Source organism: Pogona vitticeps, chromosome 1 (assembly GCF_051106095.1).
Source record: "Pogona vitticeps strain Pit_001003342236 chromosome 1, PviZW2.1, whole genome shotgun sequence".
Lineage (NCBI taxonomy): Eukaryota > Metazoa > Chordata > Lepidosauria > Squamata > Agamidae > Pogona > Pogona vitticeps.
Genome location: NC_135783.1, coordinates 186,415,683 through 186,559,861, shown reverse-complemented (window position 1 = coordinate 186,559,861; position 144,179 = coordinate 186,415,683). Strand labels below are relative to the sequence as shown.

The 144,179-nt window shown below is 43.3% G+C and overlaps 3 protein-coding genes across 16 annotated transcripts in view; 1 reads left to right on the top strand and 2 right to left on the bottom strand.

Moving 5' to 3' along the window:
* The window catches only part of HECW2 (HECT, C2 and WW domain containing E3 ubiquitin protein ligase 2), a 226,834-nt gene extending 219,070 nt beyond the window's left edge, over positions 1 to 7,764 (bottom strand). Inside the window, exon 1 of the mRNA XM_072979546.2 lies at positions 7,628 to 7,764. The gene's annotated coding sequence lies outside the window, so the exon portion shown is untranslated. The remainder of the gene's footprint in view (positions 1 to 7,627) is intronic.
* A 49,007-nt stretch (positions 7,765 to 56,771) lies between these two features.
* Positions 56,772 to 105,238, top strand: CCDC150 (coiled-coil domain containing 150). Of its 14 annotated transcripts, none has more exons than XR_013538438.1 (29): positions 56,774 to 56,973; positions 59,434 to 59,588; positions 62,446 to 62,666; positions 63,420 to 63,598; positions 64,831 to 64,899; positions 65,404 to 65,520; positions 67,535 to 67,664; positions 68,288 to 68,331; positions 69,140 to 69,232; positions 69,637 to 69,744; positions 70,506 to 70,630; positions 70,869 to 71,046; positions 73,727 to 73,795; positions 74,068 to 74,157; positions 76,149 to 76,220; positions 78,299 to 78,406; positions 82,221 to 82,283; positions 85,702 to 85,830; positions 86,689 to 86,858; positions 87,486 to 87,576; positions 88,104 to 88,273; positions 88,669 to 88,795; positions 89,428 to 89,622; positions 90,584 to 90,652; positions 90,737 to 90,898; positions 92,468 to 92,554; positions 93,820 to 93,936; positions 95,414 to 95,667; positions 101,899 to 102,087. XR_013538438.1 is itself a non-coding variant. In XM_078380121.1 (28 exons), the coding sequence occupies exons 1-28, from the start codon at positions 56,797 to 56,799 to the stop codon at positions 102,007 to 102,009; spliced, it is 3,423 nt and encodes a 1,140-aa protein (XP_078236247.1). In that variant the 5' UTR covers positions 56,772 to 56,796; the 3' UTR covers positions 102,010 to 105,238. The 14 variants fall into 14 exon arrangements, 7 of the variants coding, with proteins under 7 accessions (XP_078236247.1, XP_078236260.1, XP_078236243.1 ...); XR_013538440.1 differs by lacking the exon at positions 101,899 to 102,087 and adding an exon at positions 96,296 to 100,138 and having other exon boundaries at positions 93,820 to 93,923; positions 95,412 to 95,667; XR_013538437.1 differs by lacking the exon at positions 101,899 to 102,087 and adding an exon at positions 97,445 to 100,138 and having other exon boundaries at positions 95,414 to 95,651.
* GTF3C3 (general transcription factor IIIC subunit 3) lies at positions 96,628 to 131,099 on the bottom strand. The gene is made up of 19 exons (XM_072979506.2): positions 128,231 to 131,099; positions 124,790 to 124,895; positions 123,035 to 123,219; positions 122,471 to 122,594; positions 121,569 to 121,760; positions 119,826 to 119,991; positions 117,410 to 117,557; positions 116,422 to 116,494; positions 115,021 to 115,095; positions 113,058 to 113,161; positions 110,530 to 110,701; positions 107,491 to 107,693; positions 106,244 to 106,345; positions 105,255 to 105,390; positions 103,530 to 103,767; positions 102,620 to 102,810; positions 101,500 to 101,624; positions 98,714 to 98,866; positions 96,628 to 98,157 (listed from the first exon to the last, which is right to left on the bottom strand). The coding sequence occupies exons 1-19, from the start codon at positions 128,330 to 128,332 to the stop codon at positions 98,035 to 98,037; spliced, it is 2,718 nt and encodes a 905-aa protein (XP_072835607.2). The 5' UTR covers positions 128,333 to 131,099; the 3' UTR covers positions 96,628 to 98,034.
* Between the last annotated feature and the right edge of the window lie 13,080 nt (positions 131,100 to 144,179).

The following is a 144,179-nucleotide window of genomic DNA, read 5'->3' as shown; positions in this document are numbered from 1 at the left end:
ATCAGTCAAAAGAAGAGGTAAGTCAGAAAAGTAAAAATTGCAAGTCTCCTTAAGAGACATCTGCATCATCACCCCTTACACCAAAGTTTGTATACACGTATTTCATATGGTGTTTTTGAAAACAAGGGAGATGTTACACCACAAGCTTTTAATAAGCCAATTGATCACACTGGAAAAGTTTACATTTCTATGCATTGCTGCAGTTTCCTGGAGCAATGACACCAGCATAGGAAATGACTGCAATATGGATTTATCCTAAGTGTCTGAGGAATTTGGTAATCAAGCAGTATGGGAAAGAGCCACACAGAGCAGCAAGTTCAACACCACTGCAGATGATGTGACAAGGAGAATTTTAGTCTAGCACACTTTGCCCTAACAGGTTTTTCATTACAGAGTACTGAATTTTCTGAGCAGCTGAAGCATTATATTTTGTACCTGCTGGGAAATGCAATGAATCTCTCAGATAAGTCACAGAGTGTGCAGTATTGCACAACTGCATAGTCCATGACCTATGGAGGTACGCAGTAGAGCCACTGAATGTTTTTCAGCCAGAGGGCCATACCCACTTCCAAGGAATCTTCTGAGATTTAAACGCCAGACGTAGACAGGGTCAAAACTAAAGTGGATGGGATCACTCATTATACCCCATCTCCCATATATATATATATATATATACATACACACACACACACACACACACACACACACACACACACACACACACACACACACACACACACACACACACACACACACACACACACACACACACACACACACACACACAGATCTTGCAGACCAAACTGGGGCAGGATATTCACAACAGAGGACATGTTATTCTTAGTTTCCACTAAAGTTTTTGCCAAATCCAAACTGCAAAACCTACAATTTTCACGCCATGCCATTTTGTGGATCAGAAAGAAATATAACCTGGATATTGTGCATGGGGTGTAAAGGGAGGACAGGATACATGCACATCTAAATGCTAGAGTGCTCAGACACTTTAACCCCTCCTCAGAATTCACCCATATGAAAGAAAACGAATTGTGAAAAATCAGTACTCAAATCAGTGCTTCCTTCCTTCAGCATACAGTATGAATGTATAGAGCACAGAATGGAACAAATACTTTCAGATTATAAACTTAACAACCCCTCACTAATATTAACCATGCTGGTCAGGGCTTCAGAGAGTTGAAATCTAGAATATATCTCTGAATGGCCAAAGGTTTTCCCTCTGGTCTGTCTAAGACTCCTGGAGGGGGGGCAGGGGGAGACACCACATCTCTTCTTGACTGAGCAAGCAAAGTCCAGAAACAAGGTACTAACATAATATACTCTAGTCTGAAGCACTGATACTTCTTTATTGGTCACTGTAGTCAGCAAAATACTGCATTTGTTGGGTGGACCCCAGAGCAGAACTTCCTGAAAACCACACACATACCATCTATTAGGCAAATAGCAGTCCTGTAGGCAGAAATTTTGAGTTAGGGTGGCTTGACATAATCAGAGTGACAAACACGTTTAAATGAAAAGCAGATGAGGCGTGATACTTCTAAACACATTATTATACAAGATGCGCCTCCTGCAGCTGGATATAAAATAGGCATGTAGTGAAATAGATGGCGAGTCTGTCTCTACTCTAAGCTCTGGGAGAGGAGGCCAAAGGGATGTTCAGGGACGCCAGTCCTCTGTCAATCGACCCCCTTCCTCCTCTGGCCATGGGTCTGCAAGCTCTCAAATCCAACCTGAAAGCTATGTTTTAGAGAAGAAGAAATATGAAGGCAAAATCCTATCGAAAGAACCTCAGAAGAACCTCCAAAGATGCAGTGTTTTCCCATGCCTCTGAGCTCTGATATTTCTGTCTTTGACCAGTTAAGACTAGAGATGGGCAGAAACTGCCAAAATGGCTCTCAGCTGAGAGGCGAGCACACGAGCAAATGCAGAGATAGCAGGCCCAACTTCCAGGAGGGAAGCCGGGCTGCTGTCTCTCTAGATGGCAGCACCAGCGGCAGTAACAGAACAAGATAGGGAAGCAACAGAGGCGGTGAGAAGGGGGCACGGGGCAAGCTGTGGGGGCAGGAAAACAAATCAGGAGGTTTGTTAAATTGAGAAAAAGTTTGTTGTTTCAGGAAAGTTCAGGTTCCCCAGTTCAGAACGGACTCAAATCAACCAACCAGCATTTTTTTTTACAAACTTCCCATTTCATTTTTGTAATCATGCCCATCTGTCACAATGGAGGCTGCTTCTCTATTTCTAAATGAGCAAGGAATCAAAGAGTATAGGAGAAAATAGCTTCATTCTCCACTACTTACAGAATGCATATACAGTACCAAGAAGACTCCCACATACCAACCATCAGTTGTCTCTAGAAAGGCCTAGAGAGAAATTGCAAATTTCTCTCTCCCTGCCTAGCAGACACCTACAGAGAGCAGCCAAGATCCCAGGCAAAAATATTTGGATACATGTTCCACAGAAACAAACAAGACTTATTCCGAAATAAATGTGTCCACGGATTAGAGAGCTGCAACATAAGTGTACAAAATCATTCTAGAGCAGTTATGGACAATCTAGCACTCCCAGTGTTTACAAATGTTGCTTACAAGATCTTCACTTTCTATTTAAGCTACTATGGAAGAATTTATACAATTTTGAGGGCACAAGCATCTACATTTGAGGTGCCTCCTGGACAAATTGAGCAACCTTGGACAAATTTCTTGATCTACTCCATCAAACTCCACAGCATACTGCCCTTGTCCCCTTGAATAAGGCAGCACCTGGGCAATCTGAAAAGATCCTCCACTACATCACATCAGAAGACACCATATTGGTTTAGGAAGCCCAGGGCAAGCTATAACACCCCCAGCTCCAGGAAATGGCTAGGAGGCTCAAGAAGAACAGCTGGGAGACTAGCATTTTTGCCCCACAACATCTGTAGTCTCACTGTCCTGCTTAACTGTAGAGCTGGTCCTGCTGCCCTTCCTCATGGCTTAGCTAGTCACTACATTTCTCAGGCAAATGATTTCCCTGAGCTCTGGATTTCCTCCCTAGTTGGAACTGGGGGGGGGGCACAAGGGGAGGACACAAATAAGATGACAGAAACCTCCTAACCACAGAGGAAGTTGCACTGCTGGACCACCTCCATGAATCTTGTCCAAAAAGCTTTCTGAATGAATGCCAGTTGACTGTCTTTGTTTTAATCACTGTCAGAATTTAAACCTTACAAAACAGGTAGCATGAAGTTTGTTCTGTTTCTTCAGAGTAGCTGTTGAGGCATCTTACTGCCTGGCAGGCAGCCACTGTCAGTAATCATTGAGTTCCTTCAAAGGCTTCACAGTCATGGCTTGTTTCCCCTGGTTTGTCTGGAAACATAAATTATGTGACTTTTTTAAAAAAAAGAAGAGGAAGGAGAAGTAATCCTTCATAAAAACAAAACCAGAAGATGTTGTGACGCACCTTGAATCAGTACTTTCCAACGTTGGGTCCCCAGGTATTCTTGGACTACAACTCCCAGAAGCCTCCACTACTAGCTGTGCTGGCCAAGATTTCTGGGAGATGTAGTTTAAGAACATTTGTAGACCCAAGAATTTGTGTAATTAAGGCTGGGAACCACAGCCTTAGTTACACAAAAGCGAAGGCCACTTGTGGTAGCCAACCTAGTTCAAAGCCTATATCATTGGTTTACTCACACGTATTTACACCTGGCTCATAAAAGTTTCAGTTTCTGACAGAAAGCAATGCTAAATAAAGTTAGAGATTATTATTTTCAGTCAGTTACAGAGTTTTCATGCACACATGTCAAGGTTAAGAGAATAGTTTAGTTTATATGTCTACAGATTGCTATTCATATCCTGGGGAAGGGAAAATTTTCATCACATAAATGTTCGGGCTTGTTTACCAGTAATTTTACTACACATCAATTGCCCTAATTCTTTTCTATTCTGGTTGAATATAGCTCGAAGCCAGGGGGACCACTTCTCAATCCCACATAATTGCTAACACTATATAATCAGTGCTATGTAAACTCACTCTGATTAATGTGTTTGTTTAAAATCATGTTACTGCTACGGACTTCCAAGATAAGGGGATCACAGCCTGTTATAATACACCATATGCGCACAACATCCACAAGCATTGATAGACTGTCTAGCCTGCATCTCTACTCACTCATAATCCACCAATTTCCACTCCATGCCCAATTATTTAATATTAGTTGCCTGCATACCCCCCCCACACACACACACTTTATTTCTTTATTTCATTTCTAGGCTGCCTTTCTCTTGATAGAGGACCCACTTTTCTCCAGCGAGACCAAGGCATTGCTTTTATCCTTTTCCACACAACAACAATCTTAAGGCAGACTGACTGGCCTTGTGCTCAGTCAGTGAATTCCATAGTTCCAGGGGGACTAGAATCTTGGAATCTCCCAAGTTAATCCCACCAAACTATCTATTCAAGAATCAAGGATTTCTTTCATTTGCCCTGGGAGGGAGTGGGGAGATGCGCCTGCCATTTCCTACATGCACCAATACAAGGGAGAAATGTGGATATTAGTAGTGACTTTGGGTCTGCAGATATTACATGGACTACAACTCCCAGAAATCCTGGTCAACATAGCTAATGGTGAAGGCTTCTGGGAGTTTTAGTGCAAGAACATCTAAGGACCCAAGGTTGGGAACCACTGATGTAAATGTAAGTAGAATGCCATGATCTGTAGTGCTAGCATGTTTACAGGTGACTTGGCTACTCTGACAGGCAGTTGTCCAATATCTGAAGCGAAGCCCAAGGCTCGAACTGGACCTCTTTTACATACAGAGCACATACTCTGTTACTGAACCATGGCCTCTTTTCCATTTCTTTGTTAGAAGCATTTTTGTGTGTGTTGGGAACGGAAGTCATACTCATCCCTGTCCAGCTGACCAAGAGGATTTCAGCTGCTTCTTTAAATACTGTCCATTAAATTTGGCTAGAGCAGGTGTAGGATAATGCTGTGGCCCTTCAAATACTGTCACTGTAAGAAATCCCATCATTCCTGACCACTGGTCATGCTGACTGATAGTATTGGAATCCAACAATAACGACTGGTATTGGAATCCAAAAATAACGAATGGCACAAAGTTTCCCCACTCTTTATTTAGGTATTGTTAGTATGCGATTTTGACAGTCTACATTGCATTTGAGCTTCATTGATAGCAATAGGACTTCTTGCAACAGCAAGTTTCTGGGAATAACTGTGGGCAAGTTTATACATGAGTATTTACCTGGGATTTGGACCCATTGAAGTAAGTCAACAGGACATGCCTCCAAAATGTATGTAGAGGCTTGCACTGCCAGGCTCCAGAGGAATTTGCAAGTAATTATTATCCCTCTCTCTGGAAGGACCAGGCCAGGTTAAAGAGTCCATATATCACCATATAGTTAAATACTGTATGCATTTGGTGGAGGGGAATGAATGGCATCTACCTTTGTTGCTGATAATAAGGGCCTTCCTTCAACATATCAGTCATATTACTGTAACATCAGGGTAGGATAAGCTTTTTCTCAATGAGTAACGCAAGTAGGGGAAATCTAAGAGATTAGGACAAAACCAAATAGGCACTGAAAAGTACATTTGAAAAATTTACTTCAAATAAAAGGCATATAAATAAAAGGCAAATACTTCAAATAAAAGGCAAATAAAAGGAATAAAAGGCAAGTAGTTATCCCAGGAATGAATTACAGGAATAAAAAAGTGAAAATATTTAACACAAGTTCTTTCATCTGGAGAAACTAAATAATACATTCTGATTATTTACTATAATATAAATTATAGGAATAATCCCTAAATTGCATAGTATGTGCTCTCTTCCCTGCTTGGAAAAAAAGTAATTTGTTAAATGCATTGTATGGAACAACAGATCATCTGAGAGATGAACAACAAAAACCTTTATCGGTTTAATCACATTAATATTTTGCTTCTCAAATCTGAGAAATACATCCTTCACCTGAAAAAAAATCAATAAAAGCACTTGTTAAATGTTTTTGTAAGCATTTGGTGCTTCTTGATACCAAAGAAAACATACTGACTGTGTAAATGTGTTTCTCCTACTGTCTTTTCCTGTAAAGAGTAGCCAACTGTTTAAATTAGTACCTTGTTCTTTATTATAGTTAAAGTGTTACCAATAAACAGAAAAAAACAGAACAGAAGAAAACCATAAACATATGGTATGATGTACAGCTTGCAATGGAACCCAAATTGTTGGGTCCCAATTTTGTTTATTTCAATACAGGAAAAAAATATGTAGTAGGTGTTTCAGGCACTGACTAGGTTCCTACATACCTCATCTATAAGAATTGAAAAGTCTGCGTTTCAATGGAGAAGCAAACCATATCCTTCATGGTGGTCACAGACACACACTATTGATAGCAGATAGTTATGTAACTACCACCCTCCAATCCAAAGCAAAATGTTAGTGACACCATTAACCTTCGCAAGAACTTCTTTCCCCCTGTTCCTAATCATTTTTCAGTACACTTTTCACATAACAGGCCAAGGAAAATCAGTCACACTATGCAAGTAAAATCTTCAGGGAAAATGAGATATAAGCAACCCTGAAAATGACCAGCTACCACCATGTAATGAGCCCGTTCATATTGAGCAACAAGGCAACCCTACCTAGAGTAGACAGTCCTCCTATCCAGATAACTAGTCATGTACAGCTTAACACCTTACAGCAAAAAACCCAGGTTTAGGTCAAAAGAAAACATAAAGGATGACGACTAAATAAAAGGTATGAAAGAATTGCTCGTAACTACTATTACGCCCAATACCACTTGATCAAATACAAAGCCACTGATATCCTCTACCTTCACAACCGCTTCTCTGTTTCCCTGCGGATCTCTTTGGAAGTGGCCTCCCCACCCCCAGGGAAACCTAGAAAATCCAAACGTCCCCACTGATTCTAGAAAGAGATTATCTGAACCTCGTCTCAAAAGGGGGATTTTTGTCAGCTTGTTGCAGGATCCACACTATGACGACAAGTCCAACATCATCAGCCCCTAGCGAGGAAAATCCTTGTGTAACCGCCCAGCATGTGTGCGCTGTTGTGTTTGTGCTATGCAGAGGCACCGAAAACGAGTTCCTGGAGGGAGCCCTAAAGGAATGGAGGCATTCGCCACATCTGCCATCACACTTCGGGGGGGGGCTAAAGGTAAACAGGCAAGCCTGCAGCTCCAGGTGCCTCCATGCCAGAAATGGATTCACTCACACAGTATCCATAGCTCCCCTCCCTCCCTCATTACACAGAAAGGATGCTGCGAAGACCTGGGCTACCCTAAAGAAACGATCTAAGGCGGCTCCTAGATCACCCCCAATGGAGTGATATATAAATCTTATCCTCACCGGGCGGGGGTGGGGGGTGGGTGAGAAAAGAAGGGCTGTTCTTGTAGGGATGGATCCAGCCACCCGCAGCCCACGCAAACAAAGCAGCTTCTCCAGCTCCCTCTCCATCCCTCGGTCCACCTACCTGCTCACAGAGAGCGGCGGCGGCGGCGCGCATAGAGCAGACCAGACCAAAAAAACAAAACAAAACATCCAACCCGTCCCCACCACCTCCCGCCCCATGGATGCCGCAGGTTTCTCGGAACTTACCCCCGCCACCAGCATTAGCAGCAGCCGCTCCGTCTGCAGCAGCCGGGGCCCTGGAAGGGAAAGCAACCCGGAGGGCGAGGCGGAGGCCCGCGGGGGGCTGGTCCAGCGGCTGCCCTCGGAGAGGAGAGGAGGTGCCCGCCCGCTTGTCCTCTCCTCCATGCACCACCACCACCACCACCACCGGCGGCGTCGGCTGTAGCAGCGCCGCCCCTCCAGCAGCGCCGTATGAAAGGATGCTGAGGCAGGGAAGGAGGGGGGGGAAGCCCCCAAGGCTGGCGGAAGCGAGCTCCTCCTGGCGGTGGGGCGGCGAGAGAGGGAGGGGGACGACGGCCCCTTCGTCCTGAGGGGGAGCCTTGGCGGCGGCGGCGGCGCTCCGTCCCAGGCTCCCTCGCCTTCCTTTTCCTCAGCCGGCGCTCCCGACAGCCCCAGGCTCAGTGCCCCGTCGCCCGGCGGCTGCTCCTGCTCCTCCTTCTCCTCCTCCTCGGGCTCCGGCTGGGCGCTGCTGCCATCGCGCTCTCCACAAGCCAAGCCGGCTTAGGAGAGACGGGGGGAGAGAGAGAGAGAGAGGGTAGGAGAGAGGAAGAAGGCGTGGGGGGGGGTTTCGAGCCTGCTCACGAAGAGGCGGAGGGGCGGCTTCGCCTCCCCCCTTCCTCGCCTCCTCGTCGCCCGCGGCTTCCCGTTCCCTCGCAGCCTTGAGTCAGCAGGAGCGAAAGGCAGAAGGCGCGCGCGGGGCCATCTTCCCCAGGAAAGGCGGCGCGAGGATGCGGAGGGAAGAGGAGGAGGAGGAGGAGGCGCGTGGCACTTGCTCCCGGGGCTGGGGAGGAGAAAGGGGGCGGCGGGCGCGTTCGCGTGTGTGTCGGGGTGGGGTGGGATGGGGGTGCCGCTGCCGTGCTGAGGAGAAACCTCGTTAGGGCAGCCGCAGCCGCCAGGGCCAAAGGCTGGCGGGGACCCCGAGGGGGGAAAAAGGGGGCGCCACCACCCCCTGCTTTCACCCCAGGAGGCGAAGCAGAGGAGACCGCCCCCGGTTTCCCCGCCTCACATCCTTTCCTCGCCTGCCCTTCCCGCCTGCTGTTAACCACCGCCTGAAGCCTGAAAAACTCACCCTCACCTCCAGCAATTTGCAGGGACAAGAAAATGAGAATTGTGGGTAACTCCAGCTGCGCTACCTTCGCTGGGTCTCTATGTGTGTACAGTATGTGCGTTTGTGTCAGTGTCAAACCTTGCAGGCATGGATCCTGCTCCTCCTCCAGCGGGCTGGAAACCACCACCCACCCCTTTGTAACAGGCACACAGCATGACAAGTCAGCGCGGAATGGTCACCCTGCACACGAGATGCCTCGTTTTAAGGCTCCCCGCCTCGTCCCCCAAAGGAAACGACAAGGCAAAGGAGAACTTGATTCTCTAGTCTTTCCCTCAGGCTGCAACGAGAGCAAGAGGCCCTCGCGCTGTCCCTCTCTTCCCCTTTCTGGAGTGAGTGGGGGGTTCAGCATGGTCCTTATCCATTTTCCCTGGAGGGATTGGTTCGTGGCCCAAATCGCTGCTTACAGCTCTGCATCATTTTCCCTGCATCGTTTAATTCCCAGAGAGAAAAAAAGGCTGTCAATGATGTAGCCCTACAGATTTACAGATCAGGCGCCTGGAAAGTAACTTTTCAGAATCCCAAATGCTGACCTGCTGCAACCATCCTTAATTGGTTGTGAAGCATCCTCCTATCAGTGCTCAGTTATGGATTGCTTCAGCAGGCAAATGTATTTATTCTTTTTTAACAGGATTGCTGTGAGAGGAGTTGTTCTTTTATGGCAGGCCTGCACTGCCTTCTTTCATCACCATTATTACTCAGGTTTGAAGGAGGAGTTATTGTATGCACACACAGAGAGAGAGAGAGAGAGAGAGAGAGAGAGAGAGAGAGAGAGATTTCATGCATGTTGCTGGAAAAGGCCTCTGAGTCTGTCTGTCAGCATGGATAAGTGAACAAGAGAAACTCAGCTTTAAACAGGCTTGTTATCAACCTTTCAAAATCAATTGTGGGCCATTTAGGAAGATAGATTTACAGTCCCATTTCAGCTTGCTTGTGTTTTTGTGACAGCTGTGAACAGATGCCTATTCCTGGTTAGCTGAAGCATATTTTTAGTCCACCCACTATTTTCCTCCACCATGTGTTCTACACATTTGGGAAAGACTTTTCCGGTTTTAACCACTCCTTCCTGTCAGCAGGACGGGAAAACCTTGCCAATTCCACTGATGCAGATTTCTTTAGCATTTGACAGGGCCCAGCAAACACTGTCAGTGTCAAAACAGCCGCCTTCCTTCACCCTTTCAATCCCTGAGAAGATGAGCTAGTAAGGCAAGTCTCTGGAATTCAACAGAGATTCAACTATGTTGTCTTCCAGTCATCGCTGGCTTGTGATTTCCTGCCTTTTTTTCAGTCTGCCTTCCTGCAGAAAAATCTATTGAGTAACTTCCCAAATTTTTTTTTTTTTTTGGCTGATAATGTCATGTACCACCTTAAGGACAAAAGAATGACTGAAATCCAGTATAGAGTCACAGTTAGAGTAAGCCCTCTTGAATCAATGGTACAGAGAAGTTGACTCCCCCAATGATACAATAAAGGTAAAAGTAAAGGTGCCCCTTGACATTTTTTGTCCAGTCGTGTCCGACTCTAGGGGGACGGTGCTCATCCCGTTTTTCAAGCTGTAGAGCCAGCGCCTGTCCAAAGACAGTTTCTGTTGTCACATGGCCAGCGTGACTAGGGAACGCCATTTTACCTTCCCACCGAGATGGTACCTATTTATCTACTCGCATTTACATGCTTTCAAACTGCTAGGTTGGCCAGGAGCTGGGACAAAGCGATGGGAGCACAAGCTTCTGCGGTTTAGCCCACAGCGCAACCACATCCCATCAATGATACAATAGGCCCGCTCTAATTGCAACTTACTACTGGATTTCAGTCATTATGTTAGATATAGTTTGAAAGCTGAAGTCCAGAAATCCTGTTCTAGGGACATGATCTGGGCATAACTTTGTGGTCATAATTGCCAAAGGATCTGTCTATTTCCCAAAACAAATGGGGCTTGCAAAATACAGGCAGTACGAAAACTCCCATTAGACATTCTGAACACTTAATGTGTTGTATATAGAACACAGTTTGGCTCTAATACTGTAATTGGGTCTCCACTTCTGTGCTCTTTTTTTAAAAAGTGACAATACTGTATGTTTCTCTGCACTTGTCAGTTTCAGTGGAGAGCAGATTCTGGAACTCAGCAAGAAAATGTGATGCAGTAGGCTGAAGCCAGGATAGGGAATTGTCAGATCCTCCAGATGTTGTTGAACTGCAGCTTGCAGTATGCCTTGCCCGTGGGAATGCTGACTAAGGGTTATGGGAGTTGCTGTCCAAGGACATCTGGAAGGCCATACTTTCACTGTCGCTAAGCCAGAAGCATAGCTGTGGGACTGCTTCTGAGTCTGGTTTCACTGCACAACAGGAGGGGCCAGTATTCAGAATAGCCAGGTGAACGATGGCCTTCTCCTGCCATGGGTTGGAAGATGCTGGCCACAGAGAATGGCAAAATGTTGGTTTAGAACACCAGACAGGAACACCACTCAAGCATAATCAAAACAGCCATTTAGAATAAAATGGAAGATAATTATTTAGCTCATTATTTAATATTTCAATTCTGCTAAACATTGAGTATTGTTGTTTAGTCATTAATTCGGGTCCGACTCTTCGTGACCCCATGGACCAGAGCACACCAGGCCCTCCTGTCTTCCACTGCCTCCCGGAGTTTGGTCAAATTCATGTTGGTAGCTTTGATGACAGTCCAACCATCTCGTTCTCTTGTCCCCTTCTCCTCTTGCCTTCACACTTTCCCAGCATCAGGGTCTTTTCCAAGGAGTCTTCTCTTCTCATGAGATGGCCAAAGTATTGGAGCCTCAGCTTCAGGATCTGTCCTTCCAGTGAGCACTCAGGGCCATGATCTTTGTTTTTTTCATGTTGAGCTTCAGACTGTTTTTTGCACTCTCCTCTTTCACCTTCATTAAGAGGTTCTTTAAATCCTTCTCACTTTCAGCCATCAGAGTGGTATCATCTGCATATCTGAGGTTGTTGATATTTCTTCCAGCAATCTTAATTCCGGTTTGGGATTCCTCCAGTCCAGCCTTTCACATGATGTGTTCTGCATATAAGTTAAATAAGCAGGGAGGCAATATACAGCCTTGTTGTAGTCTTTTCCCAATTTTGAACCAATCAGTTGTTCCATATCCAGTTCTAACTGTTGCTTCCTGTCCCACATATAGATTTTTCAGGAGATAGATAAGGTGGTCAGGCACTCCCATTTCTTTAAGGACTTGCCAGAGTTTGTTGTGGTCCACACAGTCAAAGGCTTTTGCATAGTCAGTGAAGCAGAAGTAGATGTTTTTCTGGAACTCTCTGGTTTTCTCCATAATCCAGCACATGTTAGCAATTTGGTCTCTAGCTCCTCTGCCCCTTTGAAATCCAGCTTGTGCTTCTGGGAGTTCTCGGTCCACATACTGCTGAACCCTACCTTATAGGGTTTTGAGCATAACCTTGCTAGCATGAGAAATGAGTGCAATTGTACGGTAGTTGGAGCATTCTTTGGCACTGCCCTTCTTTGGGATTGGGATGTAGACTGATCTTTTCCAATCCTCTGGCCACTGCTGAGTTTCCCAAACTTGCTGGCATATTGAGTGTAGCACCTTAACAGCGTTGTCTTTTAAGATTTTAAATAGTTCGACTGGAATGCCATCACCTCCACTGGCCTTGTTGTTAGCCATGCTTTCTAAGGCCCACTTGACTTCACTCTCCAGGATGTCTGGCCCAAGGTCAGCAACCATACTATCTGGGTTGTCTGGGATATCCAGATCTTTCTGGTATAATTCCTCTGCATATTCTTGCCACCTCTTCTTGATGTCTTCTGCTTCTGTGAGGTCCTTACCATTTTTGTCCTTTATCATGTCCGTCTTTGCACAAAATGTTCCTTTAATATCTCCAGTTTTCTTGAACAGATTTCTGGTTTTTCCCTTACTATTATTTCCCTCTATTTCTTTGCACTGTTCATTTAAGAAGGCCCTCTTGTCTCTCCTTGCTATTCTTTGGAAGTCAGCATTCAATTTTCTGTAACTTTCCCTATCTCCCTTGCATTTTGTTTCCCTTCTCTTCTCTGCTATTTGTAACACCTTGTTGGACAGCCACTTCGCTTTCTTGCATTTCCTTTTCTTTGGGATGGTTTTTGTTGCTGCCTCCTGTACAATGTTACAGGCCTCCATCCAAAGTTCTTCAGGCACTCTGTCCACCAAATCGAGTTCCTTAAATCTGTTCTTCACTTCCACTGTGTACTGTATTCATAAGGGATTTGGTTTAGATTATACCTGACTAGCCCAGTGGTTTTTCCTACTCTCTTCAGTTTAAGCTTGAGTTTTGCTATGAGAAGCTGATGATCAGAGCCACAATCAGCTCCAGGTCTTGATTTTGCAGACTGTATAGAGCTTCTCCATCTTTGGCTGCAGAGAACATAATCTGATTTCGGTATTGCCCATCTGGTGATTTCCATGTGTAGAGTTGCCTCCTGTGTTGTTGGAAAAGAGTGTTTGTGATGACCAGCTTGCTCTCTTAACAAACTCTATTAAGCTTTGCCCTGCATTTTGAGCTCCAAGGCCAAACTTACCTTTTGTTCCTTTTATCTCTTGACTCCCTACTTTAGCATTCCAGTCCCCTATAATGACAGAAAAGATGTAAGTAGTGTGTCTTAAGTGCCCCTAACTATGTTCTCTTGCTTAAGAAATATTTTGTTACATCATGGTTGTAATAGTTGACAATGTTTTTGTCCATATTCAGTGTTTCATACAATAACTGAGCAAACACTAGCACTTTCAACATAGGTCCAGAGGGGTCCCTCTCTCTGTGTGAATCAACTGTTTATGCTTTGTAGTCACATTTGGGAAGGGCACCAGAGTTATACATGGATTTTGAACTGCACAGGAGTACCTACTGAGAGAGGGAATGCCACAGGGATTAGAAACATTGGACTGAGACTTGGAAAACCAGCACTCAAATTCCCACGAGGCTATCAAACTCACAGAGTACTGTACTGTATATATAGCTAGTCATTCATTCTGTTTCAGCCAGACTTCCCCCAAAAGGTTTAATGGGAGGAAAGCTAGGAAAAGGAAATCCATGAACCTTGCCTCAAGCTCATTGCAGGAAAGAAAGGATATAGTTGTAACTAATCAACTAACCCAGAAGTAAAAGTTGCCAGTGTAAAAATAGTGTATGCACCTTTAGATTGGGATGGGCAAAATGGCAGCCCTCCAGATGTTGCTGAGTTGCAGCTCCCATCAGCCTTTGCCAGAAAAGACGATGGAGACAGGAAAGAACAGCCGTGGATGAAGAGGCATCCCTGTGTCCAAAACAATCCTGGCAAGCCTCCTCTCTTGTCTATCCAACTCAGCCTGGACCAGGAAAATCTCAAACTTTATAGGATGTTCCCAGGTGCTAAGGGACAGTGGATAAAGTGCTGCCAGCCAGATTTTTTTTTTGAACGACAGGTTTCAGCATTCTTTGCTAATGAATATGTTGCTAGAGCTGGTGGGAGTTGTAAGTCTGACAACATCTGGAAGGGTGCACTTCAACCAACCCTGCACTAAGGATGAGAAGGTGCCAAATCCAGTTCTCCTCTCTGTTTCTAGAGGGTTCCAGGCTGGATGCCAATGCGGATCATCAAGAGGTCACCAGGACCTAAAGTCTGGGGCTATCTAAAATAAACAAAATAAGAGGACATTAAAAAAAATACTTAGAAAACAATTGCAAAATTGTAAACAGGTGTAAATTAGGAAAGCCAAAGTGTACTTTTAAGCAGATGCACACATACTAGGAGGGTCCAGATTTCATGAAAATAAGCATTTAGGAGTCAGGATCTAGATACTACTGGAACAAAGGCATCCTACTCTGTGCAAAAATAAAGATCTCTGCATGTACTGCAGGACCATAAGCAAAAGATCCAAGCAAGTAGCAGAACAAGGTGTGCACAGTGTGGCCTTGCCATGAGCCTCAGTGAGGCAGTTGCCTAAAGCAGCAGGATAGTGCCAGGGCCTCAACTTGGCTGCCACTACCACCTTGCTGACAGGGCTTCTCATGCTTTGGGGACTTGGCAATGTACAGCGATCCGGTGTACACTGTACAGTGTACAGCTGCTGGTATTGTGGGAACGTGGTTGTTTTCAGTGGGTTGCTCAGATCCTGAAGGGCTCCGAAACAGTCCATCTCCCTCCCTCCCTCCCTCTTTTGCCAACCCCAGGAGATCAGAAACACACTTCTGCTCAGGCAAGTGGCAGTGCTGCTTCAGGTGGATAGGGAGCAATAACAAGAATCCTCATCCTTTTCAGGGGTGGGTGGTCAATGTGGGCACTAGCACCCTATGATACATTGCCCACCACCACTTTCTCTAAAGAGGGTTGCTGTTCCTTCTTGGCTCTTCTTGAGAGAGGTCAGCTGCCCTATCTTCCTCTAGGCAGGGCAAATGTGTGTCAGCAGTAAAGCTTGAACCAGCCTGCTCTGAAGCATGAGACAACAGACCACAGCCTAAAGCAAGGTGCATGGCTCAGTCCCAGCGAGAGGGAGACATGAGACAAAAGGCACAGAACCATGTCGAATAAGAACCGATCCACTAATAATTTAGGTAGATCTTACCAAGCAATCGTTGACCAAATAGGTCAGATTCCTCTAGCATTCAACATATGTGTGCTGGCTACTGCCATCCTGTCGAAAACTACTTTCTTCTTAACTAGTGAAAACTCAAGTTACCAATTCTGGAGGTGCCAAGCTAGAGACAGTGAAGCAAGCGCTGCTCAGTCTATAAATAACCAGAGCTTTATTCAAACAGGGAACGGTTGGGAGCATCAAATTCTAGCCAATGGATAAGCTACTAAAAGCAAACAAGAAAACACCATCTGGCCTTCTTGACACAAAGGAAGCTGTGATCCAACATCATCGGGAGGACTGCATCTTGTCCACACCCTGGTGGCAAAGAACCTGGGACATTTTTACATGGTGAAGATTCTGAAGGTTCCAAAGATATCTAAGTTGGGACCAAGCCATTCTTGCTACTCGCCCTTTAGCTCACCAGCAAGAACTTCTGGCATGCATAAAAACACAGAACAAGAGTTAACAGTTGCTTCATTTGAGAAACCTTGGACTGTACAATTTTATTTTATTTTTTAGAACACTGACCACATTCCAAGAGATAAAACACATCAGAACTGGAGTAAATTTGGCCTGGCCATCAAAGCACAGGGCTTCCGCATGGGGAGAAGAACAAGCCATAGTACAGCAACAATGACTTTAGAAAGTGATAAATAAAAATGGGGACTGTAGTAGATTTGATGAATGAAATTCACTGCAAAATATTAATCTCTCTGTGTTGCTACGGGCTTCTTTCCCCTCCACCATTGACAGTGGGATTCATCAGCACATAAAAATGGCTGCTGCCCAAAAGTTAGGCTTTTAGGATTAAATCCCTTTAAGCTGTTTCTAGTTTTGTGTGTGTGTGTGTTTTCAATGAACCAAATACGATTACTCAAGTACAGTCAAATAAGATGCAGCCATCTGTTCTGAAAGAGAATTGATATCATCTGATATATACAATTCCACAGAAATGGAGCATTCAAACGGTGATTCAGACCCACTACAGACATTATTTCTGAGCCTGCCAAATGGATCCTATGGTTAATACACACCACAGATGTTCAATTGATCCAATGTATGAGACAGATAGTTTGGCAACAGACTGTTTCAACAGTGCTGATGTCTCATTGTCTGTATATTAACAGAGACAATAGCTTGCCTCCATTTGCTTGTTTTTGCCAGGATATGTCAGCCGACATCTTCCAGGCTACAAAGCAAAGTGTGCTGCTTATATACCACTCAATAGTGCTTAAAGCACTCTCTGGGCAGTTTACAACATAATTATGCAGGCTACACATACAAGAGACATGCTTGCTTAATTCAAAAACTGGACTGATCATTCCCTCAAGTCACTGTTTTTATATTATCCTATTTCTGAATTCCCTCTTCCTCTTTAATGCTATAACATAGAACCAGGGCATGCGGGATCAAAGCAGGACTTTTTGATTATGAAGGATAATTATACCACTTGCCATCACTCTTTGACTTTCCACTTCCCTCTGAATTTAGCTGCAATCTTTACCCAGCTGATTGAACAGATTTTCCATACAACTATATTTTTTCACAAACTAGCCTTTTTTATAATGTGAAGTATTTGGGAATTGCAAACACAGAGACAGAAGAGAAAAGGACCCATGTAGTTACCTGCTTTTCTGGGTTGCTCCACTAAAATGTGTCTATGGGGTTTATTATGGTGAGGGCCAGCACTTCTACATTTACTAATACACCTGCTTTGATAGCCACAACACCATACTAGAGGGAGATATGGACCTCCACTTCAAGGAAACATCACTAGAAATAACAACAACAACAACAACAACAACAACAACAACAACAACAACAACAACAACAACAACAACAACAACAATACATATGCTTTTTTTAAAACATTGCAACAAATATTTGCTCTAAACAGTGCTGTGTGTCATTGTGCTGGTATGCTTACTCATGAATAATCATCCATCTGGTAGCTTTGACCTTTGTCTGCTGTTTCAGACAGGACACTGGTTGAAGACCAGCGCCCACTGCTATCTGCGTCTAGGGAGAACAGTCCATAACTTCAAACCAAACTCATAATCCTTTTTCCACATCTGGCCTTGTCCTCAGGCAACAAGGGTGAGAGAAGACATAGTATGTACAGTATATATATATATACTGTATACAATTACAGTAACTATTACGTCCATCAATATAGCCAAGAGTCGTTAATGATAGTTCTCATACAGAACATCTGGATCTGGCTTGCAGGAGACTGAGTTAGGTAGAACTATACTAGATCTTGATTTCATTTGCTATTTTCCTATGACCTGTCTTTACCTTTCTGTCTTGGATGAGGCTTGGATACTGTGTTATTTCTGTTCTTTGTACTTGATATGCAAGATTGTCTTGTCTTGTGGACAGCTGAACTCATTATGACCCTAGGTCTAGACACTGAGTCAATATTTGTTGGAATGTCAAAGATTGTCTTTTCCAAGTCTTGTAGGCATTTTCCTGGGTTCTAAAATGTGGTCTGTAGAAGGACCTTGCAACCTAGTGTAGCAATTGTTTAAAAAAAGGGTGGTGGTGGAGGTGGCGGAATTACAAGTACAAGCTTAATTCTGAACATATGGGAAGGGAGAACAGTTGACAATCATTCCCATTCTTCTGTTAAATAAATAAGCTTCTAGACTTTTTTTTGAAAAATAATGTTTGGTAAGATTCATAGTTTAGGCCTTATCATTATCAGCCCAATTCCTTCATGATTTAGTAGAATGATTGGGTGCCTTTCTTCCTCTTCCCTTTGTGCCACAGGATAGCACATGGTAACAAATGGGTGCAATTTATTTCTGTCCAAACTTATTTTTAAAATTCCACATCTCTTGTTTTTAAGAGAGCAGCAAGCCTTTAGCAAATTGGTCATGTGTATATGATATACTGTATATACGATATATTCAAGTGGAGAAACCTCCTTTAAAATGGTCTTCTCCGTTGGATTTTTATTCATTTTAATGGTAGGTTAGCACTAAATCTGACAGTGTTTGATTATAGACTTTGCACTTCAGACACTTCAGAAATCAGCTGCCTATTATTATTATTTTTTATTATCTATAGGCCACCTTTCTTCTGATAAGGGGACTGAAGGTGGCTCACAGTAATTTAAAAAATCCGTAAAAATCATGAGGAATCAATTTGAAAATGAACTTCTCTGCTATTTTCTCCTCCTTTTGTCCATTTGTTTGTTCCATGCTGGTTTATCATTGAGATTGAATCATAGCCTTTGGTGGTAGACATGTACTGCTAATTTACTTCAGATTTCAGCTGTCTATAAAAACAACTTTAGGAAAAAAAAATCTTTAGGAAACTCTTTAAAACTGATCATTTATACTGAATTTGTGAATGTGTTCAAATCGAAGTGAATGTGTTCAAATCGAAGAAGCTTTTCCTGTCTGAACTTACCAGAGTTACCAGATCAGGGGCATCCCATTTCCTAAGATTTCAGGGCCAAAACCTGAAATCTAAACATTCTTGAAACATCATAGTGATGTCACAGGTTTGGGGCAGGTAAGGATTAGAAGAAAGGCTAGTACTGCTTCTAAACCAGCTGACTATGGACAGTGATGTGTGATGGGAATCCAGTTAAATGGATCTAGTGTGCAAGTAAAACCTGACCGATTTCCCCCAGCTGTTATGGTGCTACTGGAGCTTATGGAACGCTCACTTGCAGAGAAGTGCTCTTGCTTTCTTTTAAAGGCCCTGTACTGCTGTGGTGATAAAGCTCACCAACTGGAATGTTGGTGGTCCTCTCCCTGCTTTATTCCGAATAGCATGTGAGTCCTTCCTCTTACTTCAGGCTTTTTGATGTATCAATACAGCACTGTATTGCAGAAGTGCAGCCCATATACAAACACCCCCACTGGACCAGTGAACCATACTGCCGGGGCGGGGGGAATTGGTGGATATGGGGGCCCAGGCTTTAAACTACCTCACCCCGAAAATTAAATTTTCTCTTTCTCCAGCCCCACCCATCCTGATATTTGTCTTTCCACCTGGACTTTTGGGGAAGATTAGCAAATTCCCCGAGTATCTAGCCAGCACACTGAGACATGGCAACCCTGCTTATTGCTCATTTTAGTTTAGGGAAGCCAAAATAACCCAATGCCATTGTTGCTAGTTTCCTTTTAGGAACAAATGTTAGCAAAGGCAGTATTAAGGACCATTTCTAAATTCTCCATTTTGCGTCACATGCAGGCCACAATAAAGGTCATCACAGAGAGTATTTTTAGTCTTTCAAGAGTGGAAAAGGCACAAGAGGCTCAAAACACAGCAGTACCAAAGTGCTTCTGTCTCATGAGGAGACCTGAATCAAACAACTGAAGGGTGACGGATCATGTTCAAAAGCCTTACCCTTTGGCCAGAATTCTTGCAAAGACGTACAAAATAATGCTTTATCTCAGCCATACCATGCCAAATATTAGTGATAATGTATTTATTTTTATTTCTTTATTTAAAATGTTTTTACCCTGCTTTCCTCCTAAAAAAGGATCCAAGGTGGTTTACCATATTAGAAGACAACATTAAAACTCGAAACAGTGAATGATTCAATTATTAAATGAATTAATAACGTTATATTAAGAATGTTAGGTTAAACATTACTAGAACAGATTTAGAGAAGTAGAGATTCCCTTCCCCCACTTACCAGCTGTTGCACGCTCCTCTCCTCCTTCTCTCCGGCTGTTCAGCCAGTCCCTGGCAGGAGCATGGGCTTCTTTGCCCTGCCTCCTTGGCTGATCGCCCACTCAGACAAAGAGGTGGGACAGGCAAGCTGAACCGAGGTTCATGCCCATCTCTATTTAAAAGCAACAAAATGGTAAACCATCTAATTTAAAAACCTATCCTAGATAGTAAGTCACTAAGGAAAATCTGTCTGAAGAGAAAGGTCTTTTGTCTGCTTGCAGAAGGACAGGAAAGGTGGGGCCAGCCTGGCCTCCCATGGCACGGAGTTCCAGATTCTGGAAGCCGTGACAGAGAAGGCCCTCTCCTGTGTCCCCACCAAGCAATTGGGGTGCGACTGACGGGTGGTGGTGGTGCGATTGAGAGAAAGACCTCCCCTGATGATCTTAACGCCCAAGTAGACTCATAGAGGGAGATGCGGTCTTTGAGACAGCTTGGAGCCAAGCCATTTTGGGCTTTATAGGTTAAAGCCATCACTTTGAATTGTGCCCAGAAATGGATTGGCAGCCAGTGGAGCTGCTGTAACAGGGAGGTTGTGTGATCCCAGTAACCAGCCCCAATTAACAATCTGGCTGCAGCATTTTGGACCAACTGTAATTTTCAAGTACTTACTAAAGACAGCCCCTGTGGAGCTGGGATGTGAACAAGGCATGTATCACTGTGCCTAAGTCAAACCTCTCCAGGAACGGGCATACAAGTTTTAACTAAGCAAAGGCACTCTTGGATACCTCCAAAACCTGGGCATCTAGACTCAGTGACAAATCCAGGATCACCCCCCAAACTACGCACCTATGTTTTCAAAGGCAATGCAACCACATCCAATACAGGCTGGGTCCCTATTCCTTGATCGGCCTTTCAGCTGACCAGGAGCACCTCTGTCTTGTCTGGATTAAGTTTCAATTTATTTCCCCATATCTATCTGGAAGCTGGCTCATGGCAACTGGACTTCTTTCTTATTAGGTTGAAACGTTTTGCTACTCATCCAAGTAGCTTCTTTAGTCCCAGGAGAGTTGGTAGGAGATTCCTGTTATCTCCTCCAGATTGGTTTCACTTCCCCCTGGTTTGAATAGGCTCTGTTAAATGGACAAAGGACTGGGGATGAGGAAAATCCCCTTCTGCGGTCCTTCTCTGCCCATTGTCATGGGTCGTTAATAAAGATGGAGATGAATTGCCATTTTAGTGATTTGTCCTGCTTCGTGATCTGTCAAAGTTGACAAAGCACAAAGCTCCCCCCCATGAACCAACAAATTTATTCATTGGTTTGTTGGGGGGGGGGTAGACAGCCAGAGGCTGTCTTAAAAAAAACAAGCTTCCCCTCTGCAGCCTGCCCCCCTTCCCCTGTCGCCTTTTTACCTTGGTGGCAGCAGATATGGCCTGCAGTAAGGGACACTGGCTGCCCTTTGCAAAAATGGCGGCTACGGCTTCAATTAGGGTAGGGTAGGGTAGAGCCTTCCCTCTCTTCCTATGGGAGATGAATAAAAATAGGGCAGTATTCATCCCTTCTTATTCATTGGGGTCTCTGGAACTGACAAATATGAAGGGATGAATATTTAATTAATTAGTGATTTTTAATGAATATCGCAATTCTTCTTTTTATTCGTCCCCATGTCTAGTCATTAACAGTTGTTAACTTTCTGGTGCATGTAGTCCTGATCTTTCTAGGGATGGATGAAAGGGCAGCATGAGAAATGGGAGACAGATTGTATCTCAGTCCTCAACTCCTGTTGAGTGAGGGATTTTCTCTATGCACATGTATGGCCTCCCTGACCCCTCTCTCAAACCACCTATCTTCTCGGTCCAAAATGAATACATTTTGGTCATCAAATGAGTGTCCTTTGTCCTTCATATGATGGAAAACCACACAGGTTGTGGTCCTTTACCCCTCCTGTGGTGGGCCATTCTCTTGCTTAGCGGCTGAGACCCTCACCCTTAGCAGACTTACGAACACTGATGAAAGGAACTGCTTGTGTGGTTTACTGTTAGTAGTATGGTTAAACTATAGCTAACTAGAGTGAGTTTTTTTTAAAAAAAAAACACAACTAGGAAATCAACATTTACTTGCTTATTCATTACATTTTATCCCTCTGTTCCTACTGTGAACTCAAAGTAGCAAACACTTTATTCTCCTTCCCGCCCCCTTGGTCTTCATAACAACTTTCTGGAGTAGGTCAGGCTGAGAGAGATACAGTTGGCCGTCCTTTGGAGGAAGGTTTATGCATTCCAAGGGACGTGGTGGCACTGTGGGTTAAACTGCAGAAGCCTCTGTGCTGCAGGATCAGAAGACCAGCAGTCATAAGATTGAATCCACCCGACAGAGTGAGCTCCCGTCGGTTGTCCCAGCTCCTCGCCAACCTAGCAGTTCGAAAGCATGCAAATGCGAGTAGATAAATAGGGACCACCTCGGTGGGAAGGTAACAGCATTCCATGTCTAGTTGAGCAGGCCACGTGACACGGAAACTGTCTTCGGACAAATACTAGCTCTATGGCTTGGAAACGGGGATGAGCACCACACCCTAAAGTCAGACACAACTGGACTAAATGTCAAGGGGAATCTTTACCTTTACCTTATGCAGTGCAAAAGTCACTGAAGGCAAAAGACAAGATGGCACCTCTCATATTCAGAGAGTTTGGGAAAATTGGCCCTCGCAAAAACATCCATGTGGTTGCCTAATGGTAGGGCCAGCCCTAATCAAGGTATGTGAATGGGAGCAATCATCTCTCTGCCATCCTATGTTAACTGAGAGAGATCCTTTTGTGTAATTGGGAAGGGGATTGGTTAAAACGAAACATGGCAACTTACTCCCCCTGTTAGAGAAGATCCTCCCTGAACATAAGAATACTTACACTCCCAAACAAAGTAGCAGGCTTGTCACTTGGGTTATCCAAGGTTGGGAGCCACTGATCTAGCCCGATATTATTAATTCCAGGCCAAGAGCCCAGGGTCTCAGGTGGAGGTCTTTCACCTTCCCTCCTGCTAAGGATCTCTGTGTTATTTTCTGTCAGTTTCTAATTTTTCCACTGTTAAAATTTCATCATGAAATTTTGGGAGAAAACATTTTAAAAAAAAGATAACTTCCATACAGTACAGTATTACCGTGTTTCCCCGAAAATAAGACACGGTCTTATATTAATTTTTGCTCCAGAAAACGCATTAGGGCTTATTTTCAGTGGATGTTTTATTTTACAGTCATGTCATCTTCTGGTTGCTGCACAATGGTGGAGGGAGGGATTTCACTTAACTGGGGCTTATTTTGGGGGTAGGGCTTATATTATGAGCATCCTGAAAAATCATTCTAGGTTAGCTCAGGTTAGCTCTTATTTTCGGGGGAAACAGGGCAGGCTTTATTTACTTCCCAGCTAAGTCACAGGTTGCTGTTAAAAGGAGGCAGGCCTGAGGGGGCGAAAGGCTGGCAAATGCATAACTATGTTTTAACTTGACTACTCTATGTTCAATACACAGAGCACAACACAGATGAGTAGGATATTAATGAGGGCACATTTCACTGTAAACCACAAATCTGGCCACTTGGACCCTGTGATGCATGACCCGGTGAGCAGGAATGTCCCTCAATAGAGAGGTTGGTTATCTGCATAGTAACACATTTGCAAAAACAATTTCAAAGCTTTAATAAAATGTATTAAACTTAATTGTAATTTTTATTCCTAGAATGTGCATAGGTGAGAAATCTACACGATCTCCTCCATCACCTAAATGCAGAAGATGGGAAGCGTGTTTGTCTTCTGTTAGATTCAGCATGATGCATCTGAGGATCATCTTAGTCTGCCAATATGAACATTCCTCATTTGGCAGGCAACAGGGCCAGGATACACGCTGCTATTTACGTTCCACTTGGAATATGAATTATTGTAAAGTTCATCATTAGTTTTCATAACTAGGCATGGCTGGCTGGCAAGTTCAGCTCAGTTACTAATCATATCTTCCTTGGTTTCTAATATGAGGAGAAGATGCAAGCCTTGGACAGATTAGACCATTGGCACCAAATTCTGGCCAAGCAACTAACTGGCAAGGCATGGGTGAGAAAAGGGGAGCTTGGTTCAATTTTGGCAGAGCTTATTTTTTTAAAATATAATTATAGTTCCTAAAATCCCAGGCTGCCTGGAGGATTCTGGGATCTCTAGCCCAAAATATACCATGTGCAAGTTCTACGTTTTGGTAAAAAAGGCAGTGCAGTGGTGGGAATAATGATAATAATCTTAGAACTACAGAGCTGGAAGGGACCCTATGGATCATCGAGTCCAGGCCTTATCAAGGAGGCACAGCGGGGAATCAAACTCCCAACGTTTGGCTCTATAGCCAGATGTGTAAACTACTGAACTATCAAGCAGGTTATTCAATTGTTAAGGGGGAAGGAGAGTTTATATCTGAGATACCGGTGCAGCCACATTCATAGCACCTGTCCCTACTGTTGGAGGCTCGTTTAGCTATGCTTAAGGCCCATCAATTTCAGTCCGGCTCAGGTTAAGTCATAACATACTTCTCCCATTGATTACAGTGAGTCCCAAGAGGGACTAACATTAATCACACTGTACTGAATTCTACCACTTACCTGTACCTCTTATGGTTTTTCAGAAACAAATACTTGAGTGCTGTCTCTACACGATTGTTATAAATGGCTTCATTTGCCTTTGAACAATAGTTTTTCTTGAATAAAATCAGATCTTGGATGTTAGCTACTCACTTTTGTTCATCAATGCCATGTTTTTCAGGGTGGACAGGTGGAGAAGTGCTGAAGAATTTAGAGAAATAGGTTTGTAAGGGATTGCTGCTACATCTCTGTTCTTCATTCTGTCTGCCAAGAAGGGCTTACCAAGTTCGGTGTCAGATTCTCTGCTTCATAATAAAACATCATATAAAGTAAACAGGTGTAGTGGCTTCAGGATTAAATAGCACAAAACTTATTCAAGTCATTTGTCAAGATGGGTTATAACAGCAGCTTATCCAAACAGAGAGTAAATCACTCAGTCTGAGTAACATAAAAATGGAAGAGAAGTTTATTTATCACATTTCTACCCCAAATTATCCCAATTTGATTTCCCAACTGTCTTTTTGACTATTAGGTTAAAAAACTGACCCACCATTAGCTGATACACATACTGTATAACTATAGTTCTAGGGATGTAAATCCTCACCAGTGTTGTTCTGGGGCCTGAGAATAAAAACCTGCAATATTGTCCTTGCGTGCAAGACAGCGAGATAGTTTTTATCACTGCTGAGAAAGAATGCTTGCACTTGTGAGAATGATTTGTGGACAGCTTCACAAAACTGTAATGGCCATTGTGAGGGTTCGTGTAGGCGGGCTGTCCCTTCTCCAATAAACGGACGAGACTCTTGTGGCAAATCAAACGGCAACGTGTTTATTTCAACCTTAACATCTTCATTGACAATTCCCATAAACGGGTTAAGAGACGTCTGGAGACCCGGGTTCGGTTTGGGAGGGGTCCATAAACTATGTACAAAAGGGTTAGAGTTCTCTGGGTTCCAGGGACCTGTTGAAGGCGGCACAGGTCCTGGTCCAGGGTTCACTTCTTCTTCCAAGGAGATCAAGGGAAGGGTCTCCTCGTCTCCGCTCCAACCGTCCCATGAGGACCCATCTTCTATGGTGTAGCCCCAGGGCCCGGGTAGCCCCCCAGCTTCCTCAGTTCGGAGATGTGCCATTGGCGTTTCCTTTCCAGCTCTCGGGCCACCGCCTCCCTCTCTTCCCTGAGTTTCCTACGCCACTCTCTCGCCTCCGTCTCACCCCAGTAAGACGGACGGGGCTTCAACCCGAGCTGTCGGCGCTTCTCTGCCTCTTCATGTGGCACCCGGACTTGTTCCCATTTGTGGGTCCACGGATCCTCCATCCACACCCACTCCCAACCGCCCGGAATATCCCTTGGTCTCCCCCTTATATCCCCCATCCCCGCCTCTATCTCCTCCTCCCTCTTTCCCGCCTGAGGCCGTCCCGTTTCGCGGGCAATTCTTAACCCCTTCATGTCCTCCTCTAAGTCACGGGTGTCTACCCCTTTGTTTAGGGTGAGGGATCCGCCGCATTCTGCTCCCCAGTCAGGGGTTCCCACTCCTTTCTCTTCCCGTCGCGGTGGGGATGGTGGGGGGGAAGTCTGTGTCTGGCTGCTATTCTTCAAGAGCAGCGGCACTCCAACCATGGCTTCCACCTTGGGAGCCTCACATACCCCCCCATCCGAGAGTGCCGCACGCTCTTCCTCGCTCCGCGCCCACGGACCCTGCCGGGAAAAATAATCTACGTTAGAGTGTTCCTTACCCTTACGGTATTGGACCCTGAAAGAATAGGGTTGTAACGCTAGATACCAGCGGGTAAGCCTGGGGTTCGTTTCCTTCATACGGTTTAACCACTGTAAGGGGGCATGGTCTGTTACCAAGGTGAAGGGGGCTCCCTGGAGATAGTACTTCAGAGTGTGGGTGGCCCACCTTATGGCTAGCGCCTCTTTTTCTATAACCGCGTATCTTTCTTCTCGGGGTTTCAACTTCCGGCTCAAATATAGAATAGGATATTCCTTACCTTCCCTAACCTGGGACAATACCGCCCCTAAACCTCTATCCGAAGCATCAGTGAAGAGGATGAAGGGATAGCTGAAATCCGGGGAGAATCGTATGGGCAGTTCACATATGATCCCCTTCAAGGTCTCGAAAGCCCTTTCTTGGGCCGGTCCCCACTTCACTTTAACTGAAGCCCCTTTTCTGGTGAGGTCCGTGAGTGGGGCAGCTATGGATGCGAACTGGGGTATGAACTGCCTGTAATAGCCAATCAGGCCCAGGAATTGCTGTACCTCCTTCTTAGTCCGTGGCTTATACCATTGCGAAATCTTGGTCACCTTCTCCTCCTGCGGCTGTACCTCTCCTTGTCCTACCCTGAAGCCCAGGTATTCCACCTTGTCTACGCCAATTTTGCATTTCTTGGGGTTGACGGTTAGGCCGGCCTTCCTCAACTCTTTGAAGACCCTCCGTAAGTGGGTTAGGTGTTCTTCCCAACTGGTGCTAAAAACAATGATATCATCTATATACGCCGCAGCCCAGTCCCTTTGCGAGTCTAACAACCGATCCATAAGCCTCTGGAAGGTCGCGGCCGCCCCATGTAGCCCGAAGGGCATTTTAACGAATTGGAAGAGCCCCTTAGGGGTGCAAAAGGCCGTCTTCTCTCTATCTTGGGCTCTCACCGGAATTTGCCAATATCCTTTAGTTAAATCGATCGAACTCAGGTACCGGGCATTCCCTAATTTATCTAGCAAGTCTCCCACCTTGGGCATGGGATACGCATCAAACTTTGAGACCGCATTAACTTTTCTAAAATCGACACAGAACCGGAGGGACCCGTCGGGTTTGGGTACAATGACGGGAAAGCTGCGCCAGGGGCCCTTAGCAGGTTCTATAACCCCAATGCTTAACATGTCTTCTACTTCCTTTTCTATTAAGGCCTTCACGTGGTGGGGCCACGTTCTACCATTCTCCCTTACCACCACCCCGGGGTCAGTTTCAATATGGTGTTCTACCAAATTCGTTTGACCCGGAATCTTTGAGAACACCTGGGGAAATTCATCTTTCAAGGATAGGGCTTGCTCCTTCTGGGCGGGGTTCAGGAGTTTGCCCACAATGATTTCTTCATCCTCCTGCATTTGGCTTACTTCTGGCCCCAATTCCTCATCCGTCTCTCCATCGAAGAAGCATTCACGGTCTACCCACGCTTTTAGTAGATTTACGTGAAAAACCTGCCTTTTCTTTTTCCTATCTGGGGTTTCCACTTCGTAATCTACTTCACTGAGCCGTTTCACCACCTCATACGGCCCGTGCCATTTCGCCAGAAATTTAGAAGTCTCAGTCGGCAGCAACACTAATACCCTTTGTCCAGCTTCGAATTCTCTAAGTTTCACTTTCCTATCATAACGCTCTTTCTGTTTTCCCTGTGCTTGGGCCAGATTCTCTTGAGCCACCTCCCAGGCCAATTTCAAATTATTCCTCATCTCTACTATTTGCTGCAGGGCATTCCGTGAAGCATCTTCGCCCTCCTCCCACTTTTCTCGGATGAGGTCCAGCACCCCCCTAGGTTTCCTCCCGTACAACAATTCAAATGGCGAGAAGCCCGTCGAAGACTGAGGGGCTTCCCGTACTGCAAACATTAGAGGGTTAACAAACATATGCCATTTCTTGGGGTGTTCCATCGCCACCTTTCTCAACATCCCCTTCAGAGTCCGGTTGAACCTTTCCACCAATCCGTTGGCCTGGGGATGATAAATGGAAGTCCGGAGGGGCTTGACCCCTAATAGTTCCCACATTTGCTTAAACGTTAAGCTCATAAAATTGGTTCCCTGGTCCGTTAGCACCTCCTTTGGGAATCCCACCCTCGAAAACACCCCCAAAAGCTCTTTGGCCAGCACTTTCGCCGTTGTTGACCTCAAAGGGAGGGCCTCTGGGTATCTCGTCGCATAGTCAATTATCACCAACACGTACTGATGTCCCCCTTCCGACTTGGTAAGGGGTCCCACAATGTCCATGGCAATACGGTCAAAGGGCCTATCCACCAACGGCATGGGTACCAGGCCCGCCCCCGGGCCAGTCTTAGGTTGCGTTAGCTGGCATTTGGGACATGATTTACAATAATCTTCCACGTGCTTCACCATGTCTGGCCAAAAGAACCTTTGGCGGATGCGGGCCAACGTTTTCTGTGCGGCCAAATGACCGGCCACTGGCAAATCGTGGGCCCAGTGCATTACCCAGCTCCTCAAGTGGTCGGGGACTACCAGGGTTGACTCCTCCCCCTGTTCCCCTCTTCGTATCTGATACAGCAGTCCTCGTCGCACCTCAAACCCTTCCCCATTCACTGGGGTTTCCCCTTCAGGGTAGGCTTTTTGGAAACAAGGCCTTAGGGAAGGATCATCTTGTTGCAGGCCCCTTACTTGATCTCTGGACAACTGCATTATCTCTCCTTCCCCTTCTCCCTCTTCTCGTTCGCCAACCAGTCCGTCCTCTGCTCGCCGCGCCAGGTCCTCCAGGCCTGGCCAGTCCCTGCCCAACAACATCTCACGGGTTAAGCCTGGAACGACTCCTACTTCCAAGATGGCCTCCTGGGTCCCGATAGTCACGTTTGCCCTGGCCGTATCATATTCTTTGGCGTCCCCGTGGATGCACCTTACTACCACCGTTTCCCCCAGTCTCGGTCCCTCTAGTTCTCGTACCAGGGATCGGGTGCACCCGGTGTCTATTAGGGCCCTTTTCCTCTGTCCGTTAACCTCGGCAGTCACCACCCACCCGGGATGGAACTTCTCACCCACCTTAGCAGCGTTCGCATAGATGTTGGCCCACGCATATTCTTCGGCGGGGCAGAATTTCCGGATGTGGCCGAACTGGCCACAGCCGAAGCAGGCGGTCATTTTCTCTTTCCCCTGGTTCCAGGTGGGGGCTAGCTTGCTTTTCGCCGGGTCGGTCGTGATCGTCGGGCGAGGGATCCGTGACCCGGTTGGGTTCACATACTCGACACGGTCGGGGCCTTGTTTTTTCGGAGTCGCCATCGGGGTTCCTCGTGGAGCTCCTGCGTTTACCGTCTCCGCCATCTTGTCCTTGCTCCGGGGTTTCTCTCCCCCTGCTGCAGGGCGATTTGACCATGGATCTTCTGCTCCTAGATAGTCCTCTAGTAACGTCACAGCGCCCTCTACCGATGTGGGTTTGTGTTTCACTACCCAGTTCCTAGGTCCGGAGCTCAATGTTGATACCAATTGTTCCAGTATTATTAATTCTAACACCTGTTCTGCCGTTTTTCCCTTCGGTTGTACCCATCTCGTAGCGTTTACCCGCATCTTTTGCGCCACCGTCCGCGGGTGTATGCCCGGCTTCAGTCGCAATTCCCTAAATCGTCTACGGTAGGCCTCCTCATTCAGATTCAGTGTGTTGAGGATCGCTGTTTTGACCTTTTCATAGTCCCCTGCGTCTTCTGGGTCTAACGTGTCCACTATCTCCTGAGGCAAGCCAGTCAGGTAAGGTGTGACAATTAGAGCCCACTGGTCCTTTGGCCATTGCGCTGACACCGCCACTCGTTCAAATATATTCAGGAACGCCGCCGGGTCGTCTTGGGGACCCATCTTTTGGAGTTTGATCGGTGGGCGGTGTGCGATTGCCCCTCTTCCTTCCGCAGCTGGCGTCTTGGCCGACGACCCTATTTGCGTTCTGCTTAGTTGATCTATGATGAGCTTCTGTTGATCTGCCAGTTGTTTCATCAATGCTTCTTGCCCTTCCGTTATTTGTCGTATCCATCCTTCCGTTTCTTGCATGGCAGACAGCCCCCCGCGTTGGGCGCCAATATGTGAGGGTTCGTGTAGGCGGGCTGTCCCTTCTCCAATAAACGGACGAGACTCTTGTGGCAAATCAAACGGCAACGTGTTTATTTCAACCTTAACATCTTCATTGACAATTCCCATAAACGGGTTAAGAGACGTCTGGAGACCCGGGTTCGGTTTGGGAGGGGTCCATAAACTATGTACAAAAGGGTTAGAGTTCTCTGGGTTCCAGGGACCTGTTGAAGGCGGCACAGGTCCTGGTCCAGGGTTCACTTCTTCTTCCAAGGAGATCAAGGGAAGGGTCTCCTCGTCTCCGCTCCAACCGTCCCATGAGGACCCATCTTCTATGGTGTAGCCCCAGGGCCCGGGTAGCCCCCCAGCTTCCTCAGTTCGGAGATGTGCCATTGGCGTTTCCTTTCCAGCTCTCGGGCCACCGCCTCCCTCTCTTCCCTGAGTTTCCTACGCCACTCTCTCGCCTCCGTCTCACCCCAGTAAGACGGACGGGGCTTCAACCCGAGCTGTCGGCGCTTCTCTGCCTCTTCATGTGGCACCCGGACTTGTTCCCATTTGTGGGTCCACGGATCCTCCATCCACACCCACTCCCAACCGCCCGGAATATCCCTTGGTCTCCCCCTTATATCCCCCATCCCCGCCTCTATCTCCTCCTCCCTCTTTCCCGCCTGAGGCCGTCCCGTTTCGCGGGCAATTCTTAACCCCTTCATGTCCTCCTCTAAGTCACGGGTGTCTACCCCTTTGTTTAGGGTGAGGGATCCGCCGCATTCTGCTCCCCAGTCAGGGGTTCCCACTCCTTTCTCTTCCCGTCGCGGTGGGGATGGTGGGGGGGAAGTCTGTGTCTGGCTGCTATTCTTCAAGAGCAGCGGCACTCCAACCATGGCTTCCACCTTGGGAGCCTCACAGCCATCAAATAACCATGGACGGTCGAAGCAGTAAAGTGCAATTTGTAAGTACAATTTGTTCACACCTGAGACTGGATTTGCATGAGTAATTTTATTCTGATAAAAAACTTGGGGGAAAACTGGTTTTGTGTCAGGGTTAGCACGCTTTAAAAAATATCAGTCTACACGATGTATACCTAAGTACACATTTTTTGGCCAGGAAGTGTGGTTTTTTTTGTAGGAATGGTTAAAAAACCACACCTGCTAGGGGCTTGTTTATTTTAACTCAGTTATGAACATGGTTTATTTTGAATATTTTTTGCATGTGTGTTCATCTGGAGGTTTGTCGAGTGATGGATGCATATATAAATACAGTGGTGCCTTGACTGATGAACATCCTGACCTACAAACAATTTGACTTACGAACAGCTCTGGACGCAAAATTTTGCTTTGACTTGTGACTGGAGCTTTGATCTATGAATAGAAACAGGCAGGGAAAAGGGGCAGGAAATTCAAAAAACCTAACCGTTGGTGGCGAAGAGGATGTTTCTTTGTAGCTCTTTCACCCCAATGGTTAGGGAAAGAGAGGCTCAGCCTCCCAGGCTTCTGGCGCCACTGCCATCACTGCCTTCAGAGGCCTCCCAGGGCTTCTCCGCTGCCATGGGAGACCTCCCAGGGGTCCTCCGCCACTGCCGATCGCCGCCTTCAGGCTTTCCCGGCGGGGTAGACCAGGCCTCCCAGGGGAAGCTCTGAAGGCGGTGATCGGTGGCTGCAGGGGACCCCCAGGAGGTCTCCCATGGTGGCGGAGAAGCCCTGGCCCGGAAGCGGTGGCTGGAATCCAGGAGGCTTCTTGGCAGCCGCAGTGGAGGTAAGGTGCTGCTTTTTGCTTTTAAAAAACTATTTTAAAAAATATTTTGCAGGGTGGGATTGGGCTGGTGGGGTTATGTTTCTGTTTATTTTCAGATTTGTTTTGTTTTTTGCAGCCCCAGGGGCTTGCAGTGTTTTATTTGGGGGGGGTATTTTTTTCCTTCGGCTGGAACGGATTAATTGGTTTTCAGTGCATTCCTATGGGAAATGGTGCTTTGACTTACGAACATTTTGACTTACGAACACCGTTCCAATACGGATTAAGTTCGTAAGTCAAGGCACCACTGTATATAAATATATATCTGAAAAAATATATACTTTATTTATATATTAGTAGTATCAGTGATCTAGCACTATTCTACTTTGAAGAAATAAACCCAAATATAAAACATGGCAAGAGACCCAGAAAAATATATACCTGAATATACAGTGGTGCCCCGCATAGCGAGGTTAATCCGTTCCGGATTAACCTTCGCTATGCGAAAACATCGCTGTACAGGGCAGGAAAAGCCTATTGGAACGCATTAAACTTAGTTTAATGCGTTCCAATAGGCGCCAAAACATACCCCTCCAGCGATGTTTTCGCTGGTCTGGTGGCCATTTTGGAGCCGCCGATCAGCTGTTTGGCGGCTCCAAAATGGCCGCCGGATGACCCGAAATGCCCCCCGCAGCGTTTTCGCGACCTCAGTAAGCAAGGGGAGGGCGCGAAAACACTGACAGGGGGCCATTTCGGGTCATCCGGCGGCCATTTTGGAGCCACCGATCAGCTGTTCGGCGGCTCCAAAATGGCCGCCGGACGCCCCAATCGTCGCAAAGCGAGTGCGGCGATTGGGGCAGCTCCGTATAGCGATCCCCAAAAAGGGATCGCTATACGGAGTCTTTGTTATACGGTGCACTCGTTAAGCGAGGCACCACTGTACCTGAATATACAGTCATGCCTCGCTTGACGATGTTAATCTGTTCCAGCGAAATCGCTGTTAAACGAAATCGTTGTCAAGCGAATTTTAAAAACCCATTGAAACGCACTGAAAACCCTTCATTGCATTCCAATAGGCTAAATACCTCATCGCAAAGCGAAGATCCTCCATAGGGCGGCCATTTTCTGGTGCCTGTATAGTGAGGAATCCGTCCTAAAGCACAGCGGGGAGCCATTTTACACAGCATGTGGCCATTTTAGAGCCGCCAATCAGCTGATTGAAAATTGTCGTCTAGTGAAAAATCAGTTCCCAAAGCAGGGAACTGATCATTGTGAAGCAAATTTTTCCTATTAGAACATCGTTGTGCAATCGCAAAAGCGATCGCAAAAACCTCATCGTCGAGCGGTTTCGTCGTTTAACGAGGTAATCGTTAAGCGAGGCATCACTGCACTTGAACTTCAACAGTAAAATACACAGCCATGGGCAGCTCTAACCAGTACATTATAGACCAATCAACTTATTATTTACTGTAATTTATGCCTTCATGTTCCACCTGGTACACACACCACAAAACGTCTCATCCAGATACTAGGAGAAAGACCTAAATGAGAAAACAACACACACCTATGCCTCCCAAAATGGGATGATTCACATGTAGGCCCAATCCTCAGACACCCCTCCTGGCTTTTTGTTCCATGGCTGCCTTTGGCCGCCCTTTTCCCTTCGGGTGATGAAGCCCCTCCCACTTGCTCTTGCTCCCCCCCTCCATCCATCCCCACCAGCAGCAGAACAACAGATGCCTAGGATTCCACACCATGTAAGACCAGGGTCCCTTCCCATTTCAGGCAGTGGGGGCCCTCTAGCAGCCGCAGGGGCCACCGCAGGGGAGGCTGGGTGCCCCATCCCGAAAGCGAAAGCTGAACATTTTAAAGGTTTTTATCTTTGCCTGCTGGACGGAGGATATTAGGCTAAAAAGGAGGACATGTCCTTTTGGGGGACGTCTGGCAACCCTACTCTGTGGAAAATTGCCAAGGTTAAGTGAAGCTAAGATAAAGGAAGGTATCTTTGTTGGTCCTCCGATTCTTGAACTTCTTCGAGATAACGCATTTGCCCATGCACTGCATGGCAGAGAAAAGACAGCATGGAAAGCTTTCCAGTTAATGGCAATAATTTTTCTTGGAAACAAGCCAGACAACTACAGGTTGTTGGTAGAAAACCTCCTCAAGGCATATAAAAGCCTTCGCTGCAACAGGTCACAAAAGATTCATATTTTGCACTCTCATCTAGACTTTTTTCCACCGAACTGAAGAGCAGTGAGTGAGGAGTATGGCAAGCAATTTCACCGGAACGTTGTAACAATGGAGAAACGCGATCAGGGCGAATGGAGCCCCTCAGTGCTTGCAGACAATTGCTGGACAGTGACAAGAGATGCTCCATGGAATGAATACAAGAGACAAGCCAAGAAGCGCCAAATAGACACTGAATAGGATTAAATTGTGGAGTCTTTTGTTTCATAATACATTTTATTTATATAACCCTTTTGCTGATTTTTAAAGCATTACATAAACAGGATAGGCAAAATATTATCATGTAAAGCAACCATAAACAAATGAAAAGACCTAGGTCTACAATGTATGGCAAAAACTATGTATATCTGCACAATATACATAGATGTAAAAAGTAAAATATCTTTGAAATAGTAGTCTATTAGCTGTTTTAATGGTCATATTTGAATTCAGCACATCAAAATACAGGGGTGCCTCGCTTAGCGATTGCTCCGTTGAGTGACGAAATCACTTTGTGATGGACTTTTGGCCATTGCTGGAGTGATCGCTTAGCGATGTCCTCTATGGCTAAAATTCATGGCAAAGCGAACTTTTTTAAACAGCTGATTGGTGGTTCCAAAATGGCCGTCGCAAAAACAAAATGGCCACCACTGTTTTGCCTCGCTGTAGAGGCACCCAAAATGGCCACCGCTATGGAGGAATTTCACTTTAAGGTAAGTTTTGAGCCCATAGGAACGTATTAAATGTGTTTTAATACGTTCCTATGGGCTTTTTTAAATCGCTTAGCGATTAAATCACTTAACGATGTTTTTTCCTGCACAGATTAACATTGCTAAGTGAGGCACCACTGTACTTAATAAATAGCACATTTATCTCAGAAGCAGACAACTTCTAAAAAATTCTAGACCATTGTAATTAAGGAACATCTTAATAATGTCATGGTGAGTAATACATTTGAAGTTTTTTTCACAAGGCAAAATTCCCATGATTTAGCAACCGACTCCTGTAAACGGATGTCACACTTAAGCCATGGAAGGAAATTTTAGCCTTGAAACACAAGTTGGCTCTTACAAAGAGGAAAACTTGCTATTTGAGTATTTCTGCCATACATCAAAGGGGTCATGGACTGCATGGGGAAACTTTTGAAAAAACACAACCTTCAAATGATATTCAGGCCTACCACAAAAAAAGAACAAATGTTACGGTCAGCAAAGGACAAAAAGGACCCCCTCACCACTGCAGGAGTATACCAGATACCTTGCAGTTGTGGACAGGTATATATTGGGATCACAAAACTTGATCCACATCAGAATCAAAGAACATGAAAGACACTGCAGACTAAAACAACCCGAAAAATCAGCAGTAGCTGAACATGCCCTGAAACAAGCTGGACATGAAATCCTATTTCAAAACACAGAAGTACTGGACAACACCAGAAATCATTATGTTAGACTACACAGGGAAGCCATTGAAATCCACAAACATCAGCAAAGCTTCAATAAAAAATAAGAAAGTCTAAAACTCAACAAAGCCTGGCTTCCAGTACTGAAAAATACAGCCTGCAAAAAGGTCAATGAACTCTACCCAGCCACAAGGACCAGTGATCACTGCACACACAAGACTAGCCAACAACACCCATCAATCACAGTAAAAAATCATCTCCCCCCTTATCACAACAATACACCCTTAGCAAAAAACACCGTGATCACCATAATCACCCAATCTCCTGAAAAGGACAAAAAACTGATCCCACAGCTACAAATACTCAACTGTCCCACACACTACACCAGAACACAGACAGAGTTCTAACTCCTGTCCTCTGAAGATGCCAGCCAGAGAAAGTGGCGAAAAGTTAGGAAGAAAAACCTCCAGAACATGGCCAAACAGCCCAAAAAACCTATAACAAGCATCGTAAAGGAAATGTTTGGTGATTTCTAATTCTATTTGCAATCCAATCCTCTTCCCACACAACAAATATTGAGGGATAATTTCCATAATGGATTTATCATTACAGAATCACAGAAATAATAGAAATCATAGAAAAGTTACGTTGGAAGGGGCCTACAAGGCCATCAAGCCCAACCCCCCTACTCAATGCAGTAATACAATCAAAGCATATCTGATAGGTGATTGTCTAAGTTTTCCTTGAATGCCTCCAGTGATGGAGCACTCAACTGTCATACTGCTCTAACAGTTAGGAAGTTTTTCCTGATATTCAACCAAAATCTGGCTTCCTTTAACCTCAGCCCATTGTTGCATGTCCTGCACTCTGGGATAATCTTGCCCCTCCTCTGTATGGCAGCCTTTCAAATATTTGAAAAGTGTTCTTTTTTTCAAGGCTAAACATGCCCAGTTCTTTCATCCTTTCCTCATAACGCTTGGTTTCCAACCCCTGATCATCCTTATCACCCTCCTCTGAACTTGTTTCAATTTGTTAGCATCCTTCTTGAAGTGTGGTGTCCGGAACTGGACACGATACTCAAGGTGAGGCCTAACCAGTGCTGAATAGAGGGGGAGTAGTACCTTGCAGGATTTGGAAACTATATTTGTATCAATGCAGCCTAAAATAGCATTTGCCTTTTTTGTAACCACATCACAGTGTTGGCTCATATTGAACTTGTGATCTATGACAATTCCAAGACTTGTAGTTTTGGTGAGCCAGGTATCCCCCATCTTGTAACTGTGCAATTGGTTTCTTTTTCTGAGGTGCAGGACTTTGCACTTAGCCCTGTTGAATTTCATTCTGTTGGAATGAATGTTGGACTCTTGTACATGGACAAGGATATGTCACCCAGTCAATCCATAAGTGAGTGTAGATTCTTTCTCTTTTTTTTGCTCTGTTGTAGCAATGTTGTGCTTGCAATAGTTATCAGTGCTCTCAGATTTATTTTAACTGAGTATCTTGCATGCATTAAGAAAGAAGCCATTGGAGGTGAAAGGAAAGAGGGAGGAAACATAGCAGTGAAGGGAGGAAAAAACTGGTGATGAAAAAGCACACAGGGAGAAAGTGAAGGGACGGAGAAAGCTAACAAAGTATAAGAAAGAAGACTGAAAAGGAAATAAGAAAATAGAAGAGAGGAATCAGGAGCTTGAGAAAAGTGTTGGACGGCAGATCAAAACAGTTACCGTATTTTTCTATGTATAAACAACACATTTTCCTTAAATAATTAGACCAAAAAAAATTGAGGGTTGTTTTATACACAGAAGGCAGCCACTTTCCCTGACTTTTGTGAAGTCACAGGGCTTAGTAAAAAGGAAAGGAAGGGTCCCTTCAGGTAAAGCAGCCATGAAAGGGCTGCATGATCACACCCCTTTGATCCTTAAGCCCTTTCACGGCTACATTACCTACTTCCTAAGCCCCGCAGGGATCAAATTTTCTAATTTGGGTGTTAGAAAAGGTGGGGTCATCTTATACATTGGGTCGTCTTATAAACGTAGAAATAACAGTACATTGCTTGCTGTCAGATGCACATCCAAAGGAAGATGAGTTCCAGCTGAAGCAAGTTCAGAGCCCAAGTGAGTCCCACCTGAAGGAGCGATATGTGCTCATAGGTAAAGGGCTCAAGGACAAGTAAGTAATCACAGGAGGTGGAGGATTCATAGCTGAGGGAGTTGTTGAAAGATCTGGTAAGGAGGCCTGGGGAGCTGGTGCCTGAGAAGCACCCCTCGGACTTGGGGCCACCGATGACAGAGAGATGGGCCAAACAAGCCATAGTTATCTGTGGTGAGCAAGGATGGACTGCCAAGGTGTGGGCATCAATCAGACCAGTTAAGAATAGCTGACACATGGGGCTCTGGAATTCCCTATTGATTCCTGCTGTCTTCTGAAATTTGCCTTTTCCATTCCTCCATCCTTCCTCCCAGTTCCCTCACTGTACCTTCCTTTGACTTCGATTCTTTCCCTTCAGCATCTTGCTTCCCTTCTGCCTCCCCTTCTGTCACATTTTCACTGGTTTTCTCTTGCTCTGCATAGCCCTCTTCAGCTCTCTTGCCTGTTTTTCTATCTCTTCCCACTTTGGGATTGTTTCCTGCTTTTTCTTTTAACTCCTCTTTTCCCACCCACCTTTTTCCAAAAGGGGCACAGGTTTCCCCTTCGGTTACTCTTTCCTACCTCCACACCCCCCCCCCCGTGAGATGTTTTCCTAGCATCTCTTTGTTCTTGGCCACTCTGTCATGCCTCACCCATTGGGGTCCTCTCCTGAAGAGGTGGTGGTGGTTCAGGAGCTTCAGCCTGTGCCGAAGAAAAAACCCTCCAATCCCAGCTGCCCTGCTAGCACTCAGGATGTGGGGACAGCAAATAGCGTTCTGCCTTCTAAGGTTGAAAGGAGCCTGGCCCCTCTCAGCCCAAGGCAGCCTCACAAGCTAAGAGCGTAAGAGAAGTGACAGCAGGGCCATGCACAGGCATGCCTTTTAATGGCAGGTCAATGGCATGTGGGGCAGGGGAGGCCAAAGGTTAGCACTACAAATCTGTTTCCGAAGGCCTGGGTTATTTGCAGATGGCAACAAGCAAGCCTGTCAGTCTCCTTCCTTGGATTATCTGCTTGTGTCCCCTCCCCACTCACTCTCTCTGTCTTGCCTTCCTCAGCTGTGACTTCAGATTACAACTGACCTTTCTGCTGGACTTCTCCATGGGCTCTCCTGAACCTTGGCACTTGCAGGTTTCACACACTCGTCCACAACAGACTGCCTGATGGCTGCACGTACTTAGAGTATCAGGAATGGGTGGAGAGGGCCTCCCTCCTCTGCTAGCTGATGTTACAGGTGGTGAAAATGGGAGCTGGAGGTATGGTTGCACTACGAAAATAAATCAGGAGATGAACTCAAAGTCACGTGGTAGTCACATGGTTTTTGAGTTGGTGTGTGCATCCTCTTACAGAAGACTTTTAATCTGTTTTTAAAATTGTATATTGGTCCAGGCTTTTAGAATGGTTGCATTTAAGGCTTTGTCCTGTGCCTACCCACTCTTGTGCTGGCTGCCTCAGAGCCACTTCCTCCTGCTGGTGTTGTGGAGTTATTTTTTAAAAACATTTTAATTTTGTTTTAATTTATTGCAGTTTGGCATAATGCTAGTATGACATAGTGGGGACGTGGTGGCATTGGGCGTTAAACCTCAGAAGCCTCTGTGCTGTAAGGTCTGTAGATCTTCAGCTGTAAGATCGAATCCACATGACGGAGTGAGTGCCCGTCGCTTGTCTCAACTCCCGCCAACCTAGTGGTTCGAAAGCATGCAAATGTGAGTAGATAAACAGGGACCACCCTGGTGGGAAGGTAACAGCGTTCTGTGTCTAAGTCGCACTGGCCATGTGACCACAGAAGATTGTCTTTGGACAAACGCTGGCTCTATGGGTTGGAAACGGGGATGAGCACTGCCCCCTAGAGTCGAACACAACTGGACAAAAATTATCAAGGGAAACCTTTAACTTTACCCTTAGTATGACATAACAGACAGAAAGAAAAACAGATTGGAATACAAGCTTCCACTGCAGCCCAACACATGCACAAGGAGACAGACACGCACACATGCAAACATACATACATAGACGGGTGGAGAAGGAGAGAGGGATCCAGGAGCCAGGTTGGTGAGAGGAAAAACACATAAATGAGTGGAGATTTACAAAGGCTAGCAAAGAGAGACAGGTTGGGTGGGAGAAAATGTTCCCTCTTTCAAAAACCTAGAAACTCCCAGTGTTTCTAAATTTCTCTGATCAGTTTCTTTCTCAGTGGTGTGTCTTCCCTTTGTCCAGCCCAGATCTCTTGATCTCTCTCCTTCACCCCACCCCATGTCTCTGTCTGTGTCTATGTCTGTGTCTGTCTGTCTGTCTCTGTGCACGTGTTGGGCTGCAGTGGAAGCTTGCAATCCAACCTGCTTTAATTTTTTCTATCTGTCATGTCATAGTAGTGCTATGCCAGATTGCAAGAAATAAAATAACAAATAAAAATAACTAAAAATAAACTCCACAACAGCAGTGGATAGTTATTATGAGAGGCAACCCCCACTGATAGAGTAAATTGCCAAAATATACTTTGTCACATATGCCAAAATTATTGAAAGTCACTTTGATATCCAAGTTAAAATAAATGACCTTCAGGCGACCGAGCAAAATACCTTGCTTCTGATTTTAAAAAAAGTGATCCCTCCGAGAAAATAAAACAGTGTTTCCATGTGCCTTATGTAGTTACCTTTTTAAAAATATATATTAAAAACATGCTAAACCTGATTCAAATATACCAGTAGTTTTTTTTCCTAGTTTAACCACTCTGAATCTCAGAGAAATGACTTACAAAGAAAACCAGACAGTGCATGTACAGCAGAGAAAGAATTTTAACCCAAATTCTGGATAGCAGTAGGGTTTGGGACCTGTTTCAGAATTCTTCCCAAGGATATGTTGCTTAACTGAAAGACCACAAATAAATTTGCCCAGGCAGGAACAATCTAGGAGCAGAAAATACAGAGGGAAATGTCAGGCATGGGAGGAGTTACAGTAAGTAACCCCATTATCAGTACAGAGCAGCAACCCTGGTCCAAACTGCAAAGAATTATAAAGCTGGCGAACCAAGATTTTCAATAGTGAAAAAAAATATTCTGTACTATTTTCATAAATAAAAGAGATTCAACAAATGTGAAATTCAATGGAACACACACACGGATCCTTACAAAACGGTGGCTGTTTAAGCCAGGGGACTCTGCAAGAGTAAAGTCAGAGGCTAAGGGTCCCTCCTGACAAGGCTTTTATTGTGCAACCACACTGTGTTCATAGAAGTCCTCAGTTTGCAGCCCTCCTGTTGCTTCGTTCTCCTTTTCCTCACCTGACGAAACTCGATAAGGAAAACAAGATGGAATAGTTGCACAAGGTTCTTTAACTGCGAGAGGTAGGACTTGCTCTGTGTGGAGGCACTTAGGGAGGCAAAAATGGAACAACACTCAGTGATGCTATTGATCTGTAATGGTGGTATGAGCCACCTTTCTAGAAGCAACCTAATATGGCTGCATTTCCCCTTGCCACTTATTTGAACTATGCAGGATTGAAGTACTACAAAGAAAACATGAAATCTGGAGCTCACTAGATGTAAACATGGGGTCAAGTCAAATTATTATTATTTTGTTTTGCTGACAACTTATAGCAGAGGTTCCCAACCTTGGGTCCCCAGGTGTTCTTGGACTGCAATTGCCAGAAGCCTTCACCAGAAGCTGTGCTGGTGAGGATTTCTGGGAGTTGTGGTCGAAGAACATCCAGGGAGCCAAAGTTGGGAACTACTTTATGCCTACCCCCTTGTTCAGCAAATATTTCATTCTCATTTTTGACATTCCTTTTACACTCTTTTCTGTGCTATATCCTGTGCCTTGGACAGGATGCAAAGGCTAGAATCAAGCCTCTTGGCTTAGTTCCTTATAACTGTAGAGGGGATCCTTACTTTGCTTTTTGTGCACCCCTTACAGAAGTGTAGGAGGTGCTTCCTCTTCAGATACGTGTACACAGTTGAAATTGGCTACAGACCACTAGAATCTGGGCAGCCCAGACAGTTTCTCTGTTGTTGTTTTTCCCTTTGCCATTGGGCTAGTCCTGTAGTGGGCCTAGTGAACTTCCAGGTCTGTAGACCACTTTCTCCATGCAAAAACCTCCCCATCTTTCACAATTTTTGTTTGTTTGTTTGTTCAGTCGTTTAGTCGTGTCCGACTCTTCGTGACCCCATGGACCAGAGCACGCCAGGCCCTCCTATCTTCCACCGCCTCCTGGAGTTGTGTCAAATTCATCTTGGTCGCTTCGATGACACTGTCCAACCATCTCATCCTCGGTCGTCCCCTTCTCCTCTTGCCATCACACTTTCCCAACATCAGGGTCTTTTCCAGGGAGTCTTGTCTTCTCATGAGATGGCCAAAGTACTGGAGCCTCAGCTTCAGGATATGTCCTTCCAGAGAGCACTCAGGGTTGATTTCCTTTAGAATTGATAGGTTTGTTCTCTTTGCAGTCCAGGGAACTCTCAAGAGTCTCCTCCAGCACCACAATTCAAAGGCATCAATTCTTCGGCGGTCTGCTTTCTTTATGGTCCAGCTCTCACTTCCATACATCACAACAGGAAAAACCATAGCTTTGACTATTCGGACTTTTGTTGGCAAGGTGATGTCTCTGCTTTTTAAGATGCTGTCAAGGTTTGTCATCGCTTTCCTCCCAAGAAGCAGGCGTCTTTTAATTTTGGGGCTGCTGTCTCCATCTGCAGTGATCATGGAGCCCAAGAAAGTAAAATCTGTCACTGCCTCCATATCTTCCCCTTCTATTTTACCCAGCCCTTGAAGGCACTCCTACAAGAACCAGCATTCTGAGATCAGCAGCATCCCGTTTACAGAGATTTCAGCGCCAAGACACATGACCAGGGGTGGGGGCTGCAGCATCACAGTCAAGGCCTTGTCTTGTGAGGTTCTCCAAGGTCAGTTCCAACCTGTTGTGCTCGATGACGTTGACAAGGTGCTTGCAAGGTGCAAAGCCACCACTTCTCTGGTTGATCCTTGCCCATCATGGCTGGTTAAATCTGCCAGGAATTTAGCTATAGAATGGGCCACCCAAATAATTAATGCGTCCCTCCAAAAAGGATATACGCCTTCCTGTCTGAAAGGGAACATGGTTTACATGTTTTGGCGTATGACACCACAGTTCTTACCATTACTCATGCTGGATCATGTTTGTGGGAGATGAAGTCTAAAATATCCAGAACACTAAGCGTTCCCCACTGCAGTCTACCAGGCAGAGAGTTTTAAGTGATCCACACTGTGATGGGGGGGCTGACTCTGTTCCCCCATCTTCTCATCTCGTCTAGATCTAGAAAGAAAACTTAAAGAAACTCCTGCTTTGTTTTATTAGGTTTCCCCCAAAGGTAGAATCGTGGAGATAGTGGGGAAATGTCTAGTTCTACAGCAAGGGTGGCCATGTGCAGTCCTCCAGGCGTTGCTGAAATGCCACTCAAGTATACCCAATTCTTGGCTAGCAGAGGAGAGAATGATCTTAGTGCTCCTTTCCACTGTGACTCTGCTGGGGGTGGACAGTAGCTTTCATTTTGGAAACCAAGGCTTGGAGCAGAAATGAACAGAACTACTCAAGGTAGACACCAGAACAAGACTGCAGAATTTTTTTGATGGATCACATGCTGAGATCAAGCTGTTTCCTAGAGAACAACATAGTCACGTCTGGCTGCAAAAGGGTACCTTTATAGCAAGAAGAAAATTAATCAGGGCTCTAATGCAATGATTCATTCAGTCACCCCAGGAAGATAGCCAATAAAATAACTCTTTGAACAGCATATTGATTTCAGTTAATAGAACTTTTTTGTCTAATTCCTGGAATCCTGGGCAGTAGAGGAACAATAAATATTTGGAAAACAAGCCTTCAGCCAGCTAGCAGGGTATGTACAGTACAACCAATTTAGGCACAGCCGTCTTTAGAGTATTTTCACTCATGAGGCTTACACCTCCATTTCTGCTTCAGCCAGTCTCAAATGCAGGTGGGAAACCTGTGGCCAAGCTATGAGTTATGGTTCAAATAAAGAGTAACTTTTAAACCTCTGCTCCAGATGTTCTGGGACCATGACTCTCCTTATCTTAGAATCTTAGAACTGCAGAGCTGGAAGGGACAGTTAATTATCCCTCCCCATTGGTTATACTGGCTTAAGATGATCAGAGTTGTATCCCAACAACATCTGGAGGGCTATAACTTTCTCTCTCTTCATATTTAAGGCAACTATTAAAGCTATCCTATTGGGAATATATATTTGATGTATTTTGTGCAGTCTAGTCCACTCTTGCAACAGCTCCACGTCACACAACCTTTAAATGTGCTTTTCTAAGACATGCAGTACAGTATATATTTAAAATGCGTATATAAAGTGAAATATATAAGGTGGCTCTTCTGTTGCTTTAGCTATAAAAGCATCTTGGTGACATGAATCTATCTGAATGTCATCTTAGGTTTTTCTAGAGAAGACTAGTAAAATGAAGCAGTATTATTATGTATTAAATGTATGAAGCAGTATGTCAAGCATGTATTCCCAAAACATTCCTTTGCAGTGCTTCATACGTCCGCTGAGTAACATTTGAAGGCTGTATCTGGAAGGCCACCGGTTCCTCACCCCCATGTACTAAATAGCTTGATTTAATGGTTCACAGACTGATCTCAGCTACTTCAAACAGCTTCCTAGGCAAAATCAGCTGTTACTTCCTGTGCCACTTCAGAAACTAGTTCCTGAGTGAACCCAACCCATAAAAATTTTAAATCTCCTTACAGAAGCCTCCAATGCCAGTTTATTTCCATCAGCATATGCTGGTATCTTTCATGATAGAGCTTCCATGTTCTGTGTCCCTCTAGAAAGGAGAACAAGAATGAATGAATCTGTTGTAGAAGGGGCAGATGCGTTAGTCTGTGCAAACATTATATGTGAAAACAAAACAAATAAAGAGTAAAAAAAAAAAGATAAAAACACGATGGCACGTCTGATGAAGTGGGCTTGTCCATGAAAGTTCACAAGTTACTTCAGTCTGGCTTTTAATTTTCTTGGAAGTCACATTATTTATTTATTTATTTATTTATTTAATTTATATGCCGCCCACTCTACCCAAAGGTCTCTGGGCGGCTAGTTCTTAGGTGAAAACAAAGTAAAAATAAAAAAAATTAAAAACAAAAATGGAGTGACACTTCAAATAATAACTTTTATATTTTGTAATAAAATTTATTATTTGAAGTGCCACTACATTTTTGTCTTTTTAAATTTTTGTCTTTTTTAATTTTTAACTTTGTTTCCACCTAAGAACTTATCTGACTTTGAAGAAAAAGAAAAGCCAGATTGAAGTAATTTGCACACCAGCTTCCCATAACCACCGTAATTCATCAAGCTTAGCTTGGGAAAATATGCAGGGAAAATATGGTGATCGGGCTTCTGTGGGTAAAATTGCTGTAGTCATCCAGGTGACAACCAATTTGCAGGAGCTGGCAGGGGCAAAGAGCTGTAAATGCACAGAGCTGCAACAGCAGCAGCTACCTTTGACAAGGTGCTAATTGGCAGTTTCCACCTCTCTTTTTTAAAAAAAGTTTCCTAAGCACCCTGGTGATACTGTGTTCCAGCTCTGATTTGAAAGTTGTTGTTGTTGTTTTAAGAAACTGTTTTCAGACAATGGGTGCTTGGTTGAGGAGAACTGACATCCCCACAAGTGCTTCTTTGCCTTTGGATCAGGTGATCACACTAGACAGAAAGTGGACAACTTGAATGGAGCAAATTTAAACCACCCACCAGACCCCCCCAAAAAATGGTCACAAAAGAGACAATGCAGTGGGCTCCCCTGCATTGAGCTTTACATTGTGTAGTCGCCATGTTTTAATTTGAATCCATCTATGCCAATCCAGTGCAGATTGCTAAGCACATAGCCAATATATCCAACCCTTAAAAGAAAACACACACATTTATGCTTTCTCTTAAGAGATTACAATAAAGGCTGGTTATACAAAATGCATCAGAATTGCCTAACTCCTTTCTTATCACCAAATTCTTTGATCCAATACGCTCTTGTCAGGCTGAACTGCATTACAAAAATAACAACTCCTGCAATTTTAATGAGCTATACGACTGCTGGCATCATCTCTTCCAACTGAATGGTGGCTTCTCAAACAAATGCGAAAAAAGAAGTGGAAATCAATCCCCTTCTTTCTTGTGAAAAGTGAACAAGAAAGGGTGTTTGATCTGACAGTATTTATTGCAAAATTAATAGGATGCCTTTTAAAACATAAGAGTCTTTTGCCAGATATTGTCACTGAATCCGCTACTCAAATCGTGAAAGGATCTGAAGAAGTTTTCCTTTGACCTATATAGAAGTTGCTTTTTATAGTCTTCTGATTTAAATGCTGCTGTTGATTTAGGGCTCCGTGCAGGCATCCAGATTGCGATCTCTCTCCTGACTGTGTTTTCAGGGAGCAGCTGTGTTAGTCTGTTGCAGGGCGGGGGGGGGGGGGAAAGCAACGAGGAATCTTGTGGCACTTTAAAGACGAGAGGTTTTATTTGGCATAAGCTTTCATGGACTGTAGGCCACTTTTTCAGGTGCAAAGAGCAGCTGCTTCTATCAAGCTTCCAGTGCCTTTTTTTCCCCTTTGGCTACAGTCATAAAAACTAACATCAGATAATTATGTGATAAGTCTTCATGGTGGCACACAACTCCTTGATGTTATATGCATGTGCAAAATGCTGAAATGCAAAATACCAGTGGAGGTGACAAGTGACCTGAGTCACAGCTGGGAAGGCACCAAGCAACCAGTCAGGTGGGCATCTTGTTGTTTTTGAAGCGATCACTCATTGATACATTACTACATTTCAGCTTTACTTTCCTCTTCCTTCTTGGAAGTGATTGTTCTTTTGTTAGAGAAAGGTAGCCCATAGACACTTGTTCACGACAACTACCAGTATATGCTCATTACTGATTTCTGTAACAAAGTTTACATCTCTTTCCTCCTTCATCCACCTCCAGTGAATTTCATAAAGCAATAGACATAAACTTCCAATTTTTACCTAACTATAAGATTCCATATGAGGTACTCTTATTTAATAAGAATAAACTCCAGGGCTAAAATTCTGTTGCTTAGCACAGTAAATTGCACAAGAGCAGGCCCACTGAATCAATGGAAACTTGGTGAGTCACTTCCCCTATAAGTCCCATTGATTCAAATAGGCTGACTCTAACTGCATCATTCTAGCATAGTAAGACACAGTTAGAGTAGGCATATTTTGAATCCCTCAATCCACAATATAAATGATATTTGTCAGAACTCTTGTCTTGTGAAGGCAAACAGAACTTATTTATTGAAGTGAAGCCGACTGAATAATAACAGAAGTTTATCAGATACATATTATACATAAGCAAATCATGAACAGTTCTTTTAGTACATACTTTTCTCTTGCTATATCATTACCACCTTCTCTACCTAATTTCCTAACCAGCTGTATCTCTCTCAGTATCTGTTCCCTCTCTCTCTCTCTCTCTCTCTCTGACTAACCAGCCCCATCTGACTCCTCCTTCTCCCGCCAAGCCTCATGTAGCTGCTGACTCCGCCTCTCTGTCCTCTCATAGGTTCATGCAAATCAGCTCATGAATATGAATGGCATGAGTGACATGGGTGATTGTCACAATAGTCTAGTGCTATTTACTATGCAAAGCAACAGGATTCTGGCCAGTGACATCTGACTACAGTCTGCTCATATAAAAGGTGACTATTCTTCTAAAAATGGGAGTAGAGAAGATAATACCATATTTTTCTGTGGATAAGACAATACTTTTTCCTAAAATAGTTAGAGAAAAAAATTGAGGGTCATCTTATACACAGAAGTAAGGGGGAAAGGGATCAAAGTGCTTTAGGATTGCAACCTCTTGATCCTGCAGCCCTTTCATGGCTGGTTTACCGACTTCCTAAGCCCTGCGGGGCTTAGGAAGTGGGTAAAGCAGCGATGAAAGGGCTGCACAATTAAATCATCGCTGCTTTACTTTGGGTAAAACAGTGATTAAAGGGCTACAGGATCAAAGGGCTGCACGATCAAAGGACTGCAATCATGCAGCCCTTTTATCACTTCCGCAGCCCTTTGATCCTGCTTTCACGGGGATTAGGAAGTGGAGGGGGAAAGCAGTGATCAAATTTTCTTTTTTGGGGTTGGAAAAGTGGGGGTCGTCTTATACATGGAAAAATATGGTATTTCAAGAAAGAGGAACCAGCTAATGAGTGTTGAGAGTTCTGGCAACTTGCTTAAGTCGCAGTAAAATGCACAGCAGAAGGCTAGGTCTTTGAGGTTAGAATTAGCTGTAGAAGCCCCCTTCTACCCAATTGTTCTTGGTATCCACACTCTCCAAAGCCTAGCACTTTAGGAAATAAGACTCAGTATGTGATTTTTCATTATGAAAGGCTTTGTGTACTTTACTCACTTAAATTCTAGTTCTAAAACAGGCACTCAGTAGGCTTAAAGTTGATAGAAGGGAAAGTAGCAAAAATAAGGATTGTTTCCTCAGCCCTCGTGGCTGGGAGGATCTTCAGGATGCAGAGATCCAGGCTGGAGACCCAGCGTCTTCCAAGATGAAAAAAGGGTCTGAGACAAAATGGAGTCTCTCAAAAACATGTGGAGGGAAAGGGAAGAACAAGGGCAGAGTTTCTCTAGCCCGGGAAAACAAGCCCCTCTGATTTATTAGCATGCAAACAAACGAGCAAACAAGTTAGTCTGTGATGGAGGCCCCTCCTCCCATGTGTTGAAATTTACATCAAGATTGCTAACAAGCCAACAATGGGTAACGGCAGTATATACGCTACCACATTTTCAGTATTGCAAAGACATGGGCAAACTCCCCACAGATTGCAGGTGACAAGTATCTAATAAATGCTCCTGACTCTCAGAAAACTTTCCTAAGTAATCACCCTTTGGTAATCCATTACTTTCCTAGAGCTGCATCTAAAATGTTGTCACGTAGATATAAAGGTATAGCATATGAATGAGACTTGTGCATCATATACATAAACTTATTGGAGAACCAGGATGGGTTGTAGTTCTCTGTTGAGAACACACACACACCAGCAAATACTGCCCTACTGCTATGTAATTAGAAGCTATAGATATACGGTATTTTCCTACACACATCTATTCAGAAACAGTTCTGCTGTGATACATTTACTGCCAGGCAAGTATGTAGACCACACACAGAGAAAGGATAGTTTCCTCCAAACAATTGGTCAGAGCAGTGGCTCCACATGTTATCTTATATTGATGTATCTGTAGGAGCTTGAAAAATAAATAAAAGCTTAGAATCTGAGCTAGCATTAGGTGGCACACCTAAAATCCAGTTAAAATCCAGCCCATTGGGAGATGTGATAACCCTACTTCTTCTGTGTGGCACCCTAGGGCTGTGCAGCTTGCCCAAGGGTAGCCAGACTGGCTTTTCTCCTCAGACGCACAATGGGGAATTAATACAGTATTAAACTCAAAGGGATCTTTGTGCCCAAAGAATCATGGGCAGTCTCTGTATTGGCAAGGTTGGAGATTGTTTTAGAGCAGGCTTGTCCAACTTGTGGCCCGTGGGCCGCATGCGGCCCAGATCGGCTCGTAATGTGGCCCAATGCAAATTTTTATTTTTAAAGAAATTCCAAAGTTTCAAGTTATACTACCAGCGCTTGCAGCCGGAATGCGGCCGGGCACGTCACAACGGTAGGGGGGGAGAGAGAGAAGGCAGGAGCAGGAGGGGAGGGGAGAGGGGGGCTGCATGACTGCATTGCCCTGTCCCCATCAATAAGTGGACCCCTCCCGGCCCCATAAAGCCACCAGAGTCGAAGCTGGCAGCCTCTGCTGTCTGAGATTGCAGCTGCTGGTAAGCGCGCTTGGAGCAGGGCTGCGGAGGACGGCTAGGGCTGCCCCCCCATGCGGCCCAAACCAAATTTATGTGAGGCCCAAACCAAATTTTCATCTTCTGATGTGGCCCAGGGAAGGTGAAAGGTTGGACACCCCTGTTTTAGAGGGTGAGGAGTAGAAGTCAGACTGAACAGTTGTACCTAATGGCTGGGGAGAATTAACAATCAGAAAATAGTACTTCACTTTAATCAAAATTGTTCTCTAATCTACATCGTTGGACTTGTGAATATGGTTGTTAAACAGTTTATCTGCTTAGCCTCTTTCTCCACTTTCCCCTTGCGGAAGTTCATTTCCTCTCTCACAAATCACAACATCCAGATGGTAGCTGAGATCCAGATGTATCATAACTAAATCCAAGCTTTTTCAAGTCAGATAATTTAATTAATTGGGATACAACAGATTGGTTATCAGATTATGCAATGTCTGAGCCAGATTAAAACACGAAGGGGATGCCTAGGACATCTTGGGTAGAATGTCTGATCCACAGCTTTTCACCAGCCGCAGTAGTAAATGGCAGAACTGGAGTTCTCCTGTAAGAGCTGTAGATCAGGAAGCCTCGTGTAGTCTTTTGATAGTGATTATCCTTCCATTCCCAAACTACTTCTCCCCATTCCCAGTTTTGGTTCTTTACATGAGTGCATTATGTTCTACAGAATGGGTCTCAAACATGCAGCCCGAAAGCCATTTGCGGCCCGCCGGATGATAGTTTGTGGCCCCCGCCTTGCCTGCCCCTCAAAGTGCCCACGCGTCCTCTGCTGTCAAGAGACAAAAAAAACCCTCGCCTCGCCTCACTTGCCGGCTCTCTCCCAAGACACCACCTCTTGCACCCCCCATCCGGAACTGCAGCCTGCCAGCTGGCCCGCCTGTCTGCCAGCTGGCAGGCTGCAGTTCTGGATGGAGGGTGCAAGAGGCGCTGTCTTGGGGGAGAGCCAGCGAGTGAGGCGCACTGCTGGCCTTTTCCCCCGAGTGCCCGAGCCACCGCCGAGTGATGCCTGAGAGCAGAGCTTGCTCCCGGCCCGTCCTCGAAGAAAAGCGCTTCCAAGCCACCAGCAGCAGCTGCCGCCACTGCCACCTCTTCTAGGGAAGCGGCTCTCTGGCTCTCTTTCTCTCTTAGCACCCCCAGCACCAGCCTGGCCAGCGGCCGCCTCAGCACCCAGCAATGCTTCCTTCTCCTCCTCCTCCTCCTCCTCCTCCTCCTCCAGCCACCTCAACTCTGGAGGCTGCCTGGGCTCGCCTTGCAAAGTCTGCTCCTCAGTCATGGTGGGGGTAGCTGCTGCTGCTGAGTGTGCCTTTTTTTTGAGGAGGGCCCTCAGAGGAAGGTTACCAGACCTCTGTGTATGTTTGTGTATGTGTGTGCACGTGTGTGTGCGTGGTGAGGCCTACCCCATTCTGTTTAATTTTGCGGGTACCGATGGGGGCTTTTTTTCCTTTGGCAAGGCGATTCTGTAATTTTTTAAAATTTCATGTCGTGTCTTCCTCCCGCTAGGCAGTCGCCGGCACTCTCTCCCTTCTCGTCCTGCTGGTGGTGGTAGTGAAGAAGGAGCGGAGGGGGTTGTGGCTGGCGATGAGGGCTCACGCGCCCCCCTCCTCCTCCTCCTCCTCGGAGCCCCAGCCAGGGCTAAGGAAACTCCTGGGTGGCTCCCTTGGGCTCTTGCTCTGAGTGGCAGAAAATCTGATGCGGCCCAGCCTCACCCAGACTCTGCCTCTAGCGGCCCCCAGGTAAATTGAGTTTGAGACCCCTGCTATAGAAGCTCACTCAGAAGTCAGTTCCACTGAAAACCACCTGTCTCCTCCCACTTCCAGGAGGAAGTTCTCTATTTTAAAATGTGTTTTATAAGAGACGCAGTGCATTAGCATTCCCTTAGTGAAGTCATTTAACAAGTAACTTCCTCTGTCCCTTTGAAGAGCAGAGGAAGGGTTTAATTTGCCAATATTATGAAGTAGCTGTCTTCTTATATCACTTCATGATACTGTACTGTATGGGAAATTCCCAGCTGGAGGAGCCTTGACAGAAACAGGTTTGCTTTGGTTCTTTTCCAGCAATTAGACTTGCTGAAAACAAACCAAAATGGAGTGATCCTACTTACACACAAAAAAAGTAGAAGCCCCTGACAGGGACCCAGAAAGGTGTGGGGAGGAATGCTTTGGCGTTCCTGGTTCACTCCAGCGATTGGGTCATGTGACCATGAGAAAAAGCAGCAAGCCAGCCCATCCCTGCAGTGGACCAAAGAGTGGGCTGGATGCCCATCTGAATGCACCCTGACATAAGGTTACATTTTACACCTTTTGCCCACTTTGGGCGCCACATGGTTCGATATTTTCACAATACTGGAAAATACACAAAATGCAGTGTCGTAATTTATGGGGACATAATGGACATGAGACAACATAGGTAGTGAAAAACGTGTCCCTCATGTGTCAAATACATTTTGTTTTTGTGTTTTTACCTGAATTAAAAATAGATCCTAGAGCTCAGAGGCTAGGGTGCATATTATGCATCTAAATTTGTAAGCCTATTGGCGTAAAAAAGGGAGCAATAAGTCAACAAACTATTGCTGCTCCTTTTCGACTGGTAGCAATATTTATCATCTCTTACTAATATGCGCATACTTCATCTTTAGATCACGAGAAACAGGTGAAGAGGTGGCACATGGACATTTCAGAATAACTACTCTCATCACTGCATTCTTTTTCAAGGGAAAAATCATAATATTTTCTTTATTTGACAAGAGCAACAAAAAGAAACTAGAATAGTATAAGCATGTCCAACTATCTAGCCAAATAACTCCTTCCTTATTTTGCTTTAAATGAGTAGGAGAAAATGTTCTGGTTTGTGGGTCTTTTAATTATATATATATGTGTGTGTGTAACTATAAACATTTATGTATATGTATACATATATTTAGCTCTTTGATTTTAATGCAGCTCTCCAATTTGATATTGTTTTGTCTTATTTTTCTCCTTTGTTCTCAGTGTCTTAAGAAGTTATAGTAACATTTTATTGTATATTGCTCCAGGTGCCTAGTAGGTGGTGTGTATAATTTCTGCCTCTTGTAAATAGACAACTATGCACTATAAAGAGATGACTTCAGTTATCAGTAAGACTGCAAGCCTGTAGCTCTGTGCATACCAATTGCAATGCTGGCTTGGTTTTTTAGGATAATAACATTCCTGACTTCAAAATATTACTTTTTACAAACATTCTCCCTACCTCTCTCCCTATGACCCTTCAGCTGTATAATATAAATAATATCAAAGTGAAAATATACTCAACCGATTTTAAAAAGCAGACTCGCTTTCCACTCCAGGTTGCTCTCTCCTGCCATCTTGTGGACAATAAAGTTACACACCAAAGGGCTCCATTTCCTCCATATCACCATTTTCTCCTTATTCAAAGTACAAAAAGTCATACTTGGCTAAATTTCACTAGATACCCCAGTTCCACTCACAAATACACTGACTAACTACATTTAATTCAAGAGAAGAGTTCTGAGGAAATAATCTTAAAAACCTCATCTCTGCCCACAGGAGGAGAATGGATAGACAACATGCAGTCCTAGCTAATTTCAAAAGGGGCCCCGATAGAATTTAGCTCAGACAGCAAGCTATCCTTAGAGTCAGGAAGTCACTAATTACAAATGACTTCTTGCTTGCACTTAGATAATTTTTTCCTAAGGCACAACTGCAGCAATTTATATCTGTAATATGATGACAAATACTTCTAATGCTTTTGCAGCATTACTGGAATTTTAAAGTTACTTTTAGAATTTCAGCGGTGCGGCCTAACTAAAAGGTGCTGGAGGAGTATTGCGTGTTGGAGGTGCTGTCACCTCACACACTGTTGTGAGTGTAAGGATGAAAAGAGGGTAGGCAAGAAGAACAGACCAAGAGCTTCTGCCATTCAGGGCGTTTTTAAACATTACTTTGGTTAGTTCTGCGAACCAGGAAAATAAAACATTACTTCTAAATGTTACAGCTAATTAAATCTTTCAGCCTTGTGATTGTAACGGCTGGGGCAACTCATTACTTTCTAAAAGCAAAAAAAAAAAAAAAAAAAAAAAAAAAAAAAGGTGGGGAGTTGGAAGGGGCAGTAACCCAAAATTTTACACCTGACTAAATGACAGAAGAAAGGTTTCCCATCCTTGGGATAGAAAATTGGAGGCTGCATGTTCCATACCGATCTGCATCAAAGGTTCTGAAGAGACAGAGGTCCCATCACCTTTTCAGGATCAGAGTGCCTTACCTGGAGAGCAACGTGGCAAGGTAGTCCACCCGTGGCTTTGCTTGGGGAGGGCTGTGTCTTGTTTTATGGCAAAGCAAACTGTGGTCCTCAGGCTGCCCTGTACCCACCTTCACTTTAATCCACCAAGAAGTAATTCAGCTTCTCAGATGAAAGATGGATAAGGTCCCCCTATTAAAAGTTTAACTAAAAAGTGATGTTTGTGGTGGCAATTTTTAGAAATCAAATGTTAAGTCCATATGTCTAGTTCAGTTATTACTAGGACTAGGATACTGGCCTCTGCCTTCTGAATTTCTGCTTGCTAGCCAGCCACCTGCTACAGGCACAGATGCTTCTGCAGTGGCACAAGTTTATATTTGTTCATTAAAGCTCTGCATATACAAAAGCATACATAACATGATGGATAGAATAAGTTGAATATATCTATCATATATAAGATATTACAAAGATATTATACTGTATATATCTTAGCCTAACTGTAGCAATCTTGCCTTCTGCAACTTGCTTTGCTGCATGAATGTGTAAACCATTTATATGAAGGGTTTTGCTTAGGCAGGCAAGAATGAACAAGAGAGGAGGGGACATCCGTCTGAGTGTCTTTCACTTTACAATTAAAGTGTTTCTAATTGGAAATTTGTCCTTGGAGTAGTCCAGGCGCTTGACACGGAGCTGGGAGGAATGAATTATTGTCCAGAGCCGGACACCTGCAGAACCTCCTCCCATTTCTCCTCTTTCTCTCAATCCCCTTATTTCATGTTTGCCTTATAAAAACGTATACTTTTGTATCTGGAGCACATTTCTCTGCATGTTTCTGCAGGTGCAGTTTGTGTCTATTTGCTTGCTTTCAGCTGAAAATAAACAAATATCTATTGGATCTCTCTGTCTCTGGTTGATTGGTTACTAAATTAAAGACAGGCAAAAAACAGGATTTTAGTTCTGGCACCCTTCACTTCTCAACCAACCATGATTTCTGTATTTTGATATCTATACCTTAATGCCATATTCGCCATGTTATATCTCCTTCTCTTATGTCCAATGAAGTGGACTTGTCCACAAGAGCTCACATTGAAAAATATAAAATCTAGTCTTTCAGGTGCTGCCAGGTTTTTGTCTTTTTTTAAAAAATACTTTTTTCTTTTGTTTTCACCTATAATATCTATGATAAGATTCCAACTTTGCTGGAAAAAAATAACTGATTCTCTAGAGTTGAGCATCCCAGTTCCTCATTATAACAAGCAGTTGCAAATCCTAAATACTTCTCATTCATTACGGTTAGCACAGCGTTAACAAGCCATACTAACTCTTCTCCTTTAAAAACCTGGAGGTAAAACTGATCCTCAGTTTAAGGACAAGCCAGGAGATGTTACATTAATATTCAAACATGTACGGTATTTGACCACTTGAGAAGTAATGCTCTAGTTCTATGCAGGTGCCCATGTGTCCGAAAGGGTCTCTTTACCAGGAGCAATCTTCCTTAAAGCGATCTTTCCCCCTGTTGGGAAATCTCTCCAGCTTGGTCTTCAACTGCGGTAACCTTACTGCTGAGCCAAAAAAATCCAGTTTGGACACACATCGGGGTCAGGCTGGAGTGCAATTCCCCACACCTTGTGTGCTACAAGCAGTCCAAAATGCAAGCTATGTGCCTGTGTGATCACACTTTGCTTTGGAGTAAATCCCACACAAACCCACTTCTGAACAGATATGCACACAGTTGCTGTATAACTGACCTTCAGTAAAATGGAAAACATGCTGGGAGAAGTATTGTTAACAAAAACCACAACCGGTTTTGTTTTGTTTTCTTACTGAGTCGCAGATAGTGGTGGGTTTTTGTTAAATTTGTTTGCTTGTTTTAAAGGTGAACAGGGCCCTTCCTCTCTGGCCGTTCCTCAGATAATCAAGCATAAATCAAAGGCAAGCGAAGTGAAAGTAAAGGGGAATTCTTGCAGTTTTAGAAGAGGTAGCCCTGTTAAGTCTGCGCAAACGTTATCAGACGAAATCCACGGAAACAGAACAAAACCAAACCAAGACAAGAACATGTGGCACCTTAAAGACTCAATGAAGATTATGTTTTAATTCAAATGCAAGAATAGGTGATACCTTTGTTGAACCATAAAGAAAATAAAACAAACAAACAAACAAAAAACCAATGTAAACTTTCCTGAACACGTTCACTTTGTCCACGAAAGCTCACATTAAAATATAACAGTCTTCAAGACGCCACTTTTTTTTTTTTGGTCTTTTTTTAGTTTAGTTTTGTTTCTTTGGATCAGGAGAATACTTGGGAGCCTGAAATTAAGGTTGGATCACCAGGCTGGACGTGGTGGCGCTGTGGGCTAAACCGCAGAAGCCTGCGCTGCAGGGTCAGAAGACCAAGCAGTCGTAAGATCAAATCCAAGCGACGGAGTGAGCTCCTGTCTCTTGTCCCAGCTCCCGCCAACCTAGCGGTTCAAAAGCATGCAAACGCAAGTAGATAAATAGGGACCACTTCGGTGGGAAGGTAACAGCGTTTGGTGTCTAAGTTGCACTGGCCATGTGACCACGGAAGATTGTCTTTGGACAAAACGCTGGTTCTATGGCTTGGAAACGGGGATGAGCGCCGCCCCCTAGAGTCGAACACGACTGGACAAAAATTGTCAAGGGGAACCTTTACCTTTACCACCATCACCCAAGACCCTGAAACTATTTATTGACTCTTTATTTATTTATTTAACGAAACTCTTTATCCCAGCATGCTTGTGTATAACGGGAGGGGTGTGTGTGTGTGTGATATGGATTCTTAGCCTTCCTGCAAGGCGCTCCAGAGAAAGACCGGGGGAGGGGCAACCGGACGGAAACTACGACTCCCACAATGCCTCAAGAATTGGGGGAGGAGGGAGGCCGCGCCTGCGCCGCCGGGATCCCTCGGAGGAAGCGGGTCCGTTTGAAGCTGCGAAAGGCGCTCCATGGAAACCAGCCCGGGTGGCGCCTGGGAACCGCGGCGGGGCTTCCGAGGCACCAAGGCGTCCCGGCGTTGCTGGCGCAAGAGGTGGGTTGCAGAAACCGGCTCAACTGCCTGGTGGCGGGCGAGGGTTGGCGTGCAAGAGGAAAAAAGAGGAGAAAGAAGGGCAGAGAGGGAGGGGGTGTAGAAGGGAGGGAAGGGTCGTCCGAGGATGATGGGTAGGTGGGTGGGTGGAGGGAAGAAGACTACAGAACCCATCTGTCCGAATCCGATTTAAGGTCGTGTCCTGACAGTGCAGCAGCACCCAGGATGATGGCCGGGGAAGGCAGGGCAGAGCTTACCAAAGTTACCTCTTTGGGATGATGCCTCTCACGCCAGCTCTGGGGTGCCGTCTGTAAATTTTGGAAAAGAGGTTTTAGAAGCCCCAAGATGCCCAGCTGTGCCGTTCCAAGATGATGAGGTGATGATGATGTAGTGACAGCTACCGTCCTTCCTTTTGTTCGTTAGCAGAGTCTTTTAAGGAGGGGTGTGTGATCCTAATGCAGGTTGGACGGTTTGCCGAGGGAGCCTCGTACCAGTTGCCACTGTTCACAATCTGGAGCAAAAAGCTCTTCTCTGTCACCTGTGGATAATGGCGTGACAGATGATGAGCTCCCTCTGTTCACTCCTTTCATGGGAGATCATTTTCCACGCCTTTCAGTTTCTTCCATGCCCCAGCCTTTCAAACATCTTTCTTTAAATGAAAGGTAGCTGTAAGATACCAGTGATTTTGCATCTGGATCTGAATTGCTTGCTTTGAAGTATCCCATTTAGTTCAATTGGATTTTATGCTATGGAGAGATGCAAAGGATGGCATGTGCTTTTGCTTTTTTGTGTGCCTCCCTACTACTGATCTGTCTTGCAGCTTTGCAGAAAGAACACAGAGAGTGAGCCCTATGTTTCTGCAGAAAGAACAGGAATTTTGAGCCTTCCTTCTGTAGCACACAGTCAGTTTTTGTGGTCTGCAAGAGATGCCTTGAGTTCAGAACTCTGAAATGTTCGGTGCTGTTGTTCTGAAGAGCCATCGTTGCTAATGTTTTAAGCTAAATAAACAGAAGAAAAGTTCAAGTAAAACATTTCTTATGGAGACACAGACAGCAGAAGATGATATAAAATTAAAGAGCAATTTTGGGGGTGTTTTCTAGATGTGTGTGTCATTTGTTTGACATGCAAGCTCTCAGTGTTGACTCATATTGTGGAGTAGACTAATCAAATGGTTGTTGTGGGTTTTTCGGGCTCTTTGGCCGTATTCTTGAGGTTTTTCTTGCTAATGTTTCTCCAATCTCTGTGGCCGGCATCTTCAGAGGACAGGTGTTAGAACTCTGTGTTTGCTCTGTTCCTACTTCTGTCCTCTGAAGATGCCGGCCACAGAGACTGGCGAAATGTTAGGAAGAACAGCCTTCAGAACACGGCCAAAGAGCCCGAAAAGCCCACAACAACCATCATATCCCGGCCATGAAAGCCTTCGAGAATAGAATAATCAAACTTTTTGCCCACGTCAGTATGCTTTTGAAAGCATAGTTATTGTATTAGCATCTACAGTTCACACTTACGTGCCTTTACTCAGAAGCTAGCCCCATTGATCTCATTGGTGTTCAGTTTCCAGTGTACGTGCATTGAATTAGATTTGCAAAGACAAATATGGATGGCTGTGCTCAGCATCTCATAGAGATAAAGGGAACATTTTATTCTGTGTTTTAATATCCTTATTATGAGTTTTAATATATTTATTTAACGCTTTTAAAATATTGTAATAGTTTATTATTCTGTTTTTAACCTTGTTTCTTTTAATACTGTAAGCTGCCTTGGCTCCTTTGGGATAAAGGCAGCATATAAATATTCTAAATAAATAAAATAAGTAAAATATGGCATGGCCAAATCAGCTTGTTGATTACTTAGCTTTTGGGTCAGTAACCTATCTTGCCTTTTTCTGTTTGTGAGCATGGAAATACAAGGAGGGGAATTACTCATTAGAAAAGTGCAACAGCTTCTAGCAGTCCTCATGAATTTAAATGTTGCAAAGATTCTGGATACAGTAATCATTCAGATCTCATGCTAGTTCACAGTTATGTGTCTTTACTCAGAAGCTAGTCCCATTCATTTCCAAAGAACAAAGGAAACTACCCTCTCTTATGAAAGGTTTCCATTCATCATAGTCTGGTCTATATGTATTCCTTAAGTATGGTTTTATTAGATGCTTCCTCTCCCTAAGCATCCTAGAAACTGTAATTTTGTAGGGGGAAAACAGGGGATTTTGAACAGAGAGCATCTTCACCAAACAGCTGTTTGCTGGAGTTTTCAGGAGAAGCCATGACAATTGAGATGATACAAAGCCAATGTTCATAGCCTAAATATTCTCCCAGGTCCTATCAGAGACAAGGTTATCTTGCTGACCCTCTGTATTTTCACTGAACTGCTTTTAATCTCCCTCCCCCTCCCCCACTGGCTGATCAACAGGTTTTAAGATCCATTGCAACTGCTAGCTATTGATGAGAATTTTATTTGCAGCAAACTGTGATGGCAAGGCCAGTCATTTCCCCTGTCAGTATCAACCCAACTGCTCCTGAAACCTTTGAAGTCCTGAATCAGAGGATGAGAGTAGTTGAAGAACAGACAAGTTCCCTGTTGCGGGATCTACGGACGCTGGATGTGAAAGGACAAAGGTATAGTTCCAGTCTAATCTGATGTACGTTTAGTCAAAAGTTCTGCTGTGATCACTGTGACTTATACTGAGGAAGATGTACATCGGATTTCAGCTTTAATTTCAAATTTTCTTTGCTTTGTATTCTTTAGTCTCTCTGAGTTTTTGATCTGGCCTCTATTGCCAGTATCAAGGTTGTTATGAAATCATCTTATTCTAACTTAATGAAAACTGTGAATAAATGGTGACCTTTTTTTAAAGGGAATTAGGTTGTCCTGTGGACATGATACATGAGATAATGTCATCAGATTAAAGACCTTGGCCGGATTCCTCTTGGTGTTCTTCTCAGGTTTGTATTGCTTGCCAGATGTGATTGTGGCCAACAGATGACATGGCAGGGCATGTCTCAGTTGCATGCTTTGTCCTGTGTCTGATTGTGGCACCAAGATCTGCCCTGACATCTTTGTCAATTAGTTGCGGCAATTTACGCAAACCTTATGGAAATGCTAACAGGATTCTGGCTTTTATGTTGTATGAAACTTTAAATAATACTTAAAGAAGAAAAAAAACAAGGTTTGATTGTAAAGCATACGCAATTACATTGCTACCATTACTTTTAAGAAAATGATATAATGCAGTGAGAGCTGGTGAATTGGTGTAGATTTAATCCAACCGCATTGCACAGATTGGTACTATTATGCTTATGCTAGACTTCCAACACTGCCTGCCACCTTTTCTCCTGTGAAGTTCCACTTCGGCAGATGCTCAGCATGAGGCCATAGTTGTTTTAAGACACTAGCTGCAGGGCTGCATGTGCTGATCAGAACTTGTTGGCACATGCTGTTGTTGTTTTTCAAACAGTTGAAAATATGATGTTGTTATTAATTTCTAAAGACCTGCTTCTACCCTTGCAAACAGTTGTCTGAATACACTGTCGAAGTCCTGTTTTGATTTTGCCTGATTTTGTTTTTGTTCTTGGCGGAGAACACAGTCCTGTAACACCGGCTGCAAGAACTTAGTCCCTTACTGAAATCTGGGGGACATCCTTTTGATTTTACATCCCTGTCCTGTCATTGCAAATCCATAGATTTGAGTGCCACAGTTGCCTTTTTTTCTGGTGAAATAAATATCTGGTGAAACAAATGCCCAATAGCATGTGAGTGGAGACAGATTGGCTTTTTTCCAGGAACATCTGAAGTGGCCTGCTTCACATGTAAGTCCAAACCATAGTTGGACCACAAGAAAGAGAACAGAAATGTGTGCTTCCATTTTCTGTTTGTTATTATGTTCAAACTGTGGCAAGTTGTGGCTAGTGTTAATTATGGTTTTGTTGAAACAAGCCAGGATTGTTAATTACAGTTTGATGCTTCTTGGTTCAACAAACCACAGTTAACACAAATCACAAAATTGTCCCCCTTCAGACATAAAGGTAAATTGGAGATGATTATAAATGGAAGTCTGTTATCTCTTCCTTACACCCATATTAGAAAAAGAAGACAGAGGAAAGCTGATGACTCTAGGGTTCATGCAGTTTACCTTGAAATGAGGCCACTTTGACTCTGCGTATAATATTCCTTCTTTCATGGCTTACCTCTTTTGTGCAGGCAGAACATCTGCTCTTAGCTTGGTAAACTGATGTCTCCAAGTACCGTACATTGTTTTTCCTCATAGAGCTGAATGGAAAATGTTCACCTATAAGAGAAAGGAAAAGTTTGTGCTAGAGTGGAAGGACGGGGACGGGAGGAAGAACCCTCCCACCCACGTGCCAGGAGACGACGGTCTTGAGCCCCAAAGAAGCCCTCTTATTGGGGGGAGAGGGAAAGGCAAGACAGACGGAGGAAAGAGAGAGAGCTAGCAACCCAAACAGATCAAGAAGATGGAGTGGAGAAATGTGGGAGACCTCCACCCCAGGGTGGACCGAACTTCTCCCCACGGTCTCGAGTTGGCGGGTTGACTGGGGGAGAAGTGGAGTGATGGGAGAGAAAACCTGGGTCACTGTTGTTGTGACAACCCCAGACCTACTGGAGTATATCACCCTTTAACTAAGCTGCCACCAACCATTCCCTATAAGGAGTCACACAGACCAGGAATGGATTTTTAACAAACAAAAGAACAAGGTTTATTTAAATAACAAACAGGGTAAATAAAAAGATCAAGTAAATAAGATACTGTAACGTGGCAAAGTCCCAACCATATACATATAACAGTTTGGTTCCCACAGAACCCTTTAAAGTAAACCTATCAGTTCTGGCTACCTATAAAGAAACCTGAACCTATCAGGTATGTACTAACTGACTAACAGTTGTACTCAGTCTGACACACAGACTCCCACTCTAGCTTCTCTTAAACTTCTCCACACAAGCTCCACATATATATATACAGTACAGCTCCTCCCCCTGATGTCCCGCCTTCCACTCCCCATAGGATGGAACCTTTCCCTCCAAACCCATGACAGACAGGTACCATCAGTGCTGTATGTAACAGTTGTCAATGCTGCTGCCATCAGGATCCACTCCAAAACTGATGCAGACCACTGAAACTAGTGGGCAGAAGGACCGAATGAAGAATGTACTGTTGTGGGGAATCCTTTCCTCTTCCCATTGAAAGGAAAAGAGAAGTTGATGGTTAAGACTGTTACTACTATCTTTATTGGACCTAAATGAATAAATGTTGAGAGTTTACAAGAAGAGGTGAAGTTTGAAGCATCTATCTGGGAAGACTGAAAAGCAGGGTTGTCTTCCAAAATCCTCACATAGAAACACCTGTTCTTTTCAATAAAAGAAGCCCAGAATACAGTCCCATGGATATGCACTAAATATCAAGAGAATGCAGACATGGTTTCCAAACTAATGGCATTTGCTTCTCTTTGCTTCTTTCAGGATGGAACTTGCCCCTTCAAGATTCTTGGAGAAGATTGGAGATCATGAGTCCATCAGCCCCATCTGTGCCAAAGTGGCATTTGGCGGAGTGAATGACACACTGTGGCGAACCTGTGAAACTCTTGTGAATCGGATGTGCCGTCTAGAAAGTGTCGTGCAGAGTCTGAAGCTCAACATGTTCCGACTGCAGACAGAAAAAGAGTTGAATCCACAACATGCAGGTAGTGCTGGAAGGGACCGGAGGCCTGGAGGGGATGCTAGATGCCTTCATTCCCTCCTTTCCTCCTGTATGTGTGTGTTTGGGTAATGTCGGGGGCAACAGTCCCTAAACGGCATGCTGTAGCTGAGCTGGTTGTCTGCCACACAATATGAGCGAATTGACCAGTAGGCTAAAGTGAGCCAAAAGAGGCAACTAAATCTATTTCTGACCCGCTAATCTTGGTTTTGCCTCCTTCTGTTAAGCCTTTGGCAATTCTGTTGCACCCCTGAGCTGAATTATATAGCAGAATTCTTGCTATATCATTTATTCTACTTATTTATTTACCTTTATATCTCGTCTTTCCACTAGTGTGGTCAAGGTGGCATATATGGATCTCACCCCCCTTATCATCACAACTACGGTAGCCTGTGAAGTAATAAGGTTGAGTGAGTGTGACAGGCTCCAGGCTACCCATCTGGTTTCATGGTTTGGTGGGAACTAAAACCCCTGTTCCATTCTGATGCTCTAACCATTACACCCCACTGGCTTGTCTATATCTGTGCTTCAGTAAAAGCTTGGGAGAAACACAGGGTGGGGTCTTTGTATAGCAGGGAATTGAATTTCATGTGTTCAGCCTTTCTGAAGGTGGGTGAAGGATGCCCAAACCTCTTAATGCTGAGAAATAACCCCTCCTCCAAAACTATGTGTTTTTACTAAAGGTTTGAGAAACCGATCTACATTGATGTGCCTTGGTTTGTCTCTTATGGCCTTCCAGCTAATTTAGAACAGCGCTTGAACACCATACAGGAGGAGCATATAGAAGAATTAAAGGTGCTGCAAACAGAGGGCAGAATGTTATGCCAGCAGCTCCGTGAGTCCCGGGAAGAGGAAGAAAAAGCTTGCGAGCAAGCGGAGCGGTTGAGGGCTGCTCTGGAGATTGCAACCGCAACAAAGGTAGTCAAGCTTCCCTCGTTTGCAGAGACCTCTTCTTTTCACCTGTACTTTGCCGACTATCTTCAGATAACATTAATACGTGTTGATTTGCTCAGAGCCTTAGGGGTACAGCCAAGATTTGCTATTTCCACATTCCATCCAAAATCTGGCCACATCTCTAGAAATGTACCTTCTGTTTTCAAAAGAATTAGGAGTTTTATGGCTGTGATTGCACTGAAGAAATATCTGACTCAGTCAAAGACTTTAGCTGGTGACAAAGAATGGCAAATATTTTAGGTTTTCAGTGGTTTTTTTTCTACACTGAGACAAAGTATTTGGCATACATTGTCAGCTTTTACTAAAAATTGTTAAATTATGTTGGTGGCAGTTTCAGTGCTGGCGGGGGGGGGGGCGGAATGGAATTTTCTTCGCTAGAGGTATTTCAGAAGAGGCTGTTTGGCACAGATATTCTGACTGAATCCTCTACTGCAGAATATTCACTGAGGGAGAGATTGGATGAGATGGCCTCCCAAATCCCTTCCAGCTTTGATTTTTATTGAACAGTATTAGTGGTGCTCCCCTATATGCCTCCACACTACCCTGAATGCACCTCATCTTGTCTGGTGTTAGAAGCTAAGCAGAGTTGGATGTGCCTAGTAATTCAGTGGGAGACCACAAGGGAGTACCAAGTATTGATGTTTAAGGCTAGGAAATAATTCTGCCTAAAATTCTGGAGGGCCAGTGCCAGACAAAGTTGGTAATCCTGGACTAGCCGGAGGTAGACTCTGGCTCAATGTTAGGCAGTTTTCTGGGTTTTCTCTCTTTGCCTACACACAGGGTTCCAACTTCTCTTGTTTGATTAGCCGTATCCTATTCTCCAGATGTTGTCGTAGTTCTTGTTAGAACATCCACTTCCAGCAAGATTGGCTTGATAATTATCATCCTGTGTAGTAAAATGGGAACACATGTGCAACTATATTATATTTTTAATTGCAAAAACTGGGGGAGATGTTTATAAGTGCTGTGTCAAGTTGCTGTACTGAGCAGTGGCAAGAATCTATATGCAGAGAAATGGCTTTACAGAAGCAGGCAGGTTTTATCCACCACGTACCTCGAAGTGCCAGCAATGCGTGTGGGTCCACTGCCAAGCCCAAAGGGTATCAGGACAGGCGACAGAGAATCCAGTTGTAAAGGACACGTGTGTATTCTGCTGCAGTTGTTTATGTGGTCATATGGGGTTTTGATCTTTACAGAGAGAGATGTCCATCACTGTAGATGAACTGAGGGCGGCCAAACAGAAGACGGATCATGAACTGCAGGAGGTAAAGCCAGAAACAGTAACAGAGGGGTGGGTGGGAATGCATGGATTGTCCTGCCTAGCCAAGGATACACCTCTGTCTGTACTAAAGAACAGGTTACTTGGGGATGCTCTGAATATTCTCCATCACACACCACTTGGCCTAGGGAAGAGTCCTCTCAGGGTCCAGCCCATATGTTGCATGTATGTAAGAAAAACAACTTCATGCTAGGAATTTTTGTAGCCTATTTGTAGCCGCCTAGAGTGGACGAGTAGTCCAGATAGGCAGGGTATAAATCAAATAAATAAATAAAAATAAAAAATATTTTGTATTCTGGTATCCTTCAAAGATTAAGGCAATTTCATTCTTATGGGGGGAAATGGCTTTGGTTTGTGTTTCTAATGCTAACTTTGCTCCTGAATTATCTGTTTGTTAGAAAGAGAACAAGTTTAGAGTCTCCTACATTCTCCTAGATCTTTTCTGGGCTTCAAACGGTATTGACTCTCTACGTTGGTTTACCCCTTGCAGTTAACAGAGCAGCTGTCCAAAGAGACTAGCAGGCGGGAGTCTTTGGAAGAATCGCAGGCTGTTCTGCTTTATCGGATACAGGATATGGAAGTGTCAGTGGAGAAAGAACGGAAGCAGGTTGGTCAGACCCCAGCAACATCCATTGTTCCTTCTGGATTTCATTAAACAGCAGTGCAGTCTGCAGATTACTCACAGGCTGCTATTGGTGGCAGAATATGATTGATTTGGTCAGCATACGACTGATGTTAAATACACTGGTGCCTCACACAACAATGTTAATTGGTTCCAAAAAAATCAACGTTGTGTGAAACATCGTTCTGTGAAACACCATTTCCCATAGGAATGAATTGAAAACTGGTTAATCCGTTCCAATTGGAACAGATTGCCATCGTTCAGTGAAAATCCCCATAGGAAACATCGTTGAGTGAAACAATGTTTCCTATATTGGAATGTATTGAAGCCGACTCAATACATTTCAATGCCTTTGCGAAGTCCTTTTTCGCTCCTGTAAAAGTGTCTTACAATGTTTGGACACTGTTTTAAATGATTGCAATGGTTAGTCCACCTCCTGAAACCTATGCAAACTTAATTTGATGTTGTTCTGAGTCGTCCTTAATTTTTGGTGATTTTTTGTTTTCCCTATTTAAATGAATTGAACTGTCCATTCAATTGATTTAAATGGGGAAAATAAAAAAATCATCAAAAATTAATGAAGACTCAGAACAAAACCAAATTAAGTTTGCACATGTTTCACAAGGTGCACTATGGAATCCAAGCATTTAAAACAGGTTTCAAACATTTTAAGACACTTTTAAATGAGCAAAAAGGGACATCGTTAAGTGAAATTCCCCCATAGAGAACATCGTTAAACGATGGGGGAAATTCCTCAAAAAAACCCATCGCTGTGTGAATTCATCGTTGTATGAAGCAATCGTTGTGCGAGGCACCACTGTATTAAAAACAAGTGGTCATACCACATACATGTAGTGTCCAGCATCCTCTTGGTTGATTAATTATGCTAGTGTAGATGCGGTGGCATAAGTCACAGTGGTAATTGCTGCTGGCTGACAAGTTGCCACATGTATTCCTTGCTACACACCAGCTTATGGGATTGATTTGCAATGAAGGATACCAGCAGGGACCTATGAACTAGCCGCAGTTGGTCGCTGCATTTTATGCCATTGTACTTAACACCAGCACAACTAACCAAAAGGATTCTGTGTATTAAAAGATATCTAGATATCTAGGCTGTTCCTGTTTAGGCCTCTAGCTTGCTGATCACTCATATTCTTTTGAAGAACAGCCTGGATCTTGGAGAGGAGCGGTGTAGACAAATTCTCTACCCAACTGGTGCTCTCACAAACTTCACATGGTCAAATCAGCCACATATTGTGGCACACCAAAGGCTCCATAAACCTGTTCTTGCTGGTGTGGGGGAGTGCAAGCAAAGAACAGCTGTCCCAACACCTGGCAGGCCAGAATATCTGCCCAATGAGCTCTGTTTGGGTTGGTGGGTTGTAAGTTGTGTAAGCTGCCTTATGGGTACATCTAGAGTTGTACACACACAGCAGGGATTGATCATACACATCAATTCTATTTTTAATTGCCAACCTTCCATCTGTGCGATCCATTGGATAGAATGATAGCCTGAACATAAGGAGTGAGAGTCAACCCCCTAGCAGGAGTGGGAAATTGTCGGCCCTCCAAATGTTTAACGTTTCAGTGCCTATCATGACTTACCATGGGCCAAACTGGACAGGGCTGCTGACGGGAGCTGAAATCCAAGACACTTGGAGAGGCAGGTTTCCCATTGCTGGTCACCCACATGGAGGTTCCCACATACAGTATTGAATCAGACTACAGGTCCATCTGAGTATTGTCTCTGCATACAGACAGCAGCACCTCTTCAGGGCAACAGATGTGAATCTCTCCAACCTGCATTGAGACGGCAGGGACTGAATGTTGGACCCATTAAAAACAGAAAGGGTAATATAAACCCAGAGTAACAATATGTTCTGTGGCTAGTGTAATTTAACCTCTTAATTCTTCAGTTTTCCAGCCTCAGCAAAGATTGTAAATGTTTTAAGAAATGTCCATGTTCTGTCTAATGTGTTTTTGGAAATGGTTGCAGGTTCATCTTCTGCAGCAGGACTGTAACAGCTTACAGCAGGACATTCAGATCTCAAGAGAGAGCCTGAAAAAGGAAGAAGAGAGGAGAGCTCACCTCGAGCAGGAATGTGCGCAGCTTAAGAATAGTCTAGGTATTTTGAGTTGTTTGTGGATATTGTGAGTGTGTGAGAAGAACAATGGGTTGGCGGTGGAACCGGTTACCTTAGGGTGATGATGGTAGGCTCTTTCATGGGAGGCGGGGCTTTTGAAAAGGTAACAGTAGATAGATATGTGTTGATCTATTTGACCTGAACAGGAGCTGCAGATTTCCATCAGCACTTAACAGGACAGGGTCATCTTTCACATGATAAACAGCAGTTCGCATAGCAAATGCATTGGTAAGAACTCATCCACTTGGTGCATGAGTTTAGAAGTGCCTTCATGTGCAAATGAAAGGCTGCTTTAGCTATTGCAAAAGGACTGCAGTCTGGAAGCAAAACCAATGCATGTTACTCGGAAATACTGTAATTTGTTCTGGGCTCAGTGTGCTGCATACTCACAGATAAGGATGCGCAGGATGACAGCTGCTAATTGTTGGCAAGCATCGCTGTCAGGAAAAGCATTCAGGGTCACCACAGTTTTAAACAGTTTCGTCCATGGTGCAACACTTTTTCCTATCCGTTCTACAGAAATAAATGGCTTAAAAAATTAAAACTAAGTGTAACTTAGGTTGATGTTTTAATATCCCTACATTTGATTAATATTTTTGTTCCAGAATCCCAAGAGACTACCATTTCCAGGCTAGCTGAAAAAGGAAAGGTGAGTTTAAGAGGGAAATCATGCACTGAGCAGAATTTTATTTTCTGTTTCTGAAATGGTTAGGAAGATTTGTTTGTTTGTTTATTTGTTGAAAGTATTTTTACCCCACCTTTTCCCCCAAAAGGGACCCAAGGCGGCTTACATCATTAGAAAGACAATATTACAGTAAATCTACAAATATTAAAAAAGAATTTTTTATTTAAAATGTTAAAAAAAATCATTATTAAAGCACATTTAAAACAACAGAGCACAACAATCCATTCAAAAATCCCTCTCAGACCACAAGTCATTAAGGAAAAGCCTTCCTGAAGAGAAAGGTATTTGCCTGCTTGCGGAAGGATAGCAAAGATGGGGCCAGGCTGGCCTCCTGTGGGAGGGCGTTCCAGAGTCTGGGAGCAACAACAGAGAAGGCCCTCTCTTGTGTCTTCACCAAGTGCAGCTGTGAGGGTGGTGGGACTGAGAGAAAGGCCTCCCCTAATGATCTTAATGCCTGGGCAGATTCATAGAGGAATATGTGGTCTTTTAGATAGCTTAGAACCAAGCCATTTGGGGCTTTATAAAACCAACACTTTGAATTGTGCCTAGAAACAGATTGGCATCTCGTGGAGCTGCTGCAACAGGGAGTCCCATTTATGTTCCCTGAGGGCTTTTCATTCAACAGATTTGTTAATCTGAACCGGACTATCCTGTGATAATTGGAAAAAAGAAAAACAAACCAAGAAAAAGGAAGACTGGACTGCTTTTCTGCAACATCATGAAGTGCTTTTAAAACCTGTCTCCTCAGGAGTATTCTGTTCTTTTCCTCCAGGTTGCACAGGCGTCCTTGAGCAAAGCCCAGGAGGAGAATATACAGCTGCAGACAGAAATCACTGCCTTGCGAGAAGTGGCAGAAAAAGTGCAAGTAATGGAAATTGTGGCTTTCAGATTTCAAATTATGTAGAGCAGGACAGCTGCAGGACTTCACATGGTCTGGATAAATGTTGCTTTTGTTATTTAATTTTGCTTTTAAAGTGGGGTTTTCAAGTAACTTGGGGTTCATTTTTTTAGGAGCGTTAATGGAGGGCTTGAGGGCATGGGAACTGTTGGGGTCAGAGAGGAGTCCCATGGGAAATAGCCAACAGACCTGGCAGGGAACTGCAACTCTGTCTCCCATGCATGTTCTGACCGGGGCCCTCTTGCCAGGCACAGCCCATGCATTCTCACTGTCTTCTGTAGGGAACGAAGGCCTAGGGATATTTTTGCTAAGGAGAAGAAGCTGGAATTGCCAATCCTATAGGGGAATCGTATTGCTTTTTTCTTTATCAGGTGCTTAATGAGCAGCTGACCCAAGAGTGTGCAGAGCTGAATGATGCCCTTCGGAGTGTAACCATGGAGAAGGCTCAGCTGATCTCACAGCATCGGGCTGCCCTGAAGGTGCAGTGCCATTTTGATAACCAGTTATCTAATCTGCCCCTTGCAGAAATGACTTGATTCATCTTCATCTGTGTTACGTGGTGGGCCCTTGCGTGTTATGTCCTGTAACATGTGAACTGTTGTTCGTGATACGACTGAAAGAACCTGGGTTTTCCCCCCTCTAGGCTGGGAAAAGCAAAAGCACAAGAGTCTGTTTCGGACTGCTGCTGACAGTGTGTTCACTGAAACCCTAGGCTTTTGAGAGGATTTGCTCCTGAGGGTTTCTGTTATCATATGGTCTTCTGTAATTTGATCTGGGGGTCCCAGATGGTGCTACAGGTGCCCCCTTGCTGTGTGGTAAGCCCGAAGCGAGAACCGCTGTAATGTAGTGGTTAAAGCACTAAATGGGGACTTGAGCAATCCCAAGTTCTAGTCCCAGTTGAGCCATGATAAAACCCCCAGGATGAGCTTGGGCCTGTTCCTCTCTTTCAGCCTGACCTGGCTCATGGGACAGTTGTGAGGGAAAGTAGCATGTGCAGCCAGCTCCATGAGCTTCAGTGAAGAAAGAATAAATAGATAGATAGCTTAGAGCATCAGGATCGTGCTATAGTTTTCCTCATTGCTGGGAACTTAGTTGTTTAACCCTTGTTTTGTCTAACCCTTGGAGTTGGAGAACGCCTGCTCAAGATTTAATGGGCGGGCCATCCGAAAGCTTTATCTTTTTAATGAGAATGCTGGATCCGCTTTAATATTAAAGCATTTTCATAATTTTCCCTTTTTAGGCGGAACAAGAGAAAATTAATGAGAAACTGCAAGAGCAAGACTTGATTTTGGATGCTGCACGGGCCAGCATTACAGCAGAGCTGCAGATTGTGCAGAATGAAAAAGCTGAGCTCCAGAGAGAGATGTAAGAGGAAGAGCATGGTTATTAGCAATATTCTTCCATATGTGCGGTCCAGCTTCATCTCCTCTCCTTTCCTCTGTTTTGTTTTTTAACGCATAAGATAAGCTGTTGATCAGTCGTTGGAAAAGGCAAGGTAGCTCCTTCTTTAGGATATACTTCTGTTTACCATAGGAGGGTTTTTGCTGATTTTGGAAATTGCAAGGAATAATAAAACGGCAATCCTTTTGTGTTTGGTATGTAGAGATGCACTGCATGCAGAACATTCTGATTGTAAGCAAAAGGCTTGTAACGTTGAGGACAACACAGCCATCCAAAAGGAGCTCCTGGAGTCTACAGTTTCCAGGATACAAAAGGAACTGGAGACAGCTCTCCAGGAGAAGACGACTCTGATGAAGGAGAAAGGAAAACTGGAGGAAGAGGTAGAGTGGGTACTTACCAAGTTCTTATTTTTAAAGGATTGTTCTCTTACTATCTGATGAAACACTAGAGGCTCATTGGGGGTTTCCTATTGTTCATCATTTAGCAGAAATAAACTTTTCTTCACTTGGTACCCCTTGGATAGCATGCTGTTGGCAAATCATGCAACATCTCCTTCAGGGGGAAGAAGTAGAATATCTGGAATATCTCTGGACTAGCTCATTTTTCATGGAGTCTGGCTAATAAAACTAGCAATAAAACACCTGCATTCTTGAATTGTCACCAGTTACCACAAATTCAGTCTTTATTGTCTGGAGTGGAGTGTATGGAAGTTAACAAGAAATACAAACCCTGCATTCAAATGGTACATTGTCTTCGTTCCTGGCTATTAAAATCGCCTTCTGTGTGATTTTTGTCACAATTTGTCATCCTTCCTTGCGTTCTAAAAAGATTCTAATTTCTCATACCTTCCTAGATTACTGCTTCTTTTGAAAGTCAAAGGAATTTCACTTCAAAATGATTAGTTGGAGTGAGGTGTAGAGATGGGCCTTTTGCCTTTAAATGAAGGACCAAAAATATAAAAGGCTCTTTTTTGTGTATTTTGTATTATTTTGACTGTTGCTGGAAGAGAATAAATACAAATAGTTTGTGTTTATGAGTGGTATACACAGATAGTTCATCTTTCATATTTCATATAACCCTTTGTTGCCCTTTGACCGTTTGTTTGTCAAATTGCCTGAGAAATTTTTCATCCAATAGTGTCAGCAGCAGCCAGTTAGATCATCTGGAGTGGGAGTGAAAATGGTGAATCTGTAAAACGGCCAATAAGGAGTGCCGTTTGCTTCCCTTGTTCCTTGTGGGATTACTGTATGCTGAGCTCCTGGTGTGCTCTACCTTGGATTAGTACCTGTCTGCTATGCCTCCATTTTGAATCCTTTCCTCTCTTTTTTTTTTGTTTTGCCTTTTTGTTTTGCTTTTTAGGAGATTCCTTCTTCCCCATTTCTTTGAATTATTAGTAAGGCTGCCAGGCAGCCTGTCTGTGAGGACATGCCTCCTTGGGATTACTTTTTGAATATTTTCCACATTTCTTTGAGGATTCCACCCCTCCCACCATTGGCGAGCTATTTTAGGACTGTTTTCTTCTTCTTGGAAGTGTGTGGATCATGGGGGTGGAGTTTGTAACCTAGTTGGTGAAATGAATGTGATAATTTAAACTGTTGGTTGCATAGCTCTGATGCTAATTTGTCCTTCTCATGTTGTGTTGTCTGCTTTTGAAATAGACTGATTCTCCGTTGCTTTGCCTTTTGCTTTTTTGGAGTAATTTTAAAGTGTTCTTTAGGGCTTCGGGAGTACCAGAAAAAACATGAGTGAAGAAAAATGAATGGGAAAAACAAAACAGATATTTTAACATATGATCTATACTTTTTAAATAATCTGTTAAAATGCTTGTATATTGTAGTTTTAAATTTTAGTTGTTCTTTTTTAGAATTAATTGTGGATTTTTAAAAAAATATATATGCTGATTTGGATCCCCATTAGTGGAGACAGGCAGGAGAAAAATTAGAGAAATAAATAGAGAAACAAAATGAAAGGACCTATACACACACACAAAAAGCACAAAACCAAAAGAGGCACATACCCCGAAGGCATCTCCCAAAAGAACCCAAAACAAAAACTTTCACTGTGCACGTCCATAGTGGGATTCTCCAACCTGATACTGTACACTGAATTTTGTCAAATGAGGATTATTTTGAAGGTGGGGGGGGTTGTGGAGGAGCATGTAATCCTGTAAGGAAGTACAGCTTTGTTTGCTGTTGTTTAGTCGTTTAATCATGTCCGACTCTTCGTGACCCCATGGACCAGAGCACGCCAGGCCCTCCTATCTTCCACTGCCTCCCGGAAGTCTGTCAATTTCATGTTGGTTGCTTCGCAGACACTGTCCAGCCATCTCATCCTCGGTCGTCCCCTTCTCCTCTTGCTGTCACACTTTCCTAACATCAAGGTCTTTTCCAAGGAGTCTTCTCTTCTCGTGAGATGGCCAAAGTACTGGAGCCTCAGCTTCAGGATCTGTCCTTCCAGTGAGCACTCAGGGTTGATTTCCTTTAGAATTGATAGGTTTGTTCTCCTTGCAGTCCAGGGGACTCTCAAGAGCCTCCTCCAGCACCACAATTCAAAATTCAATAATCCAAGTTTATGCACCAACTACCATTGCTGAGGAGACTGAAATTGAACAATTTTATGAAGATTTGCAACACCTTCTAGAACTGACACCAAAGAAAGATGTTCTTCTCATTCTAGGGGACTGGAATGCTAAAGTAGGGAGCCAAGAGATAAAAGGTATAACAGGGAAGTTTGGCCTTGGAGTTCAGAACGAAGCAGGGCAAAGGCTAATAGAGTTTTGTCAAGAGAACAAGCTGGTCATCGCAAACACTCTTTTCCAACAACACAAGAGGCAACTCTATACATGGAAATCACAGCTTTGTTGGCGCACATGTAAAGTTCAACACATGTAACACAGTGCTGAATTGTAGTGAGATAAGAGAAAAGGCACTGCTTGAATTAGAAGCTGCCAGTCAGAGGTTTGGTAGGCTTTCCTCATACACCTCGGGAGAATATGTAAACAACTTCCACCTTTCCTTGGTGATTTCGGTAAAAACAACTGTGTTTAACTCATATTGGCAGATGCAGGAAGCGCTAAATGAAATGATGGAGGAGAAAAAAAGCCTGGAAGCAGAACTAGCAGCAAGCAAGGTATGCTGATCAAAATACAAGTACAGAAAAGGTGTGGTATTTGCTTGATTCTTTTTAAATATTTGTATGCTTAGTTTTTAGTTTTTAAATATTGTCTTATACTGATGTAAGCTGCCTTGGGTCCTCTCTAAGGAGAAAGGCAGGGTAAAATATTTTAAATGAATAAATAAATAAATAAAATTTGTCTAGCAGGTGGTCTGAAGTATAAATAATTACATGAATTGTTTTTCAACAGAATTGAAGTTGTATTTTCTTTCCCTTTTTTAAAACAGTTGGAAGTTGGCTCTCTGAAAGAGACACTGAAAGGACTAGAGGAAGAAAATAAGAAATTAACAGAGCAGGAAGCTGCTTTGGAACGCCAAGTATGTGACTCTCTGCCAAAACACAACATGACATGGTCCCATACCTTTAGAACAGGTCCCTCCCTCTTCTTTCCTTCTTTTCTTTTAAATTCATGTGTAAAGGGAAGGAATAATGAACAACAAAGAATCGGAATGTTATACAGTGGTGCCCCGCATAGCGACATTAATCCGTTCCGGATTAATTGTCGCTATGTGGAAACATCGCTAAACGGAAAGGAAAATCCCATAGGAATGCATTAAACTTCGTTTAATGCATTCCTATGGAGGATAAACTCGCCGTTCAGCGATGTTCCTCCATAGGGGCAGCCATTTTCGCGCCCTCGGTAAGCGACGGCAGCGAAAATGGTTGCAGCGGCCATTTTGGAACCGCCAATCAGCTGTGTGAAAAGCGCTTGCGGCGAAAACACCGCAAAAAAAACAACAACACACAAACACAAAACACAAACATAACCCCCCCCCCAGTCCAAACCCACACAAAATTTTTTTTTTTAAAAGGACTTACTGGTCCGAAGCCTCCGGGCACTCTGCTGGCTCCTCGCGGCTGGGGGCGAGCGGCCAGGAACCCGGCCTGCTCTAGCCTCCCGCCCCTCCGCTGGTTCCGCACGGCCGGGGGCGAGCAGCCAGGGCCCCGGCCTGCTCTAGCCACCCGGAGCGAGGAGGACCCAGCGTTGCTTGCAAGGAGGGAAACAATTCCTCTCTGGCCGCCGGCTGCTTCTCCAAGCCAGCCAGGCAGGGAGGAATCGTTGCCCTCCTTGCAAGCAACGCTGGGTCCTCCTCGAGCTGGGCTGTGCTCAGCCCAGCGCGAGGAGGACCCAGCGTTGCTTGCAAGGAGGGAAACAATTCCTCTCCGGCCGCCGGCTGCTTCTCCAAGCCAGCCAGGCAGGGAGGAATCGTGAGAGACCTCACCCGCGGCCGCTCCGACACACCCGCCGGGGTTCTATGGGGGAAAATCGCAAAGCGATGTTTCCCCATAGGAAACATCGCAATGCGATCGCTTTTGCGATCGCAAAAAATGAATCGCTATACAGATTCGTCGTTAAACGGGGCGCTCGCTATGCGAGGCACCACTGTATAGTGTTTTATAACTTTTTTGGGGAAACTTATAGTCTTCAATATCTCTGTTTTCAGTTGCCACAATCCTGTTATTTATGTCTGCTGACAAAAGTCTAGTAGTGTAAATTTCAGCAGCACGTTATCGCTAGTTCAGAAGCTGGAGCTTATATTTCTTGTGAAACTTGGTGTGTGGCAAGAAATAAAAGCTTCAACTGTAGCAATTTGCTACAGAAATTCGCAAGCCCCGACGATCAGCTGTTCGGCGGACAAAATGGCCGCCGGAAGCTCCGTAATGGCTGCGCGCAGCGTTTTCGCGCCCTCCCCTCACTTAACGAGGGCGCGAAAATGGCTGCCGGCCATAGGAAACCTCGCTGAACGGTGAGTAAAGGAGCTTTTTGGAACGCATTAAACATCGTTAAACGATGTTTAATGCGTTCCAATGGCTTTCCCTGTCCCGTTCAGCGATGTTTCGCTATAATGTGAGCTTTTCTATTTTTCCTGGATTTTTGCATGATATTCTAGCACAGACTAATATGGCTACCTCTTCTGAAAGTTTTCTATGTAGGTGGTTTGGCTGACCACTCTTATGAATCTAACCTCCATTATACAGAGTGTGTGGGTTCCTTGATTATGTTTATGTGTATCCAAGGAGACTTTTTGCATGCTTTGAAAACCATGGGATGGGGAAGTCAAAATATGCCTCATATTTCACGTTGACTGTGTCTGCTTATTGCTGAATGTATGATGACAATTTTTCTATTCTTTTGACCATGAACATTTTTAGTAAAAATGTATTTTTAATGGAAGCAAAGGAAAGAAAGCGAGAGAAGGAAATTGGCAGTACCTGAATGGGAAAACTTTGAAGGGGCTTCAGACAGGATGTATGTGTGTATCAAGGGGTATGAACTTACTCCTTTTCTGTTTTCCCAAAATACCAGCAGCAGGTCAAACAGGTTCTCAGTGAGATGACTGACAAGACTGAACTGGCAAACAACAAAGGAAAACTTCAGGTACTTAAACTTTGCAAAGGCAGACTTCTCTTTGAGTTGCCTGTCCCTTTTCTTTTGTACTTCCTCTCTCATTTCCGCTGTTTAGCCTAAGTCTTATTGTTTTGCTTGGTTTTTGCTTTTGTTTTTGTCTGAGACAGGTAATGAAGAGGTAACCAGACCCTTTCCCCCTCCAGCCCATCAGGGCTTAGAGACGAAACTGGGCTGGCAGGTGGCAGAATACCATGAGGCTCGTCTTTGGACCAGCCATTCTGTCTATCTTGTCCCTCTGAGCTTGCTTAACATGGCTGCAGTGTTTCTTTCTTTTTTTTCCCCCAGAGTTATATTGAAAAAGACAAGGTTGCTTCATGATGCTCAGTGTCCTTTGAGACTATTTTAAAAGCCAAATTTTTTGACAGAAAAGCCCTTCAAATGTTGCAGTATAACTCGCTTTCCTACAGGTTTATTCTGTGGTACTGCTGTAAGGCCTACAACAGTATAGGGGGGTTGGGGGGAATGTAAAGTTCTTCCTCCAAAATGACATCTCCAAAGCCCAGCCCAATGATGATTTCATATGAACTTGTGCAATGCCCCTTCTCCAATGCAGTTGCTGGCCCCGGACATTGCTGTGGCACCAGGTAAAGTGGTTGTCATGGCACAGCTGTAGATTTTGAAGTACAGGGGGACCCCTGTATCCATGGGATCATTATCTTTGGTTTCATTTATCCAGTCTGAAAATACTAAAAGAAAAAAGAATCCAGAAGAACTCATTTTAGTGGTGCCTTGCATAGCGACGATAATCGGTGCAGCAAAAATCGCTGCAAAGCGATTTCGTCGCTATGCGATATTAAAAAGCCCATAGGAATGCATTGAAACCCCTTCAATGCATTTCTATGGGCTTCAGACTCACCTTTAAGCAAAACTCCTCCATACGGTGGCCATTTTTGCTGCCCGGTAAGCGAGGAATCCGTCCCAGAAAACAGCGGGTGGACATTTTTTTAACCCGGCAGCCATTTTGGAACCGCCGATCAGCTGTTAGAAAATCATCGCTTTGCGATGATCGGCAGGGTACTGATCATCGCAAAGTGATTTTTCCCCATTTAAAACATCACAATGCGATCGCAAAAGCGATCGCAAAAAGTTAATCGATATGCGATTTTGTTGTTAAATGGGGGCCAGTTAAGCGAGACACCACTGTATTACCAGAATCAGCCACTAGAGGGAACCAGAGACTGTGCTCTGAATAGGACAAAAACTGATCCCACAGCCATAAACACTCTACTTGCTAGTGAAGAATACATAGCATGGTCTCTCGTGCTCTCTAGTGACCAGGTCTGGTAATGCATGCATGTGTGGCGATCGCCCACGTCACTCATACCCTTCATATCCATGGACTGATTTGCATGAACCTATGAGAGGGCTGGAGAGGCGGAGTCAGCAGCTACATGAGGCTTGGCAGGGGAAGGAGGAGTCAGAGATTGGGATGAGAGGCAGATAGAGAGAGAGATATATAGACAGGGCTATTTAGTCTGAGCTGATTAGGAAAATAAGTAGAGAAGGTGGTAATGATATTGCAAGTGATAAGTACTATGTACTGAGAGAACTGTTGGTGATTTGTGTATGTAGAATGTGTATCTGAGGAAGTTCTGTTATTATTCAGTCTGCTTCACTTCAGTAAATAAGTTCAAAACCCTGAACATGTTTACTTGTAAGAAAATTCTATTTATTTGAATGGACCATATTTATGAAAAGTTGTTTCTTGGGTTGCTGGCATTCAATAGAGAAAATGCTTGATAGAATAAAAGGACATGCACTGACTAAAACATACAAAAGTAACTGCAAGTAAAGAAAAGTTTGATTATTTCATCAGTGCAAGAGTTGTAAGTTCACATGGGCCCTTTACATGTGGCCATACTGCTTAGATTTTGCACAACAGATAGATTTTTAATATCTCACGTACTGTATTAGTGTGCCATTTTCTCTGTAAGAGAGTGTTTGTAATTTTGTCTGTTTGGCAAGTGGCAGTGGTGCTTCTAGAACCACAGATCTGGAAACCTAGTTTATAAAAACATAATATCCAGGTCATCTTTCATTTACCCCAGGCTAGAGTACAGCAACTGGAAGAAGAGCTGTCGTCCCTTGTGGATATTCAGTCAGAAAATAGTCAGCTTCAGAAGCAGAATTCCATCCTGGAGACTAAATATAATCAGGTACTCCAAAAATATAAAGAACAAGGCAGGGTCTACGTAGATGTATACCCTGCCTATAACTTGGAACATGGATGTTTGTATTTTTGTTTTTATTGCAAAATGCACTCTGTATTTTGTCCCTGCTCTTCTGACGACACACATTTTAACCCAATCCTGTGTTGCTTTACTCCTTCTCACCTCAGCTGAACAGATTTCAGATAGAAGAACATCTTCTAACAGACACTTTAAAATAATGTGGGGCATATTATGATAGAAATCAACTCAAACCCAACCCTGCTAAGATTCTGGTGTGTGCCTTTCATCTGAGAAACGAGCAGGCACCGCTGAGACTTCAGGTTACCTGAAAAGACGTAAGTGCTTCCCAGCCTTGGGTAAAGCAGGTGTTTTTGGACTGCAACTCCCAGAAGCCTTCACCACCAGCCGTACTGGCTGGGGTTTCTGGGAGTTGCTGTCCAAGAACATCTGGGTTATCTAAGGCCGTGAACCACTGAACCTGGATGTTCTTTTGCCCCTAAATACGTAGGTGTTACTTTGGCTTGTAGGCTGACCTATAAGAAACACTGTTTAGTCCATGCAAAACAGGTAGATGTAGCATCCAGTGAAAGCTGTAAAATCATGAAGCCAACCTCTATTGATAAAATCAATCATTTACCAGGTATTGCACCCAGTGCTGTATGGAGAGAGACAGAGGTAGCAGCTAATAGTGAAAGACTCAAAGCATCTACATCAAATGTGCATCTGCTCTTTGACTACCACCCTGCCCCTATCCCATCAAAATGAGGAAGTTTTTTTAAATCTGTGAATCGTGAAGCAACGGGAGAGATTAGCAGGATTATAATGTGGAAGGAAAGAATTGCCCACATCTTAAAATGGATTGAACCTCAGGGAAGTCTGGCCTCTGGACTCAGGGAGAGATGAATTACTTGGAATTCATTGAAAAGGCTGCAGAAAGAAGATGGCAGAACCAAAATGAACCTAAGAAAATAGGATTTTAACCCCAACACAACGCAGAGATGAACAGGCAGCTTCACACTTACACAGTGACAGTGTAGTCTGTGCCCCTCAACATGATGTTATTGATATTGTCTGTTATTGGGCAAAAATTTTCTGATATATTTATTAATTGTATGATGGCGCTTCTGATACAATGAAAGAAATACCTCACTCAGCTCTCCTTCAGGAACTCTGTTTGGCACATCCATCTGATTGTTCAGGGCTAGAAAAAAAGGAAATCTATTTTTGTTTTAATGGTAAATTCTGCTCTGGATAAAGCAAGGGAGTAGCTTTGCAGTTGTCACAAAGCCCAGCCAGCAAACAGGCTAGCTGACTTCTGTGAAGGCTGTGTAAAACTCATTTGGTCAATTCCAGATGGATTCAGAGGGATCTATACTGGGGCAAGATCAGAATTGGACTGAAGTCCTGCAGTCCTCCAGAATTGCCCCACCCTGGGGCCAAATGTTTATTCAGTGATCTGCAGGATACAGTGGCGCCTTACTTAACAGGCGCCTCATTAAGGAAAATATTGCTTTGTGATGATTGGTACGCTCTTTCGCATATCGATCATCGCATAGCGATGATTTTCCAACAGCTGATTGATGGTTCCAAAATGGCTGCCGGGTAAATAAAATGGCCGCCCGCTGTGCTTTTGCCCGGATTCCTCGCTTACCGGGCAGCGAAAATGGCCGCCGTATGGAGGATTTTCGCTTAAAGGTGAGGTTTTTTGCCCATAGGAACGCATTAAAAGCGTTTTAATGCATTCCTATGGGTTTTTTATTTCCGCATAGCGACGAAATAGCTTTGCAGCAATTTTTGCTCCACGGATTATCGTCGCTATGTGGGACACCACTGTATTTTCAAAAAGCCAAATGGTATGTCTGTAAAATGTGGCAAAATAAAACTCTATAAAGAAGATGCTAACCTAGAAGATGAAGCTTTTTTTAAAAAAAAATCTTGTGACCATTTTATGTTTACTGTACTTGTCCCTTTTCCTCCCTTATCCTACCAGTACCCAAACTATAACACTTTCCTCCTATGCTCCAGTTTGCTCTACTTTTTAAGGTTTGGTTTGAGTTTGATTTCTTTTGAGAAGATCAAATGCAAGTTAGCTATCATCATCATCACCATCATCCCTGAATCTATTTAAAATGTGGGAGGGTTGATTCCTTGTGAGGGGGTGACCATGTCACCAAATTTTATGTGAATATATGAGAAAACAAAAATCAATACATGTCAGTGGTAAATAGAAAGAGTCAGGTTTCCAAACAGAGAATTAGATCTGGTTCCAAACAGAGATTTGAATCTGCCCAAACAGAGTCAGCAGAGCAGCCTCGAACAGACCATTCAAAGGCTTTCAATGGAGAATTTAAAAAATCACCAAAAATTAACGACTCAGAACAACACCAAATTAAGTTTGCATAGGTTTCAGGAGGTGGGCTAACGATTGCAAGCATTTAAAACAGGTTTCTAACAGTTTAAGACACTTTTACAGGAGCGAAAAAGGGACATCGTTAAGTGAAATTCCCCCATAGAGAACATTGTTAAACGATGGGGGAAATTCGTCAAAGAAACCCATCGCTGTGTGAATTCATCGTTGTATGAAGCAATCGTTGTGCGAGGCACCACTGTATGTTAAATTCTGCAGAACAAAAACTCAGAATCTAACCTCAGGATACACTATACCTACACTGTAATATTATAAATGTTTATCAAAAACATAGTTGTATCTTTTTCTTAAAGTTTACCTGTAATATTTCATCAGGTTTGGAAGGGAATAGGTGTAACAGTTTTGACCACCATCTGCCTCTTTGTCAGGATTCACTTGCCCTTTTTTACGATTATTCCGCATAACTATGCGGAATTGCTTTGAAATTAATGATACAGTTTTTGAAAATAAATCCTGTGCCAGTATCCAGATCCATGTGATGTTACTGCCAGTGTCAACTATTAAAAGCTCTAGAACAGGGGTCTCAAACATGCGGCCCAGGGGCCATTTGTGGCCCGCCAGATGATAGTTTGTGGCCCCCGCCTTGCCTGCCCCCCCAAAGTGCCCACACGTCCTCTGCTGTCAAGAGTAAAATAAAGCCTTGCCTCTCTCGTCGGCTCTCTCCCAAGACAGAGCCTCTTGCACCCTCCATCCGGAACTGCAGCCTGCCAGCCAGTTTGCCTGTCTGCCGGCTGGCAGGCTGCAGTTCCAGATGGAGGGTGCAAGAGGCGGTGTTTTAGGTGAGATCCGGCACGCTGCTGGCCCCTTTTCCCGAGTGCTGGAGCCGCCACCGAGCGATGCCTGAGAGTGGAGCTCGCTCCCAGGCCATCCTTGAAGAGCGCCTCCAAGTTGCCAACAGCAGTTGCCGCCGCCACCGCATCTTCCATGGAAGCGGCTCTCTGGCTCTCTTTCTCTCTTGGCACACCTATCACCAGCCCGGCCAGCGGCCGCCTCAGTGGTCAGCGGTGGTTCCTCCTCCTCCTCCTCGTCCTGCTTCTGTCGCCTTGGCTCTGCAGGCTGCCTGGGCTCGCCTCGTAAAGTTTCCTTCTCTGTCGTGGTGGGGGTAGCGAAGAAGGAGCTGGAGGGGGTTGTGGCCAGCGCCTCTCCTCCTCCTCCTCGGAGCCTTAGCTAGGCTAAGGAAATTCCTCGGAGCGGTTTCCTCGGGCTCTTGCTCCACTTGGTGGAAAATATGATACGGCCCAGCCTCACCCAGACTCTGCCTCCAGCGGCCCCCAGGTAAATTGAGTTTGAAACCCCTGCTCTAGGAGGAAATGGGTTCTGGACACTGACCCTAGTTACTTGGTCCTAGGTCATTATTTTTGTATGTTTCAGGTAAATGCAGAACTTGGCTCGACCAGAATTAACATGCAGAGGATGGAAGCACAGCTAAGACAGGTACTGTAACCATAAGATTGCCTTTCTGTTCCTTTAGAGCTTTCGTGCTTGGTACCAGAATGGGCCCAGGGAAAGGACTGCATTTGTCATTTTTGCATGTATCGGAATGAAGATGTGGTGCCAGACTGAATTACTGTACAGTATTTTTCTGTGTATAAGATGCCCCCATGTATAAGACCTCCCCATTTTTCTAATTCACAATTAAGAAATCAATATTTTAAACATAAAACAGAATACATTTTTATTTAGTAATCAGGTAACATTTACATACCAGTACAGTACTGTCATATTATGCATCACAGCTTTGAGCACATCACTTTATTTAGCCTCTGGGCTCAGAACACTTGGACATTACCAGTTTATTTATTTTTATTTATTTATTTATTTATTTTATTTCTATCCCGCCTATCTGATCATATTAGACCACTCTAGGCGGTTCCAGTTCCTGTTGCATCTGAGCACTGCCTACATGCTCCACCTCCAACGAGGTGTGTTCTGATTGGTTTGTTCAGCATCCGCTGACGTCAGTTACATAAGGCTTGTGACTGGAGGAAGCTAAGTTTCCTAACTGTAGGAAGCAAAGCCTCCTGATTGAAGGAAGCCTGTTTGCAGAGGCAAGGCACGGCTGTTTTGTCCTCTCTGTGTTCTCACCTTACTTCCGTGTAAAAGATGCCCCTCAATCTTTAGTCTAAAAATTTTAGATGAAAGTATCATCTTATAGACAGAAAAATATGGTATGTCTTTCTAGAAGTCTCTGCTGATAACATACAGGCAGGAATTTTATCTTTTTTCTCATTTTTAAGTGGATATATTTCCCACCAGCTTTGAACATGCCTTCCAGATGTGTATTCTGTCTCTCTTAGTGCTTTCTCCCAAGAAATGGAAATGTTCTGGGAGGTGAATGATACACTTTGGGTGGGTTAATAACAAGTGAGGACATCTGGGGGGGGAGTTACGAGAAAATGTGTGTGATTGTGTGAGAGAGAGACGTCATTTCTTTTGCTCATCTTCTTTGCGGTATTCTGCCCCTGAGCCCCAAGACTCTTTACTCCCGACCCTGCAAAGTTCTAATTTACAAAAGGGAGTTAAGCTCTTCTCCCCTAATTTTGGCTTTCAAAGCAAACATGGAAGCTTCTGGTAGGCTGAGCTCACCTCATCCCCTAAGCAGAAGAGACAGACTACAGTATCTTTGGTATCTCCCTGAGCACAAGGCACCCTCCTCTGCTTGGGGGCTTGTAGGGTCAAGGTGGGGGGGGAGGTTAATTTTGTTTTCTTCCACTTCTGCCATGAAGCCACTGTAACGTTTGTTCTACCTGGACAAGCAAGCAGGTAACTCTTGTTCGTAGGTATGTTTGTAACACACTCTTCAGAGTGACTTGCAGTTGAGAAAGTGACCCAAACTCAGGCCATCACACCATTAGCACCTACTTGCTGTTCAGGATGAAGGAAGTACACATATTGAAGGCAACGTGCTTGAACTCTGTCAGGTTACAGAGGTCAAGTTGCCGTTTTTGCACCAAGAGATAGAAAGGCTTAGGTTTGCTCATTCTCTGTGTCTTCTATATTTAAATATTCATTCTTTTTCTATATATTTGCATGCACACATGCACAGAAGAAGATCATAGGAAAATCACTCTACAGGAAAACGTAGCCGTGCTTGAGTGCCTCCAGTGCTGGAGGCATCCAAGAGAAAATTGAACAACCATCTGTTTTGATTTGGATTCCTGCATTGAGCAGGGAATTGGGCTTGATAGACTTATAGGCCCCTTCCAACTCAATTATTCTATGATTCAATTAAAATACAAATGACCTTCAAATGCTCCCTCTGTAGCATGGTTCTGCTGCAAAGAGAGCAGATTGTGAGGCAGGCCAATATTATGCTTTCCAGGTTTCTTACGTGGAAATTGCCGAGACACGATCAGAGAAGGAGCAAATGTTTGAATACCAGTGATCTGTTGCCCGCTGTTTAGATTACATGGTGACTGGAGGGGAGGGGCCTCATGACATCACAAACGGAGCACAGCCATGCCTCAGCGTTACCATGATCTCCAGGAGAACTTATGTTAATTCATCCTGGAATAAAAAGGGGCTGTTTTTATTTGCCCTCTTGGGAATGGAGGGCAAATTCTGTCTGAAATGGCGTCTTTTGTACCCCTCCAGTGATACAACAACTTTGTAAATTAACACATAGGTGGGGATGTTAACCAGCCATGGCAAATGGAGCCCTTCTCATCTTGCCGGTGGCTGTCCAGGTCTTTCTCCTTCTTAAGCACCGAGCCCTGTAACAAAAATGCCTCTTCAAAAAACGAAGGCCTCCAAAAGTGGCTGGCAAGAGAAGCCCAGCAGTGGCTTAAGATCGTGCCTGGCCTGTGGCCGAAAGGGCGGCATGGGAGTTGGCGAAGGCGCTTCTTCCGCTCTCTATTCCCCGACACGTAGAGTTCGTTTTGTGGTCGATCTGCCCGCAAGGGAGTCTGCCTCCGACTGTGGCGATAGTCGCAAGGCCTCTCCGATGGCCCTCTTCAGGGCTATTCAGGCCATTGAGGAAACGCTGGAGAGTAAAAGGGACATGATTGGTCCCAAACGGGTAGAAACGGCGTGGGATGTAGCTGGTGAGGGAACTGACCGCCAGAGGGTGAGTCCAAAACCAGCCTTAAAAATGGAGAGGAACACATGAAATGGAAAGAAGCCTGTTATCTGAATTGCCATGTCAAAGGAGAGCATGGTGGAAGGAGGGTGAAAAAACAAAGATAAAAATGGCAAGAAAAGCCCAAAATGCTTCTTTGAAATCAAATTCAGTTGTTGTACAGTCTTTCCCCTGCCCACACACTGTTTAATGGTTTTTTTCCCCAAGATCCTTTTCAGGAATTCATCATCAGCACCATATGCTGTCAAGTCAATCGTGATCCTTTTCAGGGTTTTCTAATTCAAGAGTACTCAGAAGTGGCTGACCCTTCCCTTCTCCTGGGGGTGCCCTGGGACTGTGCAGCTGGCCCAAGGCCACCCAGGTTGGCTCTTCTCCCAGGAGGGGAATCGAACTCCCAACCTCTGGCTCTGCAGCTAGATATCTGAACCACCCTCCCATTTCCTATCTCAAAATGTGTTTGATTACTGACTTCATTTTGCTTTTTTAATGTTGGAATCTCATCCCCGTCAGAGCAATTTTGGTGCATTTTGTTCATGTCTTCTATTTCCTACGCTCTTTCCATTTTCTGCAGTGATTGGACAGAAATTGTTCTTTATCCTAATGGGTCAAAAAATAATAATGATTTCATGTCAGCCAACTTTCAGAGAGTGGCCTAGTAAAATGTTTTAGCGGCCTAGTCCTTTCATCTGACTCATAGCTTCCTGGAGGACATTTTCTCTGTACTTGCGACATTCTGAGAGAAAATAACTGTCCTGTCTTCTTCTGTCATGAAAGGCACAGTCCGTTCTTGCCCACACAGAGGAAGAATTTTCTGCAACAGTCAAAACCCAGGATGAAGCCGTAAGAGAGAACCAGAAGCTGAAAGGGCAAATAAGTGCCACTGAGGAGAGGGAAAAGCACAAGGTAAAACTTAATTGGTTTTTTTTTTTGGGGGGGGGGGCTTTTTTATTTTATAAAATAAAAATAAAATATTTTAGGCATTGGTCCTGATAGAAAGGGAGACCGATTGGGAGCCCCAAAGGTTTGATGTGTAATCCAATAAAATACGTTAAAAAATTACAGGTATTAAACCAGAGAGAAGGAGGAGCGTACTGACTGTTCTTGGGTTTTATCTCTAAAGACTTTGTCAACAGAATATGAATCCCTGGCATTGCCAGGTAGGGCCTGAAACTAAGAGAGTCTCCACAGGTAATCCAGTGATCTATTCCAGTAGAAGGCAAGTTCGTGTGCAGTTAATATGAACTCACCTGGAAGCTTTGTTTACATCAAAATGTGCAACGCCAGGAAGAATTGTAGCAACCCATCTTACAAAACGGGATCACCAAGAAAGTTTGTGTGAGGTGCTTTATAACCCCAAGAAAAGCATTGCAGAAATGATGACGGTTGCTATGAATATTCAGAACTAAAGAGGACCAGTAGAGCTGATCTCAGAACCTGGAAGAAAGATGTTGTTTGCTTGAACACATGAAGTTGTTTTTGCCAAGTCAGGCTATTGGTACATCGACCTTCAGCTACTCTACCCAGCTGCAACTGTCCTCCAGTGTTTCAAAGGCAGAGACCTTGGCTAGGGCAACAGTCTGTGTTCCTCTAAGTGGAGACAGGAGGACTGAACTAACAACATTCGAAAGTTTTTAAAAAATGTGTGGTCCACCATTGAGCTGTGGCCCAAGGCTGGTCATGGTCAAGGCTGGTCTTGGTTGTGGCTTCAATGCAGAGTCATTTGTGTTCTTCATGGGTTTTCCCCCTTGTTTGGGCCACTAGGTGGGAAATCTACGACGCAAGCTGGAGGCATCTAAGGAGGATAACATCAAAATGACAACCATGCTGGAGAACCTGTTGGCTTCTCATAACAAAATGCAGATGGCTTTGGAGAAGCTGCAGACAGAACTGGGGCACAAAGACTCTGAGATTGCCAGCCTCAAGATGGAGAGGTAACTGGACTTGCATGCTTCACTTTAGTAGGGCATTCCAGTGGAGCCAAGTTGGGTCATTTTCATTGGCAACTCTTTCATATTAAGCAAGTGAATTATGGAGGGTAGGGTCAAGATACAGGTGTGGGCAATGGGGCTGGTGGAAGCAGAGCCCATTTCCTCCCAATGGCAGCCTCTTTCCTCCCCCTGCAAATGCTACACAGCAGCTCAGCATCCATATGGTCCCACAGTACCACCCAGAAGGCATCACGTCTCCCTGGTTTTGGAAGCAGAATTGGGCCTGGTTAGTATTTAGAAAATATTGGGGATCTCCAAATAGGACTAGGAAAGAATCTTTCTTGAAATCCAGGAGAACTGTTGTCATTCCTCCTAATTTTGATGGTTGACATAAAATCTGAAGTACCTGATTTGTAGTACGTACATTGACCAGGACATGTGAACGCTTGTGTGGTTTGATGTATTTTTCTGAAAATTGTCGAACCACACTAGCAACTCTCAGTTTGATCCTATTTGCCTCCAGAGTGGAGTGGAATTACTTTCATTCTCTTTGAGGCTCTTGTTCGGATGGCCAGAGCAGGGAGGGCATTTTCCAGGGCTCTTTTGTTGTCACTCTGCTTCCTTGTGCAGGATCCAAAGCCAGCAAAGTATTGAGAAATTTGAGGCAGAGCTGGAGCAGTGCCGGAACAAACTTTTCTTGGAATCCCAGCAGGGCATGAAGGTAAAAAAAAAAAACCCACCTTCCAGTAAGCGTAGGGGAACCAAATGACCTGTATATGTGGCTGCTTGGGAATTTATATATTTTCTTAGCTAACAGGAGTACAGTTCTCTGCTTTTGACATGGCCAGGATCTAGTTGATGTTTCTAGGAGCACTCCTAATAGAGGAGTGCTCTCCTATTTCCCCCAACAGCCCTTGAACAATCCTAAACCCAGTCCTGGAGGGCTGGATTTCAGGTGCTCCAGAGGGCTTTGGGGAGAGTAGAAGGGAGGACATTTGGGTTGCCCAAGCAGGTGCCAGCTAGCTTGGTGTCGGATGGAGGCCAGTGCCATTCATTTGAGGTGTAACAGATGCTTGACCTTGACTCTCCTTGAACGTTCAGATGCGTTCCCATTTCCAATGGGAGGTTCACTGTGGCAGCAGGTTAAGCTTTTTTATTATTGAAACATAAATTCAGTTGTTTAAATAAAATGGTTGTATTTTTTTTTTATCACAACTCTACCCCCATGTGCTTTCCCTCTAATAAAAGTCGGGTCCACTCCTTAAAGCACTGGAAGCCGTTAAAGCTGAAAAGAAGAAACTTACTCAAAGTTTAGAGCAAGCGTTGCAGACCAATAGTGCCCTTCAAAGCAAACTCGTGCTTGTTCAGGATGAGTTGGAGAGCAAAGAAGCAGAGTACCAGCAACTGATGGCGTGCAGGTAAGAGCACGGCCCACTCCCTGGAAGTTCTTCCTTTCCGAGTGTGAGTAGCAGAAATCGGGGTGCTTTTACATTGTGCCGAACCAAATGTTTGGCAAGGCAGATTCTGACCTTTTTTGGGGAAACTTCAGGTCCCATGTTCAGGAACCTCTTGCCGAGCTGCAACAAGAAATACGCTGCCATACATAGCCAAAACAAATCACTAGCTGAAATCCTGTTGCGTGGCATAAGCCCAATTTTATTATTTGTTTGTTTGTTTGTTTAAGATACTTTTCCACAGAGGAAAAGAAAAGGCAGCGCTCATTTGGGAAGCCTTGCTGTTGCCCCGTTGGGGTTGTGCCTTTCTGCCTTGAGTGAAGAAGAAACTAACTCCCATGTCTTGCCTTTCCCAAAAGGGACCAGCTGATTGAGGAAAGCAAGATGGAGACTAAGGTATATGGAGACCGCCTTGAGACACTGAAGAAACAGTTTCAGACCGAGCGGGAAGTAACCAAGAAAGCAGCCCAGAAGGAATCAGCCGAGGTGAGGAAAGGGAGGCCGGAAAGCCCTGGAGCCTCTCACACAGAAATGAAAGTTAGAAGCACCACTGCCACAACTTGCTGCCCCCTGTGGTCCATATCGAACACAAGCCGCATTGAAGTGCGTCGTTCGAAATGCCTTGCAATGCTGAAGCTGCAGAGCGAGAGCAAGAGAAATTAAGAAACTATTCCTCAAATGGAATGAGAAATGGCAGGAGTTGTACGTGGGAACTTTTGCACACAAAACATGTACTTCACCACTAAGCATTATAGGGGGCCTCTCTCGCTCTCGCTCTTTTTCTCATGGGTAAAAAGAATTTGTCTGGCGTTGAAAGAGGAACAACTTGTACCCAAAGCCAGAACAATTCCTCCAGACAAATGACCTTCAGCACAGGGTGGATTTGATTTAAATCAAATTGTTTTAAATCACAATTTTAATTTTTTAAAATCAGATTTATTTTGATGATTTAAATAAAACAAAAATGATTGATTCATTGTTTTTTATCCACCCTGCTTCAGAGTCAGAGTTAAAGTCTGGACATCGGTTTCAGGGATGGGAAAAGAACAATCGTTCAGCACTGTCCTCTGCCCACTTTGTTTTCTTGAACGCGCTAACCTTTCTTTGGTACCCTGTAGCTGAAGAAAGCCCTCGAAGAAGCCTGCTCTAAATTTGGGGAAATGTCGCGTTGCAACAGGGAACTGCGGGCAAAAGTGGGGGAGCTGGAGATGGCCCTGGCAAGCCAGAAGGAGAAGGTGAAGAGACAGAAAGCATTAATCACACAGCACTTCAACTCCAAGGCCAGCAGTGCTCGAAATACAGAGAGGATCAAAGTGAGTTGATCTATGCTGCTGGCTTGTGTGTTTTATATACTTATGTCTGTGTGTTTGCTTCTGTTCTCTTGTTTTAGGTTCATCTTTGTAAAAAACAAAAAAGTATTTATATATCCTGTATCTACCTTTGGAAAACAGATATTCAATGGAGTAGAGTGGAATGGGAGGAAGGTACAATGGGATATCCAATTGGTTGCTAAGGACCTGGTTGCTAAGGACCTGGCCTTTAGCAGCAATCTTTTCTGCCCCTTTCACGCTTGCAGAATTAAGAGCTGGGTAGCCAAGGTAGCTTCCAACAGAGCAGTGGTTCCCAAACTTGGGTCATCCAGGTGTTTTTGGACTGCAGCTCTCAGATGCCTTTACCACTGGCTATGCTTCAAGGAAGGAGCCATAGAAATCAGGATTAACTTTTCTCTTACCCCAAGAGACCGTTGTTTCCCAGTTCCTTCCTAGAGTGTCATTGGTGTGGAATTGTTCTGGTAGGGGGAGAAACCAGGGCTGGGCTGTGGCAAGAACAGCTAGCCTTTGAATTCCAAGCCTTCCAAGCCACAACACAAACCCAAGGAGAAGCATTCTGTTGCCAGGTGAGCTTTTTGACAATCCTCAGTCTGTAGGGCCAGCCTTTTGTATAAGCCCTTTCACTTGTCTGTGCTCTTGTGCCAGCTTTTTACAGCTGAGGGATAAATGATGAGAAAAACACAGGAAAAGGAGGGCGTAACGGTGCTTTGTCATTTGGGCTTTTTGCTGTAGGCTTTTTGACCTACCTTGTGTGGATCAATTGGGTGACATTTCAGGCATGAGTCTGCCTACATCCCTTTAGTACATCCTTCAAGTCAGGATCCAGCTTTGCGGGATTTAAATCAGCTCAAGAGGCGGCGGCAGGTCTTAACATGCCCATCTGACTGAGGAGAAGAGCCTTTTCTCTGGATGCTTTCATAGCAGTGTTATGAACTACTTTCAGGAGATTGAGTCAGAACTGAAGCAAATGGAAGAGCTGAAGCAGCAATATCAGAAGAAAAACTATGAGCAGGTAGTATCCCTTTCCATATTTAGTGTTAAGACTAGATTGAAATATATGTTGGCGGCTATTGGATCTGATTCTTCTCATACCTAGTCCCTTAGTATCAAAGAATTTATGACTGAATTAACGGACCTGCAACGTGAGATGCAGCAGCTGGCCAAAAACCAGCAAGCCATGGCAGCTGAGAACAGAAACCTGCAGAGCCAGCTGGAACTTGAGCAGAAACGACGGCAGCAGCTGGAGGAAGAGTGCCAGGTAAGGGAAACTTAGATTCCTGGAGGGAAGGTTTATGCGGGTTTGCCTTTCAAAGACATTCAGGAACTTCATGGGGTTACTTATGGGGAACCCACCCACAGCGCTGTTTTGACAGCTCCACGACCTGCCAGTCTCTTTCCAGGCACAATTCAAAATGCACGTTAAAGCAAAGTGGGCTGTTTTAAATACCACCCCATAGCGCCTAAAGCACTCTCTGGTAGTTTTACCATTTTAATTATGCAAGCTACGCATTGCCCCCTCTCCCCCACAAGCTGAGTACCCAAGTGACCAACCTCAGAAGGATGTTAGGTTGAATCGCCCACAGGCCGGCTACCTGAAACTGGGATTGAACTCAGGTTGTGAGCAGAGGCTTGACTTGCAGTACTGCAGTTTAACCACTATGCCATGGGGCTCAGTTACAATGTCAGCAGTTTTACTAATGCCCATAGACTAGTCAAACAATATATTATGTACATTAGTAGTGAAAGCATTTTCCATAATCCACAGCAATGTTAATTTTTTAAACGTTTATTATGTGTTGTAAGAATACATTATAGCTATATATTGGGAGGTGATAAGTCCTCCAACACTAGCCAAGTCAACCTCAAGCAAGCTACCCGAAGCTAGGATTAAACGCAGGTTGTGAGCAGGGTCTTCACTGCAGTACTGCAGTTTAACCCCTGCACCAGAGGGTCATTAGTTAGGAGCCCAGGTTGTGTGAAAGATTGTCTTCTTGGGCCTTGAGATTTTTACAAGAAGCCCTTTCTTCCACTAATTTCAGAGGTATTTTCGGGGGAGGAAGGCAAGAAAGAGTTTTCTTGGTAGCTTCTGAAACTCCCTTTCAGGGTAGGCTTGGCAACCGTCCGTCCTGTTGTACATCCATGCTTAGATAAATTTTCTTTTAAATTGGATGAGTCTTTGACAGTGTCACGATTCCCATGTGGCCCCTGCTTGTTTCACCAAACTAGGAGCTCATGCTACGTGCCCCTCAGCCGCCACCAGTTGATTTCATCAACAATACCTATTATTAATAATAGATGTCCAGACCATATATCATTTTAAAAGAAGCCAATAGAAATTGTTTATTGATACTGGTGTTGACAGAACAAGCAATGTTGTTAACTCTTAAACAAACATTCTTCTTTATCCACTCTCAACCACCATTCTCCCACCTAAACTCCAAAACTCTCTCAACTTTCTAACTCTCTCTATCTCAAAAACCCCATCTCCGACTATCTCCTCTCATCCTCCTCCTGCAGAGTCTCTTATACCTTGTGACTCCGCCCCTCCATCACTCCCATTGGTTTATGCAAATAGCATGTGAATATTCATAACCTGGGTAAATGCCACAGACAGTAAAGCTGCAGAAGGGCTGCTTAGCTGACCAAGTGTTTTTTTTTTCCTTCAGGGATCAGTTGGCCTTTTTCTTTGTCCTTTTGCTTGATAAACCACAAGAAGCCCTGAAAGAGATCTGTAGAAGTCAACTCTATTTACCAAGTTGGGCACTGTAGAAACAAAATGAAAACAAGAAATAAAATTACCCTGACCTGTACTTTTTGATTTAATTAGGCTCTGGAAGTCACAGTGAGACATTTGAGGAAATGTAAGGAGACGACTGAGCAGAAGCTGAAAGAAGCCAGTATAGAATCCGAACAGGTAGGTCACAGAGGCAGAGGAGAAAAGAGCTGGGCTTGTAGTATTTGGCTGAGTGGTGTTGGGCTCCTTGGGTTAGTAACACTATGAAACCCGGGGAGATGCTGAAACCTGGGGCAACCATTCTTATTCACTGTCTTATCCCTTGACAAACATTAGAGATGATACGGCGTCTTTGGAGCTGACTTGCAATTTGGTAAAATCACTGACATTGTGTCAGTATAATGTGGCGAGTATTTCACTTGAAGGGCCAACAGTGGTGGCACATGGTAGAAGATGGTAGCTCAGCATGATAGCTGTGAACTTTTCATTGTAGGAATACAGATGGAATTTGTATTTTAGTGTAATTAAGATGTGGCATCTTAATCCCCTATACCTTGTGCCTCACAGTGCAATGCTGCATCTAATTCTAGTTCTCTTCTTGGCTGCTCTGTATACTACTGCAGGGTTTCTTAGGAGTTACTCGTATAATCTTGACAATACAAAGTGTGATTTACTCAGCTGAGTACCTTTTGAACAGATAGCCACAATACTACACAATGCAGTTTTTTACAAAGTGAAATCTCTCGTACACACCTCTGCTCAATCATGTTGATTTCATAAATGACTACAACTGTTTTGGTGATGAAGTGGAAAATAAATAATAGTGGGACACAGAGCTGAGACGAGCGGAAAGACTGTTGACACAAGAGGTCCTAGCATGCAATTGTGTTGTTGAGGAATGCAATACAAACTGGAATGTGCATCCAACAAAGGCAGTACCTTCAGATTAGGGAAGAGTCGACAGGGAGGGTGTAGTATCTTTTTGTTGTTTAGTTAAGTCGTGTCCGACTCTTCATGACCCCATCGACCAAAGCACGCCAGGCCCCCCTGCCTTCCATTGCCTCCCGGAGTTGGGCCAAATTCATGTTGGTCACTTTGATGACACTGTCCAACCATCTCGTCCTCTGTCGTCCCCTTCTCCTCCTGCCTTCACACTTTCCTGCAGAACCATATGCACAGAACCACTGTGTAGCCAACAGTGACAGAAAGACCTACTCCCTTGTGTCTGCTCTGGCTGAGAACATGGGACGGTACCTCTCTCTTCTTGCCTTCTGGTTTCTCCTCTCTGAGTCCCAGAAGTCTCCCTGGGGGAATTCTAGGTGATGGCTGGGACTCAAAAGTCCTAAAATTCTAAAAAAAACACACCCCAAAACCCTCCCTAGCTTTTCATTCCACTTGTAGTCAGCAACACTGCATTGATTCTGATCTCTCCTTCCCTACACCAGATAAGTGCTAACCTGGAAGAAGCTCACCGCTGGTTCAAGTCGAAGTTCGACAACCTGCAGCGTGAGCTGGCAAGGAACAGGCAGCAGAAGAGTTCTGTCGAGCGCGAGGAAGAGGAGGTTAGTCGGGCCAGATCTTCATTAAAGAAAAGAGTTGTCACGATATGGAACCGCACGGGGCCTCCTCCCTCGTGTGTGCGGTGGCTGAGAACATGGGAAGGCACTGTATATTGTGAGCACCCGTGGGTTTCTGGTGTAACTTGCTGTACGGTTGCAGGCAGCCTTACGTTTGCACCACAGAAGACCTTAAGGGTTTGAGAACTTTGAGGGACTGGCTGGAGAATTCACAAGAGATGGGCTCACAGTCTTTTTATTGCCGGTTTGACTATAAGAGCTCTCTCGGAAGAAGCATCCTGGAAAGTGTATGGCTTCTCTGGCATGGAGGTGCAGCTACAGTCCGCTGTTCAGATGTCTTCCAAGGGCGTAGTCCTTCCATGACAAAAGAGCCCTGGCATCCTAGTAGGAAGAATAATTTTAATTCCCCTTATCTTTATCAGTTTATTCCTCAAAAACCTTTTGCCTTCACTTCTCCGTGTTTTGCTTTCTTTGGTAAGAAGGCTGAGGTGAGAGGACAGTCCCGTTCTATCCTTACTTCTGGTAAGCAGTTACAGTTACCTGCTGTTTTCTCTGTCTTGTGTCTGCAATATGAGGATTATAAGGCTGCACATATTAGTAGCAAGCCAGAGCAAGGGAAACTCTAGAGACTGTTGAATTACAACCAGTCCCCTCGCCTTATTGCAAAAAAAAAAAAAAAAAAAAAAAAGAGAGAGAGAGAGAGAGAGAGAGAGAGAGAGAGAAAATGTTTGTGTATCACTAAGTACAAAATTGCTGGAAACGGCTTCCTCTTGCAAAGAAAACCAATATTACAGATTAGGGGCAGAGGGTTTGAGAGAAATATTTCTTGGATTGTGCAAAATTTCTTCAATTTTTGGGACCCAAAGGAACAAGAAAATCGGGTGGAGGCCCCTGGGTTTCAGTCTAAGAAGTGCAAGTGAAGTTCTCCTTGTGGACAAACCCCCACCCTTACAATTCCTTCTGAAGACCAGAGATGGTCCTGGAGGATAGTGTGGGACATGCTAGGACCCATGCTGTTCTGTGAGCTGAAATGTTTACCCCTCATGTCATCTCGATCCAACCTACAGGTCTTCCAACTTCCTAGTATCAAACCGACTCCAGAAAACATGGCACAATTGTTTAGATTTCCCCTTTCTTCGTAAAACTGTTCTATGACTTTTCTCACTATCAGAGCAGAGGAACATTTGAACCTCCATGTGTTCATTGAACTACAATCATCACCTACCACTTGGGTGTTCTAGCGGGGGCTGACAGGAAGAAGAGTCCAACAATATCTGCAGAGCTCTGGGGGTCTCCAGTCCAGCTCGGGACGACATGTGCAAAGCTTTAATTACCCAAAGTTGTGGATCACAGGCTATTGGCAGATAACTACTTAGAATTGACCAGATTGCTTTATGTTGTTATTTTCTGCTGTATTTGGCCTGAGAAATCCCAGCTCTAATTAAACATCCTGCCTTCACAGGAAAGGCCGGTCAGACTCCCTAGCCAGGCGTGTTTGAAGCGCTGGGAAACAAAGAATCAGCTGAAGTTCATCTCCAGGAAATACCTAAATGAGCTCAACGAGTGATGGATTCCTGCTGCAGGAGGATCCAGGCTACAAGAGGTGACTCTGTACCTGTGAACACCACTTCTCAAACCAAGGGCTGCTCTGTGCTGCCAAGTGGTACTCAGAGGAGCCTAAAGCTGGGCCTTCTCAAAATGTGAGCATCTGCACAGGTACTGAAGCTACCTACCAGCACAGATCTTCCCTGTACTAATCAGATTTCTGCTATATTAATGAAGAAAAATCCTTCTCAAAAAATAGAAAAAAAGTAATATATATGCAAACTGGCCGCCCGCTTGGAAACCACTACTGTGGTACCGAGTGTGTGGTTCAACTACTAGCTCTTTAAAAGTTTCAAGTTCTCTTTTATTGAAAAATAATCTAATATATGTTTTAGCACCAAATACCTCCTCCACAGTGAGCCTCTTGAACGGGACAACCTGGTGAGGCCAGACTTCTGTCCATCATTCCCTTCTTGCACCTATTGTGCTTTCCATGACTACCACCGGATGGGCCCAGTGTATCAAGGCTTTGCTGGTTTTACAAATAGAAGCCCTGAAACTTTGAAACACGTTTCTCTTCTAGAACAGTAATTTCCAACCTTGAGTAACCCAGGCGGTTTTGGACTACAATTCCCAGAAGCCTTCACCACCAGCGGTGCTGCCCGGGATTTCTGGGAATTGCAGTCCAAGCAAACTTAAGGTTACCTGCGGTCGGAAACCAAGGGGTTAGAAGATACTAAGGACGTGGCAAGCTCCAGTCCTAATTCTCCCTCTTTGTGCTCTGGTTCACTTTGCACAGACCATCAACAGAGTCAGCACGGACCGGAATTCCTTTCCTGAAAGGATGGCTCTGAGTCTGTTTATGATGATAAACAGTGGCAAGAGAAAATACAGCACTAGCTGAAAAGCTTCCCCTCTATTCAATGATGAAATCATGAATTAGTCCCCTTTGAAATGATCTCCTCCCACTTCTGTCTCCTCCCTCATTACTTAATTTGTGAAGTTGTTATTTATGTGAGTGCCTTAATGTGAGTGTTCCTTATCAGATGAGAAAGCAAACAAACTGCTATCAAAGTAATTTATATCATTGATGACATTCTTATTTATATATGAAAAACAGTAAGTGAATAGTTCATTTTAAAATCATTTATTTAAACTGGTACAGCAGCCGACAGAGGAACAAAGCCAGAAAACATTTGCTTGGGCCTTCAAAAGCTCTAGTGGGTTTGCTCCAGAATTACTAAAAGCACTGGTCTGAACTGCTGCATTTCAACACAAATCCTAGCAGAGAATGTTCTGTACTTGTGACCTCTTTCCTCTATTCTGGATTTTTATAGGATACTATTTAACTGTGATGTATACTTAACTAAAATTTTAACCAGGACTATACTTTCTGTTTTACAAATCTGCTTCTTTAGCAATAATGAATGGATTCAGATGTAGTCTTGCATGTTTTTGTGTATAAAGTAGTACAAACATTACAACAAACCTGTAAATGTAATTGCAGCAACTCTCCACACCTGATAGAACAGCTTGTTTCTTGCAACCGATCTTAAGCAAATAATTTCTTTTATACTGCATGAGCTAAGAACATGAGGAAGGGGCTTATGCCATGTCTGATAAAGGCTGTGTAAATGTCAATTTTATGTAAATTTTGGGGTATGAAATCCTACAGAAATGGCAAACCTAAGTAAGTCCAGGAATAGCCCTACATGTCCCTTCTGTGTGATCTCCTAGAAAGCTGGAAGGTATTCTGGCAAGTATAACGTGGCAAGCACTATGGTAGAGTACTTCCTAGCTTGTCTACCTCCCTTTGATTTGTCGTTCTCAAAAAAGTGAGAAAATGGGGAGAGCTGGCAGATAACCACCCTGTGAGTAGATGTAAGAAATGAACGATCCAGCAGCCACTAACCCACAAGTGCTTTCTTTCCGTTTGCAAAATAAACAGGCAGAGACATGCAGGGTCTGGGGGAACCCAAGAATCACAGTTTCAACGGAGGAACCACCAACCATAGGAGGAGCTACATGTGTTTGACATCCCTGAAAATAATCATCCGCTCTAACACCACCAAATATGTAAAAAGCTGAGTTTGGTCCTAGACGCCAGAATCCTGCAAACGTACCAGCTATGGTTTTTACAATATTCTGAGTAAATTTCAAAATCGTGGTGTGCTTAAATGCTTTGAATGTTCCTGGCTTCCATGAAGCGGTGTGGTTTATTCAGCTGATTTTTTCCCCTAGGGTTAGAAATGCTGCATATAGGTCAGGGCTGCCCGGCCAGGAATGTTCTTGGCAAAGTCTGCCTGGTCTAATTGGAGTGCTTCCCATTCAACCAATGAAAAGCGAAACCTGAGCACTTGTGATGATTTATAAGTGATGTGGTTCCAGACATCAGAGGGCTCTCCTTTGGCGCTTTCTCCTCGAGTGTCCCAGTTCGTGTCAACAGGATGTCCTCCTCCCCCTTGAAAACAACCAAAACAACACATCCCATGAGGCACTCGTGCTTGCCCCCACTGGTCTTTGATCCCGGCACTCTCGTCACACAATGACGTGTGTATACAACAGTTTCCGAGCCATTCTGATATTTCCACTGCTCTGATAGATGAGTGACAAGTTGAAGCCAATATCTCTCCGCAGATCTGTCTGGTCAGTTTCTATTCCCTGATTTGGGGAAAGAAAAACAATGCATCTGTCACACAAAGTAAAACACAGCATAGAAACTATTAAGGCTGCAGTTTTATCCCTGACATTCTGGCTAGGTTTTGACTTATTTTGTCAGGCAACTTTGCTTTAAAACACCGCCATTTTTCCTGCTGGGGTTTCAGAGGCTATTTCCTCTAGAATTAAATTCTGCCATCGTCATTATTGGTACTGCATTTTTTTAAAAGGTCAAAAAATTATATTCCTGCCCAAGTTTATTCTGTTTCACTGACAGAAACTATTAAATAACGGGTCAGCAGGCCTCACGATGGCTAGAAAATGCTATATGTAAACTGGGCTCAGTGATAATTTTCCTAAAGCTCAGTGCTGGAGTTGGGTTTGGCAAATGCCATGCCATGGAGAGGACAAAACTAGATCTGAAGATACAGGACTTGTGTCCAAAGGCTAGCTCTCAACACGCGGGTGGGGAGACTATGTTAAAACATTGCAAGTGTGGCTCAGAAGGTCTGTGGTTTAAATGGAATACTGTCTGCCGGGTGACATTTCCATACTCTACCTCTACAACCAGTGGAGGAAACTCCAGTGCTTTTTGATAGTAGTGAATGGCCAGATGTACCAATCCCAGTTGGTGAAGGCCGCGGCCTAAGTTGTAGAAAGATTCTTGACAAGAACCACGGAGGTTCAGGTACCTCTGAAGGAACGAGAAGCCCTGGGTACAAAGGAGAGGAGGGATGCGATAATATGAAAAAAAAAATCAGCCATTGCAACTGAAAGGACACTATTAAACGCAGAACCATTGTTATCCCCATTAAATTCACCGAAATCTCTTCCATCATCTTTAATAAGGAGCAGGAGAATGAAAGGCTGAACTAAAGATGGCAATTCCCAGTTCAGCAATTGGGTTGCCGGCCAATGATTTTAAGCTAAAAGTTTCAAGACAAGATAGTTGGAAACAGTTTCCAAAAGTAACATTTCCACCTAAATAGGGTCACAGCGCTCACCTAATAGAACCTAGGCTGTATATAATAGTCCACCATTAGGGAAACTGTCAAAATCAGGGCACAGTCATACAGTGATGTCAAGTGGGTGGGAGGCGAAGACAATCGGGAAAACAACATTGTCAATCTGGCCATTAAGTCTGCTTTATCCTTAGTCATCTTCTTGAAAGACCTAATAAGTGCAGTTTTAAAGACAGACATCATCTCTCTGCCCTCACCATATCTGTCTCCACTGGCAGTTATTTTTTTTTGAAAATGAAGTAAAAGAACATGGACAGAAAGTAATCTCCTGTTTCTTCCACCATATGGGAATATGATTAAGCGCAGAAGACTCCCTGAACAGCATCAAAATGCTGGGCTAATAGGACTTTAGGTCATCCCCTCCTTCCTTTTCGCCTTCCATTTCCTCTAAATCCTATCATACAACTGTAAGAAAAGGAGCTTAATAGGGCCTAATTATCTTCATCCCCACTGTCGAGGAGCTGCAAATAATACTTATTCTGCTAGAAGAATAAGAGGTTATCCAGAGTGAAATTCATCTCAGTAATTTCAGGAAGGTTGTTACCTCCAAATGTAAAGACTAATGGAAGAAAACAGGAGTGGACTAATCATGACCCATCATGAAGGGGGGGGGGAGACATGATAATGTGCATAACTAGCAGAGAAGCACTTGCTTTTACCGATAAGATCTGTCCTCTTTGAGGACAGAGTTAAGGCTCTGTGGGACAATTTTGGCTCAACATAAACATATCGTATTTTATTTTATTGGTTTTATACATTGTTCTATTTGATGTAGACCTGCAGGCTGCATGTGGCCCAGGATGGCTATGAATGCAGCCCAACACAAAGTCGTAAACTTACTTAAAACATTATGAGATTTTTTTTTGGTAATTTAACTGCGCGATGCTCAAGTGTGAACTTTGTAGATGACAATGTTGTGTCGCCATGTCACATAAAATAAACATGTATGCTTTTGCCATTTGTACACATGTACGGCTTCAGTTTTATGGCAGTGTGCGGCTTCCAGTGTGTTTTTTCCTCAAGCGCAGTCAAATTGACAGCATCAGACAACATCGTGCAAATCATCATCAAGACTGTGAATTCCATAAGGGCCAAGGGATCGAATCATCTCCAATTCCAGGAATTCCTGAAAAGTTTTGATGCTAATTATGGTGACATAATTTACTTTTCGGAAGTAAGATAGTTAAGTCAAGGCCAGATGTTGAAATGATTCTATGATTTGTGTCATGTTATCAAGTCATTTATGGTATCAAAAACAAAAGTTGTGCCAGAACTTGATGATGAAAACTGACTTACAGATTTAGCATTTTTAGTGGATTTATCCCCTCATTTAAATGAGTTAAGCATCCATCTTCAAGGTGAAAACCAACATATCAATACAGTGTTTCAAACCATAACCACAGAAGGGCTTTGTGTTGTGTAAAGCAGGGCACAGGCTGTTTTCAGTCACCCTGACTGGCCCAGAAAGTTTGTGTTCATATCACTTCAGAATCATGTGGACATTAAAAAAGGGTTTGACTAGCTATAATCAGATTTTGTGGGTGCTTTGGGTGTGTGTGTTTTTTTTTTAATCTGCCAGTAAAATTGACACCTGCTAGCGTGGACACACTTCTACTGATTTTTTTTCTTGCCATATCCAAGAAGTGTGCATACCAAGCCAAAACTAATCTACTCAGAAATAAATTCCACAGAATCCATTGGAAATAATTTCCCAGTAGGTATGAACAGAACTGCAGCTTTATCACTGCAGCATTTAAAGTAAGCAGATTAAAGTTTCCCCATGTAAAAGGAAAAAGACAGCTGATTGGACATTGATAAAAAGAATAAAAGCTCTTACAGACATAAGAAAACGAAGATGCCCCAGTCAGTATATTAGCACCTTCAACACAATTGCTGAAGTAACAACAAATTGACAAAAAGCTCAAGTTAATTTGATAAAACGCAGAAGAAAATATATTCTGGTTGCTCTCGTCTTTCATAGAAAAAAGGCAAACGGGAGGAAGCAAATAAAAAATAATTAAATGTCACAAGTTATTTGCCTATTATGTCATCTAATGCATTATGCAGCCTCATGCACCCATCCACACATTTTCCACAGCAAGTCAATTAGCCAACACACACAATAGCCACCCTAGGGCATCTTTTTTTAAAAACAATCTCAATTAAAGCAATAACAATCTCTAATGTCTTCCAGTTAGGCAACATAATACTTTATCGGCTCTCAGCAAGGAATACCACAGGGACAGCCACCTACAAGTTTTGCAGATTAAAAACTCCAGATCCTGAACAGTAGCTGTATGGGACTGGATTCCTGACAACTCACCTGTACTATGAGAGCATGTCGTTTTAGCACGTACTTCTGAGAGGCCATGTGGATGAAAGTCAAGCCTATACAAAGACTATAGAGGGGTTCCTCTGGGTTACTCCGAAAAGCTTGCACGTACTGCCCTAGGAGGAAGCAAACAAAGGCTTTGGAATTTTATTTACCAAAGCATTTCTCTTGCTAAGATACCTTTCAAACAGATTGACAACAGGAGACAGCAAACATATACACATGTAACAATTTCTTATAGCATTCTCCCTAATTCCTTGCATACTTGCAGAGTTTTGACTTACTGAAAATAAACATAAACACCCTCCTATACATTTTTAAGCATGCATTGCCGGGCTGCAGCTTTCTAATTTCTAAAATTTTCTTTCTATATCCTCTTTTCTTCCCTAGCCTGGTACCTGCCAGATGTTATTGAGGACAACCCCAATCAACCCCAGCAGCACAACCATTAACCATGACAACCACTGGCCACAGAGCTGTAATCTTAACCCATTTGGATAATACCATCTTGGAAAAGTGGCTGAGGGTTCTGTCACCTACAAGAACCCATGCCTACAAACGAGGAGTTGTACTTACCAGCCTTGCTTCATCCTGTTTCAATTCACTCTTCTTTCGCTCATGTAGCAAGGCCAACCACACCATCTTTTGTCTAACAACTTGAAGAGTTGTTGCAACAGGTTACAAGGCTTTGTGGGATTTTATGGGATGCCAGCCTAACAGGGAATCAGTTTGTAAAACTTCAAGCCTTGGTAGGGATGAAAATAGCACCTCTCAGTGGGCAAGAGCTTCAGAGGTACAGCCACAGACCTTAGTCCTCTTGAACAGTTCTAGGGTCCTGCAGGTAGGCATAGAGCCAGGTTTGGATGTCCAGACTAAGGTCCAAGACCCCACAAAATTGGGGGAGCATCTAAGACATGGGCATCTAAGGAGAGGTTTTGCAGGACTATTACATGCAGAGTCTAAAACTGCTTAACTGCACCAGGATTTACTTTAGAGTTATTATCAATCTATTTGCACTATGAGCAACATGCAGGAACATTCAGGAAACTCAACATAAATACATTTTCAGAGGCCCTGCTACTGATGTTTAGGGAATCATAGTAAGGCTTACCGAGAGCATGTTTGAAACTTCCAGACACAAAAGCATTGTGGCCATTCAAGACACAGAGTGCATGATTGTCAGGGTTCTTCAGCATTAATCGAAGGCAGAAGCGATGGTGCCGAACATCTTGTGAATGCATGGTGATTTGATTGAAGATATTCCAAAGCTGAGGCTTACTGACATGCTCCATTACCATAATCCTATGGAAGAAGCAGGTACCCATCAGACTGCGTGCCATGAATGAAAACACCGTTCTGTGTTCACTGGTTCAGACACATGCCAAACAATCAGTGTGATAAAGGAAGTCGACACGTGCTCCTTCCTTTCACCATCCTCTCAATGTAACCTGTGATGCATGGGCTGTATCTGCATCTCTGTCCCCACCACACCTGCAGCCTTGCATGGTATCAATTTAGGCACCCTACTCAATATGAACTGAGTATTCTCTTCAGTGCACATTAACCTGCTGCTTGGATATTATCTGCCACCTGGGTGAAGCAAGCAGGACAATAGCATGAATTACTGGGGAATGTCTGGCGAGCACTTTGAACAACCTCAAGGTACTTCATAGATCTTTAACCACGCAATCCATAAAATCGTCAGAGAAGGCAACTTTAATATGGGAAACTTTTGTAGCAATAACATCACCAAGCATGTTCCTTCTGCCTGGACATAAAGGAAGTTTTACCACTCACTAATTATTACTACTATGAGCATAAATGTCTACATTTACACTAACCCTCTCAATATGCTGCCTACCTCTGTCCCCACAGGAGGAGGAGTGGGGACGATGCACAATAGAAACTTAAGAAGGTCCAACTACAGGGCAGGATATGTTTCAAACTACAGAAGGTCGTTACTGAGGGTACTGATGTGAGTTTCCTCCTTCAACCTAAGACAGACTTTCTGGGCAACTGACCTGATGTAATTGTACGCTTTCCTAAAGTTCCTGTCCAGAATTGCAGCGGAAAGGCCAAAGTACTCCAGCTCTTTGCGCTTCTGCCTGTCGTCGTAGAAAGAATAGTATTCCAGAGAGGAGTCCACGAGAAGCTCTGCCTCTTTATACCGTGACAGGTCACACAAAGCGTAGATGGCCTTCAGCAGGAGGTTCCACCAGTCATCCTTGGTCAGCACACTTGTGAGCACCACAAATATGGCTAGAAGGGAGCCAAAAGTCAAGGATTTACTTCTCTTTGTTTAGAACTCTTACATCCCAACTTATTAATATAATAACTTTCAAAACAAAGCATAAAAATAAAACCAAAGCACTACAAAAAGTGCCAATAAAATGATTTGGAAACACACGTATGTAAGTGTATAGAAGAAAGCAACCTGTAAAACCAAGAAGCATGCTTTTTAAAAAAAATCAGCTGTGTGTGTATGCACAGGACTGTGTGTATGTATTTGTGTCTGTGTGGCACATGCATGCACACTACCTTTCAATCTTACTGAATAAAAGTGAAACCCCCAAGTCTAGCAAAATTCAACAAGTATCAGTTTCAGTAACTTAGCTGATGTAACTGAGAGAGCACTTTTTAGAAAGGTCACCATAAATACAGAAGGTTCTCTTTGTCAAAACCTTTCACAGCAGGAATACACACTTAACAAAGATCTAATATTCAACAGGTGTCATCCGAAGGGCTACATGCTTTTGTAGAACTTCCAAACTCTGCAGAATCATCATGGTGCAGAGCAGAAATAGAATTAGGATAACGTAACAGAATGTAAGTTGACAACAATGACCCTCCACATGCTCTTGGACTCTTAACTCTATCATTCCTGGGCAGCACAGCCAATGCTGAGGGATCATGGGATCCATGTTCTGAAAACCATGGACTGCCACAGTTGTCAACCCCTCCGCATTGGAGGTTGGATCCTGTACTGACACCAGGAGTGGGCAGGAATAGAATTGGGATTACAGATGGGCAAAAATCACCAGTTTGGCCGTTCATGCCAGTTTATCCTTCAGACAAACAGGTGTACAACGCTTCCCAGCCCTCCTCTGATGGATGCCCACCCAGAGGCAGTGCCCAGAGGAGGCAAGGCAGGGAAGCCAGGGCGCTGTCTCTGAGTGGGCGTCCATCAGAGAAGGCAGGGCTGTGAAGCGCCGAAAACCCGTTCATCTGAAGGACGAACCAGCATGAACCGGCAGTTCGTGCCCATCTCTAAGTGGGATAAATTAGCAAATTTGTGGGTGATCTGCAGTAAATCACCAAAGGTTTTCTGTGTCCCAATTGTTCAATAGTAACTGCAGCAACATGACTCAAATAAGTCTGTTGAAATGTGTGTGTGTGGGGGAAAGCTGGGCTAACCTTGGGTAGACATTTCTGTAAAGGGAAGTGAGTTCAAGTGAGTTATAGTAGTGAAAAGATACTCCTAAGCTCAGAATAAGCTCAGGGGCCCCTCGGTCTTGAACGTTAAACTTATTATGGCTTTGCATCTGGCCTCTGGTTGGTGGATGATGGGATTCAAAATCAGAAGAACAAAAGTAGAGCCAATATGTCTTTGTGTCAGGACACCCTGGCATCAAAGAGAAAGTAGAGAGAAGTAGATTTGTTCATATGGAGGTGATTTTTGGGTGAGACAAGCCACTTTTTCACCCTGGAGAAATAAATAAGTTGCACACAAGCACACTCTCCATTACCTTTGGCATCACAATTTGTCGTTTCTTGGTCATCGTTATCAGAGATTTTATCCCGTGACACTTTGATAAGATAAAGGTGCCTTTCCCCAGATTTGGAACTAGATATTAAGCACACTTGAGCTCTGTTCATGGCAACCTGGAAGATAAGATACAGAAGCACTGAGCCTATAGATTCTGAGCACATTTGAAACTGGGAACATCTCCCTGCTGACACTGCGTCTGCTACTAGAGACAGCCATGTACCTCCTCAGCTTTGCAACAGAATTCCAAAATCAGGGAAAGGTAAGAGTGACATAGGTTTTTAAAAATCTGCTAGCTCAAAAAAAGCTGTATATAATCAAGAGAACTGGACTGATCAGAAGAGCAAGATGGTCAACACTAAGACCCATCACACCTCCAACAAGCTGGTCTCACAAGATCAAAGTGTTCTGACTTTCTTGCTAGCCAGGATGAGAACACAAGTCTCTGGATCCCCCCTGCAGAAGTATATTATTTTTGGGAATGATCCCTGTTGGGATATAAAGAATTTTGGCATGCTTTGGTTTTGAATTTGCAATTTGGGAACCTATTAGCTTCACACAAGACTTGGTTCCTGTGAAGATGAAAACTGTTGGTGTGGATTTATTTATTTATTTATTAGATTAATATACCGCCCATCTAGAACATGACTACTCTGGGCAGTTTACATCTAACATAAAAATAAACTAAGGATCAATATGCCTGGATTTTAGACATGGCAGGAAAGGGTTTATAAGGATGGTCATGCTGAGTGTCTGCATTTCAGAATCTGCCACCACACTGACGGCTCCCAAAAGTCAAAGGACTGACAGTTCAATGCAGCCAAGGTGACATCATCAAAAAGACACACATTCTGTCTTAACGTTTACCCATTTCCCACATGTCATTTTGCCAGCATGTACTAGATATGCACATTTATGGGCCTTAAACTAGGTACAGATGTAACAGAGGAAGTGGAAGAATTATCTTACCTTTAGGAGCATGGCTAACATGGTGAGCAAAGAATCTACATAACCATACATGTTGCCTTGAGAGTATAACAACGTGGAGCGATGAAGAAGCAGTTTTAATTCCTGTACGTTGAAACAGAAAGTTAAGTCATATAACGTTGCTGCTTAGATTTAACTCTGATTGTCAAACATTAACAGTCTGATGGTGATAGAATTTTAGAAGCAAGCCTAAAGGAGGTGGGAAAGAAAAGAAACTTGAGTCTATTTAATCCTATTGTCATAAAAAACTCAGAAATACTATAGCCTCTTCCAAATAGCTTTAAAGCCTATACAGAAAGAGCAATATTAATGGCAAAGCGTGGACTATCCATTAACTATTAGAGTCAAGAGTGTTTGTACTATTAAGCCAGACCTGCAGAGAATTCTGGCCTAATTTTCAGGCCAGATGCTCTTACACAGGGCCCAACTGCCCTCCTTGTCTTCTACCATTTTAGGAATGGCTAAAATAACCAGAAATAAATAAAATAATAAATAAAATAATCCATTCTGAAGGAAATCAACCCTGAGTGCTCACTGAAAGGACAGATCCTGAAGCTGAGGCTCCAATACTTTGGCCATCTCATGAGAAGAGAAGAGCCCCTGGAAAAGACCCTGATGTTGGGAAAGCGTTAAGGCAGGAGGAGAAGGGGACGACAGAGGATGAGATGGTTGGACAGTGTCATCGAAGCTACCAACGTGAATTTGACCCAACTCTGGGAGGCAGTGGAAGACAGGAGGGCCTCGCGTGCTCTGGTCCATGGGGTCACAAAGAGTCAGACACGACTAAACGACTAAACAACACCAACAACAATAACCAGAAACTAATGAGAGAGCACATAATGTGTCATATTATGTCCAAAGCAGGTCTCCTGGTATGGTGCTCTCTTAACAAAATAGAAAAGGATGTGGGAAGAGCGTGAAAGTGGAGTGTTCCCCTCATTTTTGGCCTTTGCTCTTTGTGCTAGAGCAGCATGCAGCCCCAAGCAGACAACATACAAGGGAATGTAGCCTTCAATGGGGAATTTTTTTTAAATCTCTGGTCCTCTCCTAGGCCTGTTCCTCAAACAAGAATTCCACCCAGCATCTTAGCCCTTCCAATTGATAATTCCCCTAAGGGCTCCCTCACATTTCCAGTAGCACCAACCCCCCCCCCAAAAAAAACCCCAATTATCTCCAAACTTCACTCTGATTTCACGCCAGAGTTTGCGCTTCAAAGGGGTTGAGCTTACTTGCTGAGCTGCATTGGCATCCTGTGCCAGCGTATCTGGGTCATACATGGGTTCAAGGGCTTCCAGAGCTTTCTCAGGCCGGCCCAGCTGTTGCTGAAGGGTCGAGAGGGAGATCCGTGCGTCCAGGTGCAAAGGGGCAAGGTCAACAACTCTAGCGTAGCTCTCAGCCGCACGCTCAATGTAGCCTAAGGCTTTCAAGCACTCTAAGGGGGAAAAGGCGAAAGCAGTATGGTCCTCTCCTTCTAAAAAGGTAATTTTGGGCACAATAGCATCCCACACCTCTCCAAATACAGACAACTCATGTACTCCACCCAAGCAGTAGCTAATGGCACCCTCTTTCTTGTGAGGTGTGAATTCTGGGAAAATGTCCTGAGCGTAATATCCATTCACCAGGAGCCACTTTAAAGACACTTCCTCAATGCCTGCCAGTGAGACTGGTTAGGCTGGTGTCTATGCAAGACAGAGCCAACTATAACCTTTGAATTGCAGAGCTGGAAGGGACCCTATGGATCATCGAGTCTAGCCCCTCTCAAGGAGGCCCAGTGGGGAACTGAACTCCCAACCTCTGGCTCCAGAGACCTAATCCACTGAGCTATCCAGCAGTTCAAACCAATTTCGAACTGGTTTGTCCCTTGTCTCTTTAATATAGCTCTTTTGGAGGGCTCTTCACTTTGCTTTAACCAATGCCATAAATTGCTTGCATCTCAGAGTAGGTCTCTCTAAGTCACTGGTTCACAGTCTTAGGTAACCCAGATGTTCTTGGACTGCAACTCCCAGAAACCCTGGCCAGCACAGTTGGTGGTGAAGGCTTCTGGGAATTGAAGTCCATGAACACCTGGCTTACTCAAGGTTGGGAACCACTGCTCTAAGCCATCTGTACGCTTGATACAGCCACTGGATCGTTGCTTCTTACCTCTTAAACTTTCTGGAATGCTAGTTTGGGAGACTGTAGCCCTAAAAAAAGGCGCTTAAACATTGCTTAAGTAATTACTTCCTAAGCTGAGCCATTTCAGACTCAATCAGCACCACCTTCCAGTGGTAAAATCCCCATGAATGGATAAGGCAATTTGGCCACAGCAGTGACCAGGTTCCTCACCTCCTGCTCAGACTGTTGTAACATACTTTACATGACACCGTCCTCGAAAAGCATTAGAAAATGACAATCGGAGCAAAAACGTGGCAGCCAGAATTCTGATTGGTAGGCATCCTCCAGATGGCATCGCACCTGGCTTGGCTTGTTTCAGAGCCCAGTTCAAGATCCCGTTTTTTATCCCTAAAGGCTCAGGTATCTTCCACCCATATGGACCTGACTAGAGCTTATGCTCACCTGATGCCCTATTCCTTGTCCCACTTCCTGGAAAGGTGAGGTTGGCAGAGGGCAAAGCCTGGCGAGGAAGCCATTCGTGCAGAGCAGCCTGCCTGTGGCCTTCCCTTCCCAGGAGACGAGGTAGGTGGTCACACTCTTGGCCTTTACACAGCTAATAAAAACTGCACAGCTCCCCTGAACGTTTCCAGGGTGGCTTTCTTCATTTTCGAAGGGCTCCCTATTTTACTATAATGCTAAACATTTAATTGGTTTTGTTTTAGCTTTTCACAAAGTTGTTGCATTTTACTGTGCTGATAGTTCTGTTGTTAACTGGCTCAAGCACTCACTGAATGAAGACGTGATTCAGAAAAATATGAAATAAATGATAGATTCATGTTTATATAGCATTTCTCTAAAGCACCAAGGAAGCTCTCCAAAAGCTTTTGGGACTTCTGTTACAGTTGAAGGTGAGGTGGGAGCACTTAAGTTAGGATACACTTCACGCTCTCCAATGAATGTGTGGCTGAGATGAAATTTGAATCTGGACCTCTAGGCTTGTTCCTAATCACTGCACACATCTTTGCACAAGAATACATTTTGATTAATATTACTGTAATTGTAGTAAGTAGGTTACACCTTGAGCAGTAACACTAGAACAGCACAGTCAACCAATCTAGGACTGCATTTATAGACAACTGGGCTTTATAAAGCTTTTAAAGATTTTGTATTGTTTTAATATTTGTTTTTTTTTAATTTTTAATGCATGTTTAATTGCTTTTTAATGTGATATCTATATATTTTTAAATGTGTTGTTTGAGCTGATGTGAGCCACCTCGGGTCCCCTTATGGAGAGAAAGGCACCATATAAATAATTTAAATAAATCAATGAAAATAAAATATATGGACATCTCAGGAGTAAGCCCTATGTGATTTTCATGTTTTTGGTTTCATTTCCATTTTTTTAAAGGACACAACTTGCTGAGAAACACTCCAAAGAAATATTTCTTAACTGTGACCATTATATGCAGCCGTTAAAAGCCAGAGTTGCCAATATAAAAGCCAGAGTTGTTCACATAAAACACTTCCGAGCACCGCTTTATACGTCAGTGCTGCGTCTGATGCTGGGATACCCTCAATGAAGGCAATGAGGGCTCAGCACAACAATATGCACCCTTTTGGGCCTAGCAAAGCTGCTGTTTTAATATGAGAATGGCTGGGAGGTGGCATGAAGCTCCTGGACCCTCCCATTTCAGGCAATATGCAATTATTCCTCAGAAGCACTCAAAGTTCTATCTTAACATGTGATTTGGAAACAACAGGAAATGCTGTTAAGTACATTGGCCTGGGCCCAGACATAGACACCCACCCACACCCAGCAATTGTAAACAGTGGTGGTTCAGCCTGATCTTCTCCAACGGAACTATTCAAACGAGAAAGAAGTCTAGACCTAAACCACAGGTTTCGGCTCTTTTCCCCCCCGACTGATCCAGGAACCCTGTGGTGAACTCTGTGCAAATCCACCTGCCACTGCAGTCACCTTTAAAGGCCGCTGGCACTGGGCTCCAAAGTCCAACGTTTTCTGCAGCACCCTCCTAGGCATGTCTACTCAAAGAGTAAGCCCCAATGAACTCAGGAGGATTTGTTCCCGGAAAAGCACAAATAGGTTGGCCACCCTGGGTGAGTCAATGGAACACATTCTACCAAGCCAAAAGCATTCTGAACAGGAGCGTTACCTGCGTGGCGGAGCCATACAACAGCCAGGTTGTATCTTTCTGAGCACACCAGGGAACTCAGGAGAGGAAGTGCAGAACTGTATTCTCCAACATCAAGAAAGGCTTCTGCAACATCAAGGTACAGATCGCCCATATCCTCAGGGTTTTGCTCCACTAGTGTGGTCAACAGGAACTTGGGGGGAAAAACAGTACCAACATGAAGCACATACATAGAGAAAAGCACTCGGAAATTTAGGGGGCAGGATCTTTTCCTGAACATACACAAAAACAGTTACGTTAATTCCTGATGGATTTTAAAACTGGGATGTGCTTTGCAACAATCAAGTCAACACACCCCTCTAGAAATGGTTTTACAAATTGAAAGCAGGTACATTGTAAACACAAAAGGAAAGCCTGTTTCAAGGTAAAGAATCTAACTCGTAGATAGAAATGTACAAAATGTAAAACATTTTAATTTGTGCCTCTGAAGCAAAACTGCCTTATCAAGAGGGTCTTGAAGGAAAGAATGGGAAATTCTGGTTTTGAGCGCAATCAGACGGCAAGAACAGGGGATGTTTGATTCCACCGCAAAGGGACACTTTTCAGGGAATGATCTCCTTATGAAAGAGACACTTCCCTCGGTTAGGAAATCGTTCCAGCTTGGCCCAAACAAGGAGAAGCCCTACAGCTGGACCAAAAAGGTCTATTTTGGGTAGGGATTGGCGTTGGGCAGTTCCCCATACATCATGCAGCATTGCTGGGAAACAGATGGCACCGAACTGCTCGGCAATCAGTCCAAAATGCAACCTAACTCTTTGTGTGATTCCCACCCTCCCTCTTTTTCACTTGACCTTTCTAACGATTGCATTTCCTTTGCTTACAGCTACTCTTGTGAACATGTGAAGGGATCTCAAATGGGTTTTCTTGAGTTTACAATACTTTGGAGGACACCAGTTTTGTGGATTTCACCACCACCACCCCATAACCAGGACCCTGGATTCTGCTGAACCTCACTCACTCATAATGACAAAAGAAAGATGCATTTGGCTCATATTTTATTATCTGTCTATCTAACTCCCCTTTCTTAGGCCTAATATACAAACTAGAAGGCACTTAATCCTTTACTCTTCCCTGAGTTTCCCGATGCATTTCTCTGTGTTTTGCTTTTAAGCATGAAAGGGAAAACCACCTGGCAGACATCATATTCAACAAAGGGTGGAGGAGTGTAGAAAGTGAATACAAGTTTTTGTACATATAAAAATCTAACATAAATATGCACATAAAAACTCTTATAAAGTTCCAGCAGCTTAAAAAAAGATTGGGAAGTGATTAAAAATGGACTTCAATAAATTTCTGCTTCAAATATATTTGAATGATATACTAAACTGACCGGCCCTCACTAGATTGTTTTTTTTAAATTGAAAATGCACGCATGAGAACTTCTGCTGTAGTCTTTTTCAAACATATAGCAGTCCCTCCAAAAGACAACGGGGCACGAGACGTAGGGATTGAAAGGCAATGAAAAAAAACAAGCACTGGCTTCATTTCTGTGGCTCAGACTTGCACAGATAGAACTTGGAATGCACCAGACAAAGCAAAACATTCCAGATGCAAGACTGCCAGACGGGCTCAGAATCTCTTCATGCCTTCTAAAACTACCTGACGGTCCCATAATTAGGCTATCACATTAGGTAAAGAGCAGATGTTCTTTGGCCAAATCACCTATAAAAGCAGTGTACAGTGGTGCCTCGCTTAACGACGATAATCTCTTCCAGGAAAATCACTGTTAAGCAAAAACATCATAAAGCGAAATTTAAAAACCCATTGAAACACACCGAAAACCGTTCAATGCGTTCCAATGGGCTAAAAACTCACCGTCCAGTGAAGATCCTCCATATGGCGGCCATTTTTGGTGCCTGTATAGCGAGGAATCAGTCCCTAAGCACAGCGGGGAGCCATTTTAAGCACCTGGCGGCCATTTTGAAAACCCAACAATCAATTGTTTTTAATAGTCGTAAAGCGAGAATCGGTTCCCAAAGCAGGGAACCGATCATCACTAAGTGAAATTCCCCCATTTAGACCATCGTTTTGTGATTGCAATTGTAATCGCAAAAACATCGTCGTAAAGCGGATTCATCGTAATGCAGGGTAATCATTAAGCGGGGCACGACTGTATTGTTACCGTGCTTGGCCAAGAGCTGACCTCCAACTTGATAAAACCAGTTTCATGAGCCAAACAGGGTGTTTGAACACTTACAAAAAATAAAAGAAACCGCTGCCTTGCAACACCAATAGCAAAATGCAGGCTAAACTGGGTTGACATTTGAAAGCAGTCTGTGACGAGGCAAAATGACGAACTTTTACAGATAAAGGGAGAAACTCTCCTGCAGGGTGAGAGTATGAGCTGAAGCTCCTCTCTGGATCCTAGGCCATGTTTTTAAGAGAATCAGCCTGCTGCCAAAACCACTGCTGGGGTTATTATTGCCTGGGATATAAATTGAATCCAATTGAGTCTCTCTATTTTTTTGCTTATCAAGTCTTGTACTTACATTGAGTGGCTCCAAGATGTTCAGGTGAACCAAGCACACCATGAGTTTCACCGTGATGTCAATGGGAACACCCTCGGGGATGCAGCAGGTGACTTTTTCTGAAGCTGGACAAGGGAGACGATTTTCAATTTTTCTCACCAGCGGGACCCCCAACTCAAGGCGGCTTTCTCCTGTGCCGAGTCCTAACCATCAAGTCAAGCTATTTCCCAGGATATTCCAGACTACCCCCCCCCCACTCTTTCACCTTCCCCGCCTTCTCTTTTCTTTGCTCCTCCACCAGCCAACATTCCCGGCCAACAGAGCAGACCCCATTGCTATGTTTTAGGAAGATTCCTTAATTCTGTTTTCTCTAACATTTTCTTTCATTTCTTCAAATCTCACTGCTCCCCCAGAGATGTTAATACCTCCCTCTTCATCAGATGTGCTGCTACAGCTACAAAATGTTAAGCAAGGTTTACTATTTGTATACATTATACCATGACCTCTATGGTTGTTCATACACCATTGTTTCCATCACACACGTTCTTGCTAATTTCAGCTTCTCTGCACTTTAATTTTAATCCCCATTTTCTGTTTTTACTACAATCAAACAGGGTTTAAGAGGCCTCTTCAGAAGCAGAAGGAATAAAGTGGCTTTAAAGTGTTTCCTTGCTTTTCCCCAACCTTCCCTATTATTTCCATTCTTTTGATAGTTACGGGGATTCTGTGATCTAAGGCCTAAACATGGACTGCACAGTTTCTTTGTATTTGTTCTGTGAGTGTGATTGTATGTGTTTGTGTGTGTCTTTTGGTAAAGGCCTTTTTATTCAGACAAGGCTTGGTTTTAATTGAAGGAGGCACTTATTCCCTCAACATCCCACATCTGTTTGTACTTCAGCTTGCTTTCATGATGCAATTTAATTTTTTAATATCACAGCTGTTAAAATAAAACTCAGTTCACTTTGAGCCAGGACGGGGATTATGAAATTATCAGCAGGGAAAAAAAGTTATTCGCTTGTGCTTTATTGGTATCATTTTTTGGCTCTCCCTGTAAAACTCAAGCAGCAGGCAGAAAGTGCTGCCTTTCCCCACCACTTTTTAACAAAAACATAAACCACATTTGTTATTGCTGAGGGGAAAAGTAGGTAGTACCCCAACGATGAATGAAGGGCAAAACTTTTGTACTAAACGATACCATATACAGTGGGGTCTCTACTTAAGAACTTAATCCGTATTGGAAGGTGGTTCTCAAGTTGAAAAGTTCTTATGTTGAATCTGCATTTCCCATAGGAATGCATTGAAAACCATTTAATCTGTATCTGCTCTTTTCCGTCCATAGAAACTACAGTGGAACCTCTACTTAAGAACTTAATCCATTTTGGAATGGTGTTCTTAAGTTGAAGCAAAATTTCCCATAGGAATGGACTGAAAACCAATTAATCCGTTCTGGCTGTTTTTTTGTTATGTAGAGGTGTGTTCGTACACTGAAGCATTAGTTCCCATAGGAACTAATGCAAAGCTGGTTAATACGTACTCTACCACTAGGGGGAGAATTTTTTTTAACCTAAGATGACCTAAGGTTAAAAAAAGAGCAGGAAAGGTTTTTTTTCCTGTTCTTATCTTGGATTTCTGTTCTCAAGTAGAAGCAAAATTCAGCAAATGGAGCTGTTCTTAAGTTGGATTGTTCTTAAGTAGAGACGTTCTTAAGTAGAGACCCCACTGTACAAGTTTGCCTTCTTCCTACTGAAATAAACTAGGATTCAATGCAACATCTGATCAACCTTAAACAAACGATCTAGCGGAAAAATAAAATCCTACACATCAGAGAATAGGGAGGGCTTGTACTTTCTCATTAATTACAGGGATCATGCAGCACATGCTTTCAGACTCTATATCTAGAGGACCATGCTCAGTTTTATCTACAAGCAATATTCTGCTTCTTGGAAAGACCTCTGATCTACTTTACAAAGACTAAGTTGCTCACATGCAGAACTGGTTTCAGGCGCAGGATCTTGCTGATCGATTGTTGCTTCTTTACTCTCCTGCTCTTCCATGCTCTCTTTCATCAAGGCAGAGAGAGACAGAGAGAAGACAGTGAAAAATACACATGCCTTTAATGAATATTCTTTGTCAAACCTAGAATTACTTATTATTCTGTTATGTTTTAATTAGCAGCTCTGGTGCGACACAAAACAGCACTGGAACTTTCATCAGTGCAAATCAAATCAAACAGGAAAATACTGTATGTCCAACCAGATGATGAGTATCTAGTGTCTAGGTCAGTAAAATAACATGACACACTAATTCATTTTATAATTTTGCTTCTGGAGCATATGACAAAATATTAGAATCCAGCTGAAAAGTATTAAGTGTAGACAGGCAAGCAGGCAGGGAGGCAGGCAGGAGAAACAGGCCAAATATCTGGAAATAGTTGGAATCCTGTTTCTCAGGCAATAAGTAGTTTGGCCTACAAGGGTAGGACAAGATACATGGCGTCAAGAAGGCCGATAGAGTTCATTCTTCAACCCGGGGTCATCCACGTAAGCTGGGAGACGCATGTGAGAGAAAAGGACGTGCCCCTTCACCCAGGGCATGGTCAAACTGTGGAACTCACTGCTACAAGTCATAAGGTGAGTCAGCAATTTGGAGAGATTTAAAAGGAGATTAGACAAACTAATGGAAGATAAAGCTCCTAATCACAATGGCCGCATACTTCCTCCAGCATCAAAGTATGCCTATGTTTACCAGCAGTGGAAGAAAAGAAACAGGAGGTTGTGACTATGTTTGTTTCCCGATGGCAGGCTTCTAACAAGCAAGGGGTTGGTGGAACTACATAGGGAATCCTTTGGTTTGATCCCAACAAGGCTTTATTTATGTCCTGCCAAACCTCTTCTGCAACGTCACAAGGCCAATTATAAGGGAGTCCTAGCAACTGAAGGACACCATGCCAGAGGAACAGCCCATCGTGGGGACCTACACACATACAACCCAGTTAGTTTTCTGCAACTGCCATGAAAGTTTTGCAGATGTCACTGCTTTACATGTACGTCTCTCTAGAACATTAACATTTCAAATTAAAATTCCCTTTTTTGTTCACTTTTTCTGAAAAGATTGTGCCATCTGGCAAAGAAGAATAAGCAGCCAGAATCATCTTTGGTAATTTTCGTCTCTTATTGGGTCTCTTGCACCAGTTACAGGATGACAAATCCGTTGCCACATCACTCAACTTTCTTCAAGGACATTTTTGAGAACAAGGCAAATGTGAACAGACACAAAGGCAAGGAGAATTTAATGATGTGCCTTCAAGGAGGACCAGAACACATCAGAAGATGACACCCCACTGAGAGAGAACTCTTAATACGGCTGTACTTGAAACTTCCCGTACCTTTATTCTCTGCTGAGGTATCTTCTTTCATGTCTTTCTTCTCAAGTACAATGCCTGAAAAATCTGTAATAACCTAAAAATAGAAACAATTTTTGACATAAGAAAATGAAGCCTGTGTAAAAGAACATGGGGGTGGAGAGGGGGAACCCATCTAACTGACGTTACTAGGTAAACTAATGATTCAAAGGAGTAAATGAGGCTGTTTCATCACAAGACTATACAAGCTCTTAGTAGATGTGGTAGATTGGACTTTGAAAATTCCATGTCAAGAAAGTTTCACGGTGAATGTCAGATGCCTGCTTGCCATCCCCACAGTCTCCTCCCCTCAACCGAATCTTAGAAGCAATACACAGCTGAATAGAGAACTCTGCCCTGCACTTCCCTGAATGTCCCAGTTTTCACTCTTTGATAGTGAAGCCAAGCTCAAAAGCTCTAAAAGGACCACATTTCTGGATTTCAGTCAAAAATATTGTGTTCACCTCAGAGTAGCCATGCCACAAGGCCCTGCCCCCCCACAAAAAATAAGCATTCTAGGAAACCACATTGTCAATTCCACAACCTTCAACCCAGAAGGCTGATAAAGCTGAAGGATCATTAGCAAGTGCCGCCACAGCTGTTTCTTCAGCCACTATTTCTCAAGTGCCAAGGGTTACAAGTACTGTAGTGGACTACAAGTCCCATAATCACCACCCACCCGGGGCCATAATCAGGGATAATGGGAGATCATCTGCAGACTCAAAACTGGAAAAAGTCAACTTAGTCTTTTGTTGACTAAGTTGACTTTTTCCAGTCAACTTAGTCAACAGTCAAGATGGTATAGGAGATGCCATTTGAAATGGGCTTAGTTTGGCCACATTATCTTTTCAGTTTATAGGTCTTGACAGCATCTTGGATAGGGAATGTAATGACAGGTAGATACACTCACACAGAGTCATTTAGAATGCAAAACAGCTCGCCCTTATACAGGAGATCAATTTAATGTGCTTACTGCCAATGCTTTATCATACTGCTTGTTAGAAATATACAGCTCAGCAGCTATATTAACATCTTCCATGGATACCAGATTCTGGTGTTTACTGAAGGCTTCCTCTATGATCTCAATAGCAGCAGTGATATCATTGGCTTCGTAGTAACTCCTATGGAAAACATAGGGAACAAAAGTAAATACAGGCAGATCAATCGTTCTGAACAGAAAAGATAAGGAATACATCTCAGCATTCCCCAGGGAAAAGGGAAATTATATGCACTATTGAGAAAGGAAGTTCCCTAGCGTGGCTTCATATCAAATGCATGAATATCATATTACTTTTGTGAAATTAACCCTGACAGTAGGGTGTGGTGATCTAGGTCATAACATATTTGGACATTACACACAACCATTGCCAAAATCCTCTTGTGTAAAGTTGCGCCATGCAATCTGATGACATAATCAACCATGGATTTTTATCCATCATTAGGAATTTTCTGTTCAACCCCCCCCCCAGCCAGGGTTTCAAGGCTCCCTTGGGATCCCTTTTTTGCCCTGTGGAAACCTTGGGGAGCCTTGGGACGATGGGGGAGGCTTTAATGCCTGAAAGCCACCACCAACTGTCCTGATCCTGGCAGTACAGATTTTTGGAGCATTACAGGCTCCCTCCAGCCCCCCGCCCCCCATCTCAACGACATTCACGAGTCAAAAGGAATCCCAAGGGAACCTCAGAACCTGGGGGAGGGGATGTAACAGAAAAATTTTTGTATGGAGACCATGACCCTCAGGATGCTGAAGATGAACTAACGCAGCCTCACTTCAGGGCCTGGCTTTGCTTCTGCTTCTCCACGGCTTGAAGAGTCGTCTGAACCTGGAACTTCCTGGAAGTTCACCTTCATGTGATGAGTATAGAAGATTAATCAATTTAATTTAAACTGGACTTCACCAAGCTGGTGCCTTCTCCAGGCCCACTGGAACACCAGTCTGCATGACCAAAAGGTAAAGGGAATGGGCTCAAACATGTAAAGGCCACCAGGCTGGAGAAGAGTAAATGTCTAGTAAACCACTAGAAGATTGTAAGGTGTGATCCAAAGGTGCTTCTTATGAAACGAACTCTAGTTAAAATCAAAAACAGGTTGCAGGATTGAGACATTAAAGTATAGCTTATCTAAACACTGGCATTGAAACTTCTGAACTCTTCCTTGCAATCATACCAAGGAAGAAAGGGGACGAAAGGATGGGAGAGGCCCTCTGGTGTCTCATCAAAACAGGCCTCTGGCGCATCCGCCCTGCCAGGCTCCCTGCTGCCTTCAGTTTCAGTCGATGATTCGAAATTTCCTTGCCCCTTTCCCGCAGTGGAAAAAAACCTTTCAAAAAGCCTTCATTAGGACTAATGAAGATAATTAAAAGTCCAAATGCATGCGATGGTGATGTAGAGACATTTTGTGTGGCTTGTCTAATTTTCTCTTGAATGCCTTCAACGTTGGAGTGCTTACCACCTCCCAATATATACCTATATTGCATCCTCACCACACATAGTAAAGGTTTCAAAAGTAAACATTACTGTGGATTATCGAAAGCTGCTTTCACTACTGAGGTACACAATATGTTGTTTGACTAATCTGTGGAAATTAACAAAACTAGTGACGTTGTAACTGAGACTCATGACACAGTGGTTAAACTGCAGTACTGCAGTCAACCCTCTGCTCATAACCTAAGTTCAATCCCAATGGGTTCAGGTAGCAGGATCAAGGTCGACTCAGCCTTTCATCCTTCCAGTGTTGGTAAAATGAGTATCCAGATTGCTGATGGGCAACGTGTTGTTTGCATAATTATGTTGTAAACGACCCAGAGAGTGGTCTAGCACTATGGTGTGTTATATAAATCAAACAACAACAACAACAACAACAACAACAACAACAACAACAACAACAACAACAACAACAACAACAACAACAACAACAACAACAGAAGAAGAAAAGGTATCCACTCTCCCCAACACTGCTCCTGTTCTGCAAGGAAGGTTTAATAGACACTTTAGTCACCAATGGCATTATTGCATCAGGAGAGGGGTGGCTGACATGGATGCATGAGACTTGAATGACCTCTGGGCAATCACTTCTGGGGGGGCCACAGAGAGCTGGCCCCACCCACTCTAGCATGGTGTCCAGGGCAGCCACACGGGTCCCTCATGTGAGAAACAGATCTTTTGCATGGAGTCTTCCTAAGGTCTTATCTCAGTCTCACAAAGTGGCATGATGCTTTTCGCCTCTGCCACCAATCTAACAGCACAGTTAGCATCAAGGCAACATGTTTTATCCATTGCACAGACAGAGTTGTTGTGAGCCTAATGTAACACTGGTGGCAAGAAAGACTCACACTTTGGAATGTTACTTTTTACTTATATACCACACCACTCTCAGGTGCGACTACTTACTTGGCCATGTCTCGAGCCAAATGCATAAAGCGGTCTCCATCAAAAGGAGTCAGGAGATTTAAGATGCGCCTGTAGCCATCCATTGCCAGTTTATGCTCCCCCAGCTGTTCATACAGGCTCGACCTTTCCCACAAGTAACGTACATTAGTAGGATCATACTTCAGAGCTGTGAAATACAAAAGAGGCATTTTAATGTTTAACAATGTGCTAATAACAAGTAAGGAGGATATGATGGCAATAAATACAGAAAAACTCTTCCAAGTTTTACAAAGGAAATGAGAAAAGGCAATGAAACCAGGTTTCTGGAAGCCTAAGGAAACTACTATTGTGTCACACTTAGATAGAAACACCCATTTGCAGAAGGAGCATACCTTTGAGTATCAAATAGTAACGGCAAAATTTAAAAAGAAAATCAGACAAATGGGAAGATCCGTTATTTTCATATTTTTAGTGGCTTCACAAAGTCATGTTGCTGATTGGCACTGGAAAGAGAAGACTGGACTAAATGGGGGAAATGGTTTGCTCTTATCGACAAGACAATTCCTATATTCTAAGGTATCTTATATAAGGAGGTATGCATATCTGCTTCTCTGCATCTTTTCCCACAGAACTCCACATTTAGGGGATTTAAAGAGAATGCTCACAGCTGAATGTCGATTTACCAAAATAAAGACAAGGCTCCAGTTTCTAATGCATGCAAGTGGGCTGCAAGAAGCAGGTTTTCCTGCACTTTCTTCCCCACAAGACTCTCAAAGGCTTCACAGAGAGATGAGGAACCCTGATGAATATGGTAACAGTGAGATGGCAAAAGGGGAAGAATCCTGAAAATGAAATAGAGGCACCACATATAATTAGAGCCCTTCCACCCACAGAAAGGAGTTCCTGGATTTCAACATTACATTTTCCATACTACCTTGTAGTTATTATCAGCATTTCCTTCCATATACAGAGCTGATATCATGGTCATTTTACCATGTTGTTGTAAAAAAAATGCTAAGAAGAACAAGCAGCCTGTTTTGTCATCGTCATCACTCTTTATTATGATCCCAGAGAGCTTGTTCTATATTAGCTGAACAGATCTACTTTTAAAGGCCGTCTGCATGGAAAACACACCACAGTCTCAAGCAGACAACAGTATCATGGCTTAATAAGCTGAGATACAAGCAAGCCTTTTTAGCCACATTTGCTCTCCCTCCATAGCGTGCTTTGATAATCCTAAAAGCCTCCAAATAACCAGTGTGTCCCAATTCATCCAATATAGGAAAGGACGGTTTCCAGCTTTGGAACACACCAGTCTCTTATACACTGAAATCAAGTCATATGTTGGAACTGGAGCAGGCCAACTGGATTAGTGGGGCTTTGGCAACACCTATGTAGGTTCCATTGATTTAATAGGCTTATTCTTGTTTTGACTTACCACTGAAATTGCTTGAAAATCCCAGCTTCCTCCCTAAGCATAGTTAAGATGTTTTTCTGCCTTATTTAAGATGTGATGCAAAGGGAAAGAGCATTTGTTCCTGCATGCTCATATATGGGGGAGAGGAGGGGGAGGGAGAGGTTGCACAATATGAAGCTTATAATGTTGTGATAGTGCCATCCAACACAGGCCAATGTAATTAGGTTCAACAATCTAATAATATAATAACATGCAATAATAATTTTAAAAGATCAAGTGGTATGTTGTGAAAAGCCATCCATCAATACTGTTCCAGTACATAAGAGCACTACATTCATTCATTTTACCTTTAGCATAGCAGAAGATAGCCTGTTTAATATTGTCCTGTTCAAGAGACATCTCAGCGAGCCTCACCCACTCCTCAGTGTCACTGGGATTTAAATGTGCAGCAATCAGTTCGAATTGCAGAGATTTCTCCATATCTCCTTGGTCTTCATAAATCATGGCAAGAGTTGAGAATGGCTCATAAGCAAGTGGAGCTAGACAAAAGAACAGCAAGAACATATTGCCATTACCTTTTTTATACTCAAGTACGCGTAAGTAGAACTAATAATGATATTTCACCATGTTTTAAGATGGTAACAAAATGCCACCTCATTTCTGGGTACAGTTTCACAAGCTAGTATTGTGTTGTGTTTTGGTTGTGTCTGGGGTTAAGAACAATGGGAACTGTAATAGCAAAAGCTGGCCGAAATGCTGTGGTCAAACTCATCTATAGGCTTCTATATAAATCGAGCCAGTTATTAAGGCTTCCATTTATCATATACCGTAGCAGTGCCCGCCCAAGGTGTTTTGCTGCCTGAGAGGAAGGAGAAAAGAGATTGTTCTCTGTGGCCACCCCATGTATGGAAGGCAAATGGACTAGCATTTGAATTTTCAAGAGCAGCAACGTGACAGCATTCTGTGTTATATGTGAGAGCAGCAAGCTCTCTTAGCAGGCCCAATACAATCAACGGGGCTTGTAAATGGTGGGGAAGCTGAAGTGAAATGGCTGCAGGGCGGCCACTGCTGCCCCATGCACACCATAGCATCTGCCACCCGAGGCAGCCCTATACAAACAGAGATGCTGAAACACAACTTCTTTTCCCAGCAGTTGATTTACAGCCCAACAGGGACATGTCCAACTCCCTCCACATGCCTCCAATATATTTGTCCCGCCCAGGTTGCTTCACATTCACACAGCAGATACCTTGCCTTATGATTTCCATGCACATCAGGATGGCTTCCTCGTGTTCACCGCGGGCAAACCGAATGTTAGCTTCACCCATAAGGCCTCGTAAGGCCCGAGGCAGCTTACTGCGTGGACGTTTTTCCTAGAGAATGGATGCAATTGTATTTTATTTGAATACAGTTATTTTACAACAAGGAGGAGAACCTCAAGCCAGCAGGACTGATCTAACAATTCCCCCACCCTCTAAAGCTTGGCTTAGGTAACTTTTTTGACCTTTTAGCTAATCTAAAAAAACTCTCTAATACAAGTCTATAGTGAAGTTCAGAAACATAAAGAAATTGGGCTCAGAAGAGATAGGAAACATCATTTAGCATCTCCAAAGGGAAACTCAACTCGGGCCCTGTGATCCCAAAAGAAGCTCCAGCCCCATGTGACAACTAGTGCAAGGTATAGGCAAGAAGGACCAGGGTAAGCACCTCAAAAGGGCTGTCTCTTTTAACATGATACTAAACAACTCATTTCTCCATTATTCTCTAGCAACAGCAAGAGACTTTGAGGGCCCCGAAACTTTGACATACTTGCCTTCATCATTTTCTTGGTCTCTCTATTAAGCACCATCTCCAAAGCAAACACATCGCCTGCCGTAGGCTGCTCAGAGGACTCTTCTTCCTCTTCCTCTTCTTCTTCCTCCTCCTCTTCTTCATTCTCTCCCATCATGGAGGCAAACACCCGATGGACAGACTTGCTGACCCCATCTGATGTTTCCTCTGGTTAGAGAGAAAAGTTTACAAGGTGGTCTAACTAACCAACGCAGTCGTCCTAGAACCTGAAAAACAGCTTTGCCAGCCTCTCTCATGTTTCTCCCTCCCCACTATTTTAAGGACATTACTTCTGTGTTACTTAAAATATGATGTGACAGCCAAGGTTGAAGACCTGAACATTCCAAGGAACAAGCAATGCAATAACATTCTCCCCCCCCCCCACAAGAAGAAAGACTATGAAAGTGGGAAGGAGGTGACCTGGCCTCCTTCCCATAAGCAGTGTAACAACAGCCATTGAATGGCCCAGTTCAGCTCCAGTGAAAATGTGGCACTACGGAGGTCCTCCTGGAGGAAAGAGAAAATGAGGCTCGCCTTGAAAAACCTGGTGTCGAACCCTCAAGGAAGGTCTCAAAACCATTAATGTTTCTTGGGATGATGCTGAAAATGTTTATTTATTTATTTTATTTATTATTCTATTTCTACCCCGTTCCTCTAGACAGAGTCTACTCAGGGCGGCTTACAAGCAGTTATAAAACATCATTAAAAATAGTCATCATAAAACAATCGCATAATTAAATCAACAAATTTTAAAATTCAAGATGGGGAAAAAGGAAAACTAAAGAGAAAAAATCAAGTGTTGGCTGGAAGGAAGGCCTTCCTAAAGAGCCAAGTCTTTAACTGACTCTTAAAAACACCCAGTGAGGGTGCCAGGGTGATTTCCGATGGCAAGGTGTTCCATGGTCGACGGGCCATTGCTGAAAAGGCCCGGTTTCTTCTTCTTTCTTTCCGGGACTCTCTCGGTGTTAGGCCCCTCAGCCGTCTTTCCTGGCTAAAACGAGTGACTCGGGTAGATCTAGGTGGGAGGAGACGTTCCGCCATGTATCGAGGTCCTAAACCGTTTAGGGCTTTATAAGTCAGCATTAACACTTTGAAGTGGATGCGGAAACGAATGGGAAGCCAATGCAAGGCGGCCAGGGTGGGAGAGATGTGCTGGCATTTTCTCGTCCCAGTGAGAAGTCTGGCCGCCCCATTTTGCACCATTTGAAGTTTCCACTACAGCCTCAAAGGTTGTTGAACAATCACATTTGTTGGAGAACCCTTGCTGCCAATGTGCTCCTCACAGGACCCAATGATGACGACAGGTCCTCGGCCCACAAGTCTTCTGACCCCTCACCACTGGCTCTGCTGGCTCAAACTGTGTGAGCTGCCACTTGACAGACTACTAAAACTTGAAAAAACCAAAAGAGCCAAACTGGAGAGGGCCAGAATTCCACTTTTGTTTTGAGAAATGAGGATCTGGGAGGATGAAAGGGGGAGGCAAAGGACTGCAACTTAGGAAAAAAGCAATCTGCAACTCATATAGGGACCATTTCCATGGGGGGGGGAGGGAGTTGGAGAAACATCTTCCTTGGTGGGAGACTTTTGGGGACCAGATCCCACCAAATAAAACAACAAAACTCATCCTAATGGACATTCTTAAGAGCAAGGAAAAAGTTGTTCAGTTTCCGTTTAAAGCATGGTAGCAAATAACTATTTTTTCCATAATCCCTTGGAATGAAACAGCTAAAGTGTGTACCTTCTGCCTCATTCTGACCCTGGTGTCCAGCAGATGAGCCTTGTCCAGAGGTAGAGGGGGCATCTGGATCTTCTGTGTTTTCCTCAGCAGTTACATTTTCTCCGTCCTGAAAAGATTAGAAAGCTATGATTAAAAGATGATTTTTAATGATTTTTATTGATTTACTGGTGATAATACAGAATGCAGTGCCAAAAACACTTTTCTGTCTAAGCTGAATAACTGACTCTTAGGTAGCAAAGTAAGTCTGGGTTCACAATTGTACAGTTTAATCAAGGACAGTTACTCCACTGCTTTCTTTAAACCATGAATAATATTACAACCCTTCATTGTGGCCTTTCTTCCTTCACTTTTTTCTAAACTAAAAACCCCAAATACGAAACTTCTTCTTAGAGGGGAGATGCTTCCTGCCCCTGATCTGTCTGGTTGCTGTTTTCTTTCTCCCAGTTTCTATAGCCCATTTCTGAAATTAGGACAAATAACATGACATGGCCCAGAACCAACAACAACCTTCATTCCATGTCCCTGAAGAGGAGGGGTTGTGCATCCCATAAAAGTGCATGCCAAATAAAACTTGTCAGTCTTTAAGATGCCACAAGGCTCTTGTTATTTCCAGTAACCAAAATAAAAAAATAATAATTTAAAAATCAGTAAATATATGCTATTGGAAGGCTGGAAGAATATACTTCAAATATGTGTGGACAATAGAGAACCAAAGCTTGCTGCCAAACCTAGAGAGACCTCTTTCCACCATTGGCTTAATCCTGCAAATTAATCAATTTAATAATGTTGAAACAGTATTAACGTAAGATATCAACAGACATCTTATCTATAAACTTTATGGTGCGTCAGCACTAGACATGTTATACAGGTGGGACTCAGAACCTCTGGCCTGCATGCCAAACCTGGCCTTTGAAGGCAGCCCATCTCAAGCAAGCCCTCCCATGCATGCCCTGCCCACTAAGAAAAGAGAAGTGGGGAAGCACATATGCTTTGTTTTATGGAGTAAAAGTAGGGGCAGAAGCCAGCTTAGGACTCAGCCATGGCCTTGAGAAGGAAACCTTGAAGTTCCAGCCATGTCCTCTTCAGTCTTTCCTCATCTTCCTCCATTGGTGGTAAGGAGAAGAAAGAGCTGTAGCCGTGTATAGGTACATATACAGCCCCTAACCACTATCAGCCTGACTGGGACTAAGGCCACATTATTGAGCTGAATCTCAGAGCAGCACCTTCTCTAAGCAGCAACTCAGTCCACTTGCCCACCACACACTGTTCCAATTAGGACACTAAAATGAAAATATGAAAGCAGGACATAACCAAGATTAGATTTTTATATGTGAAAGAATTGTGAGTTCAGTCCTGGAACTTTTTTTTAAAAGGCACATAGGTTAGACATACACGATGAGACATCAGCCTTGGCCAAGTGTAATTGAAACAATTACATTTGCCTTACATGCTGGAGATTTCCAGAAATGTGTCTTAGGATGTATGTGACTAGACTAGTAAAGAGTTTTCTTTCATCTCAAAGGTCTTTTGATCACAAAATACAGGTTTTGGCTCACACTAGTTTTTTTTAACAGATATTGGCCAGTATCCAACTGATCATCTACTGAATGTCAAGTCCTGACAGAGTAGTATCATAGGATCACAGTGCTTGTACAAGAATAACCTTCAGAAAGAAAACACACCCTCCATTTGCCATTAGTAACAGTTCCAAAAAGTGCATTGCCTCTTTATTATGTTGGCACCATTTTTCTATACACAAATTACATTGGCACAACTTTTCTATACAAGAACTAGTTTGCTGTTATTCTTCTTGTTACTGTGATTCTCTTAACAGATCAACCTTACCACCTGTATTTTTATCTATTTAAAAAAAATCAAAACATAGAGTTGCATATACAGAGGAAGACTAAAGGTTCATCCATTTCTGTTGAGAACAGACAAATCACTGTTCATCACCCATTTGTTGCAATTTATACAGAAAACAAACTCCATGAACTGTGTTTTGTTTACAATTTTTTTTATCCAGTTATTTCCACAGAAAAATCTCTCTGTCTGTGTACATGTGTGAGCGTACACATCAATTACTTTACTTATAGCTATACAGATAGAGGGACCATTATCTCCAATGTGATAATTCAAATTGAGTCACACAGATGGGGTGGTAAAGTGGATGGTGAGAAGTAGGTTATGAAATCACTCAGCATTCAGCTGAGTGCTATATTCCCCTTTTAACGTATACTTCTATCAGGTGAAGTGGGCTGTGAAAGCACTTAGTAACTGGGAGTGAAAAAGCTGGGGAATAATTATCCTAGAGTAGAAGAGTATGACATTGCCTATATGGGATGAACTGCAGTATGTTTTTGAGATTCATGCATGCAAGAAGTCTGTGTGTTATAACTCAGTTTAACAGTTTCTATTCTTTATCACTGGTTCTTAACCTTGAGTTACTCAGGAATTTTGGACTGCAACTCCCAGAAGCCTTCACCACCAGCTGTGCTGACTGGGGTTTCTGGGAGTTGCAGTTCAAAAGGATCCGAGTAACAAAGGTTAAGAACCACTGCTCTAGATCACTGGTTCTTAACCTTGGGTTACTCAGGAGTTTTGGACTGCAACTCCCAGAAGCCTTCACCACCAACTGTGCTGGCTGGGGTTTCTGGGAGTTGCAGTTCAAAAACATCCAAGTAACAAAGGTTAAGAACCACTGCTCTAGATGAACAGCGGCTCCTAACCATTATGTTCTTAGACTGCAACTCCCAGACATCCCAGCCAGCGCAGCTGATGGTAAAGGCTTCTGGGGGTTGCAGTCCATGAACTCACTGCTCTAAAAAATTCCTGCCTGTAGGATGTGTAGGTATACTTAGCCTCCAATTTTCACAGCTACAAAGTATGGGATTAAAAACAAAAATATGCTCATTTACCTGGGAATCAGTCCTGCCAAACTAGTTTGACAATGAGCATCGCATGCAGGAACACTGTGTCAACACGGTAAAGCTATAATGCACTTTGCAAACCTGTTGCTGTTGCCCATAGGAGGGAGGGCTTTCCTCCCGGGCACCAATTTCGGGCAAGCACTAGGATCCTACAATATTGTACTTCTCTGCCAGTGAGTAGACGGACCTAACGTGCGCGATCTGGAGATAATCCTTTGCACGCTAACTGTGGAGCAAAAGTTCTTCCTACAGAACTCAATGGAAACTGCTGTAGAGCCGATATGAGGAGGCTCGGGCCGGCACCAGCTCTGTATTTTTACGGGATAAAACAGGTCCTATTATTCTCCTTTTCTCCCGATTATTCACGTGGTAGTTCTTTCAGGACCTGAAAATGCAAGCGGAAAAGCAGTGAGGTTGCCTATGGACAATTCCGTCCGAGAAGGGGGACAGCATGAATATATACTGTATGGGGGAAATGCACCACCCAGAGACCCACGGAGGGTCTCCTTACCTTCCTCTCGCGGCTTTTGCGCTCTTCTCGACGCCGCTCGAACTCCTCGAATGAAATTTTCCCTTCCAAATAGTCGATCAGCTCAGGACTGAACCCCGACATTTTGCACCTGAGCCAGCGAACCGATACATAAGTATCTATCTAATATTGGAGCAAGAGGCGCATTCCGGTTAAAGCGGGGGACTTTAATTCGTGACGGACCAAGGGTGCTACACTTAGAAGTTTCCGACTGCACGGGAAAGGACAAAGCGCGGAACCACCATCGAACGTGTGCGCATGCGCCTCTGCCATGCTGTTGTCGATTTTAAATTGTTGGGAAGATGTGAAAACGTGATCCTAGAGACTCGTCGTCGGTTTTGCCCCCCCCCCCCCGGGCATTTGTTCTAAATAGATTCGTTTCTTTTAACAGTGGTCTTTCTGGTGTGTGTGGTCCTACTCTTTCTGGCCAGGGATGAAAGGGCAGTATGAGAAATAGGAGACAGATTGTATCTCAGGCCTCCACCCCTGTTGAGTGAGGGATTTTCTATATGCACATGTATGGCCTCCCTGACCCCTCTCTCAAATTACCTCTCTTCTCCGCCCAAAATGAGTATCCTTTGTCTTTAATCCAACCAAGATGTAACCAACGTGAAGGATATATCAGGGATCACCCCAGAGAAAAGGGCAAAAAAGATTTGCTTGAAGCAAATCCCATGGGACTTAACTTGCACTGGACAGTACAGTATTGTATATCCTGTTGGTTCAAGGAGCATGTGAGGAGTGCATGATTTTCCGTCACACCAGTAAATTTAAAGTTCTTCTTAAGATGTATGAGTATGCCAAATCAATAACTGATGATCTGGATCCCAGAGGGTCATTTTACTACTGCTCAGCTGTGGATGGCTTCGCTATTACATTCATTCTTATTAAAAATAACTTTCTAACCATTGGGAAAGACTTCAAAAGTGTGCTTTGATACTTACTGTTGATCTTCCAGTGGAGTGGTCTTAGCCTGTGTTTCAACAACTAATTTCCAGTATTTATATGAAAAGAGACACTTTAAAAAATAAACTCATCATGGTAAATAATGGGTTAACTTTTACTGAGTGTTTTCATTAAAATAATGTAATGCTGTAAAAGGAAGGAAAGAGACAGTCATATTACCACAAATTACTGATACCGATCTAGATAATGATGGTAAAAAGAAGCTAGTTCTATCTGCTTCCAGAAGCTTCATGTTTACAAATCTATGCAAGACTGATGAATGTGGTGACTTATATTTAATCCCAGTTGGTGGATCGGAAGACACTGATGTAGCTTGAGAGAAAAAAAATGGGTCAGGGGCATAAATATAAGTTACTAGGCCAGGTGAATTTCAAATTCATGCTATCCTTTGAAGATAACATGATTCAGTTAATATCAGAATCCTCCCTTTGGTTTGTTTTGTGGAGATTACCTCTGAAAGGCTCCGTTGATGATGTCTTTTTAAAAATATCTTAACAAATTCAGGTTTATTCAAATAGTGCAAACTATGTTTGCATGAGGTTATGACTAGTGCCTTTTGTTTGACCCTTACACTGGTAACTAGGGTTGCCACATGTCTTCTTCATAGTCTTTTATTTGATGGTATCCTCTGTTTGGAGGACTGTCCAGTACAAGCCTGATTGAAAGGTAAAGAGCCATCACGATCAGGGATGCTGAGGTTGACCATCCACAGGGAGCACCAAGGCAGCAGACTTGACAGATGCCAGTCACCTGGCCACAGTCTTCTACACTCATGTGCAATGCATTGTAATTCTGTCTGTCTTATAAAACAGTGGTCCCCAACCTTGGGCCTCCAGATGTTCTTGGACTTCAACTCCCATAAATCCTGGCCAGCAGAGGTGGTGGTGAAAAAGCTTCTGGGAGTTGTAGGTCCAAGAAGATCTGGAGGCCCAAGGTTGGGGACCACTGCTATAAAACTCATTACCGATTTTGGGCTCTGTATCTATAGAAGAGAAGACTCCTTCAAAAAAACCTTGATGTTGGGAAAGTGTGACGGCAAGAGGAGAAGGGGACGACCAAGGATGAGATGGCTGGACAGTGTCTGCGAAGCAGCCAACATGAATTTGACACAATTCCGGGAGGCAGTGGAAGATAGGAGGGCCTGGCGTGCTCTGGTCCATGGGGTCACGAAGAGTCGGACACAACTAAACGACTAAACGACGACGATCTATAGATCAGTGAACACTGTTTTATGCAATGGCTTCTTCGTTTTTGATGATACATTCCCTCTTTTTTAAATGTGTTAAGTGGCCATCCTACTAGTAATTTCTTACAGGCCAGATAGGGATTGTGTGTGTTTAATTGGAAGAATGGGGCTTATTTGCAAGCAAGCCTGAATAGGACTGAAGGCTTTGACACAAAAATATGTAAATTCATCCCAAAAGAATCTCTACAAATTGTTAGATTACACAGAAACTCTGATTGTTTCAATTAGCCATCTTGTTGTCATGCCTGAAGTCATAAACTTAAGTAAAAGTATATGTACTTTGTCCAGGCTTTGATGTTGAAATAGGTCACATATTTCAGTGATTATAATGTTATAAGGAATTGGACAATGAAATCAGCAGAATATTCTGTCTTGTTGATTGCTGCAGAAATGGCATGCAATTCTACACGTTGTGCTAGTACATCTGTGATCACTTAAACATCTCAAAGCTGTTTTTAAAGCAGGCACATTAATGAATACTATTTCACATAATTTCCAGTTGTACAATTTTATCGTAAATGTCATTGACACTCAGCCTTTTAAAAATAAGAAACCAGAACTGAGAATATAAGAAATAATTATGGGAAAGGTTATCTGTGTGTGTTTGTATGTTTGTTTTTAAATGCATTTAGGTAATAATGTTCTAAATCTTAGGTAAATTAAGACAATATTTATTTTACTCTCCCACAGAGAAAAGGATAAATATAATTTGAAGATCTCATTTATTTACACGTAAGCCAATACAAATAGAGAGCAAAATGTGAGCATTTGATTTCTGTATGCAGTATCTGACCTCTTAAGAAAAATAGTACTATGTCAAGTAATTATTTTGAAACACTTCCCTATGGAGGTTTCCAAATAGTCTGGTGAACAGCCACCTGTAAAACAAAACAGGGAAGCAGATTAAAGCTCCATATTGTAGCAGTGCTATTCTGTTCATCTGCCTTCCCCACTGCCTTCAGGATTCAGTGGTGTCCTTCCCCTGGGATTGGTGGTGCTTCTCCTTCCTGCAGCTCCCTCCATGCACCTAAAAAATCTATTTTCGCAGGCTAGAAAACTCTCTGAAGCAGATTTTTAGTACCAGAGGAGGAGGAAAAGAAGTCCTGATTCCATTGGCTTTGGATACAGATGTTTGCTATTGGCTCTTGGCCTGTGTCTGTCTGTCAAATTAGATCGTCAAATATTTTGAAGATTATCACATATTATTTTGCTTGATTACCCCACATATAACTGACTGGCAGATTGCAGCATGTGTACCTCCGGGACTTTTGCTGAAAACATTCCTACTAATTCAGGTTTCATACTTTGCCAACAATGGTAGTTTACTTCAATTCATCCTTTAGTACATCAGAGGGTCAGTGTAGATGACTATGGAACTATGTGTGACTATTTCTACTCTGTTTCCCTAACCCCAAAATAAGTCGCATTTAAGTGAAACCCTGCCCTCCACCATTGTGCAGCAACCAGAAGAAGATGACATGACTGTATTTGAATAAATGTAAATTGTTGTACATGAAAAAAATAAAACATCCCCAGAAAATAAGCCCTAATGCGTTTTTTGGAGCAAAAATTAATGTAAGACCCTGTCTTATTTTTGGGGAAACATGATATGCTCCTGAGGAGAAATAACTAAGGAGGTAAGGGATCATGCTCAATCTTATCTTAGACCTCATGTTTTCTAAGATAAGTAACAAAACAAAGAAAGAATAACAAAGGGACCAATTCTCATTTTTCAATGTATATTCTTAATCTTAAACAAGAGTTTGGCCAGACAGCCATTCAAATGTGAGAGTGGGGGGAATCTTCTATGAAGAAAATTAGAGGTCCTTCTGCTGTAGAACTAATTCTGGCATTATGGCAGATTTTGAGTGAAATCAACAACAGAATTCAGATTAGCTCTTAAGCCTCTCATGCATTTCAGAATAAAATTAAATCAGACTATGGTAGGTATTTGTACATACTGTATCTTGTATGTTTCTGTATTCTGTCATGAGAAGGCATGAAACTCGTGGCACAGTGGTTAAACCATTGTACTGCAGCCAAAACTGTGCTCACGACCTGGGGTTCAATCCCAGGTAGTTGGCTCAAGGTTGACTCAGCCTTCTATACTTCCGAGGTCAGTAAAATGAGTACCCAGCTTGCTGGGGGGGGCAATGTGTAGCCTGCATAATTAACTTGTAAACCGCCCAGACGGTGCTTTAAGCCCTATGGGGCGGTATATAAGCAGCACACTTTGTTTTCCTTTAATATAAGTATAGATATTTAATATATACCAGTTTAAATCAAGAACAAAGATATTACTCCTCAAACACTGTATCTAATTGCAATTCCATGGTGGGGGTGGAATAACACACTAGATTTCATTTCACTTATTTACACGAGTACAATAGAAACAGTGTAATCTTTGGAGGCAAATTACCATACGTTAAGGTGTTGCAGTAAACAGTATCTGTTGCATACTGAGTTGTGTGACTCACTGTGCAGCTGATGACTTTGGTGATTTCTTAACTTGAGGCAATTTGTCTCCAAAATTTGTACACCATTAGCATAACTATGAGAGAGCATTTTGGCCACTGTGTCCTGTAGTCCTTCAAACTATCCCTTTTCCCGAACTTAAAGGAACCATGTTGTGGCGGTAGGTGAGGCCAATTGGAGTAATAAAGCACAGATGTTTAGATCATGGATATTGTTGAGAGGATGTAGAACAGCCCCAGCTTTACGGGCAAACATGAGAACTGCTAAAAATGCTCATTGACCATGGTTCCCCTTGTCACAGGACACTGTGGTTAGTATGTCACTGCTGTGATCTGAGTTCCACTTCTTGCGGACACTGCATTTGGTACATTTGCAAAAGAGAACAGAGCAGTGTCACACTCCCATTTGCATGATTAGGAGCACAAAGAGTGAATTTACTGGAGAATTTAAATTGATTTCATTTAGTGTGATCAGTGTGCCATTCAGATTAATTTAAACTATTAATTTCAGATCAAACAAGGGAGAAGGTCAGTCCATAACTATCACAAAAATCTATATTAGTTTTTTTAAAAAGTATTTGCGAAAAAACAATTGAGTAGTTACAATCTTATTCTTCCTTTGCAAATCAGTTTATGATAGCCAGACCCCTGTGAGAAGCCATTTAAGTGTATCAAATATGTCAATTAGTGTATCACATAGATTTGGAAATTATCTGAATTGAAATGAGAAATTAAAAAAAGTTTAAGTGAAGAAGTTTAATGGTGTAGAAAAAGATGATCAATTCTATGATGCTCCAAGAAAGCAGAAAGGTTTTCATAAGGGTGAAGGTTCAGGAAGAGTATGTCACATATTTACCTTGATTTACATTCTTCATCCTCTGAGATGATGTGTAGGAGAGTTTTTATTTTCTTCATAATCTGCAAATGCAGAAACAGCAGGATCCAAATAGAAAGCAACTGGCTGCAGTTTATCATTGGTAAGAGAGAAAGCATCTGGAAACTTTCTGAGATTAAACTCTCTCCCAGAAAAATAAGCCTTCAGTGTTCTGAAAAACTGGACAAAAATGTACATTTCAGAACAAGCTAAGGAGGCATCTCCCAATCGTAAAGGTTGATAATAATATTGTGCACCACTCTGGCTCACAAGCTGAAGTTCATAGATTAGACCTGTTGCTGTAAAGAGTAAACACTAGGTCACAAAAGTACAAAATATGTGGCCCTCACAAATAAATGTGTGTATTTACACAAGCAGACAAGGGACATAAATAATAATATTAGAATCTCCCTTCTTCATAAATGTGTTTGTACAAAACCTTCAGCTTGCTCTACAATGCTTGCAAAAATTCATTCCAGACATTAATAAAAAATGGGGGGGGGGGAGAGTTCTATTACTTACCAAATTTGGCTGGCCAGGCATCGTTTGTCAGTATAACTCTCAGAACACAGTGTTAACTCTTTTAATATTATGAAGACAATTACAAAATTTATTTCAACTGGTTTCTAGTCCCCTACACCTCCAAATTACCCATTCTTTGGAATTCCTAGTTCACAGGCATAAAAATTTTGAAACTACTACAAAAGGGTCATTTCAAAAAAGGGAACTAGTGAACTATTTGACATGGCATATGTTTTGAGATCATTACAGTTTACTGCCCACTGTTTAGCACCTGATTGTAAGCATTGCTCAGAAGTGAATTGGGCGTAATAAAATATTAACTGACCAATCTTAAACATTTGTACCAATACGGCTAATGGCCATTTGGAGCCATTAGCGACTCGACCCTACAGAAGTGTAGATGAAGTGAAAAATGTGCTTACGTACAAGGGAATTTTAATCTTGGCTTGATGGTTATGCAGACAACCGAAAGGCAGGTGTAGTTCCCAAATTTCCCTTACCAGATCTCTGTTTCTAGGGTTATCCAGAGGTTTCCATGTCTCATCAGGCTTTAATGGAGTTTCTTGCCCAAACCCTCTTAAAATCACTGTTGTGCAGTGAACCAGGATCACCATCTTCCACATGATGGAGCAAAGACCAGGTTGACCAGGAGCCAGTGACAGACACGAGGTCTCTCTACTTGAAGGATCAGAATAAGTTGTAATCAGTTACACAAACATCATTGTGAATCCCTATAACTTTTTTTCAAAGAGAAATAAATAAAGAGTTCCGTTTTGTATGTATATCAAACAACTTGCTTCTGAAAGAAAATAGGAAGAGATTTGCAATTCCAAAGATGTATCTACAGTATTTTATGATTTTAAAAAAATAGCTTACCTGTGTAATGTTGGCTCGGTCTTCTTTCTCCTTAGCTGCTTGATAATCTACAGTGAAATGGATCACTCCACTTATAGCTCTAGAGAAATGTGAACAATCCATGACTGACAGTGACGTTAGCAGGTGGAGTTTCAAAGGGTCGTAATAAAGCAATTTCTGTCCTAAACAACCTTTTATTCACACTGAAGGTTTTTTTTTTCAGCCATGGGTCTCTGGACAACACAGTACTTATTCAAGTACTTGTTATGTCAAGCACATAATTGAGTAAAAATCTTGTATGTAATAATGAGGAGAGCTTAAAATAATTTTGGTTGTTTGTTTTTTTAATGCTCTGGAGAAAGGTAACAAGTCTCACAAAATGCCACCTGAAATGACAGAACATGGTTCAGCAAACTCAGGTCAGCTAGTTAATATTCAGTGATTTCAAATGAAAAAAGTTAAGCTCTCACTGATGGCCAGGGCTATGCTTCCCACCCCTCCATAACAGTTAGCATCCCATAGTTATTTTCCATTTGCACCGTAAAATTCAAGAACATTCACTGGGTGAAACAAAACTACTGAGATAACTTGTTATTGGAACAAGGAATTATTTAACTGCTGATAGCATCTACTTCTAAGAGCAAGAGTTTCCCTTCCACATCTGCAGATTAACTTCCTTTGTTTTGTGATTAGTTGTTTTTGTTGGGGGTTTTTTTTGTGTGTGATTGGAGCGAAACACAGACTTCATCTGCTACTCTGATTTGTCAGACACAAAGATCTGCCGGAATAACGGTAACATGATTTTGGCTTGAATGGCAGGTTAGCGCTTACAAATAATTTGGTCGTAAGAATTTAGCATTCCTTTCTTTGCTAGGCACTCCGTGATTACCTCTGTAAGTTATCTGCCAGTTGACTGTTCAACCAGTAGATGCAGAGTTGAATAAACTCAGTAGCCAGAAGTTACAGGCTTAACCTAAGCTGTCATCTTCATTATTATTATTATTATTTATTGTATTTATACCCCGCCTATCTAGTCATTTCAACCACTCTAGGCGGCTTACAACATAAAACATAACAAGTTCAAGAAAAATTTATAACAATTAATTTATTAAATGATTTTGCAATGGGAAAAATACAAAATAAACCAAATAGAGAGAGAAAAGGAAAGAGGACAGGAATTAACTGGAAGGGAAGGCCTGCCTATACATCCATGTTTTTAGTTGGTTCTTAAAAGTACCCAGCGAGGGTGCAGGGCGAATCTCTGGAGGTAGGTTATTCCAGAGGCGAGGAGCCACCACCGAGAAGGCCCGGTTTCTAGTTCTTTCCTTCCGGGCCTCCCTCGGCGTCAGGCTCCTCAGCCTCACCTCCTGGCTCCCGCGGGTGACACGGGTAGAGCTAGTTGGGAGTAAGCGTTCCGCCAAGTATCGAGGTCCTAAATGGTTTAGGGCTTTATATGTAAGCATTAACACTTTGAAGTCAATGCGGAAACGGATGGGCAGCCAATGCAATGTGGCCAGAGTAGGAGAGATATGTTGATATTTTCTCATTCCAGTAAGGAGTCTGGCTGCCGCACTCTGCACCACTTGAAGTTTCCGCATCAGCTTCAAAGGAAGCCCCATGTAGAGCGCGTTACAGTAGTCTAATCTAGAAATTACAGGCGCATGTACTAAGGTAGTGAGCGCCCCCGTGTCTAGGTAAGGTCGCAGCCGGGCAATCCGCCAAAGGTGGAAAAGGCGGTGCGGACTACCAACGCCACTTGCGCTTCCATGATGAGCATCGGGTCCAGGTGTACCCCCAGGCTGTGGACCCCATCTTCGCAGCCAGGGCCACCCCCCCAAACATGAGGGATTTTCCCAAGCCACCATCCACAGGGTCACCCACCCCCAGAACTTTCGTTACCAATGTTACTTCCGTTACTTATGTTACCAATGCAAGGGCTTGTTCAAAACAGACAGAACTAAGCCATTTTTATGGGGGGAAATAAGTAATTTCTTAGCTATATTTACAAGTTGTCTATCCCACACCACATCACTTGCCTCTACACATGAGATACCACAAGCAAAAAAGGAGAACAGCTTGCAGGGTTGCCCTTCCAGTGTGCCCTTTCCCTCTATTGGATTTTGTTCCAGGTATTTCATTTATGGTGGCTGGCAGTCGACAAGGAAAAGGGTGGATATTGATTTTTTAGTTTAAAATTTTGTCATGAGCTTATTTAGTAATTATATTCATTAAATAATCCACTGAAGATACAATATACAGTATGTGTCTTTTCTTTATATGACTTTTTGAGGGAAAGGTTCGGCTAGCACACTGGTTCTCAACCTTGGGTTACTCAGGAGTTTTGGACTGCAACTCCCAGAAGCCTTCACCACCAACTGTGCTGGCTGGGGTTTCTGGGAGTTGCAGTTCAAAAGCATCCGAGTAACAAAGGTTAAGAACCACTGGGCTAGCATACGACAATTTCCCCTCGGATTAAATTGCTAATTGCTGACAGTGGTGCAGGGTTAGGTTTAACCTCAGGGCAGCGTGGGCCCTGTAGAGCCTGGGGTCTGCATACAACCCCTCAGGGCAGAGTTTGGAATCTCTCTCTCTCTCTCTCTCTCTCTCTCTCTCTCTCACACACACACACACACACACACAACACACACACACACACACACACACACACACACACACACACACACACACACCCCTCTTTTAAAAGGAACTCATTGTACTAGAAATTATTTTGGACAACCATTTCAGTGTTATCATTACTGTGTTGACCCATATGCAAGAATTATTCCACTATGCTGTATGTACATTTCCATTGTCATTGGAAACATATAGAGAAATACTCTTCCGTTCTCTGTATCACAATTGAGCATTGGATCTTGAAAATATTTAGACCAATTGAAAAGACAAAATGATACTTCTTTTGGAATTTCAGATTGATAAGACAATGGTATCAAACTTGGGATATTCCTGTCCAAAGGTGTTTAACAGTAACTGGTAATATTTGAAAGTAGAAAATAAATATTTATTTCCTCTTTTTCCTGTAACTAGTTTCTTTCAAGCTCTGTTCCAGCTGGCATCTCAATCCTGCAACCACGTTGACCCAAATCTGTAGCTTGGGTGGTGAGGCCTAAGTTATCCGGTTACCCTGCTTCTCTTCCACTCAGCCTTGCGCTGCTTAATTTCCTTGGCATAATAAAATAACTTTGCAGACAAATCATTATAAGACTTTCTGTAGTTTTGTCCAGCTCATAGAATTAAGTATCTGTTAAAATGGAATAGTTGCATCATGTTTTTTTTGTGGGTACCACTAGCTTTCTTTCTAGAAGCATTCATACACTTTCTCCTTCACAGGTGGCAATTTTGCCTTCTTATCTCACACCCCAAGACTGAAAGGGGGCCTATCCCCATCCCTTCTCTCCCTCCCTCCCTGTCAGTGAACCACGATGCTCCAATGCTTACTTTGGAGCAAAGATGCTCAGGTAGGCCAGGGCCCTAGAAAAAAGACCCAAGTCACTCCCTACTGGCAACTGTAACTCTACTGTAAGTACTGTAACACTACCGTAAGAAATTAACATGTGAGTACCAAAACATTTGCAAGTGCAACAATTTTCTGAGAGAACAGCTGGATTTTTTTGACAGAACTGCAAGGGTGCCAATATTTTTGGCCATGACTGTACTGTATATACATATGTATTTAAATTCACGTGTAGGGAAGTATTAACCTCTACCTTCTCTTATTGGAGGTTTGCTTCGCTTTCTTTTGATATTAGTAGCAGCTGTTCACCCTATTTAGGTGACCAAAGTTCGTATATAATTTTTATTTAATTATTTGGAAGCTTCAAATGTGATTATGTAAATTATTTATCAGACACTTTACCATGGAAAAGTAACATAGCAATAAAAGTGATAACAATGGTAGTCGTTACTGAATTAGAGATACATGAACAACTGAATTAGAGATACATGAACAACTCATACCTTGGACTAAGAACTATCCAGATCAAATTGTTCAAGGTTTAAACAAGACATACCCCTCCAGTGCAATAAGCCACACATATTAAATATAGAACACGTTAATTGCAGTTGATTAAAACCAGAATTACATGCTTCACTGAAGAATGCTAATTTATCAAATGCTTCTAGCCATACCTCTGGAGTGGTACTTATACTGCATTTACGTGCAGAATGCTGTTTCATGGAAGAGATGTGCCAAATTAATTTGAATGGATAGTAATTTTCTGTATGAGGAAATGGTAGAATTTGTGGTGTTTTTTTTTTTTTTTTGCTTTAGTCAACCAACAGTGCTGAGCACCCTTTTCTAAAGACAGTTCATGAGGTAAAAAATCGTGATTCTGCATGTCCAGTGCAATGGTGAAAACAAAAATAGCATTGTAACTCTCTGTGTTCCCTTTGCTCCTTCTGTGTCACTTGCCGTGCTGTTTTTTTTTCTTTTGAATTGCCTTGGAGCAACCGATTGTCCTTGGAGAAAGAACAGCTTGCTTACCTGTAACGGCGGGTCTTCTAGTGGCCACCTGTGAACTTGGACAGAACATTTCAGAATTATCTGAAGCTGTGCTAATGTGCTTCGGTTGGAGCCCCACCCACTCATCCCTCTTCCCTTCAAAAGCCCTCAAGTTCCTAATCTGCCCTGGATAATAGCAAAACAGAGAGATGAAAGAGGGAGGTGTGAGAGACATGTGAATTCAGAGGGGACAACTCCATCGATAACAGTTACAGGTAAGTGACCTGTTTGTGCTTATGGTCCCCGTGAATGCACACTGAGATAATAGCAATCTCACCTGATGGAAGAGGGAACGCAGGTCTCTGTAGTAACAAGGACATGACAGCTTGGCCCCAATGCACATCCTGCTGGGATCTAGTGTCCAGTCTATAATGTATTATAACTGTAGGTACTAGCTGTTTTGCAGATTTTAAGCAATGGGGTTCTTTTCAAAAAGGCTGTTGATGTAGTGGAGCAATGGAAGGAATAGTCATGGGCAGAAAAAGGCCTTGGGAGGTTAGCTAGCTCATAACAAGCGTCAAGAGTTGACTGCAGATACAACCTAACTGGAAGTTTTTTGGAGTGAGACTGGAAGTTCTGTATTTTCACTTCAGACAGAGAAGTCTGAACTCCATAATGGCTACAGGTTTGAAAGTCTTGATAGCAAGTCCGAGCACAACAGACAAACTCCAGGCTGGTGGTCTTGAGAACCAAGGTGAAAATAAATTATGAAGCCCTCGCATAAAGCTTTTGATATCTGAATAGATGGTCCAAGATCAGCCTAAAGGTAAGGAAATATAACTTGAAATGGGCCCCTAATAAATGAAAAACAGTGACAATGTATGCTCCTTATGTTTCACAGAAAAAAGAAACTAGAGTAGGGTCAAGATTTTCAAGTTAAATGGTCACGTCTGAAGGCTTTTTGCTCATACCTCTAGGTGGTGCATGTAATGCACTCCCTGGATGCATCCAAGACAATGATCAGCTCCAGGTAGTCAGTCATGGTTGGACCCTCCATGCCCTATGATGTAGTGGTACTTATACTGCATTTACGTGCAGAATACTGTTTCATGGAAGAGATGTGCCAAATTAATTTGAATGGATAGTAATTTTCTGTATGAGGAAATGGTAGAATTTGTGGGGGTTTTTTTGTTTTTGTTTTTTGCTTTAGTCAACCAACAGTGCTGAGCACCCTTTTCTAAAGACCGTTCATGGAAAAAAATCGTGATTCTACATGTCCAGTGCAATGGGGAAAACAAAACAAATAGCATTGTAACTCTGTGTGTTCCCTTTGCTCCTTCTGTGTCACTTGCCGTGCTGTGTTTTTTTTTTAATTGCCTTTGGTCAACCGATTGTCCTTGGAGAAAGAACAGCTTGCTTACCTGTAACGGCGGGTCTTCTAGTGGCCACCTGTGAACTTGGACAGAACATTCAGAATTATCTGAAGCTGTGCTAATGTGCTTTGGTTGGAGCCCCACCCACTCATCCCTCTTCCCATCAAAAGCCCTCAAGTTCCTAGTCTTGAGTTTTCCATGGAAAGTAGATTTAATTGGGCTGGTAGGCTTTGAAACTCCCTCTCCCAACAAATGTAAGAGAGATGCAAGAGAAGTTCCTTTCAGACACAATGGCATTATTAGAATGCAACTTTGTCTTATTTGTGTGAAAACTCTTGATATCAATTGGAATAAAAGAAAAGCACTGGCCAGGAATGTCAGTACAAAAGAGAGTGTCCTTGCATGTGCTGTGCTATGTGACTTGTCTGGAGCAAAAGCATCGAAATTGCTTGTTGAAAAGCGTGAAAATCAGACAGTGCAGGTAGCACTTATAGAGAAGTGAATTTGTGATTGGCAATGTCTATTTTAATATTTTCTGGAAGATGTACTGCTATGAGTTAGACATGGTTCTGGGGGTAGCAATCCAACAAATGTCTGCCACTTGGCTTATTAATGTATTAATTTGGGAAAAAACTTGGCTTATTAATGTAGAAAACACAATGACTTGTACAATTTGACACTAAAAACATGAGATAACTTGGTCCTTATCACATCAGTGCTAGGGGACCAATTAGGTAGCCTGTGAATATGGGTGAGAAAGCATAGGTAAGCTTTCTGATTCTTTCTAACGTCCCTTATAAACCACTGTTGCAGGACATCATATGAGTACATAACCTAGGGAATAGACAAACTGCCACTGGGAAAGACACGAAGCTCCATCCCTCCCTTCCTCCTTCCCCAAAAGGACCCAAAGTGGATTAAATCATTAAAACAGTATTTTAGTAAAAGCTAAAAACAGTAAGTATACAAATATTTAAAAAGAATTAAACAAGTATTATATTAAAATGGTAACTAATATCAATATTAAAACACATTTAAAAACAACAGAGCACAAAGGGCCATTTGTATGCTCCTAGGAATCAATATGAGAGCTGTTAAGAGGTGGTTTACTTTGGAACAAAGTACTGTTGCCTTGACAAACAGGAGCGTGGCTCCTACATGTCCAGGATCTAAGTAGGCTCCCTTGAAATCAATGACTTGAGACTTTGTAGTATCTTGAGCCCTAAGTTATCTATGAAGGTCAGAGTGTGCTACATAAAGAACTGAGGAGGTCAATCTGAAGAGCTCACACTCAGCCATATGTAAGTTTGATCGCCTAGAACCATTGTAATGCCTTTTGTAAATACTCTGCTGACACTGGAAAGGTCAAATGTCAGAACCTTGAGTTGGAAAGGCCAAGGTACCCATTGTAAGAAATAGAAAAATGCATAAATGGCTAAATCCAAATATGTGTCTTGAAGGTCTATAGTTATATATAAATCATTATGACATGAAAAGTGTAAAATCTACTGAATTGTGAGTACAGTGGGGTCTTGACTTGAGAACTTAATCCATATTGGAAGGCGATTCTGAAGTCAAAAAGTCTGTAGGTCAAGTCTCCATTGACCTACAGTGCATTGAAAACGGATTAATCCCGTAACAGGCCATTTTTGTTCCATTTTGGTTTTTTTCTGGTCTGTAAGTCAATTCTCAGGCTGCAAGTCAAACCTAAATTTTGCGGCCAGAGAAGTCTGTAACTCAAAAAGTCTGTAAGTCAAGCTGTCTGTAAGTCAAGGGTCCACTGTACCTGGAGGTGTTTTATTGAATTAGTAGGTCATCATGCAGCAAGAAAGCAATTGTAGACTGAGGAAGTAGACAAATAATTGCTAAATGCTAGTGCTGGAAGCAAGGAAAGTGAGGTAACCTGGATCAACTTCAGTTCTGAACAATCCTTATTTATTGTATTTATTTATTTAAAATATTTTTACCCCACCTTTCTCCTTAAAAAGAACCCAAGATGTCTTACATCATTAAAAGACTAAATTTAAAGATAAAAACAATGAGTATACAGAGATGGCCGCCTAGAGTAGTCCACCACGACTAGATAGGCGGGATATAAATTAAATAAATAATAATAACAAATAATGGCATACATCATTAAAAGACAATATTTAAAAGTAAAAAACAATGAGTATACAAATAGTAAAAAGGAACAAACAAATACCACTCTGAGAAATGGTAAACAAAAGCAATACTAGAAACACGTTCTAAGCAATAAGACATAACAATCCATTTAGAAATCCCACTCAGGTAGCACGTCTCTGAGGGAAAGTTTTCCTGAAGAGAAAGGTCATTTGTCTACTTGCAGAACGACAGCAAAGATGGGCCCAGTCTGGCCTCCTGTGGGAGGAAGTTCCCAAGTCTGGGAGCAGTAATAGAGAAGGCCCTCTCCTGTGTCTTAACCTAACATGCCTATGAAGGTAGCGAGACTGAGAGAAAGGCCTCCCCTGATGATCTTAACACCCAAGCAGGCTCATAATGGGATACATGGTCTTTGAGACAGCTTGGATCCAAACTATTTAGGGCTTTACAAGTTAGAACCAGCACTCTGAATTGTGCCCAGAAACAGATCAGCAGTCAGTGGAGCTGGTGTAACTAGGGGGGTTAGGTGATCCATGTAACCAGCCCCAGTCGGCAATTTAGCTGCTGCATTTTTGACCTGCTGAAGTTACCTTCCATAGGCAGCCCCAGATAGAGGACATTAGAGTAATCCAAGCAGGATGTAACTAATGCATGTGCCACCATGGCTAGATGAGACGTCTTCAGGAATGGGCACAGCTGGTACATACCATATTTCCCTGAAAATAAGACAGGGTCTTATATTAATTTTTGCTCCAAAAATGCAGTAGGGCTTATTTTCAGGGGATGTTTTATTCCCCCCCCCCCATGTACAACAATCTAAATTTATTAAAATACAGTCATGTCATCTTCTGGTTGCTGCACAATGGTGGAGGGCGGGGTTTCAGTTAACTAGGGCTTATTTTTGGGGTAGGGCTTATATTACGAGCATCTTGAAAAACCATACTAGGGCTTATTTTCAGGTTAGGCCTTATTTTCGGGGAAACAGGGTACTTTTAATTGTGCAAATGCGCTACTGGCCACAACCGAAATCTGGGCATCCAG

What these genes read in the sequence shown, in the direction of transcription:
- CCDC150 (XM_078380117.1), top strand. Translation starts at nt 56,797, where the DNA reads ATGCCTCAAGAATTGGGGGAGGAGGGAGGCCGCGCCTGCGCCGCCGGG. An exon ending in GTTGAATCCACAACATGCAG is followed by an intron (nt 62,667 to 63,419) that starts GTAGTGCTGGAA and finishes ATGGCCTTCCAG; the next exon opens with CTAATTTAGAACAGCGCTTG. An exon ending in GCCAGCCTCAAGATGGAGAG is followed by an intron (nt 86,859 to 87,485) that starts GTAACTGGACTT and finishes TTCCTTGTGCAG; the next exon opens with GATCCAAAGCCAGCAAAGTA.
- GTF3C3 (XM_072979506.2), bottom strand. Translation starts at nt 128,332, where the DNA reads ATGTCGGGGTTCAGTCCTGAGCTGATCGACTATTTGGAAGGGAAAATT. An exon ending in GGGTCAGAATGAGGCAGAAG is followed by an intron (nt 123,220 to 124,789) that starts GTACACACTTTA and finishes CTCTCTAACCAG; the next exon opens with AGGAAACATCAGATGGGGTC. An exon ending in GCCTGAAACCAGTTCTGCAT is followed by an intron (nt 113,162 to 115,020) that starts GTGAGCAACTTA and finishes TCCCTTGTCCAG; the next exon opens with CTTCAGAAAAAGTCACCTGC.